Here is a 121,896-nt window from a genome sequence, read left to right as displayed (position 1 = left end):
GTCTGGCATTATGGGGTTAGTGCTAGGACTGGTTGGTCCGGTGTCAGAATAATGTGACTGGGTGAGACATGAAGCCTGTGCTGCGACTTCTGTCTTTTGTGTGGCGCACGTTATATGTCAAAGCAGCACCGCCCTGATATGGCCCTTCGTGGTCGGCTGGGCGTTAAACAAACAAACAAACAATTCCTAAAATGATGTCCCTTATGATGTCCCTTACAACGTCCATCTTGTCGTTCAGCCCAAAAAGGGATCATTTTATAATTTAAAAAACCGGCACAGTATGACCTGGGACAATTAGCAAAAACCACACACACACACACTTGCACACAGTCACACATATATCATGTGGACACTGACCTAGCAAAGCCGTACACACATACACGCCGCACACGCATAGGCACGCGCGCTCTCACACTTACGGACACACTCGCTCACACACTCACACAAACGCGCACGCGCGCCCAAGACAGACTGACAGAGAGGGAGCCCGCTCCTTTAATCGATATCAATTCTTGTCTGGTGTAAATCTATACGTCAAAAACATCTGTTAGAAAAAAAATGAGAAACTAAAAAGAAGACTTAAATAAAATAAATATAAAAGAAGCCAGAATTGGCGAACAAAAAGGGAGTTGATTTCGTCCTGAAAATTAAGCTCAGAACACTGCCTCCTTTTGCCCACCATAGTGATGACGCTTGTGACGTGGATTCGTCGAACCCAACTGACCGGAGTCTCAGTCTGTCAGGGGTCTGCGCCAGCTGGATCAGATACAGGCCCTGGCAGACTTCAACTGATAATGTCCCAGACTTCAAAACAAAAAGAAAAAACAAGAAAAAACATTTTTGGTAAATTCTTAATCAAATTATTGTCAGCCTGTCGCTGCCTTCTTCAGGATTGTAATGACAATTAGAAAGAAAAATGTTCCAGACTGTCAGGCTTTTTTGTGGCCAAAATGCTAGCATATTTATTTATTCATACCTTATTATGCCTTTGCTGGGAACTTCCCATCGCTACCTCTCAGTGGAAAGCAAGCAGCATCAAGACTGAGTCGCACTAACTGAACCATATGCAGGTGTTGACTAAAGACTCAGGCGGTGACACGGGGGTGGGACATAGATACTGTTTCCGCTCTGAGTCATTACATCAAAAGTTGAACCCGTGTCCGTCCGTCCGTCCCGGCCTGGATTCGAACCTACGTCACCCGAGGATCACATCTTTGAGAAATGCAATGTGGTGCCATCAGAAAAATTTCCATGTTTATGTACAATAAAAATGGACATAAAAGTATTCTTATATTATCTTATCTTATCACAAGTTCAGTGCTCTGCCAATTGAGCCGCTATTAGACCAGATGGTACAGCAGACGACACGAAAGCAAAATGGAACTGTTGGTCACCCGTCGGAAAGCCGCCGAGGGTACTGGGGGAGAGAGGAGGTGGGCCCATGAGCTAAAGTAAACATGGATATGATATATATGAAAGAGTCCTTGCTGCGATCATCTTGGGATATTTTAAGATAAGTCACAGCATCTGTTGTTATTTCTGTTGTGTCTCGATCTTGTTTGTCCACTTTACTAAAAAAAGCGGTTACAGGTTGTAGTTCTTGTGAATGTTTAGTTTTGTCCTGAATTAAACGTTCCCAAAATGTAACCTTTCTTTGGTTTTTTAAACTGTTGATTTGGAACGTCGGCAGTTTGTCTGTTTTGTGTTTTTTTCAGTAAAGATGGATATTAAAAATTGTACTCTCAACATCACTTGCACAAATACTCGTGCCCACAAAACTGATAGTCCCAAGTACTATGGTCGCGCCATAGGCTACACAGTTCGGTTCGGGGTTCATAGTTATTTCACCACTGACACACCCGAGTGTTTGGACGTTCAACTATTCCCAAATGTTAAACGCTGACCTGTGTTTGGGTAACTAATATTTGCAGACCGGCTTTTCGCATGCACTGTCCGTTTGTATTCGGTGTTTCAGTCCTAGTCCGTCCTGGATTGGCACCGAATGGATCTTGCCAGTGCAGCCATTTTCTAGATTACAGTGAGATTTGATAATCTATGGGTGATTGCCAGCACTGGAAACTTGAAAAAATAAGCCGATGGACAGAATCGGGGCTCCAGCAAAAAGCTTGCACCCCAAAAAAAAACCAAAAAAAACCCCACACATTTGAATAATTAACATAGCTACGAATTATTATTATTATTTTCGAGTTTATATCATCGCAGGTGTGTCTCACTTTCAGCACAACGAATGTCCCTGTGACTTCCGAAAGGTCAGTTATAGGCGACAATCGGAAGAAAACTTCTCCAACACGGCCGCTGCTTCCGTCACTGAATCACTATAATATCTTGAACCAAACCAATACCTTGAGACGTCTGTTTAGCTAAATCCGAGCCACCCACCATCTACTATACCCGTGGCAAAGAGAAGGTGATCCGAAACACGCGCATCGATCGATCTCACTCTCTCTCTCTCTCTCTCGGTCTCTCTCTAGTTTCTCTCCGGCTGGACGTGGGGCGTGACGTCAAGCGTGACGTCAACAAGCCCCTGGCAACGATGTCGTGACCCCGGGGGCTGGGGCAAAAAGCGCGCCAGGGTGTGAGTGAGAGTATTTCTCGCTTTCTCTCCTCCCTGCTTCCTGCGGACAATGACCCTCAAGTCAGTTACTGAGGCTGTCTGCCCGGTGTCAGGCTTGATCTGGAACCGCATGGGAGGATCCAGCTAGGGGAAGGAGGGAGTAGAGTTAAGAATGAGCGAGTTGCTAGACTTCTGTGAACGAATAAAGCTGAACGGTATGACCGCTTTATAACGTGAACATTTTAAAGTACATGAGAAAATTTAAATGAAAATTGCCATTTTATTTTTCCCCAGATAATGATAATAAAAATGTCCACGTCAGTGAAAATGGTTAGCCAAAGGTTTTGTAAGCCGTCGTGGAACCGGAGCAGACTTGTTGATGTCACAGCCTAGATGAGCGGGGTAAGGGGGTGGAGGAAGGGCCCGGTGGGGCACATAGAGAGAGGCAGCGGTTCTGAGGGGAGAGAGATCGAGAGAGAGTGGGTGTTGAACTCGAATCAGTGAGGAGCGAAAACCTAATTGGAATTGCCGGACTCCGGACTCCGTGAAAACAAACAAACATTAGCAGGCTCCTCCAGGGATACCTGAATATCGAATCAGTCCCAGTTTAAATCGAGAGAGAGAGAGAGAGAGAGAGAGAGAGAGAGAGAGAGAGAGAGAGAGAGAGAGAGAGAGAGAGAGAAGCTGAAACATGACCATTTATCAATATCAAAACAGTAAGAGAGAGAGACAGAGAGAGAAGCTGAAACATGACCATTTATCAGTCTCAATACAGTGAGAGACAGACAGAGACAGAGACAGAAACAGAGAGAGAAGCTGAAACATGACCATTTATCAGTCTCAAGACAGTGAGAGAGAGAGAGAGAGAGAGAGAGAGAGAGAGAGAGAGAGAGAGAGAGAGAGAAGCTGAAACATGACCATTTATCAGTCTCATTACAGTGAGAGACAGACAGAGACAGAGACAGAGAGAGAAGCTGAAACATGACCATTTATCAGTCTCAAGACAGTGAGAGAGAGAGAGAGAGAGAGAGAGAGAGAGAGAGAGAGAGAGAGAGAGAGAGAGAGAGAGAGATTGAAAGAGAGACAGAGGGGATGGGGCGGAGTGGGGGAGTGAGATCGATGATCGAGGCTGAGACAACCGTAGGCGTTGTAACTCATGACTTTGTAGGTGTCAGCGGCTGGGTCAGTGAAAGGCGAAGGACTAACATATATACTCAACGGCAAAAGATAGTACACACTTTTGAAGTTTTGTGTCACAGGCCGGTAATATCAAACGCAATGGATTCTTGCTTTGAATACAGTTCACGGAAGCCATTTTTACTGGGATTGCACGGGAATTTTCGTAATATGCGCATGGTAACGGCGGTTTGCACGTGCATTTTGCAATTTTTCGGCCCGTGAACCTCCGTCGCACACTTAATAATGTCCAAATTTACCAAACGTCTGCCAGATCAACAAACAATGACTAATCATTTTGCATCACACAGACGTTGGAGGCAAAACTAACAAAGTTTTATGTGATTATCTTTGTTTTGTGATTAGTTCAATGATATCAATTTGGCAGCAAGAAAAACACACTGTGTACTATCTTTTGATGGAGGGCATACAACCTATCAACGACTGCAACCGTCAGTGTCCACAATTACCGCTGACCATTCTGCGTGTCCAGCAACGGAAGTACAATAGGTAGGCCTACATGTATATTTATTAGGTCGTCAGGAAGTTGGCACAATAATTGTGCTATTTTTGTATGTCCAGTGTTCTCTTTCTTTTATATAAGGATGATCCAGTAGACATATTAACAAGTCGCGTGAAGCGATATAAAAACATTTAGTCAAGCTGTCGGCATCAAAGTAACAGATTAACACCAAAAAACAGTCATCGCCGAGACCATATTAAAATAGTCTCGACTAACCCGGTGTCACGAACTAAAACCTCTGCTGAACAATCCTTCTCATTGCGGTCAATGCGCATGCGCCAATCTTGGACAATGCGACCCTTTGACCGAACGAACCATTAATGGAAGGGCGCTGGTTCTGAGTGACGCTTTGTTCTCGAGATAGGTGTGACCACATGACGTCATTTATACTTTCGTCATCGAAGATCTTTCGTATTTCAATCAGTGTCATTTCCCAGTTCTGTGTTCTGCGGTCGTTTTGATTGAAAGTTGAGAAAACCAATGACACTTCATTTTTGCGAAGCAACTGAATATGAAAAGAAAAAAAAGCGTGCAGAAGTATGTTTGGGTCCTGCAAGACTTTATGTCCTCGAAAATTATACCCACCCTGGTCTACTCATTTCATCCGTTATCCTCGAAAACATTGGCGCTGTTGAACAGATAATAAGAGAAGATCACTTAATTATATTCAGGGAGATGCAATATGCCCTTGGCATTAAAAGCTCTGCATTTGAAAAGATCTTACACAAATATGTAATGGCCCCAAAGCGATTTGCCGGTTGGGTACCACATGTACCTAGTGACGGAAAAAAGAGGGGTAGGGCAGAGTGTTGCCTGACAATACTTCGTTGTTTAGATTTTTGTTGACAATACTTGAAAAAATCAGCAATGGATTGTCCAAATCAACATGGAATATTGTCAGTGGTGAGGAAACATGGGTTAATTACTTCCAATCTGAAACCAAACAACTGTCGTCTGTTCGGGTGTTTAACCAGGTGACCCAACCCCTGCCAAGTTCAAATAACAAGAAGCCCTAAAAAAATGTTGTGCATCTTTCGTCGCTAGATCAAGGTATTTAAACACTTGACTCTTGAGGACAGGCATACGGTCACGTCTGACTGCTGTGTCCACCACTAATGGTCGAAAATATTCGAGGCTTGGAACAAACACCGTCCAAACACGGGTATTCGAGGGCTTATGCTGTAACATGACAACGCACCTGTGTATACTTCCTTTGCGACAACAGATTTCTTGGCACCAAAGGGAGCACTGCTGCTAGTTGCATCCACCCTATATTCTTGACATTTCCCCATGCTAGACTTTCAGCCTGCTCTCGGATTTTAAGAAATAGCGGCAGAAACACGGATAGAGACCCCTGAAGACTCTGTCCGAGCCTTCACGAGGGCCATACGGGCCAGGTATAGCTGATGTCACGTGGTCCCAGGCCTGAATGAGAACATTTGAGAGGATGGCCAGTTGGGTGTCGGCTGGGGAAGGATTGATCTAGAAAATGGCCTGGTTAGATTGTAGATACATGTATGTGTTTCCGTTTCTGAGATTCTAAATAATTATGGAACAGCCTACGTAGGGGAAGGCCGCTCCTAATATGGACCGCTTTTTGTTTCATGCTGATAACTAGCTTGTTTTCTTGGGAAGAAGTTTCATTTTGTGTTTGGTAGTCCTTCTCTCTTAGGTTAACCGTTAGGCCTAATTAGAGTAAAATAGCTTTGATAGACATTCAGCAAAAATTAAATACAGACAAAATCACCAAATAGCCCATATTAGGAGGCTGGGCGCCTAATATGGACCAGTGGAGAGGCCTTCACGAATCACCGTAAAAAGCCCCCTATACTTCAAAATAACATGATACAACTTTAGATTTATCTGTTTTGGGTTGATGAGAGCAAAAAAGAGGGGGGGGGGGGGGCGGTTTTAACCGGATTTTTCTCGAGAATTGGCCGTAACAACAAAATATACAGGGTTGCGTTGAGTTGAACATGAAAAAAATCTTTTTTACTCGGTCCGAAAATTAGCCGAGTTCCGAAACCAGTGAATTTCATTCCCATAATTAACATAATCACCGCAATGCCATTCCTCGTGATAGGCTGCTTCGGCGTTTCCAACTCAGTTTTCCCAATCAATCGACATAAGCGAAGAAAAGAGAAACACGATATTCTTCCGCAAGCACTGCAGTGCTATTTCCGATCTCTGCTTGCGTGCGCTCTATCCAGAAATATGTCAGTTTGTGAATGAACGGTGCCGGAGAAAGTCTGCCAATGACGTGCGAGATGTAAATCGATTATAAAACAGATTTGCAGTACAGGCGCTAGAATTAGGGCAGTACGTGTCTTGACTTGATTTTTGAAACATTAGAAGTTTCACTCAATCACAATAATGAATGAATTGAAATCCGAATTGATTATTACGCCTGTGTTTGCCTTCCCGCGCTTGCTTTGTGTCCGGTCACAGACCTGCGTTTGCTCTTACCAGGGACCTCTAATATAGGTCTATGCTCTTACTGAATGACTCAGTGCCGGATTATCTTATCTGCCATCATGAAGTCAGTCAACTTAGTCAGTCCTATCACGGCATAACACTACTACGACTTGATCACACGATGTGACTGATGATACTGACCGTCAGCCGCCCCCCCCCCCCCCCTTAAAAGCCTCTACGCCACGGTGACCAACTGACAACCAGTGTTGCCGAAACTGAGATTTTTGTTTTTTGTCTGATTAGTCACTATCATCGGGCCAGGGGTCGTCCGATCATCCATGTCTAACAGTGGTTGTCTTGGGTAGCTCATAGATCTTCAGCTAGTGACGTTTACACTGATGATGAGCCCTTGAAGCGAACTCAGATTACTCCTGAACTCAGTTTTCTCACCGGCCTTATTGATCACTGAGTCAGTCTCGCACTGATATACTCCACACTGATTGACTATGCCCCCTCCCTTCACTACTAGTCAGTCCTGACGATCGACCTGTTACGGTACTTTACACTCATGGTGTTCAGTAATTCGTTCACTGACACACACACACACACACACACACACAACACATACACACACACACACACACACACACAACACATACACACACGCAGAAGGTATTTTATGGAAATTTACTTCATCACAAAATCGAGTCTTTCTCTTCCGTCATTCCAGGGACGTAACTCACTCGGCTCACGTTTACAAACTAATCGTAGTTTGGGACTGACATACTTTTCTCCCTCAAAGAAGTGTACCGTTTTGGGAGGATAGTCAGTGTGGACGGAGTCAATGCGAGATCAACAAACAGCCGGTGAGAAAACTGAGTTCAGGAATAAGTAATCTGAGATGGTTACACCGGCTAAGTTAGTGCCTGAATAGTCCTGAGGACTTATTCTTGACCAGACTCTGACACATGACTGACTAACTCAACTGAAACCGGTTCACCAACCGGCACAGCGGAGTGACTGAGTTTAGTCACACTGAATCAGAATCAGAATCAGAATTTATTGTCATTAAAGCACAGAGCCTATTGACACATACAAGATATAATAATAATAATAAGAACATTTATATAGCGCTAAATCAAAAACTTTCGTTAAAAAGGCTAAGCGCTTGACATCTAAACTAAAACGTCATTCACACTCTTTGCAAGGATGTACAAGAACTTCATGTCACACTCTTTCATTCAGTATAGCACCATTCACTCAGACGGCAATATAACATAACATATGTAATACAAAACCAAGTGGAACAGGCCGGGTGAACAAAGAGGACCTGAAGATAAGCATAAGTTATTGAGGACAGTCGGAAGACGCATTGCACCTGCGTAGTTGAAAACAATCGTACACATATTTTGCCAATTGCCTTTGGATGTCGCTGTCAGTAAACAAAGAACTGACTCAGTCTTATTTCATCACTGCCGGTGGAAGTATTCGGTAATAACTGTTGCCTGAGATGAGCATACATTGTACACGAATCAAGGAAGTGAAGTTCATCCACCACCACTCCACAGTTTCTGCATAGTCTTTCCTCCCTTGGTGTTCCCGTGACGGTGTATCTGCCCTTTTCGATTTCTAAGTCATGGGCACTTATACGTAGTTTGCTAATAGCCTGTCTGTGTTCTTCTGTTAGCAAAAGATAGGGTTGTAGAGAGTAGTCGTGTGACACTCCCGGCCTTGTAAAACTGTAGTTTGGATGAGTTTCCTTCCTTTTTATACATTTAGTCAAGTTTTGACTAAATGTTTTAACATCGAGGGGGAATCAAAACGAGGGTCGTGGTGTATGTGTGTGCGTGCGTGTGTGCGTGCGTGTAGAGCGAACTACTGGACCGATCTTTATGAAATTTGACATGAGAGTTCCTGGGTATGATATCCCCGAACGCTTTTTTCATTTTTTTGATAAATGTCTTTGATGACGTCATATCCGGCTTTTCGTGAAAGTTGAGGCGGCACTGTCACGCTCTCATTTTTCAACCAAATTGGTTGAAATTTTGACCAAGAAGTCTTCGACGAAGCCCGGACTTCGGTATTGCATTTCAGCTTGGTGGCTTAAAAATTAATTAATGACTTTGGTCATTAAAAATCGGAAAATTGTAAAAAAAAAATATTTTTTTCTAAAACGATCCAAATTTACATTCATCTTATTCTCCATCATTTGCTGATTCCAAAAACATATAAATATGTTATATTCGGATTAAAAACAAGCTCTGAAAATTAAATATATAAAAATTATTATCAAAATTAAATTTTTGAAATCAATTTAAAAACACTTTCATCTTATTCCTTGTCGGTTCCTGATTCCAAAAACATATAGATATGATATGTTTGGATTAAAAACACGCTCAGAAAGTTAAAACAAAGAGAGGTACAGAAAAGCGTGCTATCCTTCTCAGCGCAAGTACTACCCCGCTCTTCCTGTCAATTTCACTGCCTTTGCCGTGCGCGGTGGACTGACGATGCTACGAGTATACGGTCTTGCTGCGTTGCATTGCGCTCAGTTTCATTCTGTGAGTTCGACAGCTACTTGACTAAATGTTGTATTTTCGCCTTACGCGACTTGTTACATTTAGTCAAGTTTTGACTAAATGTTTTAACGTAGAGGGGGGAATCGAGACGAGGGTCGTGGTGTATGTGCGTGTGTCTGTGTGTGTGTGTGTGTGGAGAGCGATTCAGACTAAACTACTGCGGACCGATCTTTATGAAATTTGACATGAGAGTTCCTGGGTATGAAATCCCCGAACGCTTTTTTCATTTTTTGGATAAATGTCTTTGATGACGTCATATCCGGCTTTTCGTGAAAGTTGAGGCGGCACTGTCACGCCCTCATTTTTCAACCAAATTGGTTGAAATTTTGGTCAAGTAATCTTCGACGAAGCCCGGACTTCGGTATTGCATTTCAGCTTGGTGGCTTAAAAATTAATTAATGACTTTGGTCATTAAAAATCTGAAAATTGTAAAAAAAAAAATAAAAAATTATTTAACGATCCAAATTTACGTTCATCTTATTCTCCATCATTTTCTCATTCCAAAAACATATAAATATGTTATATTTGGATTAAAAACAAGCTCTGAAAATTAAATATATAAAAATTATTATCAAAATTAAATTGTCGAAATCAATTTAAAAACACTTTCATCTTATTCCTTGTCGGTTCCTGATTCCAAAAACATATAGATATGATATGTTTGGATTAAAAACACGCTCAGAAAGTTAAAACAAAGAGAGGTACAGAAAAGCGTGCTATCCTTCTTAGCGCAACTACTACCCCGCTCTTCTTGTCAATTTCACTGCCTTTGCCATGAGCGGTGGACTGATGATGCTACGAGTATACGGTCTTGCTGAAAAATGGCATTGCGTTCAGTTTCATTCTGTGAGTTCGACAGCTACTTGACTAAATGTTGTATTTTCGCCTCTACATGTTTTGTTAGCGCGTGTTTCAGTCTCACTGTGAGGCGGCTTTTCAATCAATCAATCAATCAATAGGACGCTTATATCGCGCATATTCCGTGGGTACAGTTCTAGGCGCTCTGCAATGATGCCGTGTGAGATGAAATTTTATACGGCCAGTAGATTGCAGCCATTTCGGCGCATATTTACCTTTCACGGCCTAAGTCAGTCACACGGGTATAGGTAGACAATTATTAACTGTGCCTAAGCAATTTTGCCAGGAAAGACCCTTTTGTCAATCGTGGGATCTTTAACGTGCACACCCCAATGTAGTGTACACGGGGGGTGTTCGGACACCGAAGAGAGTCTGCACACAAAGTTGACCCTGAGAAATAAATTTCCGCCGAACGTGGGTTTGAACTCACGCTGACAGCGGCCAACTGAATACAAATCCAGCGCGCTACCAACTGAGCTATGTCCCCGCCGAGGTTTACCCCCCCCCCCCCCCCGCCACACCTTTAACACTCAGTGCAACTAAAAAGACAAACAAATCTTGTGATACATTACTTTCTCTCTCTCTCTCTGTGTCTCTCTAATTCATGATGTTATGATGAACGTTGTTGATACAGTGCAGTGTGACTGAGTCAAGCTATCCGGCCTGACTCAGACAAGAGTGCAACAACTTATATTCTTCGTTGTGGAATGTTTGATTTTTGATTGCTTATTAGTAAGTACCCCTTCCCCCATCTAACACAAATAAACCATCGTATTCGTATCTTTTCTCTCTCTCTCTCTGAATCTCAATCTTCTCCCTGCAACTGATTGAAGAGGCCGCCTCAGTGTTTTCATCTTCACTTCATCCGCGCTCGTCAGACCGTTGCCGCTCTGAATGCCGTTTTGAGACTCAGTTATTAAATACCAATGAAGACCGCGAAATGTCCGTCCTGCGTTGGTCTTTTCGTCAATCCGACCAAGGACACGGCCAAACTGACAAGGTTCAAATGAAAGTCGTGGTGGGATTCGTGCGCCTGTGCCTGCCGTTATGCAGAATCTGTGACGTCTCGCTTTCGTTTTCATGTCTGCGGCCGTTCAGTGATTTACTCAGACTTTTCACTCAACGAGCTATAATGATCAGGACTTAAAGAAACTGTCTTAGTCGTCTTTGCGTGTTTAGACAGTGAACTTTCTCGCAAACAGTCCGAGTGGAACTCTCCACCCTTCACTCGCAACATTTCAGTTCCAGAACCAGGAGGGGGTAATTTGTGACGTCATCAACTGCGACAACATGCCCGGAGACAGTTTTGTCTTCTGAGCATAACGACGAAAAAACGATTATTCAGCCATGACATATCAAGGGACGATAACCACAGTTGGGAATGTGCATGAGAGCATTTCTATTACACATATTTCAATCACGAAAATCCTTTGAACTCCTTTTCTTTTTGAAGCAAAATTCGACTTGAAGTAACGTGAAGCACAAGAGGACCACGTGGGGAAAACGGGACCGAACTACGTCGGGGTTGTCCATTATTTTTGACTGTTAGGGATGACAGGATTCTTGCTGTGAAATACCTTTTTAAATTATTTCGTTCAAACGTTCGAACATGTGTAACATGATTAGGTCAACATATGTCGATTTGAATAATAGTTATTAAAACAAAAGTTTGTTGATACCATCTGGAAGCAATGTTTCATTTTTAACAGAAAACTCCCTACAAATAGACTAATCTGGACGTCATACATATTACTCCGCCTTACCGGCATCCATGTCACTCAGTTTTTTCGAACAATGCGCAGAATATAGTCCTGTATACTTTTGGTAATTTCACAAAACCCGACGCATATTGCTTGATGTCACGGAATACATGAAACATGTCCCTGTAGTGACCTTCTGAGCAATGAAGAGAATTCAGTTTACAAATCTGTCAGTTACTTTCAGCGAAGATACGCTGCGTGGCCTTTTGGAAGAGAAGGGGTATGCGGTCAGCAACATATTGTTGAAGGAAAGTTCCGCCGTTGTTGAGTTGGAAGATCCACACGCCACTGATAAAGCTATAGACAGTTTAAAAGGTAAGCATATGATCTAAGATTAGAATGAGCAGTGCGACATAACAGTTTATTGTGTGCATTCTGTCAAGCAAGGTCCTGAACAGTGATTCAAAATGGCTGGACACCATGTGAGCGTGCATGGCATGTGGTGCCTAAATCTTTGCTCATGTATTTTCTCCGGGCTTTATTAAAGTAATATTGGCATGCTTTCGACCAACATTTCCTTGGAAATATGCCGTTCTGACAATATTTGATTGCATTTCGCAATTGACACGGCTGTGTGATGGCTGAAGTATGTTTGCACGTTTGGTCCTGGAACTTGAAAGTGGAAGGTTTACATCCACCCATGTGGTGTTACTGTTACTGTTAGTGTTAGTACTGCTGATGACGCAAATTCAAACTTACGAACGATAATCGCATGTACATTGACGAAGCTTCACGAATAACTGAGCATAGTCTTCAACCTTGTTTTATGCAATATCTGCTGCCTTTTAATTTTAATTGTGTACTGATCCGGGTGAAATTATAATGATGTCGGGAAATCCAACTTAAAACCCTGCAACATATCACACACAAAAGGATTTAAAGTCTAGCAAGTAGTGAGATGTCGGTCATGGATCTATGGTTAGTCTGCTTGAGAATTTTATTTTCGATGACCTTTTCTTCTGATCAAAGACAAAGGTTCTATAAATTCGTGGAGCAAAGGCAACAGCCCATATTTCCCCTTGGTGCTTCTGCTTGTTCCTCTTGTTTTGTGGTTAAAGGCCCACTCCGCCTCCCGTAAACCATCGGTTTCTGGCCACAGACACCTCATTACTTTTTACATACATGTACAGTACAAACATAATTTCGATTAAACTCTTAACCTCTGGAGAACACACTAGGTGCCCTCCATAGAGAGCGAGCACTTTTCAAAGAATTTATTTTGCGTGGACGGTTAGGTGCGGATCGCATGCCTCGTTATGGCAAATAGACCTAACTTTTAAAATCCAAAGAATAAATTGACAGTTTATGAGACAACATTGTTAAAACACGAAAGAATTGTTTCATCATCAAGTCTCAGTACAGTTCAGTTTTGAAAGTAGGGAGCCTGGATGTATGTCAAGCGAGGAAGGTGACTGAGTTGACAGTATGTGCACAGCTCTTTTTATTTGATGACAATACAACTTTGCCGTTTTAAGATGCTGGTCGACTGAGATTTCAAACATTTAATACCGTTAGTTGCTGTGCTAGTGTAGATTGAGTATTGCATGCATACAAACGTACTTCCACGACAGGGCTACTTGGCACAATTCAAATCAAATGAGCTGCCAAAGCACTAGCAGACAGTTTCCGCAAACTGCTATACAGTTTCTTAGAAGACGCCTCCACTCGTTTTGTGTCACTATCACATATAGTATCAGTCATTTGTTGTATTTTACTTTGTAGATTCAGAGGTACACATTAAGTGATTAACAATAACATGCTGTTGCATTATGTATGAAGTCGCCTTGAAAGTGAACTTGCAAATGACTCAATTGAACATATGAAAAAAGTGAGTCACACAGGGCTAAATGAACCACGAGAACTGGTGTGTGGTTTACATGTGCTAAAAAGCAATTCAAGTGTTCTAATATATGTATTTAATGTTGTTAAATGCTATTGCGATTTTTTCCATAAGGTTACTATTGCTGTTTTAGGGAAAGATATCATCGTTCTGTAAACCTGTGAGGCTGAGTGGGGCTTTAAAACTTAGGTTTAACGCTTTGCATCATGGAAAGATTATTTCAATGGGGAAAGGGCTCACTAAAGATTGATCATAGTATTCAGTAATACAGTGACTCAGTTGTAATTGTACCTCCCCTGTTATTATTAATGACCCCTCTATTTTGTGGCTCACTCGATATTACAAGTACAATCCATTTTTCTCTGACAAATTATTTCTCCTTCTATTCCTTAGTATTTCTGACACGCAAGGTCGTGTTTCCCCAAGCAGACGAATTTTCTGCATATAGCTTGTTTCTTTGAAGCCAACCGCCGCCGATAAGTTCGTGTGACTTGCAGTCGTTTGTTGCATTTTAGATTCAGAGGTACACAATAACGTGCTATTTTTCGTTTTCCCTGATCCATGACTTAGTGATGCGATATGCAGCCATACGTTTGTTTGAATCAGTACATTTCGGTAGAATTACGTGAGTGAAGTGTGATGGTGAGTAGTGTAGTGTTCTCAATTACTCAACTCTGTCAACAGTCTGTGATGTGGTTATGTCCCTTGCATTGGAAATAGAATTTTCAGAACGAGTCCAGTTTCATCGTTGAAATCAACGCTTTTCGCTACAATTTTTATTAGTTTCAACGTGCCGCTGTTCTTTATGCCTGCAATTAGACTTTGTTCTTTGTTTTTAACCCAAACTTTGCCTCAGTCTGGTATGGACACCCTTGTGTATGCATTTGTTTGATCCCTGTGTGTTAATTGCAAACATTAACCACTGAGTAGTTATGTTGCTGGATTAAACAAGCAAAACTGTATGTGATGGTAATTCATTCAATAGTCAACTAGTTACTATGATTGTCTTAAAGAGGTACATGATCACATTGCGAGTCGGAGTGGCATCAAGCAAAACTTCCATGACATTCCAGATCAGTGAATGACCCCGACATGGACATAACACACCAAAACTTTATTTAAGTATATTATTACTACCCACAGCGACCAAATTTTGGTTACAGTTTTAAGTCATTAGACAAGGGTACCACTGTAGTAGCACATGGTGGCAAACAGTCACACTTCCAAGTTTCATTCAATCCTGAGTCAGTTAAATTGATACATTGATTTGCACACCAACCAGTATATTGAGTCGTTTAACATGTAGGAAATGGAATTCAATGTCATTGTCAGCACTGATTTGCACTTTATTCATATTTAAAGACAAAGTGACACGTTTTCCTTTGAGGAGGAAATGAGACCCCACTGTGGATCAGCCATACTAATTATCATGGCTAGAGTTTTCTAGGGCTTCAGTCACTGACAAATACTTTTTTTGATCTGACACCTGGCTGGTTGACCGTCTGATAGTTTTGATATACACGAAGGTCGTGTGACAGAAATGTGTGTGTGCATGAAATGTACTGTAAACAAAATGTTTGGACTGATACATAATTTCAGTCCAGGTCTTACTGACCTATTGTCCTTTGAGTCTGGGTAAAACACTGCATTGCAAATGGTCTTGGGCTCATTAGCTTGCTGCATCTTTCACTTACATCTAGCTCATGATGTGCACTATACTGTCATAATGTCAAGTTTGATGCACAGCTGTTTTTGAACTGGACTTGCTCATTCTGGTGCCTGGGGTTAAAGATATTCAAGATATTGACAATGATCTTTGCTCAACACTATAGTTCATAAAAACTGTTCAAATATTAGGCATTAACATTCATGTGACAGGGATACACATGTCGGTGCCATGAGAGAGTTTAACAAAATCAAAATAGGAAATGCACTCGGAATGGCAACAAGACTTGAGACATGACATGGCTTGATGTGCCCGGTCAACAGGCTGTTTAGTCTTCTTGATAATTTGTTTTGTGCATGGATTAGTAACTGACCGATTGACGAGAGTGTAAAATTATTTAAAAAGTCTGCATCCATTTTTTCTCCAGCCTGCATAAGTCCCTTTTAATTTTAGTCATGGTGGCTATCTGTTGTTAAAAGTGGAAGGTTCAAGATGCACAGCCTATTTGAGAGTGAGAGATTGCTCAAGTCTTTTGTACGTTTTCACTTTTGTAGAGGCGTCAAGTTGGAGGCTTGAATAGAACAGCTGGCACACATGCATGACAAGGGACACAATAGTCACTCAAAGATGGGTTAGAGCTGGATAGTGTCCCTTCTTTTTAAAAACCAAAGTAATTGGTGTTAACACTTTCGCGACGGGAGGTGAATAAATCAGTAGCAGCGCTGACACGCCCATGAACGGGAGGTGAATTTTTCAGTAACGGTCATACAAGGTACACGACTTGTGATTGCTTCCCAGTTTTTGAAGATTGCAATAAATTGAGTTGTTTCTCTTGATACACGTGGTTTCCTCTTCCGCCCTGATCAAATTAGTGCAGATTTGCGTGGTTTTTTCGAACAAAAAAAATGAATCGAAGGCGAGCCTTGTCACGGGAGGAGATTCTCCGGATGTTGGATCTTGAGGATCCTGTAGATCATGATTCCGACGTGTCGTTTTCGCCTCAAGAAAGCGATAATAGCAGTGATAGTGAGGAAGAAACAGTCCTGTTGTTCCTAGTACGAGTCTGCAAACTACACGGGGTGGTACTGCTAGACGCATCGTGTAGGTGCAAGGGGGCGTGGCAGCACTGATAACAATGGCTGGCTGGAGCCTCCCAATCCTTTTGGAAATGTTTATAGGTGTACAGTTGGTACTTTGTTGTGAAAATGTGACTTATATTCAATATGGATTACCTAGACATCATTTGGTGAGGGTCACAGTTTTGTTTCATTTGAGTCAGGATGCTGTGAGTGAATGCGTGAATTGCTTGTTTTTCTCTTTGAACTGTCTCCTTATTTCTGTGTACAATGTCAACAATATTTCAGCTAATCATAGGTTTTACACCTTGTTTGGTTATAACATTATTTATAATACTTTCTTTTAAAAAAATAACTTTTAAAAAAGCAGTGGAAAAGAAAACACAAAAAAAAACCGTTAACAAACACAAATTATCCCCCTTTCTAACCCCCTATGCTAAAACAAATCGCATGACAAACTTATAAATAGCACGACTGAACTGGGCATCCATTTTTTAATTAATACACAAACTTTGGTGGTGATTGGACTTAATTCAAGCTTGCTAGACTGTTGCAGTTCCACTTTTTACCTTGTGTTTTAGATATACAATATCTAAGAACACACCAAAGTTCTATTCAATACTTTACAATAGTCATGCTTCAAATCAATCTCGTAAAACACTGATGATTTAGATTGATGAATAATTTATTGGTTGGTAATATTTCCGGATTCTTTAACAAACTATTTCTATTTTAGATCTAACGAATTCGCGTTCATAATTAATTGTTCTTGCATTGACAGCTAGTTTTTATGTCGAACTGGACTTATCTCAAATGGGCTGGTTAGTTACAAAGTCCGAATGTCCTGATGGAAGCCTGGATTCACATGATGACCGTAGCAGTGACGAACTTGATGAAGATCACTTAATGATGATAATTAGTAGACGAGCTCCTTTTGCTCCTCGCTGGTGGATCACACTGGTGGCGTAGCTTGATTAGTTCACCCTTATCCCAGCGGATCATAGGCACTCGAACCCCTCTTGATGCTCCTTTCCGGACACTACTATACGAGTCTGTGCGGCTGCGGATTACATCTCAGGCCTTGGGATGGCAGCTTGGGTGCCGGTGGCTTTTCATCGGTGGTTACAACAGGATTCTTGTTCCGACTTGCTTTACGGCTCACGCAAATCTTCTTTCCATTTGTTCCCGCAGTGGGGCACTGCGGTTATGAAATTAAAGGCCCCTCCTGTTTTTGGAACCGCAGGAGCTTTCTAGTTTGCTGTTAGGTAGATTTTTGGTTCCTCTTTCCTGTCATGCTCTCTTTTTCTTCATGAATTCTTTTTTTTTCTGCCTTCTTGCTCATTCACCTGTATTTTTTCCAAAAATCTCTTCTCTTGCCGCTTGTCTCGCGATTCATGTGTAGTTTAATCTGTTAGTGTTCTGATGTAAGTCCAGCAGTAGATAGGTTAAGCCTATTTTAACATACTGGAAACTGGTAATCTTCCAGTAGGTATTAATTTAGTTTTACTAAAGCCTGCTGGGACACAAGTAATGGGTTAGTGCATTTGTAAACAGGAATCGCTTGACAAGTGGCCCCCTTCATCCCCCCCTTCCTCGTCCTGATATGGCTCTGCGTAGTCGGCTGGACGTTAAGCAACAAATAAATAAATAAATAAATAAATCTTTCCATTTGTGGCACTATCCTGTGTCTTGTTTCCCACTTATAGCCTCTCAGAACCCGGCAAATAGAGCGACCGTAATGGTTCTAGATCTGTTCCATTAGCGGTTCCGTTGCCTTCTCCCCAATAACTGTTTGCATCCCACAATGCAACTCCATGAGTTACGTAAATTCGCATATTAATGACGCAGTAATGACGTTGATCCAACATGTAGATTCTCATACTAGTGACGTCATTACTTCGTTTCTACATGTCTCCAAGGTCTTGTAGACTCTTGCCCCAATGGCGCAACAAAATATTTCAGTCTCGGCTAAACAAGAGTTGTTTGGAGTTGAGTCGTAACATAGACAGATTTCTTTACAGTTACTGTTTTTTGGGAAGTTTCTTGGTGGCAAGCTTGGGCAGGGGGGACGTTAACACTGTGGCAATGCTAATCACAATAGTGTTAAGTTGGGTTGTCAACTTTTAATCAGGACATGGTAATGTTGACTATAATTTAGTATGAAGTTTTGACAGGGTATCCTTGAATTAATTACTCACCCACAATAGCAGGCATGTTAGTTACTATTACTTTTTGTTTTTTCTTCAGGAGTGACACTAAACGGCCAAACAATGCAAGTAGAAGCTATCTCTCGCAGAAGGTTTGTATGATGTGAAAGCTTATGTTGTCTTTTTTAATTTGCTGAAGGTTGTGGTGATCTATGTAAATATACATCGTATGGGTGTGTTGACAAACCAGGACAGAACAAGAATGTGCTTTGATTTGCATTATCAGAAGGAAGCAGTGTTCACACTTTATCGACCAATATTATATGATATTTATATCCTGGTTCCTACTTAAAGGCAAAGTAAGCCTCCCGTAAACCATCACAGATACTAACTGTCAGGCTTTTACACACAGTACAAACACCCTTCCATTTGAGCGCTCACCAAACGAGAACATCCTAGGTGCCCTACGTAAAGAGCGAGCAATTTTCAAAGAATTAATTTTGCGGAGAGAGTGTCAGAAACAATCGGACCGTGGTGCGTTTTGGCGCTAGACCTAACTTTTAAAATCTAAATAATAAATTGACAGCTTGTTGCACAAACATTCTTAAATCATAAAAGAATTCTTTTTTCATCAAGACAAGATCAGTACAATTCAAAGGTTTGAAAGTTTGAAAAAAGAAAAGCCCGGAAGCAGGGTCACGCAAGGTCGTGGTTTTCGTAGCAGACGATGGTTTATACCTATCACCAGTTCCTCTGAACAGTCAAAAGCCATCGCTAGAGTTCTTGTGAACCACAGCCGTTTGTTTCGTGCATAGTCAGAGGTAGTTTGTTTCGTGCATAGTCAGAGGTACTTAAATAACGTGCTATTGCAGATAAGCTCACAGCGAGTCGCATTCAAATTACTGACGACTACATTGTGAAAAAGGGAAACTTGATCACACGGGCTCAGGGGTAAGATAAACCACGCAAAAATAAAATCTTTGAAAATTGCTCGCTCTTTACGGAGGGCACCTAGGATGTTCCCGTTTTGTGAGCGTTCAAATGGAAGAGTGTTTGTACTGTGTGTAAAAGCCTGACAGTATCTGTGATGGTTTACGGGAGGCTTACTGTGCCTTTAAGTTTAAGCAGGATATTGTCGTGCAAAGCCACATTCTGAGAAAATCAGTGGTGGTAGTCCTCCTCTGTGCAGTTTATTTTTTTAACTCTTCTGTGGTTCATTTGTTTGTTAAGATTTATTTTGTTTCACACAGAAAATGTCAGATCAATGACATGACATGCACTGTCTCTGGTTCTTTCAGCAGGAAAGGAAACAAAATTCAGATCAGGAACATACCCTCCAACATTAGCCGTGAAAGTATTGAAGCTGTAGTGCAGAGTGTTGCAAGTGGTGTACAGAAAGTCGAAGAAGGTAGTGTGTCGTTTTGTTTTTTCTCTTTTAAATATTTATGGAATAAGTTGAAGATTCCTTTGGTGAAGGGGGGGGGGGGGGGGGGGGAGGGATCTGAACTGTAAGTAAGGAACAGCAGGAGTGTGGTATAGCTATGGGGTTGCGGAGTATGTAAATTACAATCATCTCTTGCTTCTGAAACTTTTTATGACCTAATTTAAGGTATTGTTTTCAGTTGGGTTTACTTTTAGTCACTATTGATCCGTTTGAACATTTTCAAGGTAGCCTTCGCAGAGAGATACTGTTGTTGTCAAATAAGTTACGGGTTCGATCAGCTTTCAAATTCTATTGATTACCTTGATCATGGCAAACAAAGCTGAAAGTTTTAGCACAGTACAATATTACCCTCATTGCACTGACAAAATGAAAGATCTGATTAAATATTGTACAGTTAATACCCGTAGACTTGTTTTGATAGGATTGTGAGTTTCAATCCTGTTGTTTGCATTGTATTTCAGTTGGAGCGGAAGGGGCAGTTTACGTCACATTTGATACACCAGACAATGCCCAACAGTAAGTTACTTTTAGTATGTTTATTGTAGTCATCTTTGAGCATGGTTTCACAGGTTCAATTCTTTTGTGTATCTTTGAATTAAAATAATAAAAAATGTGTATGGCTGGATATAAAAGAAAAATACTCAAAATAAAGGTCTGCAAAGGTATTAGTATATATTGTATCAAGATGTTGTTATTTTACATTTAAAAATACAAGGTCAAGGGGTGTAACCCTGGTCCTAAGGCTCCCGGATCTATTTGGGATGCTTCCCATCAGTGCCAGGGGCACAGTTTAGCAGTCATTACGGCACAATTGCCTGGAACCAGGCTCAGATTGGATCCCGGATTTTTGACAAGCTTTGCTCGCAGTGATAGTGATCTCCCTTGGGCTTTAAAAAAAAATGTATTACATGCTTTCACTTCTTTATTCTGATTCATATTATGTTAGTTGTTACTGTAGAGTAAAGGTTGTATGAGCATTTGCTCTTCTTGTTACCTTATTTTCTCTATTTGTTTTCAGGGCTGTGACTTCCTTAGACGGTTACCACCTTGAAGGTGCAAATCTCAAAGTAAGAACAGAACTGTTTCTCCTTTCCTCAGCTTTGCTTGTCTTTTTACATTTAGTCAAGTTTTGACTAAATGTTTTAACATAAAGGGAGAATCGAGACGAGGGTCGTGGTGTGTGTGTGTGTAGAGCGATTCAGAGTAAACTAATGGACCGATCTTTATGAAATTTTACATGAGAGTTCCTGGGTATGATATCCCCAAGACGTTTTTTTTCATTTTTTTGATAAATGTCTTTGATGACGTCATATCCGGCTTTTTGTAAAAGTTGAGGCGGCACTGTCACACCCTCATTTTTGAGTCACTTGAGAAAAAGTGACTATGTAATCGGTCAGTGTTAGTCTGTCCGGCCGGCCGTCCGTAGACACCACCTTAACGTTGGACTTTTCTCAGAAACTATCAAAGCGATCGGGCTCATATTTTGTTTAGTCGTGACCTCCAATGACCTCTACACTTTAACGATGGTTTCGTTGACCTTTGACCTTTTTCAAGGTCACAGGTCAGCGTCAAAGGAAAAATTAGACATTTTATATCTTTTCTCGGAAACTATCAAAGCGATCGGGCTCATATTTTGTTTAGTCGTGACCTCCAATGACCTCTACACTTTAACGATGGTTTCGTTGACCTTTGACCTTTTTCAAGGTCACAGGTCAGCGTCAAAGGAAAAATTAGACATTTTATATCTTTTCTCGGAAACTATCAAAGCGATCGGGCTCATATTTTGTTTAGTCGTGACCTCCAATGACCTCTACACTTTAACGATGGTTTCGTTGACCTTTGACCTTTTTCAAGGTCACAGGTCAGCGTCAAAGGAAAAATTAGACATTTTATATCTTTGACAAAGTTCATCGGATGTGATTGAAACTTTGTAGGATTATTCTTTACATCAAAGTATTTACATCTGTAGCCTTTTACGAACGTTATCAGAAAAACAAGGGAGATAACTAGCCTTTTCTGTTCGGCAACACACAACTTAACGTTGGGCTTTTCTCGGAAACTATAAAAGTGACCGGGCTCAAATTTTATGTGAACGTGACTCATTGTGTTGTGAATAGCAATTTCTTCCTGTCCATCTGATGCCTCATATAATATTCAGAACTGCGAAAGTGACTCGATCGAGCGTTTGCTCTTCTTGTTGGCTCACGTAAGTGTAGCCTATGCGATGCTAAACTTTGTCTGTCTGTATGTGTGTGTGTGTGTATGTGATAGAAACTTTAACATTTGACTAAACACCGAAATACTAATTTTACCTGGTTATTATCCAAGCAACAGCTTCAAAATATTGAAGCAATGATCAACATTTCGTCGGCACGTATGTAGTTAAAGTGTGTATCCAAAGAAAATGGGTGGTGGGGGGTTTTGGGGGGGTAAAAACAGCTGTTTTGTGTCGTGTATGGTATGTAGACCAGGTCAGGGGTCAAGGTTAGGTCAGATCGTGTGAAGGATTGTGGTATAGATACAGTTATCACCGAGCTGCAGTTCGCCGATTCGAAGAAGACTCATGATTTCACATTGTTCGGTTTCGTAGCTCCAGAAAAATAGATAAAGAAGATACCAAAGGAGATTTCCTACAGGTTAATCTGCACAGCGTGTTTCCAGTGTCTGCGCGAGGAAGCGCTGTCGAAAGCGCAGTGTCGATCTGGCCATCTGGCAGTCGTGTCCCCGTAAGTACTAAAAAGTAGGCTACAGACAGACAGATCTAGATCTAGTGTCTCGCACTCTTGCACCGTATCACTTATGCTTACTCTTTCTTTCTTTCTTTATTTGGTGTTTAACGTCGTTTTCAACCGTTCAAGGTTATATCGCGACGGTATGCTTACTGTGTGTGTGTATGTGTGACGGAGTGATTGAGTTTGTGTTACTGTTTGTCGATTTCTTACGTGAGCCGTGAAGGCTTCGCCTCTTGTTCACAATGTAGTCGTCAGTTAGTCTTCTTCTTCTTCAGCGTTTGTGGGCTGAAACTCCCACGTACACTCGTGTTTTATGCACGAGTGGAATTTTACGTGTATGACCGTTTTTTACCCCGCCATTTAGGCAGCCATTCGCCGTTTTTGGAGGAAGCATGCTGGGTATTTTTGTGTTTCTATAATCCACCGAACTCTGACATGGATTACAGGATCTTTTTCGTGCGCACTTGGTCTTGTGCTTGCGTGTACACACGGGGGTGTTCGGACACCGAGGAGAGTCTGCACACAAAGTTGACTCTGAGAAATAAATCTCTCGCCGAACGTGGGGACGAACTCACGCTGACAGCGGCCAACTGGATACAAATCCAGCGCGCTACCGACTGAGCTACATCCCCGCCCCCTCGTCAGTTAGTAATTTGAATCAATGAATGCGACTCGCTGTGAGCTTATCTGCAATAACACGTTATTAGGTACCTCTGACTATGCACGAAACGAACGGCTGTGGTTTACAAGAACTTTAGCGATGGCTTTTGACTGTTCGGAGGATCCCCCCCCCCCCCCCCCCCCCCGCGCGGGTTAGGGGGAAGAATTTACCCGATGCTCCCCAGCATGTCGTAAGAGGCGACTAACGGATTCTGTTTCTCCTTTTACCCTTGTTAAGTGTTTCTTGTATAGAATATAGTCAATTTTTGTAAAGATTTTAGTCAAGCAGTATGTAAGAAATGTTAAGTCCTTTGTACTGGAAACTTGCATTCTCCCAGTAAGGTAATATATTGTACTACGTTAGCAAGCCCCTGGAGCAAATTTTTGATTAGTGCTTTTGTGAACAAGAAACAATTGACAAGTGGCTCTATCCCCTCTCCCCCCTTTCCCCGTCGCGATATAACCTTCGTGGTTGAAAACGACGTTAAACACCAAATAAAGAAAGAAAGAACTGTTCAGAGGAACTGGCGATAGGTATGAACCGTCTGCTACGAGAACCACGACCTTGCGTGACCCTGCTTCCGGGCTTTTCTTTTTTCAAACTTTCAAAACTTCGAATTGTACTGATCTTGTCTTGATGAAAAAAGAATTATTTTATGATTTAAGAATGTTTGTGTAACAAGCTGTCAATTTATTATTTAGATTTTAAATGTTAGATTTAGCGCCAAAACGCACCACGGTCCGATTGTCTCTGACACTCTCTCCGCAAAATTAATTCTTTGAAAATTGCTCGCTCTTTACGTAGGGCACCTAGGATGTTCCCGTTTGGTGAGCGTTCAAATGGAAGGGTGTTTGTACTGTGTGTAAAAACCTGACAGTATCTGTGATGGTTTACGGGAGGCGTACTGTGCCTTTAATGACTTTGGTCATTACAAATCTGAAAATTGTAATTAAAATTATTTTTTTATAAAATGATCCAAAATTACGTTCATTTAATTATTCATCATTTTCTGATTCTAAAAACATATAAATATGTTATATTCGGATGAAAAACAAGCTCTGAAAATTAAAAATATAAAAATTATGATTAAAATAAAATTTCCGAAATTGATTTAAAAACAATTTCATCTTATTCCTTGTCGGTTCCTGATTCCAAAAACATATAGATATATGTTTGGATTAAAAACACGCTCAGAAAGTTAAAACGAAGAGAGGTACAGAAAAGCGTGCTATGCAGCACATCGCAACCACTACCGCGCTAAACAGGCTCGTTAATTTCACTGCCTTTTGCACGAGCGGCGGACTACGGTCATTGTGAAAAAATGCAGTACGTTCAGTTTCATTCTTCGAGTTCCACAGCTTGACTAAATGTAGTAATTTTGCCTTGCGCAACTTGTTATTGTTATAAAATGTAGCCTGTGTAAATGTTAAGTATATACAGTGAAAGTAAAAATGTCATTGTATTCCATTCTGTGAGGAAGTCTGTTGCTGTTGTGTAAAAGAAATGAAAGATAGCTTTTAGGGTTGGATGAATCTTTAGTTCACATGCTTGAAGGAAAATTTCCATTGCATTCAATTCTGTGAATAGTTTTGAGGGAACTAAAAGGCGTTATTTGAATGATTTTCTGATTGTCAATTTTCTGTACTGAACAACAGGTTGACTTCGCCAACAACAAAAGTCCCAGAAGGCCACGTTCAAATGTGAATTCAAACTCAGGGATGAATCGTCAAGAGCTTCCATTGAGGTGAGTTGGAACCAGTGATGGCGCTAGTATTATTTCAAACGGGTACGCACACTTTTATGATGCAAACAGTCCAAAAAAAACCCGTAGGCTGGTCATTTTAAGCAGTAAGAGTCCAACTCAAGAGTACTGTTGGGTTTTTTTTGCCTGCGAAAAAACCCGCTAGTTTTAAAAATCAACTGGTAGGTCATACCGGCAGCTAATTTTGTTCCGGTATTTTCTCATTTCAACTGATAAAATACAGGGGTGGGAGTAGTTCAGTATAATTACGGAATTCCGTGTAGCAAAAATTAAAATAAAGGTGAGGAAAAAAACCTGAATCCTAATCGTGTCTATTTCGGTTTTGCAATTTCCGATTCATAAAACTGAAGATACTTCCGGAAATAACATGCTGTCCGCCATTTTTGTCTCGAGTGAAACCTAGACATCGCGAGCTGGGTTTACTTATTAAGATGGAGCTAATTACCGATGAGTCGAAGACACGAAAAATCGACCAGAGCTTACATAAAAACAAGTGGAGGAACGACGGGATGAACTTGGTGGACGATTTAAATCGCCCATTTAGAAAATGGCTTCGCAAAACTTCCGAAGTGGGCTCAGCCTGGTGTTTAGTTTGCAGCAAAAAAGTTGTCTACAAATCGAACGGGAAAAAGTCAGCTGAAATTCATGCCAGAGATACAACCCACGTGGAGAGGTTGAATGCGCTTCAGCACACAACACTTCCTGCTGCTGAACCCGTGATGGCTGCCTCAAAACAAGACTGCTTAGTTGATGCCAAAGTAAGGACTTGTGCATTTTTAGCAGAACACAGTTTACCATTGTCACTGGCACCGGACTTGATTTCCTTTTGCCTAAAGCTTGCAACTGACACACCAACATTAGACCAACTGTCCATGTGCAGAAAGACTGCGACTTACACAATGACCCATGGTGTTGCTGCCTCTTTCAAAGATGATTTGTTTGACACACTGAGAGAAAACATCTTTTCTCTAAGCCTAGGGACTAATAAAATGTAGGTTTCTTTTCAAGGAGAGGACTTACGTGCCTTAAAAAGTTCAATTTTGCCCCCCAGACCCCCCACCGGGGCGTAGCCCCTGCAACCCCACCAAGGGCCGTTGGCCCCTGGACCCCAATTTTTTTTTCAGTTTAGCTCAGATTTTTTGCTCCCACCCCTGAAAATAACAGTAATTACCGGTTAACGCCAATACTGTGGAACTGATCAGCTAATTGGTGCTAAGATGGAATATCAGGGATTTTACTTTTAGTCTGCTGTTCCTTTTCTGGTAATACAAGTGTAACAGTGTAATCCTCATATCATTTGCATGAGACCAATGGCTGACAGAATGATAAGAAATATTTGTTCGGTATATTTTGTGTGACGACTTTTACAATGTTGTGTTCGAATGCTGGAAATGTATTTCTGAAAAAAGGGGAGCAGTGAAGCTGTTCTTTCTCTTTAAGTGTGTTACATCTGGACTTGGAAATGTAGTAACATCTGGACTTGGAAATGTAGCACCACAATGGTATTTTCATGAAGCTGTATGCAAATGTTTTCTCCATTTTATGAATGTTGTATCACATTTTTGTCATTGCTTACTGGCTCAGCATTTGAATTTAGATTTTTTTTTTATTTTTTTTTTTACAGAATAGTGGTTGGCAGTGAATATGTTGGTGCTATCATTGGAAAATCTGGACAGACAATCAGAAACATCACACAACAGAGCAGAGCCAGGTATGTATGGGTGAGCAGGGGAACACACTGCAGTGCTTGTACTTTCAGCTTCAGTATGTAGAAAGGGATACCAAAGTAATGATTTCATTTTTGGATTTGATCTCTCATGTGAATTATCTTGTGTAATTCCACTTCTCGTAGTTTACCGAAACTACGTGATTTGTGAGATGCGCACACCGCCGGAAACACGCCATTCCCGTACGACTTCCGGCCGCCATAGCAGCTTCTCCAAAACCTGTCTTACTTTATCAGGTTAATCCTTCCTTTTAGGGTCCTTTTTTCCTAACTTGACTGATTTATTCCTTCGGTTAACCATTCGTTTTGACCTTTGGTAAGTCTATTTTCCTTATTTGTTGTCGCAAATGCTTAGAATTGGTTCGAACAATGTTGGACAGCACTAAATCAGTGCTTGAAGTCCAAATCCACGCGGATGAAGTGGATCAATTGTTAGACTTGCCTTGTTCAAGTCAAAAGGACAAACATGTGTCAAATAGAAAAGAAGAGAAGAAAAAGGATGAGAAAAAACCTCGGTGTGAGGCAGTGACCATTCCAATCAGCGATTGGAATAACATGAAAAAACAAAACGACCGTATCCTAGCGCTGCTAGGTCAGGGACAAGGCCAGATCGAAGGCGAATCGCCTGATGATTCGAAGATGACACAAAGACAAAAGCGAAAAGCAGAATCACAAGAGACTGGAGACGAATCTGATTCGTTCGAAGATTATGATGATCAAATATAATCGATGATCAGAGTGGAGGAGGGTCAAACTTGTGGTCAAACTTGTGGCACTAGTAATTCTGACACAGAAATGGCACAAATAGAACAAGAGTTCGACAATGCTGAAAAGCTTGCACCAGAAATACCGGAAGGTATCACGAAGCTGGTTGATGAGACCATGGCAAAAGGTCAAATTTCAGAAGAAAAAATGAAAGAAAAAATGAACAAGTATGCCAGACCTAAAAACTTGAAGGTTGTTGTTCCAAAGGTCAATCCGGAGATATGGTCAATACTTGACCGTGCAACAAGAGGTGCAGATTTGAAACTACAGCAGTATCAGAAGGCGCTGTGCACAGCGACCTATGCACTCATTAACATATGGCAAACCATACTGAAAAGTGCATCACCCGAAATTCGGGGACTGATGAAAGGTGTAGCAGATTCTATTGCACTTGTACAGAAAACAAACCATGATCTGTCAATCGACAGAAGGGGGAAAATCTCAAATGCTCAACTGAACAAAAAGTACAAAAAACTTGGTTCAACAGAAGTTCCAATCATGGATATGTTGTTTGGCAATGACCTGAAAGCTGCATGTGCAAACATTGATACAACAGCTAGAATGGGCCTGGGTCTCAGTCAGTCAAGTGGAGTAAAACTAAAAGGTCAAAAGTTTTTTCCATAAAACAACCCCTTTGCAAAAAACGATTAAAATTGGAGGCCAAGAGGTGCAGGAAGAACCTGGACACCAAGAGGCAGAATGAGAGGGAGAGGACCTCACCGTGCACGGGGCAGAACGAACTACCGCGGCAGCGGACGAACAGAGTGGCAACAAGGCCAGCAGTAGCTCCGCTACCTTCTCCATCAAAATCTGTAAGTAAAGATACAATACCTAACCGCCCTTTTGAAGCAGGTAGACTGAAAAAGTCTGTTCAAAAATGGGAAGAAATAACATCAGACCCATTTATTCTTGATATGGTGTGCGGTGCTGATATTCCAATAGATGATTTTTCTGATTTAAATTCTGAAAATCTGTCTTACTTGAAAAATCAAGTACAAGGAAATCTATGGACAAAAATGGATTTGGAAGTTGAAAAACTTATTCTTGGGAATTATTGAAAAATCGGTGCATCAGGAAGATGAAATTATCTCCCCTGTTTTCATGGTCCCAAAACCTGATGGCTCCTACCGTCTCATTTTGAATCTAAAAAAGTTTAATGATTCAGTACAATATGAACACTTTAAGATGGACAATCTTACGTCAGCAACTCAAATGATGATAAGAGGCTGCTACATGGCTTCAGTGGATCTCAGACATGCATACTACTCTGTACCAATTAAAGCAGAATGCAGGAAATACCTCAAATTCATTTGGAGAAACAAACTTTATCAGTATACCTGCTTCCCAAATGGACTAAGTAACTGCCCTCATTATTTCACAAAGTTAATGAAATCAGTCTATGCCACACTCGGATCACAGGGATATTTATCCACTTCCTTTATTGATGATAGTTATCTGCAAGGTAATTCTTTTGAAGAGTGTGCAGAGAATGTGTCAAAGACAGTGAAACTACTCGATTCACTGGGATTTATTATCCACACAGAGAAATCAGTCCTTAAACCCTGCAAGAAACTGAGGTACTTGGGGTTTCTTTTAAACTCTGAAGATATGACAGTTACTTTACCCCTGGAAAGAAAGAAAAAAGTTGTGCTCGCATGTTCAGAACTCAAAAGAAAGATGATGACCATAAGAGAACTGGCACAAGTTATAGGCCAGTTGGTAGCAACTTTTCCAGCCGTTCAGTGGGGCCCACTGTTTTATAGGAGTTTAGAGAGACTAAAATCCACATCGTTAAAATCTTCTGCAGGAAATTTTGAATCGCTGACAAGCTTGACAGATAAGACAACAGAAGAACTAGACTGGTGGATTGAAAATTTAGATTCATCTTTCTTCCCCATTGAAAAAACTAATCCTGAAGTTGAAATCCAGACGGATGCTGCAAGCTCAGGTGGTTGGGGAGCTGTTTGTGGTCAATTTAAGACTGGAGGACGATGGTCCAAAACAGAAATGAACTTGCACATCAATGTTCTGGAAATGATGGCAATTTTGTACGCTTTAAAAAGTTTCAAAGAAATGATCACAGGAAAACATGCAAAAGTCTTGACAGACAACACATGTGCAGTCTCCTATGTATCCAATATGGGAGGATTGCGTTCTCCAGATTGCAATAACGTTGCAAAACAAATTTGGATGTGGTGCGAGGAAAATGGTATTTGGATATCAATTTCACATATCCCAGGAATACTGAATACAGAAGCTGATGTTTTGTCAAGACAATTCAATGATCGTACTGAGTGGAAATTGAATCATGATATTTTCTGCAAATTAAAAGATCGTTTGCTGAAGCCAGACATCGATCTATTTGCATCACGATTAAATTTTCAGATAAAACCATTCGTGTCCTGGATACCAGACCCAGAAGCCTTAGACATTGATGCCTTTACCCAAGATTGGTCAAAATGGTTAATATATGCCTTTCCGCCTTTCAGCTTACTGCAGAAAGTGCTCAACAAATGGCAGAGCGGAAGGAATCTTGATCGCTCCAAAGTGGCCTACGGCAGTATGGTACCCCCAGATGTTGAAAATGCTGACACAAGAGCCTGTTCTTCTTCCAAAGGGAAAGCTTACCATCCATCTACCACATACGCAAGATGTGCATCCGCTCCACAGAACTCTGCAACTTCTGGCTTGTCGTTTATCAGGAAATCCTTCGAAGCAAGAGGAGTTCAAGGTGAGACTTTCCAAGTTATCGGGGCATCGTGGCGACCTTCAACCAGACAGCAGTATGCCTCCTACCTCAGCAGATGGAGCAAGTTTTGTGTGCAGTGCCAGTGCGATCCCCTTCGTCCGACTATAGATGAGGTGTTGCAGTTCTTGACTAAGCTGTATGAAGATGGCTTAGGATACAGTGCTATAAACATGGCAAGGAGTGCACTATCTGCAGTGGTTATTCTACCAGACAATAAAACAGTAAGATGTCATCCTTTAGTAATTCGATTTATAAAGGGAATCTTTGAACTGCGTACACCACAACCAAGATACAATGAAACTTGGGATGTAGATAGTTTTGCAGTTTTTCAGAAACATGGGTGAAAATTCTGAACTTTCATTGAAGGATTTGACTTTAAAATTGTGTTCCTTGTTGTTGTTAATTACTGCCCACAGAGTGCAGACAATTCATTTGATCAGGTTGAAGAATATTTGTTTTCATGATGATGGATGTACAATTTACATAACTGAAAAGTTGAAGCAGTCTAGACCTGGTTTTCACCCAAAACCTTTGCAGTTACCGTTTTATACAGAAGACAAAACTTTGTGTGTGGTGACTTGTCTTCGACAGTACATTAATAGTACTGTAGAATTCAGATGTCAGAGTGATGAGACTGACCAGTTACTTTTGTGTTACCAACAGCCACATGGACCAGCGGCGAAAGACACCAGAGCTAGGTGGCTAAAAACTGTCCTCATACGCGCAGGAATTACAAATGTTGCACCCCACAGCTTTCGGGGCACATCATCTTCAGCAATGTTCAAGTCGGGTGTTGCTGTTCAAGATATTTTGAAAGTGGCAGGCTGGTCAAATGTATCCACTTTCAAGAAGTTCTATAACAAACCACTGGAAAGTAAAGATAAATCAAACACTATCTTGAACTATTATGCGAAAGTGGGAATATAAATCTTCCAGCTCAGTAATTATGTTTGATTACATTCTGATAATTTGCATTGGGCAAGTTACAAATTCAAGACAAGGGAGCTAACAAATGGAGATCTAGAGACAATTATCTCCCTGTCTCCATGTGAACATAAATGGATTCATGGACAATTGATCCCTTTGTTTCAACTGGGTTGTCAAAATGCATGGATGTCTTTATTAACTGTAAACAAGTTTGTTTACTTGCTTGTTGTGTTTATTGGTTTTTTTGAGTCACTTGAGAAAAAGTGAGTCAATATAACACTTACCTCGACAGTACTATTCTTGCACATTATCTATTATAGGCCGAAAAAATTGGACAAAACGCTGAGTGGGTACAATTATCTCCCATAACCATGCGCCACCGTGGATCCCAAGCACTGTCCGAGTGCTTCCCCCTTACAGGATGTAGGTGGCGCGTCCTCTTTCTTTTTTCGCGCGTGTCAGACCGGCTGTGTTTCTGCTACGCTCCCGGATTATTTTGGACTAAGAGGCTCCTTTTCTGTGTGGACTATCACCTGTTGGATTATTGTGTGTTATTCCACTTCTGGCTTGAGGCTACGTTGTGTTTCCTTCAACTTGTGCCTCCGTTTTTGTGTGGCGGACTCGGCGTGCCTCCCGTCCTACTTCGTGGTGACCGGTCGTCTGCTTCTCGTTTCGCCGCATTCACTTGAGTATTGACCTAAATTTTCTTTGAATTTTGTTAATTCTCGGTCTTTAAGGGTACGTACAGGGCGAGGTAGGATGTCTCGTCCTGTTTTGGGCTCTGGTTCTACGGAACCAGAGTCTGCCGGGGGCAACCCTTCTCCGGGCGCCCAGCGTCATGTTTTACGCACGGAGAAGGGGATCTTTCGGCGCTCCGACTCTCCCTCCCCAAACGCTTTGCGTTTGCGGCGAGGGAGGGCGGAGAAAGCCTGTTTGAGCAAGCTCAATGCGAGCTTGCTCAAACAGGCTGGGCTTGAGCCTGGGACTTCGGGCGGGGCTGCGCCGTCGAAGGTTCGGGGAAGTTCGAGGGGAAAGAAAAAGCTTCTTTCTCCTTCTCCTTCAGTGGAACAGGCTTCCCCCCCTTCGACGCCGTTGTCCGGCCCTCAGTCTCAGGCTTCAGCTCCTCCCGGTTTCAAGCCTGGGGGGAAGGTTTCCTTCTCCCCCCTGGCTCGAATCCGGGGGCAGGTCGATTCCCAACCCTCTTTGGGGGTTGGTGAATCCGATCTAGGGGCTACTGGAGAGACTCAGGTTTTGACAGCCAACGGCCATACCACGTTGAAAACACCGGTTCTCGTCCGACCACCGAAGTTAAGCAACGTCGGGCCCGGTTAGTACTTGGATGGGTGACCGCCTGGGAACACCGGGTGCAGTTGGCATTAAAATCTTTCTTTTTCCGGTGCCTCTCCTGTGCCCTCCTCGGTTTCCACCGCTGTGGAAGCCAGGAGGGACACGGGTCCTCCTCTGAACTCCCTCGCTGGGTCGTCTGCTGCTGTTTTGACAGTAGTTTCGGCCTCCTGGGGGGGGAGATCGGAGGAGATGACGGGGTCTCTGAATTCCCTCCCCGCTGGGGTTGGGATGCGAATTGACCCCGTTCAGGGCGGTCCTGTGGGGGCAGGGGTTTCAGGCTTCGTGCCTACGACCACTGCTACTACGGTTCCCTCTGACGTCCGTGTGACTGGTGGCTGTCCCTCTTGAAACGCTCCGGCCGACTAGTTACTGGACGTGGAGGTGTTCGACAGAACGTGGTACTTCTGTCGAATGGTCAGGGCGACGGGAACATTGTTTCTGTTGCTCAGACCGACACCTCCGACCGGACCGTCTTGACCCCACGCCATTCCTTAGCGTCTGGTGTTCGGGTGACGGATGGTCCGGACCAAGGGTCCGGAACGTTCCAGGCTTACGGGTCGGGATCGAACCGGACCCACGGGTCCCGACTGGACTTGACCTCCGGGTTTGGTCCGGACGGGACCCATGGTACGGGACCGTACCGGACCTTAGGGTCCGGTGCGGGACAGTACCTCTGGCCCTTGCCGGACCCCCCGGACCTACGGGTCCGGATGGTACGGTACGGGACCAGTGTTTCGGTCGGGACCGGACCACCCGACCACCTCTGTTGGTCTGGGTGGTCTGGCACCGAACCGGAACACACCGGACCTACGGGTCCGGAGGGTACGGTACCGGACCAGTGGTCCGGTCGGGACCGGACCACTCGACCACCTCTGTTGGTCCGGGTGGTCTGGCACCGAACCGGACCATGCCGGACCTACGGGTCCGGATGGTACGGTATGTCCACGTCCGGACCGAGCCACCCGAACACTTCTGTGGGTACGGATGGTTCGGTACCGAACGGGACCTCCGGATGGTGCGGGACCGGACCGAATCTACGGGTTCGGATGGTCCGGTACCGGACCACCCGACCACCTCTGTTGGTCCGGATGGTCTGTCACCGAACCGGACCATACCGGACCACCGGACCTACGGGTCCGGATGGTACGGTAGGTCCACGTCCGGACCGAACACTTCAGTGGGTACGGATGGTTCGGTGCCGTACGGGACCTCCGGATGGTATGGGACAGGACCGGAACACCGGACCACCCTACCGGATCGGTCCGGACCACCCGACCACCTCTGTTGGTCCGGATGGTCTGGCACCGAACCGGACCTACGGGTCCGGATGGTACGGTATGTCCACGTCCGGACCGAGCCACCCGAACACTTCTGTGGGTACGGGTGGTTCGGTGCCGAACGGGACCTCCGGATGGTGCGGGACCGGACCGGACCTACGGGTCCGGATGGTCCGGTGCTGGACCGGTGGTCCGGTCCGGACCGGACCACCCGACCACCTCTGTTGGTCCGGATGGTCTGGCACCGAACCGGACCATACCGGACTTACGGGTCCGGATGGTACGGTGTGTCCACGTCCGGACCGAGCCACCCGAACACTTCTGTGGGTACGGATGGTTCGGTACCGAACGGGACCTCGGGATGGTACGGGACCGGACCGGAACACCGGACCGGAACACCGGACCACCCTACCGGACCGGTCCGGACCACCCGACCACCTCTGTTGGTCCGGATGGTCTGGCACCGAACCGGACCTACGGGTCCGGATGGTACGGTACGTACGTCCACGCCCGGACCGAACCACCCGAACACTTCTGTGCGTACGGATGGTTCGGTGCCGAACAGGACCTCCGGATGGTACCGGACCTACGGGTCCGGACCTACGGGTCCGGATGGTCCGGTGCGGGACCACCCGACCACCTCTGTTGGTCTGGATGGTCTGGCACCGAACCGGACCACCGGACCTACGGGTCCGGATGGTACGGTATGTCCACGTCCGGACCTAACCACCCGAACACTTCTGTGGGTACGATGGTTCGGTGCTGAACGGGACCTCCGGATGGTACGGCACCGGACCGGACCACCCTACCGGACCGGATCGGCACCCCCGACCGGACCGGACCATTTCTTTTCTGATCAGACCCCATGGGTTCCTGTTCAGTCTATAAATGGCGGGGGTTCGTTGGCTGGGCTGACCCAACAGTCGCAGGGTTGTTGTTTTTCTCCCCCTTCGGCTGCTGGAGACGTTTCGTCTTTGGGGCAGGGGTCTTCGCGGCCTCTTGCTTCTGTGGGCGTTTCTTCACAGCCTGCTTCATCGCTTTCGGCTCTTCCCCCTCAAGCTCCCTACACTCCTGCTTTTGAGGAGTTGTCGGGAAGTGAAGAGGAGAGTGAGTCGGAGGACGATAGGGAGGAGGATCAGGGTCGCCCTGAGGTTAACACTGAACCTCTACCCTTGCCGGTTTCTGATGGAACTTCCGAAGCTATGCTTCGTACTTTCCAACAGTACATGACAGACATCACGCGGCGTCTTGACGTCACGGATGCCTCTCTTAAGCGTCTGTCGTCTAGTGTTGACACACAGGACGTGGACCCGGGGTCTGAGGACGAGAGGCAGGAGGCTCGTCCTCGCACAGCTAGAAGGACGTTTGAACAGTTTCAGGACGTCCTTCCCTGAGACGCCCTCTCGTCCTTTGAGTCCGCTTCGGCCCGGGCGCGGGAGGCTCACGCCGCGTCTGCCGGCGGCTCGTTTTATGAACGATCCGGCCGCCGGCAATTCGCGTTCCACCCTAGTCTAAGTGCCACGGTGGAAGCGGCAGCACATCGCCTGAGGAGTACAGATTCACGTGCAAACGCGACCTATGTTCCTCGGGAGGACGCGGGTTCAGTGCCATGCTTTCCTTCGGGAGGCGCACCTCCACTGTTTCCTCGTGTCCAATCTGTTTCGTCCCTCCCTTTTCCCTTTGACTCTCGAACTCTCCCTTTCCAGACTTCGAGTGTTTAGGGTGGGACTGACGGTGATGTGTTCGTTGGGGAGGTGCCTTCGGTCAAGAAGGTGGAACTGAGCTCTGCTTCGTTCCACAATCTTGAGGCCACCGTTTCTTCCACAGTCGAGGCCCAATCACAGGCCTTGACATGGATGAGCACGCTGTCCACACTGTTGGACCCTCCCAATCGGGCAGAGTCCGATTCCACTCGGGTCCTTGACACGGTTCGAGTGGATCGGGCTTTGCATGCCGTGCGATCGTGCGTGACGTCTGCGGCAGAATTGGCCATTGGAACACGGGTCCACTTTATTGGCCCTGTTCCGTGATCATTTTCTGCCTACTTCTATAGTGCCTCCGGATATGAGGAAGAGTCTGAGGAACACGTTTCCTCAGCCTTCTTCCCTCTTTCATCCGGACACTGTTCGTTCTGTGGTGGAGTCCACACGCCAGAGGAACACTGATTCTCTGATGGTTGGCCTCGCTGCTTCGGCGACGGCGGCGGGGAGTAAGAGAAGTGCTACAGTCACCTCCAGCTCCCAGCCTCAGAAGAAGAAGAAGAAGCCAGTTTCACTGCCTCCTTCTTCCTCCTCTTAGGCGCCTGTTGCGTTCCCAAGCAAGACGAAGGGTGCTCAGACAGGTAAGGGGAAGCAGCACCACCAGGGGGGGTGGTCGCAAGCCTGCGCCTGCCCGCCAGCAGAATTTTCAGTGAGTCCCGGCCCTACGTTGACGCCCCCTCAAGTTGCCCCTCTTTCGTCCGGCGGTTTCCTTTTTTCGGGCCCGCGGCATGTGGGGCAGACTGGTCTCCAACCAGTTTTTCTTGAGGGTGGTGTGGTCGGGGTTTTCTCTACCGCTGTCGTCACAACCTCCATTGTCCGCTCTACCTTGGACGTTCCCCCCTCCTCGAGAGCCTGCCAGATGGCAGGCTCTTCAGGACGAGGTGAACTCGTTGGTCGAGAAGAAGGCGGTCTACCCCCTTTCTCAGCCTTCTCTGGGGTTCTGCTCCCGCCTGTTCACCGTCCCCAAAAAGGACGGCCGGTTCAGGCCGGTGTTGGACCTCTCCACCTTGAACTTGTACCTTCACAGGTGCAAGTTCAAGATGGAAACCCCTTCGTCGGTCCGGTTGGCCATCCGGCCAAACGATTGGGCCATGTCTGGGACCTCCAGGATGCTTACTTCCACATCCTGGTGGCCCTGGGGTACCGACATCTGCTCTGGTTCGTTTGGGAGGGCACGGTGTTCGAGTTTCGGGCCCTCCCATTCGGCCTGTCCTTGGCCCCTCTGATTTTCAACGGGGACAACAACACCACATGCTTAGCTTACCTTCGCCACCAGGGGGGCACCAATTCTCGGTCCCTCTCCCTGTTGGCGGAGGAGATTCTGCTCTGGTGCCAGACCAATCAGGTCCGGATGTCAGTCCAGTTCGTTCCGGGGAAACTGAACGCCCTGGCCGACATTCTCAGTCGGGGCGATCAGGTTCTCTCCACAGAATGGACCATCGCTCACAACGTTCTACAGCGTCTGTGGGCAAGGTGGGACCGTCCTCTGATCGATCTGTTCGTAACTCGATTCAGCGCTCGGCTTCCCAGGTACGTCAGCCCCTTTCGAGACATGAATGCGTTCCACTTGGACGCATTCACTCTCTTGTGGAGGCTCCTCGATGCTTACGCCTATCCCCCGACATCTCTGATTCCGAGGGTGCTGGCAAAATATCTGCAGGAACGACCAAGACTGATTTTGGTCGCGCCTTACTGGCCAACAGCTCCGTGGTTTCCAGATCTTCGCGGTCTCACCCACGTAGACCCTCTACCTCTGGATCTGGACGGGGGAGGTCTGCTCCAGCCTCGATCATGCCTCCCTCATCCACGTCCAGAGAGTCTGTGCTTGACCGCATGGCTCTTGTGCGCTCCAAACTGCTTGCACTAGGATTGCACAAGAGTTCAGTAGAGTTTTCCTTGAACGCTAAGAGGCGATCAACTAATCAGCTCTACGACTTACGCTGGAGAGCTTGGGCCACCTTCGCCTTGTCCAAGGGGATAAAGCCGCTTTATCCCTCAACACAGGACTTGGCCAACTTCCTGGTGGAAGTGTATCAAAAGAAGAGTCTTTCTTCTAAGACTCTTCTTGGATACAGATCTGCCATCGCTTCCACGATTGCGGCCGCTACTGGTCGCAGAACTGAACACTTGATCAGGTCCTCCCTCATCGCTAATGTCCTTTCGGGTATTAGCAATGCAGCGGTGTCTAAACCTCTGGTTTCATTTCCCAAGGGGGATGTCTTTCTGGTCCTCAAACTCCTGCGTAGCAATGAGTTTGAACCCCTGGCAGGCATCAGTATCAAGTTGCTGATTTTTAAGACTAATTGTTCCTCATCGCTTTAGCCACTTGCCGTAGACTCAGTGGTATTCAAGCTTTGAGTGGCCTGGACTTTGACATTGAGTTCACCACACAGCAGTGGTTGCTAGCATGGTCACGTCAGTCTAAGGTATGTTTCTTGGGTATATTTTCTTTTACGGTAGTACTGTTCGAAAATTGCCTGGGTATCTTAATCCTTGGATTTAAGTGATTTTGATTAAGGAGTTTAATACTCTACATATCACCCTCACACCACTCTGGTATTCTGTGCAAGAATAGTACTGTCGAGGTAAGTGTTATATTGACTGTAAGGCTTCTTTTTAAGCCTACTGTCTATATGATACTTACCGAGACAGTACTATTAGAGTTTCCCTCCCGCCTCCCCTCTTGATATGTTATGGGCTTTTTGAGGGTCTGCAGCTCATAAAGAAAGAGGACGCGCCACCTACATCCTGTAAGGGGGAAGCACTCGGACAGTGCTTGGGATCCACGGTGGCGCATGGTTATGGGAGATAATTGTACCCACTCAGCGTTTTGTCCAATTTTTTCGGCCTATAATAGATAATGTGCAAGAATAGTACTGTCTCGGTAAGTATCATATAGACAGTAGGCTTAAAAAGAAGCCTTACACTCTATGTAATCGGTCAGTGTTAGTCTGTCCGGCCGGCCGTCTGGCCGGCCGGCCGGCCGTAGACACCACCTTAACGTTGGACTTTTCTCGGAAACTATCAAAGCGATCGGGCTCATATTTTGTTTAGTCGTGACCTCCAATGACCTCTACACTTTAACGATGGTTTCGTTGACCTTTGACCTTTTTCAAGGTCACAGGTCAGCGTCAAAGGAAAAATTAGACATTTTATATCTTTGACAAAGTTCATCGGATGTGATTGAAACTTTGTAGGATTATTCTTTACATCAAAGTATTTACATCTGTAGCCTTTTACGAACGTTATCAGAAAAACAAGGGAGATAACTAGCCTTTTCTGTTCGGCAACACACAACTTAACGTTGGGCTTTTCTCGGAAACTATAAAAGTGACCGGGCTCAAATTTTATGTGAACGTGACTCATTGTGTTGTGAATAGCAATTTCTTCCTGTCCATCTGATGCCTCATATAATATTCAGAACTGCGAAAGTGACTCGATCGAGCGTTTGCTCTTCTTGTTTAGTTATGAAAGAATTGCAATTCCCATGATGAATGGAGAATAAATGCATCACTTATTTTTGTAATACATGTTTGTTTCAAACAATGCATAACTATGTTTGGTGCAAAAGCCAAGACAGGTGTTCACTATTCTCATGTTGTCTTTTGAGAATAAATGTTTGATATTTCACTTCAGTGTGACTTTGATTATTTCTTTGTTTGAATTATAATCTTCAATCAACCAACTTTAAAATTTCACAAATCACGTAGTTTCGGTAAACTACGAGAAGTGGAATTCAAAACATAAACAAGTACTCACCTGAGTCGAAGTTTGTGTAGAATTCCACGATATAGATTACAGGAACAGAGGGATATGTGCCCGCCCTTCAGTTTCACCCTCTCCATTAAAGGAAATAACAAGCTAATTTATCAAATGTAAATGCAACTAAAACATTTTTGGTTGCTTAAAGAAAAATCAGATCATCTGATATGGTTATATCAGATGACCTGTGCTGTGAAAAATGGCGTGTTTCCGGCGGTGTGTGCATCTCGCATATCCCTCCGTTCCTGTAAACTACATCATGGAATTCTACACAAACTTCGACTCAGGTGATTACTCGGTTATGTTTTGAATTATTGCATACAGTCCCTTGGCCAATTTGGCTTGCCACTAATAAAAGTTGTGTAAATGATTATTGGGCAAGCTAGCTGCTTGTGTTGAATCTTTGCCTCTTGCCTTCAAGCATTCATAACACAATTTGTTTTAAAGCAGAGTTTGATCATCTTGATGTGTTTTGTTGCAGAGTGGACATCCACCGTCGTGATAACATTGCACCAGAGACAGTAAGTTTATTTTGATACGTCACTGTTGTCAAATTATGGTGGGAATAGCTGTAATTGTAAACGTCTTTTATTCATTTGTTAATGTTCAAAGAGATCATATGCTCTGGAGACATTTATTCGTTTTTTCTCCTTTTTCATGACCAAATGGAATGTTTCCAGTTGGAAATTGACATATGGGTTGCTTTCATTTGATGGTGAAGATCAAAGGAGTGATGTTCATGTTTAAATGTTTAGTCACAAGCCTGATTTGAATACAGGAACCACAGTTTGAAGTTGTGGAAAAAATTTGTCAGACTAACCTCGTGTGGCTTTAACAGCACAACCATCTAGCGCATCACTGCTCTCTTCCTTTCAGCTGGTTACAATCAAAGGATCTCCTGAGGCTTGCTCCAAAGCCTGCAAAGAGATCATGAAAGTGGTCCAGGCAGAGGCACAGTCCCTCAACAGAGGGTAGGTCATCTTTCTTCTTCTCCTTTCACATTTCATTTAAAAATGGAAAACAATTTGATGATGGGGTGCATATAGCAATTCCTGAAGTCTGAATTTCTGCAGTTTGAAAAGCTTTTCAGCAAGCAGTGTGGCAGAGAATAGTACTGATCACTAATTGGTGTTTCTGGAAATTCTTCAAGCACAGCTTTCATACTGCACATGCACCCATGATGAAAATGTATCAGATGACAGTTTATTGACCTGAAACTTTTACCTCAAATACTTGTTACAGTCTCCAGTGGTGTTTTCTGTTTGAGAAAAGTATCGAGTGTCCGTTTATTGGAAGGTATGATTTGTGTGGAGAGGCAGGGCTCCCCAAATTGTGCATCCTTGTGTCCTATACACTGTGGAAGCTGGGAAAAAACTGTTGCATGAAGGTCTCGCAGAACTTCCAAAAGTCCTCCTGGTTTTTGGACCCTCTGAAGTTCCGTCCAGTGGACGGACCCCCAATGATTATGATTGGGTGTCCTTGGAACCTCTAGGTAAAACATCTATGGGGAGCCCTGGAGGTGTGCTTTCATTGATATTATCTGTAGTTTAAAATAAGTTCTCAATCATGATTTGTGTTTTCAATTTTGGTAGCTTTTCAAATTGATTTTGTTTTGATTTTCAGAGACTGTCCACTGCGAATCCTTTGCCCCAACAGTCTGTGTGGTCGTATTATTGGTAAAAAGGGGAACGTCATCAAAAGCTTCATGGAAAAATCAAACACAAACATTGTTGTATCCAGGTAAACAAATGAATCATTCAAACGCTTGTGTGGTGCTCACTTTGCTGTGAGGTAGGAGACTGAAAGAAGAGATATTGTGTAATCTGTGCATCTCCTCATTTTTATGAATAAAATAAAAGAAGCAAGGTCTGATAATACTGTTTTCTTCAAAACATTTCCACACTTATCGCCACAGGTGTTGCAAGGCTAGAGAAAAAAAAAAGAAGCTATGAAGAGAAGAGTATAAGGATCTGTTCATTCTCTGAAACAGTTATTTTTCTGTAGTTCGCTTTTCAATATTAGTTGCGTGCCAGAATGTTAGCAGAGAAGTGGCAAATCTTAAGCTCTGATTTATAATCATGGCTTTGTGTACCAGAATCTTAGCAGAAAAATGGCAATTCTAATGCTCTGATTTACAAGTCATGGTTCTGTGAGCCAGAATGTTAACAGAGAAGACACAATTGTAATGCTCTTGATTTACAAGTCATGGTTCTGTGAGCCAGAATGTTAACAGAGAAGAAAGACACAATTGTAATGCTCTGATTTCTAAGTCATGGTTCTGTGAGCCAGAAGGTTAACAGAAGACACAATTGTAACGCTCTGATTTCTAAGTCATGGTGTTGACAGCTTCGAGACCACCCCGTACCCTGGCAGCATGAACGACATGAGCGGCTACTACGTGGACCGGGTGATCACCATCACGGGCAACCTGGACGACGCCATCAAGGCAGAGGAGATGCTGAGCGAGAAGATGCGCCAGTGCTTCGAGCAGGATGCCAACCTGTACCAGGTGAGTGAGGTACTCATCGCAAACTTTTTCTTTCTTGTTTGGTGTGGATGTGTTACTTTGGTTTTTGGGAGGGCGGATAGGTGGACTCCTTTGAAGATAGCTCTAGTTAGGCACCCCTAACTCATTTGCTTTACAGTGGAACACCCAACCACGCTTCTCTTTTTATAGCTTGAGTTTTTCAGATTTCTGTTCATAAAATCTGAAATGCTGCCTCTATGTATGGATTTTTTCCTTTGGAAGACCTGATTATCTCATATTTTTAGATATCTTAAAAGGGGTGGTCCACTGGACGATTTACACGCTTGGTTCACAATGACCTGGTCAACCATTCTGATAATCATCGGTCCACGCTATCGCTCTGTCTCTCTAACAGGATGAATAATTACTACACGCATTAAAGGGAAACCTACCAAAACAAGAATACAGAGTTATCTCCCATATGTTTTTCGCTAATATTTTTCATAAGACGAAAGACGAACGTGATTGAATGGCCGACTTCGACAGTGATCTTCGTTCTGTTCTTCACAGTTATGATAAAGACATCGTTCTAAGGTCAAAACAAGTCGAAATTTTGAGACAGCTGTGGGAAGGAGACAGTGATATTGTTGCATCACTCCCAACTGGTTACGGAAAAAGTCGTCTGCTCCGTTGCCATTTTGTTATGATCATGTGACAAAGTTGATTATCACGTGACACTTTTGCCATATCTAGAGTTGTTTGCACAGTAAATACATCTGCGAAAGATAGCTCGCTTGAAACTGTCTTACACAACAATTCCTTTCCAAATTTAAAAATTACACACCATGAAAAATCATTATCGACGATCGCGAATCTGCTTATATCAATAACACATTACGAAAAGCTCTAAATATGTAAAAATATGTTTTGCATCAAGTGTATTATTGCCCCAATTTCTTTCAGCTCTGTTAGGTCACCCCTCTCTCTCTGGGACTAGAAATAATTGTGAGCAAATTCATTTTAGCAGAAGCCAGTAACGAGAATCCCTGACTGACAGACATAATCAGATTGAAAACGTACTTTGCAGCATTTATCTACAAGCTGTAGGGATAGCAGAAATCTCCTGTGGTTTTGTGGTTGAAGCTCATGTTTCTCTTAAAATCAGTGCTTGCAGCTTTTTCTGTACCTTGACCCGTGTACCTTTGACATGAATTGCTTTGTATTTAATATTTTTCTAACAGTTTGCTCTTGGCTTGTTCACAGCAGAACGGCGGCTTTGGGTTGCAGCAACAACAGATGATGTTCAGCGGCCTGCCCACCCTACCCATGATGCCTGGCGGCATGAACAACTACCCTGGTGCACGCCCACCCTATCCATACATGGTCAGTCACACAACACTTTATCTTCTCATCCCTCCTGTCTTTGCAGTGTCACATATCTATATGATTATCTTCAGACTTTTTGCTGAATTTTTTATTTATTTATTTATTTTTTTACCTCCAAGGGTGCAATTGTAAGGCAGTTTGAGAATAGGGCCTGGAATCGGCTCACTATTTGGGATTCAAATGTTTTTTTTAGACTATTGAAATGCTGAGCAGATACAAATGAGTAACAACTAAAAGTGTCTCAGACATGTGCAGAAGCATTAAGCTTGAAGCCAATTACAGAAGAGTTTAAATGTAAATTAAATTACATATCTTACCCAACTCACATATAGCAATTAACCCTAGTTCAGTGCTGGTAACGCTGTACGCGTTCCCTAGGTAACAAGGGAGACAACTCTAAAAAAAGAGTGACCAATACCCATACTGGTATCAAGGCCAGACCAGTACTGAGTCTGTCTTCCGTATGCGTGCGCATACGCCGCCATTTGTAGTCATTCCTACCTCGGCGCCCTGTCAAGTTGGTCGCTATTTTGTACGCTCTGGCTGTTTTGCAGCCGTTGTCACTTAGTCTTTTGACTTTGTTACATTCCTCTTGGTTTTCTACTCTTCGTTTTGACTTCGCTACTATGTTGAGGTGAAATCTTTCCTTGTCTTTTCATGATTTTGACGGCGTTTTTGGCCACAATTTGGACTTGTAAAAAAAATTTCAACATTTTTTTTCTTCAGTCTTTTTGTCATGGCTGATAATACCAGGAAGAGGCATACCCCTAAATAGGTGGCTGCTGAGTCCTCTCCTTCCAAGAAAACGCCTAGGAAATCTAAACAAACCGGCCAGGCTGTTGTTTCTGTTTTAGAACCGACTTCCAAGAAATGTATTGATGTATTGGTCGATTTGCCGGCTACCTCCATTTTACCTGTTCGGTCTTCGGACAAGGTCGTTCATGAAGATAAGCCCGTTAAAGGGACTTCCTCTTCTGTGGGTTCTGGTTTGGCTTCTGCGGACGTAGCTGCTTTGCTACTCTCGTTCAGTTCGTAGGTTTCATCTTTGGCTGCGGAGATTTCGTCCACGAGAGCTGAGCTTCGGGCCCTTCCTTCCGTGGTGACTGATGTTTCTTCTCTAGCCAAGGTTCGCCCTTTCCCTTCCGCTACAGTCACGCACGCGGATGTTCATGCTGCACAGGATGATGACCGTCACTTCCTTTCCTTGAGTGGTCCGTCTTCCGTCGTTCCAGCTCAATCTAAAGGTATGTCACACACCTTCCCAGCACTGAGAATTCGGTTATCTAGAGCAGCCATCTATAAATAGCCCAGCCAGCTGCACACAGCGAGCCAGCCAGTCAGCTGAGGGTGCCAGCAACAAACTGGCCTGTCTGACCGTAGCTGTAATACTCTTACTTACAACTTTATTTAATGATAGCTGAGCCGTTTGTTGCATTTCTTTTTTGAAATTTGACACATGACTAGATCGATTTCTGCAGATACCACTCAATGCAATTGTAATCCCATTTCAATTTGGTAAGAAGTATTTATTAGTACTAACTGATTGAGGTGCTTTGGTGTGTTTTGAAAGTGTTAGCACACTTTTACTACAGACATAATACAGTTTTGTTTTAGAGGCAACAAGCATGCTAAACACAGAACAACAAGCAGAATGAATGAAGCAAGCCTTACCTTTGCACCAGAAAGTAGAATGAATAACTGCTAATCCAATACACTGCACTCCATTGTATTGTATACAACTTTCACAATTCATTTTGACGGCATGAAAATGAGCACAGTCCACACAAAAACAACAAAATAAAACAGCACAGATACCAACACATTCACTTTCCTTTAGATAAGGCACATATTCATTCCAGTAGTGCTTGCTTTCCACAGAACAGAGAGCACAGTGAGTGGGAGTAGACACTCGTCCCAAAGTACAGACCAAACCCATGGCGCCCCCCCCCCCCCCCCCCCACCCTTTTCCCCCCCAGACAAGTCTTTCTTCCCTAGAACTGTTTATTACAACCTGCAGCATAGCATCTCTCCCAACAGGTCTAGGTACCAGCAAAGCTACAGGATTAGAGGGAACTGAGATAAGGGGGCATTTGTTTTAACATCTGGAATCCATTTCCTGCTCAGTGCCAAGGGGCCAGTTTCACTTAAAGCTGCCTACTATCAATTACAGTGGGGATAAACATCCCTGGCTCGACACACAGCAAGCTAATTGCCTGGCTGACAGACTGGTGCAAGATAGTGGGGCATTAGAATGAAGGGAATGTGTTGTAAATCTCCTAGAAACAGCACTCGCCAGAGATAGAGACTCTGCTGGCCGCCATTTTGGATTTCCATTGCCCTGGTAACCAGCCAGTGCGGGCGCACTGGCAGAACCAACTGGGTCGGCTAGGCCGCGAACCGAATTCTGACCTGCACAGCGCGGCTGAGAAGGTGTGGTCAGCTACGCAAGTAACCGGGTTCTCCGGCCAAAGCGTAACTCGTCTTCAGGAGAAAGTAACCCCTGACGTGATTCGTAGGGGCGAAAGTTCTGATCCCTGGGCTGGCTTCCACCGCTCTGTCGGTCGGTCAGTGCGGGGTAGGGACCCTGAGGAGTGAACGGAAGTCTTGGTGCACCCAGCCTTATCAGAAGATTTTGGCCAGGGTGTGCAGCTTGCGCTTCCGCCCTGGGGGCAGGAAGAGGACAGTAAAGCTGGCTCCTTGTTGAACTATGGCAGTCAATTTGGGGGTCAACTTCCGGATTGCACGGATGTGCACGAAGGGTGTTCTGATGAGGGTGCTTCCGCTATGGGGGAATGCACTGAATTCAGGTTGCGGCACAAGCTGTCAAACGCTGTTGTGTAGGCAGCGGAAATGGCTTTCAAGTATTTCGAGGAAGGGGTGGTTGAGTCTAAGGCTCAGGTTGTTCCACCACCTTCTGCTCTTGGTGATTTCCGGAGTTCCAAGGAGACTAAATGTTCTTTCCGGTTCCGGGAATCGCCGTCTGTGGCCTTCGACATGTCGAAAGTTCTGATGAAATTTCGTCCTCATCCTCAGTCGAGTACTCAGAGCTCTACTCACAACACAGTGAGGCACCTGAGTCGGCTAAGCCTTGGCTTGCTCAAGCTGATCAACAAGCTCCTGCTTGTTCCGCTGGCTTTCCCTAACCCTAACCCTAATTTCAAACTGGGTACTCAGCCTATCAATCTGATTGAGGCTTTTACTCTACCTAGGTCAGCTCTTCCGGTTACACCGGAACTAGCCACTCTAAGGGAGGATGGGTATAGTAGGGACAGGTCTGTCCCCTATACTGAAGCTTCCCTTTTGGCATTGGAGGAAACTGGAAGGTCTCGGTTGGAGTTGTCTTCCGTGTCGGAGTCTCTCCATAGATCTTTCTCAAGGTCGATTGAAACTTCTCTTGATCCTTTTGAATTTCGGTTTGATGCCTCCTCGGAGGATGTGACTACCCTTTTGGCTACTTTAGCCAAGGTTTCACAAGAACAGACGAATCTTTCGGCCAGACTGTATTCACGCAGTACATTCTCGCTGATCGGCTTTCCTAGCTGGGTCTAGGATCAGAGACAAAGGCACGATTGATAACCTGAGGGTCTCACCTTTCACGGAGGGCTCTCTCTTGGGTCGTACATCTCTCGATGCTCTGCAAAAAGACTCAAGATGCAAGAGATTTCGCCATTGCTCGTATTGCGCATCAGGGTTTCCAGAAAACGCAGAGCAAGCCTCAAGGTCAGAAGCCTTCTTCCTCTGGTGGGGGCAAGGCACAGAACCAGAACACTTCTTCGCGAGGTAGGGGGCGAGGTGCTCCTTATCAGAAGAGGGGCTCTTCTTTTGGTGGTTCTAGGGGGTCGGGGCGTAAGCCCCCACCCCAATGATGCCTTCCCGAACCTCTGATCCCGGTAGCCCCCACCTTTGTGGTGGCGGGCGGCCCCTCCAGGACGCTTGCTTCCTGGTCACGCATGGTGGCCAGCGAGTGGATCTTAGGGATAGTGCGTTCGGGATTCCGTCTTCTCTGGGCAGAGGGAAAGGCTCCTCTGACCAGGATACCTCCGCCTTTCAAGTTTCCAAGAGACCCGGAGGCCAAGTCAGCTGTGCAGGGAGAAGTGACTTCCCTCCTTTTGAAAGAAGCGATCGAGGAGATTCACGATCAGGGGTCTCTGGGTTTCTATGGCAGGCTTTTTGTTGTCCCCAAAGCTTCAGGAGCATGGAGACCGGTTCTCGATCTGTCAACTCTGAGCAGATATCTTCGAGTTGTGAAATTCACAATGGAGACTCCTGCCTCGGTGAGAGAGGCTCTCCGGCCAGGAGACTGGGCAACTTCTGTCGACTTGACGGACGCCTATTTCCATGTGCTCATGCATTCGGCGGACAGGAAATTGCTGCGCTTCCGCTGGGGAGAGAAAATTTTCCAATTCCGGGCTCTTCCTGTCGGTCTCTCTCTCTCCCCTTGGATATTCACCATGGTCATTCGTCAACTCTGTGCCCTGGTGAGACAGGAAGGTGTGCGGTTGAGGGCATATCTGGACGACTGGCTGATTTTACATCAGGACCAGGACCTTTGCAGAACACAAACGCAGAGGGTTCTCAGTCTGGCAGGGCAACTCGGCTTCACAGTGAATCTAGTGAAGTCGGAGTTGGAACCGTCCCAACATTTCACTTATCTAGGGATGGAGTTCAACACCTTGGATTGGTCAGTCCGCCCTTCTCAGAGAAGGGTGGACAAGTTGCAGGCTTTGATTCGCTCTCTCTAATGAAAGAATCTATCCACGGCCCGGGAGTTGTCCTCGCTGCTAGGTCAGATGGAATCGATGGCTCCGCTGGTTCCTCTTGGCAAGGTTCACAAGAGGCCTTTTCAGGCAGCTCTGCAAGCACAATGAAATCAAGCGACTCAAGGCTGGAATGTCCAGGTCGAGTTGGGGAGTTGGTTCAGCCGTACCACGGATATGTGGCTCCTTCCCTGGGTTTCGCAGGGAGTTCCCATTGCTCCCCCTTCCCCGGAGAACGATCTGTTCACGGACGCCTCCCAGACAGGTTGGGGAGCACACCTGGCAGAGCAGACGGCGTCAGGTGTTTGGGACGCCAATCAGGTTTCTTGGCACATAAATGCACTGGAGTTAGAGGCTGTGGCTCTGGGTCTTCAGGTGTTTCTGCCTCTTCTGTCAGACAGCCATGTCAGGTTACATACAGACAACATGACTGTAGCGGCCTACATAAACCGCCAGGGCGGGACTCGGTCTCAGGGGCTGTCAGACAGCGCTTTTCACTTACTGATTTGGTGCAACGCTCATCGCATTCTTCTGTCAGCGACTTATCTCAAGGGCAGTCTCAATGTCTTGGCGGATGCCCTGAGCAGGGGGGACAAGGTCATACACTCGGAGTGGACTCTGTCCCACCAGGCCCTACATCGTCTCTGGGCGCAAGTGAACAAGCCGTTCGACTTGTTCGCGTTCTCATCCAGACTTCCTCTCTTTGTGTCTCCGTTCCTGGATCCTGAAGAATGGGCGGTGAACGCACTCAAGATGGATTGGTCAAATCTGGTGGCCTATGCCTTTCCTCCCTTTCGCCTTCTGGGCAGAGTCGTGAGAAAGGCAGACATAGAGAGGCCAGCGCTGGTTCTGGTTGCACCTCTTTGGCTCAGCCAGCACTGGTATCCCGATCTACTCCGTCTTGCGGTTCGTCCTCCAATTCCACTCGGAGTAAGAAAGGGCGATCTGTTACAGCCTCGGTCAGGCATACCGCACGAAAATCCACAAGCTCTACAGCTTCACGGGTGGATTCTGTCAGTCTCTCTGCTCCGTGCAGGGGCCTCAGCTTCAACTCTGAATTTGGTGCAACATGCTCACAAGGATTCGACCAATTCGGTGTATTCTTCACACTGGGCGGCTTGGTCGAAATGGTGTGTTGATCCTCTCTCTCCTAGGTCTATGCAGGTGGCCAACCACTTGTCCTGGCTAGCAGATCAAGGAGCTTCTCCCTCTTCTCTGCGAGTTAGATCTTCGATCTCTTCTACTCTCAAGCAGTTAGGTCACAAGATTAACCTCAGTGGGGTTATTGCTAGTGTCATCAAGGGCGCTTCTCTTGACACAGCTCGTTCCAAGGCACAGCTCCCTGCTTGGGACCTGTTTTTGGTTTTGCGGTTGCTTGCTTGCCAGTTTGGCTAATGTGACGAGGAAAACTCTTTTCTTGGTTTTACTTGCTACCTCTAGGCGGGGTAGCGAAGTTCATGCGTTATCTGGACTTTCGAGGGATATTTCGTAGGAAAAGAATGGCTCCATTTCTCTTAAGTTTAGACCTGACTTTCTTGCTAAGAACCAGAAACCTGGTCAAACATCCCCTCTTATTCGCATTCCCCCCTTGAGCAATGTTCTTGCTCCTGGAGACCCTGATGTATTTAACTGCCCCGTTAGAGCCCTCAGCAGCTACCTGTCTCGGACTTTGCCTATTCGCTCTGAAACACAGAAACTGCTTTTTATCTCCCTCAACACGGTTCGGGGGAAAGGCATTTCGAGAGTCACTTTGGCCCAGTGGGTTTCCACAACGATTAGGCAGGCTTACATCTGGTGGGAAAGCCAGTCAGGCGATAATAGAGCAATCTTGCCTCTTACTGCGGCCAGGGCTCATGAGGCTAGAGCCTGGGCTTCTTCATTAGCAGTTCTCTGTTCGGGGCGCCTCTCAGAGGTCCTTGAGTCGGCTTACTGGCGCTCTGAAGATGTGTTCATCAACTTCTATCTGAGAGATGTTGCTGGAACTCGACAGGATAGTAGTTCTGCGTTGCCAGCTTTGGTAGCGGCAGGACAGGTCCTTCATTCTTGATATGGTGAGTACCCGCCACCTATAGTAGCAATCTGCTATATGTGAGTTGGGTAAGATGTAATTTAATCAAAAATTTTAATAATAAATTTTCATTTGATTAATATACTTGCCCAACTCACATCGTTTATTCCCTCCCGCCTCCCCGCTGTTGGGGGTATATTTTTCTAAAAAAAGGAAGTGAGTTGGGCTTCGGTTAGAATGACTACAAATGGTGGCGTATGCGCACGCATACGGAAGACAGACTCAGTATTGGTCTGGCCTTGATACCAGTATGGGTATTGGTCACTCTTTTTGACTCACATGCGAAGCAAAAGTGAGTCTATGTACTCACCCGAGTCGTCCGTCCGTCCGGCCGGCCGGAAAACTTTAACGTTGGATATTTCTTGGACACTATTCAGTCTATCAGTACCAAATTTGGCAAGATGGTGTATGATGACAAGGCCCCAAAAAACATACATAGCATCTTGACCTTGCTTCAAGGTCAAGGTCGCAGGGGCCATAAATGTTGTCTAAAAAAACAGCTATTTTTCACATTTTTCACATTTTCTCTGAAGTTTTTGAGATTGAATACCTCACCTATATATGATATATAGGGCAAAGTAAGCCCCATCTTTTGATACCAGTTTGGTTTACCTTGCTTCAAGGTCAAGGTCACAGGAGCTCTTCAAAGTTGGATTGTATACATATTTTGAAGTGACCTTGACCCTGAACTATGGAAGATAACTGTTTCAAACTTAAAAATTATGTGGGGCACATGTTATGCTTTCATCATGAGACACATTTGGTCACATATGATCAAGGTCAAGGTCACTTTGACCCTTATGAAATGTGACCAAAATAAGGTAGTGAACCACTAAAAGTGACCATATCTCATGGTAGAAAGAGCCAATAAGCACCATTGTACTTCCTATGTCTTGAATTAACAGCTTTGTGTTGCATGACCTTGGATGACCTTGACCTTGGGTCAAGGTCACATGTATTTTGGTAGGAAAAATGTGTAAAGCAGTTCTTAGTGTATGATGTCATTGCTAGGTTTAGTTATTTGACCTTGACCCTGAAGGTCAAGGTCATGTCAAGGTCAAGCATGCGAGTCGTATGGGCTTTGCCCTTCTTGTTTAGAGTTGTCTCCCTTGTTACCAAGGGGACACGTACAGCGTTACCACCACTGAACTAGGGTTAATTGCTATATGTGAGTTGGGTAAGTATATTAATCAAATGAAAATTTATTATTAAAATTTGATTAATTATTATGATTGTTTTCACACACAAATTGTAGAAGCATGTTGTTTGAAGGCAAGTGCAGAAGAGTAGATTGTGTATGAATTATCAGTTCTCATCTTCATTGGAAGCATGTTAATGTTTTGCTCACCCTTTAGCCTGTAGGCGGCATATTTGCCCACAGGATTGTGTATCAAATACTAATTTTCAGTTTGAAGCCAAGTAGAGAAGAGTTGAAACGTGTGTGAATTGTGACTTGTTATCTTGACGTGAAGAATGTTTTGCCCACCCTTAGCGTTCAGTCAGTGATGTGGGCGGCATACTTCATCCACAGGGTGGGGCCACCAACTACTACCAACAACAACGCTCGCCCTACGGTGTGGGCCCCAACTCGGTCCTCCCTCAGCAGCAGCTGGAGGTGGTCTACCTCTACATCCCCGAACAGTCTGTCGGCGCCGTCATCGGCAGCAAGGGCCAGAACATCAAGAACATTATGCACCTTTCTGCTGCTCGCATCAAGGTGAGGGTCACAGTGGGCAATTCTCCAGACATTGATCGGAATTAGGAATCACAAGAAATCTGGAGGAGTTATTTCCCTTCCCCAGCAGTCATGTGGGCTAATGCGACTGCTGCATTATTCAATTTAAAGCCTTGGAATGAAGTGGTTAATTGCAGTAGCTGTTTTTCATATTCTTGTTCCTTACAATGAAGGAATCCCAGCTCTTACAGACTTTTACCAGTCGCTCTGTTATGCCGACCAGTTGAATCGAGACGTAACCCATATTTGACTGGATACGTGCCCGCGTGTAGGCTAGTCAAACACCGGGATACGTGCGAGCGAGTAGTGTAGCCAAACAACGGGATACGCATTTGTGTGTACTTTGCAGGTGATGTCGGAAAACTTGTGTACACGTTAATCACTGACGTAGACAAGTTTAGTTAACTACGTCACCGGATCGGGTGATGACTAAGCAACATCTGTGTACTATTTTTGAATATTTTATTTTCAAATCGAGGCGACTGTTTCCGTTTCCTGCCGAAGTAAACAAAAAACTTGTCACGTTTGAATACAACAATGGCGGAGATAGTCAGAAGTTCCCAAGCAATGGAAGCGATATTGAGGTGGATCGAGATAAAGAAAACGATCTACTGGAGAATCTAGACAACCAAGAAGTTGTAGAAACATTTGATCCAGCAATGAGAGCTGAAATGGACGAAATGCTCAGGCAGAATACATGATGTCTGACGGCGAAGACATGTCGGTGTCAGTTGTGGTTTTTCTTAGAATAGTTTATAACCATATGTTCTGCATTAAATATTGCTTCTTCGTGTTGAAAAATGGAGTTGAACACGGGTTGATTTTTTTTTACGATGAATTCTGAACTTCCTTTTATTCCTGAGTTCGTGGTTTTTATTTTGTCATCCTAAAATTCACATAAGTGTGTAGAAAAATCCATTTCTCATTTTTTTTTTATATCCATTTGGTGCACATATGACAAAAAACAGCTGCACAGTGACAGTTTACATGCAAGTACCCCACATTCACAACACTGGCACAAAAAAGCCCAGTTCTCACAGTGGAAATCTCTGTGACCTACTTAGCCTAAGCACTGGTGCTCTCAACCTTGCTTGCAGTCAAATATGGGTTAAACAGATTTACTTGATGAATTGACCATGTTTGAGAGGGGGAAAAACTAGCAAGAGAAATATCTTCTTTTGACTAGTTGCTGTGATTTCAACATGTACACGGTAAAATGCCTGAGGATATCATTTTAGATGAATCCCTGTTGTAGTTGTTGTGTTTTGTAGTGGGTGGAAAGTAAGGTGAGGCTGTGTTTTGTGCAGATCATGAGCGGCGAGGGTAAGAACGGCAGCAACGGCAGTGAGAAGTCTGGTGGTGGTGGTGGTCACCAGGGGCAACACGGTGTGGAGGAACGCAAAGTCATCATCACCGGCACCCCTGAGGCACAGTGGAAGGTATGTGTATGTTATTTCGTTGTGAAGACGGGGATGCGCAAGATATCACATTTTCACAAAAACCTACAGACTTACATGTCGAAGAAAAAGGGCGAATCAACCACAGCTTTGCCCTCTATCACTAGTTTCAATAACAAAATGATGGTGATTTCAAAATCCCATGTCCGATGCAATGAGTAGTGCTGACAATGTTAGGTAGGTTAGGAAATGTGTGCATGCCTCTTTCTGTAGCTTTCGATGATCAGCATAGAAATTGTTATGCTCTGCGCATGAGTTTCACTTTCGCAGACCTGTTTTCCCATTCGATTTTGCCGTATTTTGTATGCAAAGTTGCCAAGGATACGACCAATACGTTTGGAGAAAAAAACAACCGACGATCTTAAAGAAAATCAAGTTTGATCGTGATCACTAAATTGAAGAAGAACAAGAAGAAATCCAAAATAGGTTGCCAAACCTGTTCTCGCGATAGCCCAGTGGAGAAAATCCAGCTTTGACGTTTGGTCAATGTAATCACGTGAGACGTGATATGACGAGATTTTATCTGCCGCTGTTGTTGTCGTCGAGTCCAGCACGTTGACGATAATGTCGACGCGAAAAGCAGCAACGCCTAAAAGCTCCACTTCTGAAAACGGACAATGTTATTGCTGCCCTTGAAGCAATTGCTCAATATTTTGAAAATACGCTGAATCTCCGTGAAAAGTACACCAAATTCAAAGTGTGGGTAAACAGGTCTGATTTCGTTTTAAGCTATGTGATTTTATTTATGTAAATGTTATTAGATTTGTTTCACTAAAGTAGACTACATTAGGTGGTTGTTTGAGTTTTAACAAAAAGTTTTTCTTTCTCTAGGCCCAGTTCTACATCTTTGAGAAAGTGAAATCTGAGATGCGACTGGCCCAACAAGATGAGGTACACCTGCGTTCCGAAGTGGTGGTGCCCAAAGCCACCATTGGACGCATCATCGGCAAGGGAGGACAGAACGTGAGCCATGTGGAAACTAGCATAATGATTATTAACAGAGGCAGAGCAGTAATAATTGTTTCACTTTTGTTCTCAGTAAAACTATGCGGATTTTTTCTTTCATGATGAGTGTTCCATCCGTGTAGCCTGTATCTTACTGCTCATATCAAATTGAGTACTAATGAAAATGTTTTTATCTTGCTGGTCTGAACAAACATTTATTGTTAGATTTTGTGATTGACGATTTCAGTTAGGTGGTATACATGACCTTTCCTGCAGTGCAAGAAATGTACTTAGCGTTTTTTGCGTTCCAGTCGGTTGGAATGAAGAGTAGGGCTGTTTTTGTTCAGTGAAGGGTCAGCAGTTAGTGACATAATACACCTCTGGTAGATATGAATAAGGGAATGATGGTGAAGTGGTAAATTTGAACTCATTGAGAATCCTGAATTTCATGAGACTATTACAGTAGCCGATTGATGAATGTGCACGTGTCAGATCGATCAATGTGCATGCGGCTGATTGATAACTTTGCTTATTGTGCTCAGGTGAAGGAGATGCAGCGAGTGAGCGGGGCCATAGTGCAGGTGCCTGAAGACCAAGGGGAGGTGGAGGAGGTGCCCGTCACCATCATCGGTCACTTCTATGCCTGCCAGTCGGCCCAGCGACGTATCCGCGCCCTCATGAACAACATCCAGGGTCTCCAGCAGCCCCGCCGCACCGGCCGTCCAGGCTCCCAACAGCCTGGCCAGGTTCTCCAGATGAACGGAAACTAGACGTCTGCATGCCCCCTTCCCCCCCATCCCCTCCCCTTGGATCTCTTCCGCCCCCCACCTCTCACACCTCTGCGTCATGGGGCTGTATTGGCGTGACTTGTGAAAGACGCAGTGGTCTCGTTGCCATTGTCTTTAAAGGTACATGTTTTGGCTCGTTTTTTGTGGTGTACACTGCCAGTGACGAGGGCTCATGTTGTTGTTTGAATTGAGAGCATATTATTTTTTCACACTGGCAGAACTGAAAGCATCAAAACTTGTTATTATTCTTGTGATAAGCATCACACGGGTCAAGGCATGTACTTACGGCAAAGATAATGTCATTGAGCAGGAATTTTTGTGTGTGAGGTGGGGTGTGGAAGTACGTTATACGCCACCTGGATATGTACCAAAGAGCCTGCCAGCCTCCAGTCTCTTTCTTCCCTCCCTCTCCCTGTCTCCCTCCCCTCTCCCTGTCTCCCTCCCCTCCCTTCTCTGTCTCCCTCCCCTCTCTCTGTCTCCCTCCCCCCATCTCTGTCTCCCTCCCCTCCCTTCTTTGTGAAATCAGCTCCCCCATTTCATGTCTCTTGCCCATTTCTTGTGATCCCTGTAAAACATTTTTTCCCTGAAGAGTAGGAATAAAATCCACCCTACAATGCCGCATGTTATCCCATTCCTTGTCTTTCCCCATGCTGGATGTCTTTTTTCCGCCTTTCCTTTTTTTCCCCCTTTCATTACCCCCGTCTTACCTTACGGTCTTCTGCCTTTTCCGTTTACTTTCTTCATTTTTGTCCCATTTTCTGCTCTGTGCATTCTTTCTCCCCTGGGAGGGACCTTTGTCTTTTTTCTCTCTTCCCTGTAGGTTTTGCATAAAGTGCGGCACTTTGGCATGATAGATTTGAAGATTGACGAGCTTTCCCAAGCTGCTCTCGTTTTCTCTCTTTGCTCACGTCACTTATGAGATTGAGTGTCAAGACGGGGCACCTTAACTGTCAAAGAGAGGCATCATTATGTGGCAGGAAAGAAGTCAAGTGTCTAACGAAAAAAGAAGGAACGACCCATCAGCAAAAAGACGTAGAAAGTAAACAGTGGTCCCTTGTCTGTTTCCTGTTCAAGCCAGAGGTGTTCTTTCCTTTCAAGACTGGTGGCAGCTAACGTGATAACCAGTTACACAAGGAATGATTTTTTCTGTGTAAGCATGTGTTTTTGACTGAAGACGACACACAAGGTTGAACAAAATATTGAGCTTACGAGGCCATTGTCGAGTGCATGGTCGTGGTCTTTTTGTGAAGAGAATGGTTGAGAGTTTATTTTTTGATACATGTTGATGGAGGAGTTTGGTTTTTTTTCGTATTTTTTTCATCATGTTTATAAAGTGGGATACGCTTTTGTCCCCACTTGATGTTTATTATTATAAAATATAAAAGAAAAAAGTTGCTGAGCAGACTGTTACCGGTACTTTTCCTTCAGTTTCACTCTGACTCCGGATTCGCAGTGAATATGAGATTGTCCGGAGATGGTTCTCGCAGACTTTTTCCCCCAGTAACGGTATCAAAGACTAGTCAAAATGTCATTTTTGGTGAACGTTACTGCTGTTGCTTTTTTCCCCCTGGACTATTCGATATCTTTTCCTCCACTCGAAGGTTATCGCTTCGATGCCAGTTCTAACAGCCGCATAGACAGTGTGCCTACTGATGCACAGCAGTGTTACAGCTTCGGGAGAAAATGGAAACACGGGCAACTTCAATTGGATGCATTTGGATTTTTCTTTCTGGTTTGCAGGCCGACTCGGCTGTGAGCAGATCTGTACAGGATTGTATTCTAATTCACCTTTGGCATTGTTCCAGTTTTGTCATTTTGGTGTAGATTTGAATGTTCTTTTCATCAACAGTTGAATTTTCTTGCTATTGGACAGAACTGAACTCCACACGAGCTGATGTTCTCAAAGTGTGTTACTTCATTGTACTGCTTAATTTCTTCGAAAAAGAACTGTATGTTTTAGATTTGAAGTGTTTCCTTTTTCAACTACGGTTTTTGTGAATCAGTTTTGTTTTTGAATTTTGTTTGAGCTAAGTCTTGTATCCTACAGAAACAATGCGATAGAATGCTACGAAAATTCACTTTCAGCATCTAACGGAGATGTTTATACTCTTTTTCTGAAAAGCAGAAAACTATAGTCTGAAGGATTATCAGTAACAACAAGACTAGGCCTTGGCACGCTTGATTTGGGTTGTGCTTTGACAGTTTAATTTCTTGAAAGTTTCATTACATTTTCTGTGGTTTTTGAATTGATTGACGGCTTCTTTAAATTTTGTCTCTGCTTCTACCTGTACTTGAATGTTTGCATCAACCATTGAGACCGTTTTCTTGTTCAGCTCAGTAAACGTGAGCGACTTTATGAGTTTGACTTGATTTGATTTCTCCCAGCAGAATGGGCTGAAGATCATTTGCGTTGTTCATAATTGTTAGTCAGCGAATAATGCCTGACAAAGGCTCCAAGCTTGACTCGGACGTGGACAGCTTCAGACAGTGTTTGTACCAGACAAGGCACACTGTAGCATTATCAATCTTACTCACAATATGAATTTTTTCTTTGCTTTGGAATGGATTCTTGCATTATAACTTCAGTTTTTTTCTCTTTGTCTCGTTTTAGGCAAGAAAGCGGAGGAATAATTTTGAAAGACAAAAAAAAAAAAATAAAAAAAAAATTTAAAACTAAAATCAATTTCATTTCTTGAATCTGGATCTGCTCTTCTACAAATGCCAGAACTTTTCTGACCTATTCTTTTTTGGCATTCGGTTGTTTTGCTTTCTGATTATTCCACTGCTTGACTTTTGAAAAGTTTGACTTCTTGTTCTAAACAAGTTTGCAGTATTGCATGTACCGTGTTTCTGTATTCACAAATTACACATACCACTTTAAGAAAAAACACTCCCATAAACAAATAATAAAAAAACCCGTTGGTAGTCAAGTTGAGATTGGCTTGTGAACTCGCAATCAGGTTTGTTTTCTGTGCATTGGTGGCAGGCAAGCTTACTGCAATACATTGTCTCCTTACTACCACTCAAAAATAAATTATTCTAGTTTCAAGCCTTCGGTCTCCGTGTTTTTGTGTTGAGTGAGAGTGTAGCTGCTGTCTTTCTATGGTTGAACAGGGGAGCGCATGCCTTGCTACACACACACTCTTCTGTAGGACTTCACTTGTAGTTGTACATGTAGTGAACTTGGTGTATTGGAAATCAGTAAAACTTCAGGCAACGCCTGCAACAACTAATTATGTAACATGTTTGAGCAATAGACGAATTTCAGAATAGGTGTCAGGATTGCGTAGGTTGTGAGAGTATGTCTTTAAAACTTTCTCCAAACATTGTCCAATCATGAGCGAGAGGTGCGTCACCACACATGGCACCAGTCAGAGATTGTGTCACATGGGAAAGTGTGCCTCAATGTTGCCCAAGAGAAAACTTTCACAACCCATGCAAACCCGACAGTTATTTCTGTACATTGTCTACTGAGGGTCATTCTGCGATGTTTAAATCTGAATGAAGCTAGAGCTTTCAACACACTTGCAGGCCTTGGTGACCTCTAGGCAATAAAAAGCGAGTTGTGCACGATCAAATTTCAAGCAAAGGGTTGAGTTCAGATAAAAAAAAATTTAAAAAAAAAGGCTATTTCTCATTTTCTTGGCTGTTTTTGAAGATAGAACTTTGATATTGGGTTCATCCGTGGGCTCAGATGACCTTTGACATTTCACACTCTAGACACAAGGCTAACACCTTTCCGATTCCAGAAATCCGTTTTTTGAAAACCGGAAAATCCGTTTTTTTCAGTAAAACTTTAAAATAATTTTGTTGTTGTTAGGATGGTTAATGGAGGCAAATGTGCATTTTATAATTTATAAACATACATTTTGGTACTAGGCGAGGCTGTTCTTTGCCTCCACAAGAAAAGAAAAAAGCCTCGGCTTCCGTTGGCCCTGCCACCGTAGACCCCGGCCTTTCAGGTTTTTCACCTTTTTTTTGGAGTTAGCCCTGTAGACATATTGAAAGTTGCGTTGATCCTTATAAAACTTCAGGGAAGGTTGAGTGAAAAAGTGAAAATAAAGGTTATTAAAACTGGGAGCTTTAAAATTGTGTTATTTCATAGTCTCAGATGACCCTCACAAATGTTTTATATTACAATGACCTATTATCCAAGTCACACTGGCGCTAGTAAGCAACTGCGCCCTGCTATAGCGAAAGGGGAGTCGATCAACCCTTTCGATATCATCATGGAATTTTGGCTTTACTCGATACTTGGCAATTTTGATGTTTTTGAGCTAATCATTCTCCATGAAAAATATTTTTCTTAAATACAAATGGCAATGCATGATTTAACATTATTTTTACTTTTCTACTCATACCACGAACGATTAAAAATGTGTACATAATATGATTATTATAGCTATTCTGATGAACACGTGGGGGAATTCGGGGGCTGTGATTGGATGGTCTCTTCCGATCATCAAAGCATAATGCTACGGAAGTCGGCCATTTTTCTCAATATCCAAAAGCATATTGTCAATAAAGACGCATGGTTCCGGTTTCTTCCACGTTTACAGGCATGGTACTCTTCCGCCGATCGGCGGAAATCCGCCGAAAACGAAAAAAAGAAAGAAAAAAAAATCTGCTGATTGACTTGAGATTATTTTTTCTTACTCAAGCCTTGTTATCTTTCACTTATATCCCTCTCAGCTTCAAGGAGAGGGCACTAAACACATTTGAATTAGTAAAAAGTCGTCAGCTTCAGGGGGCGTTGCCCCCTGACCCCCAAAAGGGGCGCTGCCCCTTGACCCCGCAAGGGGGCCTGAGTGGCCCCCTGGACCCCCGGCTTTATTTCAGCTGAAATTGCCATTCCTTCAGTACCATGCCTGGTTTATAAAGTACATGCATACCTCGCCAGGTTTGTTTCTGTGACTAGTCAACAGACGATGCCATTTGCTTTGTGTGTGTTTTTGTTGTTGCTTTCTGTACATGACATACATTACGTGTAAAATCCAGTTCTTTAACAGGCAACAAACCTTGCAAATTTCCAGAAGCTGCAATCTGAAGCGACCTATCTCTGATTCTAGCAGACGATCTCTCCAATGTTTAACACAAAATCAGCAAACTCTCCTGTCACATAGAACGTCCATTGTATAGTGCAATGTTGAAATGAAGTTACCGGTCTGAAACATTTAGTCGTTTCTTCTGAGACAATCCTTGTTCTCTTATCATCTACAGATTTACCGCAGTCTTCACCACGCGAATTCCCAACAGAAGTCAGACTTTCGAACATACAATATACGTAGGCAAGTATGATACGTCATGACGTCATATGATTCCTAGCATATTGACGTAATGCTAAACATCCGGTTATCGCGAGTTTTCTCCGTAATACATGTCCGTGGGTTTTTCAATGTTCGGTTATTTCCGTGGCTTCATGCGGAAAGGGAACCGTCGTCTGCAATCAACAACATGGACCATTCTGGTACTTGTTGCTGACAAAAACACGATTTTAACACAGAATTTAATGTCAGAATAGCTATATAAACGCTATTGTGTTTTCATCGTAGCAATAGGGTCCGATATTTAGACTCGAACAAGTATAATGCGACTCGTCTTCGACTCGTCGGCATTATACTTGTCTCGTCTAAATATCGGGCCCTATTGCTACGCTGAAAACACAATAGCTGGTAATAATCAGTGTTGGCCTTCTCCTGAATAGCTGTTTAAAACGAGTTACGCCAAAATTCCGCGATGACGTCGATTTGCTCTTCTTGTTGATATGAGGACTTGCTATCAATGTCTACGTGAAATATTTTTTGTCCTGACATCTACACCTCTGCTGAAGAGGCAGAGTAACTGCCCAAAGAATGTTTTCTGTCAAGCAAACAAAACAAACATAATTATGTATTGAAGGCTGAAAGTAAAAGTATTTATTGTTGTGCGAGTGTGTAAAAATAGATTCATGACTTTCGGACTCATCAAATCATTATGCAGATAAGCAAAACGGAACACTAATTCATACATAAATACATTACTGAATACTTCAAAACCTTGCCTCTACAAATTTGAAAAAAAAAAAAATGGTACAAATACATTTACAGATACACACAGATCCTTCTGTATCATGCTAAAACCAAGACAGCTTTTTGCTGTAAACAACATACGGACATACACATGTATGCACTTTATTATGAATTATAGAAAAGTTGCACAGAAATAGAAATTTGCGATTCATTTATGACAAACTAAGATAAAGTACACTTTCAGAACACAAATACAGACAGATACCAAATACATGCATCTTCAATGACTTCATGCATCAAACTTCAGTGAACCAGTTCGAACTGCTGCAATAGGCTGCATGATTAATCCACAAAACCTTACATGAAACAAGAAGGGCAAAGCCCATACGACTCACATGCTTGACCTTGACATGGTCAAATAACTAAACCTAGCAATGACATCATACACTAAGAACTGCTTTACACATTTTTCCTACCAAAATACATGTGACCTTGACCCAAGGTCAAGGTCATGCAACACAAAGCTGTTAATTCAAGACATAGGAAGTACAATGGTGCTTATTGGCTCTTTCTACCATGAGATATGGTCACTTTTAGTGGTTCACTACCTTATTTTGGTCACATTTCATAAGGGTCAAAGTGACCTTGGCCTTGATCATATGTGACCAAATGTGTCTCATGATGAAAGCCTAACATGTGCCCCACATAATTTTTAAGTTTGAAACAGTTATCTTCCATAGTTCAGGGTCAAGGTCACTTCAAAATATGTATACAATCCAACTTTGAAGAGCTCCTGTGACCTTGACCTTGAAGCAAGGTAAACCAAACTGGTATCAAAAGATGGGGCTTACTTTGCCCTATATATCATATATAGGTGAGGTATTCAATCTCAAAAACTTCAGAGAAAATGGGAAAAATGTAAAAAATAGCTGTTTTTTAGGCAACATTTATGGCCCCTGCGACCTTGACCTTGAAGCAAGGTCAAGATGCTATGTATGTTTTTTGGGGCCTTGTCATCATACACCATCTTGCCAAATTTGGTACTGATAGACTGAATAGTGTCCAAGAAATATCCAACGTTAAAGTTTTCCGGACGGACGTCCGAAAGTCCGGACGGACGACTCGGGTGAGTACATAGACTCTTCTTCTTCTTCTCTCCGTTGGGACCGGGTTTATTTGATAAACGTAAGTGGTCCCGCGTTGATGTCACTTGTCGATTCCGGATGCGGTGTGTGCCTCTTGGAATCGGGATGACAATTTAAAACAAGTCGCGTAAGGCGAAAATACAATATTTAGTCAAGTAGCTGTCGAACTCACAGAATGAAACTGAACGCAATGCAACGCAGCAATACTCGTAGCATCGTCAGTCCACCGCTCATGGCAAAGGCAGTGAAATTGACAAGAAGAGCGGGGTAGTAGTTGCGCTAAGAAGGATAGCACGCTTTTCTGTACCTCTCTTTGTTTTAACTTTGTGAGCGTGTTTTTAATCCAAACATATCATATCTATATGTTTTTGGAATCAGGAACCGACAAGGAATAAGATGAAAGTGTTTTTAGATTGATTTGGACAATTTAATTTTGATAATAATTTTTATATATTTAATTTTCAGAGCTTGTTTTTAATCCGAATAGAACATATTTATATGTTTTTGGAATCAGCAAATGATGGAGAATAAGATAAACGTAAATTTGGATCGTTTTATAAATTTTTATTTTTTTTTACAATTTTCAGATTTTTAATGACCAAAGTCATTAATTAATTTTTAAGCCACCAAGCTGAAATGCAATACCGAAGTCCGGGCTTCGTCGAAGATTACTTGACCAAAATTTCAACCAATTTGGTTGAAAAATGAGGGCGTGACAGTGCCGCCTCAACTTTCACGAAAAGCCGGATATGACGTCATCAAAGACATTTATCACAAAAATGAAAAAAACGTTCGGGGATTTCATACCCAGGAACTCTCATGTCAAATTTCATAAAGATCGGTCCAGTAGTTTAGTCTGAATCGCTCTACACACACACACACACACACACAGACACACACACACACACACGCACATACACCACGACCCTCGTTTCGATTCCCCCTCGATGTTAAAATATTTAGTCAAAACTTGACTAAATATAAAAAACCCAGTGTTGTATGCTCTTCCCATTGTGTCTGTGGGTCTCTTCACAACTACAGTCTGCAGTGATGTTCCGAGGCGTCGGTCATCGGTCATAGACCGATTTTAGGTTGTAAAATGACCGATTGCAAACACCTCTGTCCCGTCAAATGTCCGATCCGATCGCGAAGTCAGCGGTCATTGTCCGATAGTATTACGTCTAGAGCGGTCACTGCAAGAAGAATCTGTACAAACTGAAGTATCAAACCCCGTTAAAACGAGTTCGAATCGGGGCCTACTTGAACTTCAATTTTCACTCTCGGTCGAACAATAACACAAGGGACGCAACTCTCGACCGAACAATATTACAAGAGCCACAACTCTCGCTACTTTTGACAGCGACACACTTCCGCCGCCACATTTCTGCAAAGATGCCGCCGAAGAAAAAGGTTTGCGTGGGAAAAGGGCAGACACTTTTTAGTGGCTTTGTTAAAAAAAGGACGACACGGACAGTCAAGTTGCAGACCGTTTTTACCCCGCCATGGAAGTTAAAGAAGGATAGAAAGCTGTTCAAGCTCACTGAAAATGATCACGTATGACATTAATTCTGAAGCATAGTGTGTGTGTGTGTGTGTGTGTGTGTGTGTGAAAGATCACTTATGACATTCTGAAGCATGAGTCTGTGTGTGTGAAAGTAACCCTACTGAACACTTGCATTTAAAATAATAAAATAAATTTGGAACTGTTCACTTTTTATTTGCCTTTATTCATATATATTCTGAGTCATCTAAAAAGGTTAGGTGCCATGATTGGTTCGCTTGATCTGAATGTCCTATTGTTTTTTTTGTAGTCAGGACATGATGTCCTATTAGTTTTTTGATTGAAAAGTACCATCACCGTACCATCACCTAGACTGGTCCGCTCTGCAGAACCAAATTAAAGATAAATCATCATGAGGACATAACTCTCACAACAGAAATCAATCAGAAAATGTACATCAAGTTGCTGCCCTTGTATCACATGCTAACACCACTTTAAGCAATGATTTCTTCTTTGACTGTCAACACCTGTTTTGACACACTATTATACAAACTCATAACACTTATTTGAAACATGATTATAAAAGAAGTCATACCAACCAAATACATGCTTCGTGAAATTTTTTTCTCCCTTTCCTTTACAAAAAAAAAAGAAAGGAAAACAAGTCGCGTAAGGCGAAATTACTACATTTAGTCAAGCTGTGGAACTCACAGAATGAAACTGAACGTAGTCCGCCGCTAGTGCAAAAGGCAGTGAAAGTGACGAGCCTGTTTGGCGCGGTAGCGATTGCGCTGTGCTTCATAGCACGCTTTACTGTACCTCTCTTCGTTTTAACTTTCTGAGCGTGTTTTTAATCCAAACATATCATATCTATATGTTTTTGGAATCGGGAACCGACAAGGAATAAGATGAAATAGTTTTTGAATCGATTTAGGAAATTTAATTTTGATCATAATTTTTATATTTTTAATTTTCAGAGCTTGTTTTTAATCCAAATATAACATATGTATATGTTTTTGGAATCAGAAAATGACGAAGAATAAGATGAAATTGTTTTTGGATCGTTTAATAAAAAAATTATTTTAATTACAAGTTTCCGATTTTTAATGACCAAACTCACTCATTAGTTTTTAAGCCACCCAGCTGAAATGCAATACCAAACCCCGGCCTTCATCGAAGATTGCTTTGCCAAAATTTCAATCAATTTAATTGAAAAATGAGGGTGTGACAGTGCCGCCTCAACTTTTACAAAAAGCCGGATATGACGTCATCAAAGGTATTTATCGAAAAAATGAAAAAAACGTCCGGGGATATCATACCCAGGAACTCTCATGTCAAATTTCATAAAGATCGGCCCAGTAGTTTAGTCTGAATCGCTCTACACACACACACAGACAGACACACACACATACACCACGACCCTCGTCTCGATTCCCCCCTCTATGTTAAAACATTTAGTCAAAACTTGACTAAATGTAAAAAGGATCACTATACAAATGCATTAGAAAAGTTTGTAAGTCACACATTTTTACTCCACATGTTGTTTCTACACTAAAAATGGAAAGAAGCACAATCTTAGACAGCCAGCCATTTACTTTCCAACAAACTATTTCAGTTGTAACTTCCACGACCAACATGTTAAAAAGCTAAGCAAAGCCACACAATTTTGGAATTGTAAAACTATACAACTTTGAGCCATGGATGAAAAAAAATTACAGGCACTGAGAAACATTTTCCTTACTAGTTTCTCATCGAAACATTGATGTATGCATCCATAAAAAAGTGAACGTATTCATTCACAGGAACAGACAGTGACACACACACACACACACACTCTCTCTCTCTCTCACACACACACACACCACAAACTCTCTCTCTCTCACAAACACAAACTCTCTCTCTCTCTCACACACACACACACACACACACACACACACACACACACACACACACACACACACACACACACTCTCTCTCTCTCTCTCTCTCTCACATTAACTTCCCTCCTCCCATTTCAGATTGAATGAGCTCTAGTAAATGTAAATGCCTCGTGCATACAATGCATGACTCACCACAGAAACTGCAGAGAACAAGAAGTAAAAACAAGTCGCGTAAGGCGAAAATACAATATTTAGTCAAGTAGCTGCCATTTTTCAGCAAGACCGTATACTCGTAGCATCGTCAGTCCACCGCTCATGGCAAAGGCAGTGAAATTGACAAGAAGAGCGGGGTAGTAGTTGCGCTAAGAAGGATAGCACGCTTTTCTGTACCTCTCTTTGTTTTAACTTTCTGAGCGTGTTTTTAATCCAAACATATCATATCTATATGTTTTTGGAATCAGGAAGCGACAAGGAATAAGATGAATGTGTTTTTAAATTGATTTGGACAATTTAATTTTGATAATAATTTTTATATATTTAATTTTCAGAGCTTGTTTTTAATCCGAATATAACATATTTATATGTTTTTGGAATCAGCAAATGATGGAGAATAAGATAAACGTAAATTTGGATCGTTTTATAAATTTTTATTTTTTTTTACAATTTTCCGATTTTTAATGACCAAAGTCATTAATTAATTTTTAAGCCACCAAGCTGAAATGCAATACCGAACCCCGGGCTTCGTCGAAGATGACTTGACCAAAATTTGAACCAATTTGGTTGAAAAATGAGGGCGTGACAGTGCCGCCTCAACTTTCACGAAAAGCCGGATATGACGTCATCAAAGACATTTATCAAAAAAATGAAAAAAACGTTCGGGGATTTCATACCCAGGAACTCTCATGTCAAATTTCATAAAGATCGGTCCAGTAGTTTAGTCTGAATCGCTCTACACACACACACACACACACACACACACACACACACACACGCACATACACCACGACCCTCGTTTCGATTCCCCCTCGATGTTAAAATATTTAGTCAAAACTTGACTAAATATAAAAAGAAAGAAAAAAAGAAGAGAGATGCATAACTTTGGACTGTTGGTCAGATTGGGCGAGAGATGTGGTGCAATCATGGTCTGTGTGTTGTGTAGTTCCCAGGGCAGCTGAGGGCTACAAGATGGCGCACCTTTTCTTCTTGCCCACTCGCTTTTGACGCTGGGTTTTCAAGTGAGCTGGCTGAGCCCTTGTAAAGAAAGAGGAAAAAAAGTTAAAATGTAAGCAAGTACTCTTCAGCCAGCACATCCTCCCTCCTCCATCCATCCCTTAAAAACATCAGATAATCCTTCTTGGTTTACAGATGAAACTTTATGCACATTCCCAAAAGTGTATGTGACAGGGAGACTAGCGCATCACCCTTCACAGCAGACTCTGCAGAGTTGTCTGCCAGCAAAGAGCTCCACGTTTCTTCTACGTTGCCAGCTAGACACCTGTCAGTTGTGGAGCTCTGTTTGTGATTGGGTCTGGCTGCTGCAGACTCCTTGTATGCTCTTGGGAACCTTTGTGTACCTATAGCAGTTTTTGTAGGGCAAAGAAATTGGCTCTAAAATCTCAATCCTGTTTGACTGGCCTTGCCTCCAACGGTGATTCTTGTGCTTCGGGCATTCTTTCTTTCTTTCTTTATTTGGTGTTTAACGTCGTTTTCAACCATTCAAGGTTGTATCGCGACGGGGGAAGGGGGGAGATGGGATAGGGGAAAGGGGGGAGATGGGATAGAGCCACTTGTTAATTGTTTCTTGTTCACAAAAGCACTAATCAAAAAATTGCTCCAGGGGCTTGCAACGTAGTACAATATATGACCTTAGGCCAAAAAAAAAGAGGTCTGTTTACGGTAACATAGGCCAAAAAAATAGGGTCGGTAGGTGGGGATTTTTTTTTTTTTTTCCCAAAAAACCATATTTTTACGTTATTTTGCCAAAAAAACAAGATTTTTTTATTTTTTTTTCCCCAAATGCCAAAAAAAAGTCTAGGGTCGCGCGAAAAAACTAGGGTCGGTCGGGTTACCGTAAACAGACCTATTTTTTTTTGGCCTTACTGGGAGAACTTCGGGCATTCGGTTCCATGTATACATGTACACGTATAACCAACATTTCTAGATAAAGGGTGGATGAGGAAGAAGCAAAGCAAGCTTAGTTAATATCAACCTGCTTCATACTGAAATGACCCCAACTGCAGTTACCAGCTGTGTAGCAGACAGAAAACCCATTATAGTTATGAAGTTAAACTGACAACTCGATATTTCATCTAATAATCAAATGGTGTAAATATCAAAACAAGTCAAAGGGATACTCCCTCTAGGATAACATAAGATAAGGATAAGATTTTTATGTAGTCCTTGGGAAAGCAAGCTTTCCATACAGTACGGCGCTACCCATTTTGTTCTCTCTTTTCCATGCATGCGTGTTTCCAACTCCAAGCCCTGAGACTTTCGCTGTCAACTTGGGTTCTTAATCGTGCACACCGGGGTGTTCGGACAGCGAGGAGAGTCTACACAAAGTTGACATCGTTTTAAGGTCAAAACAAGTCGAAATTTTGAGACAGCTGTGGGAAGGAGACAGTGATATTGTTGCATCACTCCCAACTGGTTACGAAAAAAGTCGTCTGCTCCGTTGCCATTTTGTTATGATCATGTGACAAAGTTGATTATCACGTGACACTTTTGCCATATCTAGAGTTGTTGCACAGTAAATACATCCGCGAAAGATAGCTCGCTTGAAACTGTCTTACACAACAATTCCTTTCCAAATTTAAAAATTACACACCATGAAAAATCATTATTGACGATCGCGAATCTGCTTATATCAATAACACATTACGAAAAGCTCTAAATATGTAAAAATATGTTTTGCATCAAGTGTATTATTGCCCCCAATTTCTTTCAGCTCTGTTAGGTCACCCCTCTCTCTCTGGGACTAGAAATAATTGTAAGCAAATTCATTTTAGCAGAAGCCAGTAACAAGAATCCCTGACTGACAGACATAATCAGATTGAAAACGTACTTTGCAGCATTTATCTACAAGCTGTAGGGATAGCAGAAATCTGTGGTTTTGTGGTTGAAGCTCATGTTTCTCTTATAATCAGTGCTTGCAGCTTTTTCTGTACCTTGACCCGTGTACCATTGACATGAATTGCTTTGTATTTAATATTTTTCTAACAGTTTGCTCTTGGCTTGTTCACAGCAGAACGGCGGCTTTGGGTTGCAGCAACAACAGATGATGTTCAGCGGCCTGCCCACCCTACCCATGATGCCTGGCGGCATGAACAACTACCCTGGTGCACGCCCACCATATCCATACATGGTCAGTCACACAACACTTTATCTTCTCATCCCTCCTGTCTTTGCAGTGTCACATATCTATAGGTCCAATTCATTCTTCTTACTCGGCGTGACGTTATCAAATGGATCGGCTAGCTTTAGCCCTAAGGGGCACAACTCCGCTCATACTCTCTTCGCGCCGCCATATTGGATGCCGTCTTTGTTAGTTTTCTTCATTGCACTCTTGTTCTTTTTGCGTATTTCACTGTGTATGCAGACAAAATGAAGAAAACTGTGCATGCATGAGTCCAAAGGGGATCTGCCTTTTTAACACAACAGCACAACATAAAAAGTAAAGCAAGAATACATTATTATATTCATTTATTTATTCTTTATCTCAAATTACCATGCAGACAGTGCACCAAAATTCACAAGATAAAGCTCTCAAGACAGGCAAATGAGGTACAATGCAGCTCAGGTAACTACTGCAAAGTATAATTTTCAAAGCATCCTATCACAGTGTTCACTCTGAAGGCACAACCGATGGACAATTGTTGATTAGCGCACTGCACACAGCAAAAAATAACCAGTTATAATCGTCTTCTCCGCTCAGTAACTTCCTTCCAGTTGTCACCCTGATGGTAAACAACTTTAGGGATCCTAAAGTGTGCCTGCTGACTGCAGGTTTTGGCCACACAACGTGTCATTTTCACTTTTGTCGAGTCGCCACCCAACGCTCAAGCACTGTCAGAGATCGTGCAAGGCATCCAACATGGCGGCGGATGACCAATTCCAGAGAGTTACGACCCGTGATTCTCATACCGCGCGCGCCGAGTAGAAATGCTGTTGTTAACTTGAGTTTCTGCAATGGGCCTATATGATTATCTTCAAACTTTTTGCTGAATTTATTTATTTTATTTATTTTACCTCCAAGGGTTCAATTGTAAGGTAGTTTAAGAGTTGGGCCTGGAATCGGCTCACTATTTGGGATTCAAATGTTTTTTTCAGACTATTTAAATGCTGAGCAGATACAAATGAGTAACATTTAAAAGTGTCTCAGACATGTGCAGAAGCATTAAGCTTGAAGCCAATTACACAAGAGTTTAAATGTAAATTAAATTACATATCTTACCCAACTCACATATAGCAATTAACCCTAGTTCAGTGCTGGTAATGCTGTACGCGTCCCCTTGGTAACAAGGGAGACAACTCTAAAAAAGAGTGACCAATACCCATACTGGTATCAAGGCCAGACCAGTACTGAGTCTGTCTTCCGTATGCGTGCGCATACGCCGCCATTTGTAGTCATTCCTACCTCGGCGCTCTGTCAAGTTGGTCGCTATTTTGTACGCTCTGGCTGTTTTGCAGCCGTTGTCACTTCGTCTTTTGACTTTGTTACATTCCTCTTGGTTTTCTGCTATTCGTTTTGACTTCGCTACTATGTTGAGGTGAGATCTTTCCTTGTCTTTTCATGATTTTGACGGCGTTTTTGGCCACAATTTGGACTTGTAAAAAATTTTCAACATTTTTTTTCTTCTGTCTTTTTGTCATGGCTGATAATAGCAGGAAGAGGCATACCCCTAAATAGGTGGCTGCTGAGTCCTCTCCTTCCAAGAAAACGCCTAGGAAATCTAAACAAACCGGCCAGGCTGTTGTTTCTGTTTTAGAACCGACTTCCAAGAAATGTATTGATGTACTAGAGGAATACCCGGCTTCGCGCGGGTGAATCGCGAGACAGAGACAGACAGCGTATCCGGACTCGACGCGCGAACATCGGACAGCAATGTGCTCCATGACTTTGCCACATCACGGCTATTTTTAGCTCTTTGACGCACAGGAAGTTCGAACAAGAAAATAGTCCTTTGAATCACAGCCAAATATTCACAGAAAACACCAGAATCATATCATTTGCTGAAACTCATGGCGTCGTTTCCCGACCTACGTTACGACTGAAGATATTTTTTACTTAATTGTCGAGCCTGCAAAGCTTTGTCACAAACTTACACACCGCGGATGGCGACAATGTAGTGTCGGAAGGATATCGAGTGCAAACAGTCTCTCAAAGCGCGAAGTTTAGTGGAACAAAGCAGCCAAGAAGTTTTCGTATCCTCTGATTGTCGATGTTCGACATTCATCAAGTACTTAAAATTGGTAATCTGAACGCAACAGGAACTTTCAACAAATACAGCAAACTCTGAGGAATTGTGTTTTGTGTAGTTATTTTGGGTCAGACGGGTTTTGCCGGCAGGAAAGGCCAAACAGTGCAGATTCATGTCTGTCGCACAGGAACCGAAAGTGGTTCAAGCATTTCGTGTCTGTGTTGCGACATTCACCTTAGTCAGTTCCAAATGTCATTTTTTTACCAATATTAGTTGAAGTCCTTACCTTTCATAACTAGAATGTGTTGGGTAGAACACAAAAATACTGCAGAACTGATAAAAAATGCACAAAGGATTGAAGGCTTAGGTGGTTTAAAGTTGGAATTTGGTTTCCATGTTACAACATTCATCACGTAAATACAACACTTTAAAACGTCTCTTATTCAGCAACCAATTACTCTTGTCTAATTTTTGCATTATTATGTATAGCAAACAATAGACTTCATAGTAAAAACAATTATTTTGTATTTCTTGACACTTTATTTTTTACTTTGTATGTAACACTTTGGACCACCATTTCTGAGAATGACCCGTATATATAAATATATAGAGATAGATGACAGTCGACCCCCTTTGAATGAACTTAGGTCCCTCCCAGGTGGAATGGGAACAGTACGAAAATGATTCAGTGGCCTGAACATTTCATGTCGAGTCCCATCGCTGTCGACGACGCCAAATGTAACCGAGTGCCAAAACACCACAATCACCTTTGAAGGCGAAGTCCACTCAAACGGGATTGAGAATAACTGTTATGGCTTCTCGAAGGAAGGCCTGAACATACAGACACACCAAATCCCCTAGACCACATCACAAACAGAACTCTACAATCCACAGGTGTTGCCCACACACACACACACACACACACACACAGAAGCCGTATATATATATGTATATCTAATTTTTCGCGTGGCTATAAATTGATTCGACCTTTTCACTTTTACAGTAAGGACAACTTACGGGTGCAATCGTGACATTCTAAAAATAGTAACGTAGTAACGGGAATATGGATTGACGCCACACGAAGGAAGGGAGATAAACGCTGAAAACACTGGAGAAGATAAGGAAGAGATACTGGGAATGGATCCAGATAAAAACTAAAATCGGTTCAGCGCTGCGCGCTGAGAGCACGTGTTGAAATATCTCATCGATGAGGTTGTGTCCGGGGTGTAGCTGAATACGGTCTCCAAATTTGAAAAAGATCCACCGAGAACTTTGGCCGTGCATTGCGGACACACACACACACACACAGACAGACAGACAGACACAAGTCGTATATATATATAGATTGGTCGATTTGCCGGCTACCTCCATTTTACCTGTTAGGTCTTCGGACCAGGTCGATCATGAAGATAAGCCCGTTAAAGGGACTTCCTCTTCTGTGGGTTCTGGTTTGGCTTCTGCGGACGTAGCTGCTTTGCTACTTTCGCTCAGTTCGTAGGTTTCATCTTTGGCTGCGGAGATTTCGTCCACGAGAGCTGAGCTTCGGGCCCTTCCTTCCGTGGTGACTGATGTTTCTTCTCTGGCCAAGGTTCGCCCTTCCCCTTCCGCTACGGTCACGCACGCGGATGTTCATGCTGCACAGGATGATGATGACCGTCACTTCCTTTCCTTGAGTGGTCCGTCTTCCGGCGTTCCAGCTCAATCTAAATTTATGTCAGCTACGCAAGTAACCGGGTTCTCCGGCCAAAGCGTAGCGCGTCTTCAGGAGAAAGTAACCCCTGACATGATTCGTAGGGGCGAAAGTTCTGATCCCTGGGCTGGCTTCCACCGCTCTGTCGGTCGGTCAGTGCGGGGTAGGGACCCTGAGGAGCGAACGGAAGTCTTGGTGCACCCAGCTTTATCAGAAGATTTTGGCCAGGGTGTGCAGCTTGCGCTTCCGCCCTGGGGGCAGGAAGAGGACAGTAAAGCTGGCTCCTTGTTGAACTATGGCAGTCAATTTGGGGGTCAGCTTCCGGATTGCACGGATGTGCATGAAAGGTGTTCTGATGAGGGTGCTTCCGCTATGGGGGAATGCACTGAATTCAGGTTGCGGCACAAGCTGTCAAACGCTGTTGTGTAGGCAGCGGAAATGGCTTTCAAGTATTTCGAGGAAGGAGTGGTTGAGTCTAAGGCTCAGGTTGTTCCACCACCTTCTGCTCTTGGTGATTTCCGGAGTTCCAAGGAGACTAAATGTTCTTTCCGGTTCCGGGAATCACCGTCTGTGGCCTTCGAGATGTCGAAAGTTCTGACGAAATTTCGTCCTCAGTCGAGTACTCAGAGCTCTACTGTTCCTATGTTGTCACAACACAGTGAGGCACCTGAGTCGGCTAAGCCTTGGCTTGCTCAAGCTGATCAACAAGCTCCTGCTTGTTCCGCTGGCTTTCGGAATTTCAAACTGGGTACTCAGCCTATCAATCTGATTGAGGCTTTTACTCTACCTAGGTCAGCTCTTCCGGTTACACCGGAACTAGCCACTCTAAGGGAGGATGGGTATAGTAGGGACAGGTCTGTCCCCTATACTGAAGCTTCCCTTTTGGCATTGGAGGAAACTGGAAGGTCTCGGTTGGAGTTGTCTTCCGTGTCGGAGTCTCTCCAGAGATCTTTCTCAAGGTCGATGGCAACTTCTCTTGATCCTTTTGAATTTCGGTTTGATGCCTCCTCGGAGGATGTGACTACCCTTTTGGCTACTTTAGCCAAGGTTTCACAAGAACAGATGAATCTTTCGGCCAGACTGTATTCACGCAGTACATTCTCGCAGATCGGCTTTCCTAGCTGGGTCTAGGATCAGAGACAAAGGCACGATTGATAACCTGAGGGCCTCACCTTTCACGGAGGGCTCTCTCTTGGGTCGTACATCTCTCGATGCTCTGCAAAAAGAGACTCAAGATGCAAGAGATTTGGCCATTGCTCGGATTGCGCATCAGGGTTTCCAGAAAGCGCAGAGCAAGCCTCAAGGTCAGAAGCCTTCTTCCTCTGGTGGGGGCAAGGCACAGAACCAGAACACTTCTTCGCGAGGTAGGGGGCGAGGTGCTCCTTATCAGAAGAGGGGCTCTTCTTTTGGTGGTTCTAGGGGGTCGGGGCGTAAGCCCCACCCCAATGATGCCTTCCCGAACCTCTGATCCCGGTAGCCCCCACCTTCATGGTGGCGGGCGGCCCCTCCAGGACGCTCGCTTCCTGGTCACGCATGGTGGCCAGCGAGTGGATTCCATCTTCTCTGGGCAGAGGGAAAGGCTCCTCTGACCAGGATACCTCCGCCTTTCAAGTTCCCAAGAGACCCGGAGGCCAAGTCAGCTGTGCAGGGAGAGGTGACTTCCCTCCTTTTGAAAGAAGCGATCGAGGAGATTCACGATCAGGGGTCTCTGGGTTTCTATGGCAGGCTTTTTGTTGTCCCCAAAGCTTCAGGAGCATGGAGACCGGTTCTCGATCTGTCAACTCTGAGCAGATATCTTCGAGTTGTGAAATTCACAATGGAGACTCCTGCCTCGATGAGAGAGGCTCTCCGGCCAGGAGACTGGGCAACTTCTGTCGACTTGACGGACGCCTATTTCCATGTGCTCATGCATTCGGCGGACAGGAAATTGCTCCGCTTCCGCTGGGGAGAGAAAATTTTCCAATTCCGAGCTCTTTCGTTCGGTCTCTCTCTCTCCCCTTGGATATTCACCATGGTCATTCGTCATCTCTGTGCCCTGGTGAGACAGGAAGGTGTGCGGTTGAGGGCATATCTGGACGACTGGCTGATTTTACATCAGGACCAGGACCTTTGCAGAACACAAACGCAGAGGGTTCTCAGTCTGGCAGGGCAACTCGGCTTCACAGTGAATCTAGTGAAGTCGGAGTTGGAACCGTCCCAACATTTCACTTACCTTGGATTGGTCAGTCCGCCCTTCTCAGAGAAGGGTGGACAAGTTGCAGGCTTTGATTCGCTCTCTCTAATGAAAGAATCTATCCACGGCTCGGGAGTTGTCCTCGCTGCTAGGTCAGATGGAATCGATGGCTCCGCTGGTTCCTCTTGGCAGGGTTCACAAGAGGCCTTTTCAGGCAGCTCTGCAAGCACAATGGAATCAAGCGACTCAAGGCTGGAATGTCCAGGTCGAGTTGGGGAGTTGGTTCAGCCGTACCACGGATATGTGGCTCCTTCCCTGGGTTTCGCAGGGAGTTCCCATTGCTCCCCCTTCCCCGGAGAACGATCTGTTCACGGACGCCTCCCAGACAGGTTGGGGAGCACACCTGGCAGAGCAGACGGCGTCAGGTGTTTGGGACGCCAATCAGGTCTCTTGGCACATAAATGCACTGGAGTTAGAGGCTGTGGCTCTGGGTCTTCAGGCGTTTCTGCCTCTTCTGTCAGACAGCCATGTCAGGTTACATACAGACAACATGACTGTAGCGGCCTACATAAACCGCCAGGGCGGGACTCGGTCTCAGGGGCTGTCAGACAGCGCTTGTCACTTAATGATTTGGTGCAACGCTCATCGCATTCTTCTGTCAGCGACTTATCTCAAGGGCAGTCTCAATGTCTTGGCGGATGCCCTGAGCAGGGGGGACAAGGTCATACACTCGGAGTGGACTCTGTCCCACCAGGCCCTACATCGTCTCTGGGCGCAAGTGAACAAGCCGTTCGACTTGTTCGCGACAAGGTTCTCATCCAGACTTCCTCTCTTTGTGTCTCCGTTCCCGGATCCTGAAGAATGGGCGGTGAACGCACTCAAGATGGATTGGTCAAATCTGGTGGCCTATGCCTTTCCTCCCTTTCGCCTTCTGGGCAGAGTCGTGAGAAAGGCAGACAGAGAGGTCAGCGCTGGTTCTGGTTGCACCTCTTTGGCTCAGCCAGCACTGGTATCCCGATCTACTCCGTCTTGCGGTTCGTCCTCCAATTCCACTCGGAGTAAGAAAGGGCGATCTGTTACAGCCTCGGTCAGGCATACCGCACAAAAATCCACAAGCTCTACAGCTTCACGGGTGGATTCTGTCAGAGTCTCTCTGTTCCGTGCAGGGGCCTCAGCTTCAACTCTGAATTTGGTGCAACATGCTCTCAGGGATTCGACCAATTCTGTGTATTCTTCACACTGGGCGGCTTGGTCGAAATGGTGTGTTGATCCTCTCTCTCCTAGGTATATGCAGGTGGCCAAACACTTGTCCTGGCTAGCAGATGAAGGAGCTTCTCCCTCTTCTCTGCGAGTTAGATCTTCGATCTCTTCTACTCTCAAGCAGTTAGGTCACAAGATTAACCTCAGTGGGGTTATTGCTAGTGTCATCAAGGGCGCTTCTCTTGACACAGCTCGTTCCAAGGCACAGCTCCCTGCTTGGGACCTGTTTTTGGTTTTGCGGTTTCTTGCTTCTGATGAGTTTCAGCCTCTTCATGCAGCCAGTTTGGCTAATGTGACGAGGAAAACTCTTTTCTTGGTTTTACTTGCTACCTCTAGACGGGGTAGCGAAGTTCATGCGTTATCTGGACTTTCGAGGGATATTTCGTAGGAAAAGAATGGCTCCATTTCTCTTAAGTTTAGACCTGACTTTCTTGCTAAGAACCAGAAACCAGGTCAAACATCCCCTCTTATTCGCATTCCCCCCTTGAGCAATGTTCTTGCTCCTGGAGACCCTGATGTATTTAACTGCCCCGTTAGAGCCCTCAGCAGCTACCTGTCTCGGACTTTGCCTATTCGCTCTGAAACACAGAAACTGCTTTTTATCTCCCTCAACACGGTTCGGGGGAAAGGCATTTCGAGAGTCACTTTGGCCCAGTGGGTTTCCACAACGATTAGGCAGGCTTACATCTGGTGGGAAAGCCAGTCAGGCGATAATAGAGCAATCTTGCCTCTTACTGCGGCCAGGGCTCATGAGGCTAGAGCCTGGGCTTCTTCGTTAGCAGTTCTTTGTTCGGGGCGCCTCTCAGAGGTCCTTGAGTCGGCTTACTGGCGCTCTGAAGATGTGTTCATCAACTTCTATCTGAGAGATGTTGCTGGAACTCGACAGGATGGTAGTTCTAATAAGAATACTTTATTATCTCATAGAGAAATTCAGGTAGTTCCAATAAGAATACTTTATTATCTCAGAGAGAAGTTCTGCGTTGCCAGCTTTGGTAGCGGCAGGACAGGTCCTTCATTCTTGATATGGTGAGTGCCCGCCACCTATAGTAGCAATCTGCTATATGTGAGTTGGGTAAGATGTAATTTAATCAAAAATTTTAATAAATTTTCAGACCCAACTCACATCGTTTATTCCCTCCCACCTCCCCGCTGTTGGGGTATATTTTTCTAAAAAAGAAGTGAGTTGGGCTTCGGTTAGAATGACTACAAATGGCGGCGTATGCGCATGCATACGATAGACAGACTCAGTATTGGTCTGGCCTTGATACCAGTATGGGTATTGGTCACTCTTTTTTAGAGTTGTCTCCCTTGTTACCAAGGGGACATGTACAGCGTTACCAGCACTGAACTAGGGTTAATTGCTATATGTGAGTTGGGTAAGTATATTAATCAAATGAATTATTATTAAAATTTGATTAATTATTATGATTGTTTTCACACACAAATTGTAGAAGCATGTTGTTTGAAGGCAAGTGCAGAAGAGTTGAATGTGTATGAATTATTAGTTCTCATCTTCATTGAAAGCATATTAATCTTTTGCTCACCCTTTAGCATGTAGGCGGCATATTTGCCCACAGGATTGTGTACCAAATACTCATTTTCAGTTTGAAGCCAAGTAGAGAAGAGTTGAAACGTGTGTGAATTGTGACTTGTTATCTTGACGTGAAGAATGTTTTTTTTTTATTATTATTCTCTTTATTTATATAGCGCCTTATCCGAAGTTCAAAGCGCTTTATGCCGTGTGAGATGGAATTTTTTACACAATATACCACCCTTAGCGTTCAGTCAGTGATGTGGGCGGCATACTTCATCCACAGGGTGGGGCCACCAACTACTACCAACAACAACGCTCACCCTACGGTGTGGGCCCCAACTCGGTCCTCCCTCAGCAGCTGGAGGTGGTCTACCTCTACATCCGCGAACAGTCTGTCGGCGCCGTCATCGGCAGCAAGGGCCAGAACATCAAGAACATTATGCACCTTTCTGCTGCTCGCATCAAGGTGAGGGTCACAGTGGGCAATTCTCCAGACATTGATCGGAATTAGGAATCACAAGAAATCTGGAGGAGTTATATCCCTTCCCCAGCAGTCATGTGGGCTAATGCAACTGCTGCATTATTCAATTTAAAGCCTTGGAATGAAGTGGTTAATTGCAGTAGCTGTTTTTCATATTTTTGTTCCTTACAATGAAGGAATCCCAGCTCTTACAGACTTTTACCAGTCACTCTGTTATGCTGACCAGTTGAATCGAGGCGTAACCCATATTTGACTGGATACGCGCCCGCGTGTAGGCTAGTCAAACACCGGGATACGTGCGAGCGAGTGGTGTAGCCAAACAACGGGATACGCATTTGTGTGTACTTTGCAGGTGATGTCGGAAAACTTGTGTACACGTTAATCACTGACGTAGACAAGTTTAGTTAACTACGTCACCGGATCGGGTGATGACTAAGCAACATCTGTGTACTATTTTTGAATATTTTATTTTCGAATCGAGGCGACTGTTTTCGTTTCCTGCCGAAGTAAACAAAAAACTTGTCACGTTTGAATACAACAATGGCGGAGATAGTCAGAAGTTCCCCAAGCAATGGAAGCGATATTGAGGTGGATCGAGATAAAGAAAACGATCTACTGGAGAATCTAGACAACCAAGAAGTTGTAGAAACATTTGATCCAGCAATGAGAGCTGAAATGCTCAGGCAGAATACATGATGTCTGACGGCGAAGACATGTCGGTGTCAGTTGTGGTTTTTCTTAGAATAGTTTATAACCATATGTTCTGCATTAAATATTGCTTCTTCGTGTTGAAAAATGGAGTTGAACACGGGTTGATTTTTTTTTACAATGAATTCTGCACTTCCTTTTATTCCTGAGTTCGTGGTTTTTATTTTGTCATCCTAAAATTCACATAAGTGTGTAGAAAAATCATTTCTCATTTTTGAGTCACTTGAGAAAATGTGACTCTATGTAATCGGTCAGTGTTAGTCTGTCCGGCCGGCCGTCCGGCCGGCCGTCCGTAGACACCACCTTAACGTTGGACTTTTCTCGGAAACTATCAAAGCGATCGGGCTCATATTTTGTTTAGTCGTGACCTCCAATGACCTCTACACTTTAACGATGGTTTCGTTGACCTTTGACCTTTTTCAAGGTCACAGGTCAGCGTCAAAGGAAAAATTAGACATTTTATATCTTTGACAAAGTTCATCGGATGTGATTGAAACTTTGTAGGATTATTCTTTACATCAAAGTATTTACATCTGTAGCCTTTTACGAACGTTATCAGAAAAACAAGGGAGATAACTAGCCTTTTCTGTTCGGCAACACACAACTTAACGTTGGGCTTTTCTCGGAAACTATAAAAGTGACCGGGCTCAAATTTTATGTGAACATGACTCCCAGTAACCTCTACACTTTGACGTCTGCTTTGGTGACCTTTGACCTTTTTCAAGGTCACAGGTATGCTTCAGGTATGCATTGTGTTGTGAATAGCAATTTCTTCCTGTCCATCTGATGCCTCATATAATATTCAGAACTGCGAAAGTGACTCGATCGAGCGTTTGCTCTTCTTGTTTTGAGTCACTTGAGAAAAAGTGACTCTATGTAATCGGTCAGTGTTAGTCTGTCCGGCCGTCCGTAGACACCACCTTAACGTTGGACTTTTCTCGGAAACTATCAAAGCGATCGGGCTCATATTTTGTTTAGTCGTGACCTCCAATGACCTCTACACTTTAACGATGGTTTCGTTGACCTTTGACCTTTTTCAAGGTCACAGGTCAGCGTCAAAGGAAAAATTAGACATTTTATATCTTTGACAAAGTTCATCGGATGTGATTGAAACTTTGTAGGATTATTCTTTACATCAAAGTATTTACATCTGTAGCCTTTTACGAACGTTATCAGAAAAACAAGGGAGATAACTAGCCTTTTCTGTTCGGCAACACACAACTTAACGTTGGGCTTTTCTCGGAAACTATAAAAGTGACCGGGCTCAAATTTTATGTGAACGTGACTCCCAGTGACCTCTACACTTTGACGTCTGCTTTGGTGACCTTTGACCTTTTTCAAGGTCACAGGTATGTCTTGAATTCTTCAGGTATGCATTGTGTTGTGAATAGCAATTTCTTCCTGTCCATCTGATGCCTCATATAATATTCAGAACTGCGAAAGTGACTCGATCGAGCGTTTGCTCTTCTTGTTTTATATCCTTTTGGTGCACATATGACAAAAAACAGCTGCACAGTGACAGTTTACATGCAAGTACCCCACATTCACAACACTGGCACAAAAGAGTGGAAATCTCTGTGACCTACTAAGCCTAAGCACTGGTGCTCTCAACATTGCTTGCAGTCAAATATGGGTTAAACAGATTTACTTGATGAATTGACCATGTTTGAGAGGGGGAAAAACTAGCAAGAGAAATATCTTCTTTTGACTAGTTGCTGTGATTTCAACATGTGCACGGTAAAATGCCAGAGTGGAAAGTAAGGTGAGGCTGTGTTTTGTGCAGATCATGAGCGGCGAGGGTAAGAACGGCAGCAACGGCAGTGAGAATTCTGGTGGTGGTGGTGGTCACCAGGGGCAACACGGTGTGGAGGAACGCAAAGTCATCATCACCGGCACCCCTGAGGCACAGTGGAAGGTATGTGTATGTTATTTCGTTGTGAAGACGGGGATGCGCAAGATATCACATTTTCACCTAAAGCTACAGACTTACATGTCGAAGAAAAAGGTCGTATCAACCACAGCTTTGCCCACTATCGCTAGTTTCAATAACAAAATGATGGTGATTTCAAAATCCCATGTCCGATGCAATGAGTAGTGCTGACAATGTTAAGTAGGTTAGGGAATGTGTGCATGCCTCTTTCTGTAGCTTTCGATGATCAGCATAGAAATTGTTATGCTCTGCGCATGAGTTTCACTTTCGCAGACCTGTTTTCCCATTCGATTTTGCCGTATTTTGTATGCAAAGTTGCCAAGGATACGACCAATACGTTTGGAGAAAAAAACAACCGATCTTAAAGAAAATCAAGTTTGATCGTGATCACTAAATTGAAGAAGAAGAAGAAGAAATGGAAAATAAGTTGCCAAACCTGTTCTCGCGATAGCCCAGTGGAGAAAATCCAGCTTTGACGTTTGGGCAATGTAATCACGTGAGACGTGATATGACGAGATTTTATCTGCCGCTGTTGTCGTCGAGTCCAGGACGTTGACGATAATGTCGAAGCGAAAAGCAGCAACGCCTAAAAGCTCCACTTCTGAAAACGGACAATGTTATTGCTGCCCTTGAAGCAATAGCTCAATATTTTGAAAATACGCTGAATCTCCGTGAAAAGTACACCAAATTCAAAGTGTGGGTAAACAGGTCTGATTTCGTTTTAAGCTATGTGATTTTATTTATGTAAATGTTATTAGATTTGTTTCACTAAAGTAGACTACATTAGGTGGTTGTTTGAGTTTTAACAAAAAGTTTTTCTTTCTCTAGGCCCAGTTCTACATCTTTGAGAAAGTGAAATCTGAGATGCGACTGGCCCGACAAGATGAGGTGCACCTGCGTTCCGAGGTGGTGGTGCCCAAAGCCACCATTGGACGCATCATCGGCAAGGGAGGACAGAACGTGAGCCATGTGGAAACTAGCATAATGATTATTAACAGAGGCAGAGCAGTAATAATTGTTTCACTTTTGTTCTCAGTAAAACAATGCGGATATTTTCTTTCATGATGAGTGTTCCATCCGTGTAGCCTTATCTTACTGCTCATATCAAATTGAGTACTAATGAAAATGTTTTTATCTTGCTGATCTGAACAAACATTTATTGTCAGATTTTGTGATTGACGATTTCAGTTAGGTGGTATACATGACCTTTCCTGCAGTGCAAGAAATGTACTTAGCGTTTTTTTGCGTTCCAGTCGGTTGGAATGAAGAGTAGGGCTGTTTTTGTTCAGTGAAGGGTCAGCAGAGTTAGTGACATAGTACACCTCTAGTAGATATGAATAAGGGAATGATGGTGAAGTGGTAAATTTGAGCTCATTGAGAATCCTGAATTTCATAGACTATTACAGTAGCCAATCGATGAATGTGCACGGGTCAGATCGATCAATGTGCATGCGGCTGATTGATAACTTTGCTTATTGTGCTCAGGTGAAGGAGATGCAGCGAGTGAGCGGGGCCATAGTGCAGGTGCCTGAAGACCAAGGGGAGGTGGAGGAGGTGCCCGTCACCATCATCGGTCACTTCTATGCCTGCCAGTCGGCCCAGCAACGTATCCGCGCCCTCATGAACAACATCCAGGGTCTCCAGCAGCCCCGCCGCACCAGCCGTCCAGGCTCCCAACAGCCTGGCCAGATTCTCCAGATGAACGGAAACTAGACGTCTGCATGCCCCCTTCCCCCCCATCCCCTCCCCTTGGGTCTCTTCCGCCCCCCACCTCTCACACCTCTGCGTCATGGGGCTGTATTGGCGTGACTTGTGAAAGACGCAGTGGTCTCGTTGCCATTGTCTTTGAAGGTACATGTTTTGGCTCGTTTTTTGTGGTGTACACTGCCAGTGACTAGGGCTCATGTTGTTGTTTGAATTGAGAGCATATTATTTTTTCACACTGGCAGAACTGAAAGCATCAAAACTTGTTATTATTCTTGTGATAAGCATCACACGGGTCAAGGCATGTACTTACGGCAAAGATAATGTCATTGAGCAGGAATTTTTGTGTGTGAGGTGGGGTGTGGAAGTACGTTATACGCCACCTGGATATGTACCAAAGAGCCTGCCAGCCTCCAGTCTCTTTCTTCCCTCCCTCTCCCTGTCTCCCTCCCCTCCCTTCTCTGTCTCCCTCCCCTCTCTCTGTCTCCCTCCCCTCCCTTCTCTGTCTCCCTCCCCTCCCTTCTCTGTCTCCCTCCCCTCCCTTCTTTGTGAAATCAGCTCCCCCATTTCATGTCTCTTGCCCATTTCTTGTGATCCTTGTAAAACATTTTTTCCCTGAAGAGTAGGAATAAAATCCACCCTACAATGCCGCATGTTATCCCATTCCTTGTCTTTCCCCATGCTGGATGTCTTTTTCCCCCTTTCATTACCCCCGTCTTACCTTACGGTCTTCTGCCTTTTCCGTTTACTTTTCTTCATTTTTGTCCCATTTTCTGTTCTGTGCATTCTTTTTCCCCCAGTAACGGTATCAAAGACTAGTCAAAATGTCATTTTTGAGTCACTTGAGAAAAAGTGACTCTATGTAATCGGTCAGTGTTAGTCTGTCCGGCCGGCCGTCCGTAGACACCACCTTAACGTTGGACTTTTCTCGGAAACTATCAAAGCGATCCGGCTCATATTTTGTTTAGTCGTGACCTCCAATGACCTCTACACTTTAACGATGGTTTCGTTGACCTTTGACCTTTTTCAAGGTCACAGGTCAGCGTCAAAGGAAAAATTAGACATTTTATATCTTTGACAAAGTTCATCGGATGTGATTGAAACTTTGTAGGATTATTCTTTACATCAAAGTATTTACATCTGTAGCCTTTTACGAACGTTATCAGAAAAACAAGGGAGATAACTAGCCTTTTCTGTTCGGCAACACACAACTTAACGTTGGGCTTTTCTCGGAAACTATAAAAGTGACCGGGCTCAAATTTTATGTGAACGTGACTCCCAGTGACCTCTACACTTTGACGTCTGCTTTGGTGACCTTTGACCTTTTTCAAGGTCACAGGTATGTCTTGAAGGAAAAAAATTGAAATATATCTCTGAAACTATTCATCGGATTTGATTCAAACTTTATAGGATTATTCTTTACATCAAATTATTTACATCTGTATTGTGTTGTGAATACAGTAAAACCTGAGTCTAGCGGACCCTTGTTGTAACGGCCACCTGCTACATACGGACAGTTTATCATGGCACGAACACGATTTCAACAATAACTAACCTTTAACGGGCGGACACCTGCCACTTACGGACGCGGACACGATTTTTTGGACCGTAGGAAGTGTAAACACTGTCACAAACGGACACAACGTACATAAAAACGCAACTTCGAAAACTCGACTGTTATGCAGACAGTGCTCGGCAGCCGTAGCCGTAGCACAAATGGTTGTTGATTGGTTGTCCTGTCCCTTTTCTGACCAATCAGTGGCTTGTTTAGATGGAGACCCACTTTCGCTCACTCACTTTCGCTTTTCCGCATTGTGGATACAGTCACAATCAAAAGCAACAGTAGACTACTGTGTTTGAAAATGGAATCTCCAGCAGGAAAAAGAAAAGCGTTGACTTTAGAGCAGCGTGTCGCTGCCTTGAAAAAACTAGATAGCGGCCAATCATGCCAAGATGTGGCGAAGGAGATGGGATGTGGTAAAACACAGATCGCGAGGATCAAATCGGAAAAAGAAGACGTGATGATCTCTCTCTCTTTGTAAGCAATCGTTCGAAGGAAACAATAGTTAACACAGCTAAATTTTTGTTCCATGCATTTATGCTGAGACTAGAAAAACTGAATGAAACAAGAGCTGACCCAATTTGGTCGAGACACACTGCGGAATTTCCCGTTGAATGACTGATGAAGAGTCAGCTATTTTTAGCTTTGTGACGTCCGACTTGCGTAAGTTTGATACACAGTGTGGGTAGGGAACGGGTTAGGGGGGGGGGGGGGGGGGGGGGGTGGGGGGATGTTGTTGTTGTTGTTTGCTACATGTATCATTTGTTTACTCACATTTTCAGTGAGTCTCATGTTCAATCCAATAAATACATACTACAGGACTGACAAAAAGTGTCTTGTTCATTTTACGTGCTCTTTGTAAAATATTGCCCCGGCCCCTCCACCTGTGAAGAAGGGACACCTGTCTAATAGGGACACTATTACCATTCCCCAAGGGTGTCCGTTAGAGACAGGTTTTACTGTAGCAATTTCTTCCTGTCCATCTGATGCCTCATATAATATTCAGAACTGCGAAAGTGACTCGATCGAGCGTTTGCTCTTCTTGTTGGTGAACGTTACTGCTGTTGCTTTTTTCCCCCTGGACTATTCGATATCTTTTCCTCCACTCGAAGGTTATCGCTTCGATGCCAGTTCTAACAGCCGCATAGACAGTGTGCCTACTGATGCACAGCAGTGTTACAGCTTCGGGAGAAAATGGAAACACGGGCAACTTCAATTGGATGCATTTGGATTTTTCTTTCTGGTTTGCAGGCCGACTCGGCTGTGAGCAGATCTGTACAGGATTGTATTCTAATTCACCTTTGGCATTGTTCCAGTTTTGTCATTTTGGTGTAGATTTGAATGTTCTTTTCATCAACAGTTGAATTTTCTTGCTATTGGACAGAACTGAACTCATACCTGTCAAGTCCTACGCATTCTGCGTAATTCTTACGGTTTTTCGGTGTTTTTTGGGTCCTACGTCGTATACCTCAAACCATACGCATTTTCAGCATTTTTAAAAAAAAATGCCGTTCATTCATTTCTGAGGAGGAGCTTGCACCAGCCACACAACAGAAGTTCTGGCATGATGTGCGCCAGTTCTACGTGGCCTGTGTGAGGAAAATGTTGATCACAGTCTGGGAGCTGACACACTGACTGCCTTCTTACAGGTCAAAATTAACTCTGATGAATGCTGCCATGATTTTAAGGTGACTGGCAGCATGATTGACAAAGCAAAGATTTGCACAGATGAATACAACAAAGAACACAAGTGACAAGTGACCAAAAAAATGAACGAACAAGAGTGCAGTGTAAATGTATTACATGTAGTGGTAAATAAAGAGCAGTTTGTGTAGAAAGGAATTTATGTGTTTTACTTTTAGTTTGCGAAAAACAATCTGATTGGTTTAGTGTGTATGTGTGAGAAGTTGAATTTGTGCGTTTAACCACATCCTGATCCACGCATTAACTATGGTTTTTGATCCCCAACTATGGTTTCTTATGCCATTTACTATGGTCAGAGGCCAAAAGTACTTGACAGGTATGTGAACTCCACACGAGCTGATGTTCTCAAAGTGTGTTACTTCATTGTACTGCTTAATTTCCTCGAAAAAGAACTGTATGTTTTAGATTTGAAGTGTTTCCTTTTTCAACTACGGTTTTTGTGAATCAGTTTTGTTTTTGAATTTTGTTTGAGCTAAGTCTTGTATCCTACAGAAACAATGCGATAGAATGCTACGAAAATTCACTTTCAGCATCTAACGGAGATGTTTATACTCTTTTTGTGAAAAGCAGAAAACTATAGTCTGAAGGATTATCAGTAACAACAAGACTAGGCCTTGGCACGCTTGATTTGGGTTGTGCTTTGACGGTTTAATTTCTTGAAAGTTTCATTACATTTTCTGTGGTTTTTGAATTGATTGACGGCTTCTTTAAATTTTGTCTCTGCTTCTACTGTACTTGAATGTTTGCATCAACCATTGAGACCGTTTTCTTGTTCAGCTCAGTAAACGTGAGCGACTTTATGAGTTTGACTTGATTTGATTTCTCCCAGCAGAATGGGCTGAAGATCATTTGCGTTGTTCATAATTGTTAGTCAGCGAATAATGCCTGACAAAGGCTCCAAGCTTGACTCGGACGTGGACAGCTTCAGACAGTGTTTGTACCAGACAAGGCACACTGTAGCATTATCAATCTTACTCACAATATGAATTTTTTCTTTGCTTTGGAATGGATTCTTGCATTATAACTTCAGTTTTTTTCTCTTTGTCTCGTTTTAGGCAAGAAAGCGGAGGAATAATTTTGAAAAAAAAAAAGAAAAAAAAAATTTAAAACTAAAATCAATTTCATTTCTTGAATCTGGATCTGCTCTACAGCAGTCCCTGCAATGTACGGCCCCCGGCGTGAGCGGACACTTGACATGTACATACACATTTGCTCGGCACGGAGTGTTTTCCTTCTATATTTGCCCCCCCTTAAACAGACACCTGCAAAACGTGGACGCGGACACTCATTTTCGGTCCCAACAGCAGGTCATACCTCCAATGTACGGACAGACCATCGTCAAATTTTCACCACAACAAAATCGATAACAGAGCAGTCCGGTTCTTGGTACAAAGATCACAGCCGCAATGGCGTGATGACAGTCACTGATAACTTGAGTGCACGTGTACCCATCACTGAGGAGGGGGGGGGGGGGGGGGGGTAGTTTTGGTCAGGAGTGGAGTACAAGCGAAGATGCCAACATGAAACTGCACTGAGCTCTTTATTCTTGTCTGTTGGACGTAAACAACAGAAACCACAGTCGATGAAGGTCCTGAGCGAAAGTGAGTGAAAAACCGGCCACAGTTCTCAGCATCGTGTGTCTGTGTGTAACCTCTTTCATTGACAAGATACTCTTGTTTCCCCTCAGCCTTGACCAGTGAGTCGGTTGCCTAATCTATGAACCCTTCAGTTGTCTTGCTTTGTCAAAAGTTACGACACTGTCAACTGGTTTTGCTCTGAGTGAACAGTGCAGCTGGCCTCTCTGGCCACAGCCCCCAACAGTACTCCACAGTACATGGCTGGAGGGAGGGAGAGAGAGAGGGAGGGGGGGTGGAGGGTTAGCTGGCTAAACTCTGTGGGGTGTCCGGTGTCACTGCATGTCAGCAGGAAGAGCATTGGAGAGAAATAGAGAGGTGTACTCTTCCACACTCCCGCAGTGGGGCACTGCGGTTATGAAATTAAAGGCCCCTCCTGTTTTTGGAACCGCAGGAGCTTTCTAGTTTGCTGTTAGGTAGATTTTTGGTTCCTCTTTCCTGTCATGCTCTCTTTTTCTTCATGAATTCTTTTCTTTTTTCTGCCTTCTTGCTCATTCACCTGTATTTTTTCCAAAAATCTCTTCTCTTGCCGCTTGTCTCGCGATTCATGTATAGTTTAATCTGTTAGTGTTCTGATGTAAGTCCAGCAGTAGATAGGTTAAGCCTATTTTAACAAACTGGAAACTGGTAATCTTCCAGTAGGTATTAATTTAGTTTTACTAAAGCCTGCTGGGACACAAGTAATGGGTTAGTGCATTTGTAAACAGGAATCCCTTGACAAGTGGCCCCCTTCATCCCCCCCTTCCTCGTCCTGATATGGCTCTGCGTAGTCGGCTGGACGTTAAGCAACAAATAAACAAACAAACAAACTCTTCCACACAATTTCCAAGCATCAGTTGTCACGGCTTGGGGTAGGCATTACGTGAGGGAGAATGGGAGCTGTGTTATGTACAGTGTATTTCCGACTGAAGAGTGAAAAGTCACTGCCATGCCACATGATCGGCATGCAGTCAATAAAGCCAGACAAGAAAAAAATAAATTACATGATTATGACATGCAGCTCTATCTGCTGCTATTTATTCAAACTGGTTTTCAAGCTTATTCTTGCAAAGCATCTGCACACGCTCCTCTGTGCTGTGTTTGTGTGGCTGCTTTCGTATGTCAGTGCATGGTGAGTGTGTTCACTGCCTTGAGGATTTATTTTATCTCTTCTTTTCAACACTTTTCATACAAATCCTTTTTACAGAACGTTTAAAGAAGTATTAGGAGTTTATTGTTTAGTAGCCACAAGAAGTGATTAGCATAGACTCAATCCTGTTGTTTGTGTGTCTCTTTGTGAGTGTATGGGGGAGGGGGTGGTGTGGTTACCCCTCCCGTGACCGGACACCTGCAATGTACGGACAGTTTTGCTATGGCCCAAGGGTGTCCGTTCATGAGAGGGACTGCTGTACTACAAATGCCAGAACTTTTCTGACCTATTCTTTTTTGGCATTCGGTTGTTTAGCTTTCTGATTATTCCACTGCTTGACTTTTGAAAAGTTTGACTTCTTGTTCTAAACAAGTTTGCAGTATTGCATGTACCGTGTTTCTGTATTCACAAATTACACATACCACTTTAAGAAAAAACACTCCCATAAACAAATAATAAAAAACCCGTTGGTAGTCAAGTTGAGATTGGCTTGTGAACTCGCAATCAGGTTTGTTTTCTGTGCATTGGTGGCAGGCAAGCTTACTGCAATACATTGTCTCCTTGCTACCACTCAAAAATAAATTATTCTAGTTTCAAGCCTTCGGTCTCCGTGTTTTTGTGTTGAGTGAGAGTGTAGCTGCTGTCTTTCTATGGTTGAACAGGGGAGCGCATGCCTTGCTACACACACGTTCACACACACACACTCTTCTGTAGGACTTCACTTGTACATGTAGTGAACTTGGTGTATTGGAAATCAGTAAAACTTCAGGCAACGCCTGCAACAACTAATTATGTAACATGTTTGAGCAATAGACGAATTTCAGAATAGGTGTCAGGATTGCGTAGGTTGTGAGAGTATGTCTTTAAAACTTTCTTCAAACATTGTCCAATCATGAGCGAGGTGCGTCACCACACATGGCACCAGTCAGAGATTGTGTCACATGGGAAAGTGTGCCTCAATGTTGCCCAAGAGAAAACTTTCACAACCCATGCCAACCCGACAGTTATTTCTGTACATTGTCTACTGAGGGTCATTCTGCGATGTTTAAATCTGAATGAAGCTAGAGCTTTCAACACACTTGCAGGCCTTGGTGACCTCTAGGCAATAAAAAGCGAGTTGTGCATGATCAAATTTCAAGCAAAGGGTCGAGTTCACATAAAAAAAATAAAAACAAGAAGGGCAAAGCCCATACGACTCACATGCTTGACCTAAACCTAGCAATGACATCATACACTAAGAACTGCTTTACACATTTTTCCTACCAAAATACATGTGACCTTGACCCAAGGTCAAGGTCATCCTAGGTCATGCAACACAAAGCTGTTAATTCAAGACATAGGAAGTACAATGGTGCTTATTGGCTCTTTCTACCATGAGATATGGTCACTTTTAGTGGTTCACTACCTTATTTTGGTCACATTTCATAAGGGTCAAAGTGACCTTGACCTTGATCATATGTGACCAAATGTGTCTCATGATGAAAGCATAACATGTGCCCCACATAATTTTTAAGTTTGAAACAGTTATCTTCCATAGTTCAGGGTCAAGGTCACTTCAAAATATGTATACAATCCAACTTTGAAGAGCTTCTGTGACCTTGACCTTGAAGCAAGGTAAACCAAACTGGTATCAAAAGATGGGGCTTACTTTGCCCTATATATCATATATAGGTGAGGTATTCAATCTCAAAAACTTCAGAGAAAATGGGAAAAATGTGAAAAATAGCTGTTTTTTAGACAACATTTATGGCCCCTGCGACCTTGACCTTGAAGCAAGGTCAAGATGCTATGTATGTTTTTTGGGGCCTTGTTATCATACACCATCTTGCCAAATTTGGTACTGATAGACTGAATAGTGTCCAAGAAATATCCAACGTTAAAGTTTTACGGACGGACGACTCGGGTGAGTACATAGACTCACTTTTGCTTCGCATGTGAGTCAAAAAGGCTATTTCTCATTTTCTTGGCTGTTTTTGAAGATAGAACTTTGATATTGGGTTCATCCATGGGCTCAGATGACCTTTGACATTTCACTCTAGACACAAGGCTAACACCTTTCTGGTTCCAGAAATCCGTTTTTTGAAAACCGGAAAATCCGTTTTTTTCAGTAAAACTTTAAAATAATTTTGTTGTTGTTAGGATGGTTAATGGAGGCAAATGTGCATTTTGTAATTTATAAACATACATTTTGGTACTAGGCGAGGCTGTTCTTTGCTTCCACAAGAAAAGAAAAAAGCCTCGGCTTCCGTTGGCCCTGCCACCGTAGACCCCGGCCTTTCAGGTTTTTCACCTTTTGTTTGGTGTTAGCCCTGTAGACATATTGAAAGTTGGGTTGATCCTTATAAAACTTCAGGGAAGGTTGAGTGAAAAAGTGAAAATAAAGGTTATTAAAACTGGGAGCTTTAAAATTGTGTTATTTCATAGTCTCAGATGACCCTCACAAATTGTTTATATTACAATGACCTATTATCCAAGTCACACTGGCGCTAGTAAGCAACTGCGCCCTGCTATAGCGAAAGGGGAGTCGATCAACCATTTCGATATCATCATGGAATTTTGGCTTCACTCGATACTTGGCGATTTTGATGTTTTTGAGCTTTAAATAAATCATTCTCCATGAAAAATATTTTTCTTAAATACTAATGGCAACATTATTTTTACTTTTCTACTCATACCACGAACGATTAAAAATGTGTACATAATATGATTATATAATCAGTGTTGGCCTTCTCCTGAAAAGCTGTTAAAAATGAGTTACGCCAAAATTCCGCGATGACGTCGATTTGCTCTTCTTGTTGATATGACTTGCTATCAATGTCTACGTGAAATATTTTTTGTCCTGACATCTACATCTGCTGAAGAGGCAGAGTTAGAGTAACTGCCCAAAGAATGTTTTCTGTCAAGCAAACAAAACAAACATAATTATGTATTGAAGGCTGAAAGAAAAAGTATTTATTGTTGTGCGAGTGTGTAAAAATAGATTCATGACTTTCGGACTCATCAAATCATTATGCAGATAAGCAAAACGGAACACTAATTCATACATAAATACATTACTGAATACTTCAAAACCTTGCCTCTACAAATTTGAAAAAAAAATGGTACAAATACATTAACAGATACACACAGATCCTTCTGTATCATGCTAAAACCAAGACAGCTTTTTGCTGTAAACATACGGACATACACATGTATGCACTTTATTATGAATTATAGAAAAGTTGCACAGAAATAGAAATTTGCGATTCATTTATGACAAACTAAGATGAAGTACACTTTCAGAACACAAATACAGACGGATACCAAGAACACGCATCTTCAATGACTTCATGCATCAAACTTCCGTGAACCAGTTCCAACTGCTGCAATAGGCTGCATGATTAATCCACAAAATCTTACATGAAAAAACCTGCAGGTATGTGAGTGTGTGTGTATGTTTGTGTGCATGTGTGAGAGAGAGAGAGAGAGAGAGAGGCACATCGATCAAGCTCACTTTACTGGCAAGGTTTTCATATTAAATTTAAGATGTATATTATTCTCATCAGCTGAAAACCTCATGCCTGGCAGCTTTCAAAGTTGTATTACTGAAAAATAAGCGCGGAATTAATAATATCCCATTTAATTCAAAGCATGCACAACTGAGATATTGTCCATGATCTTACTGATGCAGGTTAATTTTTTTTTTAAATGATGGTGACTATTTCGATTGAAAAAAAAATCAGTAACAAAACTCAATGGATGCACCTTTCTCTGTATCAGTACTGGTCTCATTTTACACATATATTATGCTTCAAGGATTTTGCTTCTTGTTTTCCCCAGACAGAGGAAAGTAGAAAAATACAAAATGACTGTAAAAACAACAAAACAGAGACAGAAAAAGGCAGTACAATCCATTATCACAAAAGCAACGAAATACGAGAAAGAATTACATGTTCCTAAAGCTCGAGATAATAATACAAGTACGCATGAATACCGAAATAATGTTACAAATTTTCCCCCGAAAGCGGCGTATGGCTGCCTAAATGGCGGGGTAAAAACGGTCATACACGTAAAATTCCACTCGAGCAAAAAACACGTAGTGTACGTGGGAGTTTCAGCCCACGAACGCAAAAGAAGATGATGTTACAAATTTAACATTTTTCTTTCTCACTCAGTGAAGGCCGATATCCCTCAATCAAATTCGGCTCCAATTGAAGATCGAGCTCGCAGATTTCTCCTTCTGATAATATTGTTTACGATAGGTGACAAAAAAAACTTGCTTAGTCACTAAACGTTCCATCAAATCTATTTTCAGAGGCTTGGGGTCACTCAATACCAAACCCAATAAGACGAATTCTGGAAATAACTGTCGCGTTTGTATGGGTTATACACAGTCACCATTGTTCTGCTTTTGTATGGGTTATACACAGTCACCATTGTTCTGCTTTTGTATGGGTCATACACAGTCACCATTGTTCTGCTTTTGTATGGGTCATACACAGTCACCATTGTTCTGCTTTTGTATGGGTCATACACAGTCACCATTGTTCTGCTTTTGTATGGGTTATACACAGTCACCATTGTTCTGCTTTTGTATGGGTCATACACAGTCACCATTGTTCTGCTTTTGTATGGGTTATACACAGTCACCATTGTTCTGCTTTTGTATGGGTCATACACAGTCACCATTGTTCTGCTTTTGTATGGGTTATACACAGTCACCATTGTTCTGCTTTTGTATGGGTCATACACAGTCACCATTGTTCTGCTTTTGTATGGGTCATACACAGTCACCATTGTTCTGCTTTTGTATGGGTCATACACAGTCACCATTGTTCTGCTTTTGTATGGGTTGTCAAAAAAGTGAATTCTGCGTGTAGCAAAGCAAGCTTTCTGCACGTGCTCCTTTTTCACCCGTTTCAGGCACACCCTGTGTTGGTGACGCTCATATAATGTATCGTGGGACCGTTTGACTTACTAAAAGCAAGAGTATTCCCTCTTTCTCAGCCTATACAGAGTTATTTCTGAACATGGTCTATTTTGTATGCTGCCTCCTCACTTAGATTTTTGAGAGTTAGTTTGTTGTTTTCTATAAATAGCACATAGCATTCTCCTTTTCTGTGAACTCGGGCTGCAACTCCCACATGTACTTATTTTTGCACACAAGGGCTTCTAAGTGCGTGGACGCCCCCCCCCCCCCCCCACCACTTACTTACAATTATGAGACGGCTCCTGATTTTGTTCCTCCATGTAGATTTCTATCTTATCTTTCCCCCACCACACACAGTGCAGTGGAACCCCCTTTTAAGACCTCCAGAAAAAGAAAACTGAGAAATTTAGTTCTCAAAAAGGAGGGAGTCTTAAATTGGGGGTTCCACTGTACTAATAATATTCTCTTCCATGGCACAATCCAAATGTTCCCAATTTGGCAAACGCAAAATCACATCTACAAAAGGGCGGCATTGCAACACTGTGCAAACAAAGCCAGACGCTCTGAAATAAAATCTGTGAAAAATCTATCACAGATAAGAAAAGCACTCAAAACAAATGATGGGCCAAAGGATTCTTGTACAAACAGATTCAAAACAAGAACAAGCTTTAACAGAAACAAAGAGGAATTCATTTTTGGTTTCATTTGAAGAAGACATAAATGCAAATTCTCTGTCTCTTTCTTAGAAAGACCGTGGTAATGCTGTGTTCAGCTTTAAAGAAGTCAGATTGGATTTTCCTCAAGAAATAAAGAAACAGACTTCCCCTCTGCCCCTGCCCCCCCCCCCCCCCCCCCCCCCAAACCGGGCTGCTTGAAAATCAATTTCTTGCAAGAACAATAAACCCCATGATATACAAAATAAAGCAGCAAAATATGACACTTTCAACTCAATACTTGTGATAGTGGGTGCAGCCACGAGATTTTTCTGTTCTGGCACTTTAAAATCTCCTGAGATCGTAACTCTTGAGATTCCCAGATCATACCATTTTGCATATTTGTTTTCCAAAAATTGTCTGGTGCATGCCTATACTGTTATTTAATCTAAAATATGATTATTTTATTTGATAATTTCATGCCTCGATTGCCTTGAACAGCTAGTTAGAAAGCTGAATGTACATTATCAGTACCTTTTCACACCCCAATTTAATCCCACAATAAATTGATAATCAGGAAATGCTATACTGAATAGTTTTTGTCAACTCTGAAATTAAAACAAGTAGCAATACAATTACAAAAGTTCTCAAAACGCTCTTTAAAAGATTTACAACTCTTCATTCTGGTACAGAGAAACTCCTGTCCTTGTTACTGTTAAAAAGTTTGTTTGAACAAAACAAAAATAAAAGCAAAACAAAAAAACTTTAAAGATTTTTGTTTATTTGTTGCTTAACGTCCAGCCGACTACGCAGAGCCATATCAGGACGAGGAAGGGGGATGAAGGGGGCCACTTGTCAAGCGATTCCTGTTTACAAATGCACTAACCCATTACTTGTGTCCCAGCAGGCTTTAGTAAAACTAAATTAATACCTACTGGAAGATTACCAGTTTCCAGTATGTTAAAATAGGCTTAACCTATCTACTGCTGGACTTACATCAGAACACTAACAGATTAAACTATACATGAATCGCGAGACAAGCGGCAAGAGAAGAGATTTTTGGAAAAAATACAGGTGAATGAGCAAGAAGGCAGAAAAAAGAAAAGAATTCATGAAGAAAAAGAGAGCATGACAGGAAAGAGGAACCAAAAATCTACCTAACAGCAAACTAGAAAGCTCCTGCGGTTCCAAAAACAGGAGGGGCCTTTAATTTCATAACCGCAGTGCCCCACTGCGGGAAAAAAACTTTAAAGAAGGAAACAAAGTTGAACAAGAAGGGTAAAGCCCATACGACTCACATGCTTGACCTTGACATGACCTTGTCCTTCAGGGTCAAGGTCAAATGACTAAACCGAGCAATGACATCATACACTAAGAACTGCTTTACACATTTTTCCTACCAAAATACATGTGACCCAAGGTCAAGGTCATCCAAGGTCATGCAACAGAAAGCTGTTAATTCAAGACATAGGAAGTACAATGGTGCTTATTGGCTCTTTCTACCATGAGATATGGTCACTTATTGTGGTTCACTACCTTATTTTGGTCACATTTCATAAGGGTCAAAGTGACCTTGACCTTGATCATATGTGACCAAATGTGTCTCATGATGAAAGCATAACATGTGCCCCACATAAATTTTAAGTTTGAAACAGTTATCTTCCATAGTTCAGGGTCAAGGTCACTTCAAAATATGTATACAATCCAACTTTGAAGAGCTCCTGTGACCTTGACCTTGAAGCAAGGTAAACCAAACTGGTATCAAAAGATGGGGCTTACTTTGCCCTATATATCATATATAGGTGAGATATTCAATCTCAAAAACTTCAGAGAAAATGGGAAAAATGTGAAAAATAGCTGTTTTTTAGACAACATTTATGGCCCCTGCGACCTTGACCTTGAAGCAAGGTCAAGATGCTATGTATGTTTTTTGGGGCCTTGTCATCATACAACATCTTGCCAAATTTGGTACTGATATACTGAATAGTGTCCAAGAAATATCCAACGTTAAAGTTTTCCGGACGGCCGGACGGACGGACGGACGGACGACTCGGGTGAGTACATAGACTCACTTTTGCTTCGCATGTGAGTCAATAAAAACCATGCAACTGAAAAGAAAATGCTATAACGAATCTTTAATCTAGAATTCCCCATAAAAAAGAACATCAAATTCTTCTGCATTACAAACATATCAAATGAACAGTTAAAAAAAACCACTGTGTTGTATGCTCTTCCCATTGTGTCTGTGGGTCTCTTCACAACTACATCATGTATATAATGTAAATATGTTAAAACAAAATTGCACAATACATGCATATATGTGTATATTTCTAATATACATGAAGCAAAAATAACAAAATAAAAATTCACCAAACGTGTGAAAAATACATGACCTACATGTAAAATAAATGGAAATCAATAATCACTGTAAAAAAGGCATGAACATGGCAAATTATGACACTGATGTCAACCACGCACAAGTGAACTCTGTTCTTTTGAAACAGAAAATGAAGCTACAGTGTATACATGTGCATTATGTAAAACAACCCAAAAAACAGAAAGACTTTCGCACAAAATGGTACATTAAGCGATAAAATGCCATTAATAACTCATCATTCATGAAAAGTACCATCACCTAGACTGGTCCGCTCTGCAGACCCAAATTAAAGATAAATCATCATGAGGACATAACTCTCACAACAGAAATCAATCAGAAAATGTACATCAAGTTGCTGCCCTTGTATCACATGCTAACACCACTTTAAGCAATGATTTCTTCTTTGACTGTCAACACCTGTTTTGACACACTATTATACAAACTCATAACACTTATTTGAAACATGATTATAAAAGAAGTCATACCAACCAAATACATGCTTCGTGAAATTTTTTTCTCCCTTTCCTCTACAAAAAAAAAAGAAAGGAAAACAAGTCGCGTAAGGCGAAATTACTACATTTAGTCAAGTTGTGGAACTCACAGAATGAAACTGAACGTAGTCCGCCGCTAGTGCAAAAGGCAGTGAAAGTGACGAGCCTGTTTGGCGCGGTAGCGATTGTGCTGTGCTTCATAGCACGCTTTACTGTACCTCTCTTCGTTTTAACTTTCTGAGCGTGTTTTTAATCCAAACATATCATATCTATATGTTTTTGGAATCAGGAACCGACAAGGAATAAGATGAAATAGTTTTTGAATCGATTTAGGAAATTTAATTTTGATCATAATTTTTATATTTTTAATTTTCAGAGCTTGTTTTTAATCCAAATATAACATATGTATATGTTTTTGGAATCAGAAAATGACGAAGAATAAGATGAAATTGTTTTTGGATCGTTTAATAAAAAAATAATTTTAATTACAAGTTTCCGATTTTTAATGACCAAACTCACTCATTAGTTTTTAAGCCACCCAGCTGAAATGCAATACCAAACCCCGGCCTTCGTCGAAGATTGCTTTGCCAAAATTTCAATCAATTTAATTGAAAAATGAGGGTGTGACAGTGCCGCCTCAACTTTTACAAAAAGCCGGATATGACGTCATCAAAGGTATTTATCGAAAAAATGAAAAAAACGTCCAGGGATATCATACCCAGGAACTCTCATGTCAAATTTCATAAAGATCGGCCCAGTAGTTTAGTCTGAATCGCTCTACACACACACACAGACAGACACACACACATACACCACGACCCTCGTCTCGATTCCCCCCTCTATGTTAAAACATTTAGTCAAAACTTGACTAAATGTAAAAAGGATCACTATACAAATGCATTAGAAAAGTTTGTAAGTCACACATTTTTACTCCACATGTTGTTTCTACACTAAAAATGGAAAGAAGCACAATCTTAGACAGCCAGCCATTTACTTTCCAACAAACTATTTCAGTTGTAACTTCCACGACCAACATGTTAAAAAGCTAAGCAAAGCCACACAATTTTGGAATTGTAAAACTATACAACTTTGAGCCATGGATGAAAAAAAATTACAGGCACTGAGAAACATTTTCCTTACTAGTTTCTCATTGAAACATTGATGTATGCATCCATAAAAAAGTGAACGTATTCATTCACAGGAACAGACAGTGACACACACACACACACACACTCTCTCTCTCTCACTCACACACACACCCACACACACACACTCTCTCTCACACAAACACAAACTCTCTCTCTCTCACACACACACACACACAGACACACACACACACTCTCTCTCTCTCTCTCTCTCACATTAACTTCCCTCCCATTTCAGATTGAATGAGCTCTAGTAAATGTAAATGCCTCGTGCATACAATGCATGACTCACCACAGAAACTGCAGAGAACAAGAAGTAAAAAAAAAGAAAGAAAAAAAGAAGAGAGATGCATAACTTTGGACTGTTGGTCAGATTGGGCGAGAGATGTGGTGCAATCATGGTCTGTGTGTTGTGTAGTTCCCAGGGCAGCTGAGGGCTACAAGATGGCGCACCTTTTCTTCTTGCCCACTCGCTTTTGACGCTGGGTTTTCAAGTGAGCTGGCTGAGCCCTTGTAAAGAAAGAGGAAAAAAAGTTAAAATGTAAGCAAGTACTCTTCAGCCAGCACATACTCCCTCCTCCATCCATCCCTTAAAAACATCAGATAATCCTTCTTGGTTTACAGATGAAACTTTATGCACATTCCCAAAAGTGTATGTGACAGGGAGACTAGCGCATCACCCTTCACAGCAGACTCTGCAGAGTTGTCTGCCAGCAAAGAGCTCCACGTTTCTTCTACGTTGCCGGCTAGACACCTGTCAGTTGTGGAGCTCTGTTTGTGATTGGGTCTGGCTGCTGCAGTCTCCTTGTATGCTCTTGGGAACCTTTGTGTACCTATAGCAGTTTTTGTAGGGCAAAGAAATTGGCTCTAAAATCTCAATCCTGTTTGACTGGCCTTGCCTCCAACGGTGATTCTTGTGCTTCGGGCATTCGGTTCCATGTATACATGTACATGTATAACCAACATTTCTAGATAAAGGGTGGATGAGGAAGAAGCAAACCAAGCTTAGTTAATATCAACCTGCTTCATACTGAAATGACCCCAACTGCAGTTACCAGCTGTGTAGCAGACAGAAAACCCATTATAGTTATGAAGTTAAACTGACAACTCGATATTTCATCTAATAATCAAATGGTGTAAATATCAAAACAAGTCAAAGGGATACTCCCTCTAGGATAACATAAGATAAGGATAAGATTTTTATGTAGTCCTTGGGAAAGCAAGCTTTCCATACAGTACGGCGCTACCCATTTTGTTCTCTCTTTTCCATGCATGCGTGTTTGCGTGTTTCCAACTACAAGCCCCGAGACTTTCGCTGTCAACTTGGGTTCTTAACTCTTCTCACGCCATGTAATTTTACACTCTTCCTATACCTGTAAACCAAGCATTTTGGGGGAAATTGGTAATTTAACCACCTACCGAATTAAAAAAATCATTAAAAAAAAAGTTTTCATTGCATTGCCCTGAAATTTTTTGTGAGAATGACAAAATGAATGTACAAGACATTGATGCTCAAACTTGTGTAGCAGAAGACGACACGGTCACACAGCGAAAATAAAAAGGTTGAAACTCACAGAACTCGTAACCTGTCACAATTGTAAACACTGATTTTCGAATCTCCGATCACTTCGTCGTATTCTTCATCGGAATCAGACTCTGGCTCTGGTGCTTGCAACACTCGGATCGCATGTGCAGTTTCCTCATCGATTCGGCGACCTCTTCCAAAGAAAATCCTTCAAAAGCATCGTCGTCGCTGTCATTATTGCCTAACAACTCTGCCCAAAAAGCGCCCATTACATCTCTACACCACAAATCGCCACAAACGAATCTTCTTTTGTAGTTTTCACATCGAAAACAAGCACGCTCCCGCAATTTGAAGGAAGATGGCGGAAGTTAAAACGTTCTTATTCAGTACGCATGCGTTGTACTAGAGGTCAGTATGCAAATGAGCCCGTTTACGACAGTTGACGACATACATTTTTCTCGGCGGTAGCTACCGACGGTGGTGCAGTGGTATAGACACAAAGGCTGGCGGACGCTACCGCCGGTGGCATGAAGAGAGTTAATCGTGCACACGGGGGTGTCCGGACAGCGAGGAGAGTCTACACAAAGTTGACTCTGGGAAATAAATCCCTCGCCGAACGATAGCAACTGGTTTCGAAGCCAACGCCGCTACCGACCGAGCCCCCCCCCCCCCCCCCCTTCTTTGTCTGTTTTAACACATTTAATTAAGCTTTTAAAACACTTGCTTCTGCAAACTGGGAAGCAGTCTTCAACTTTTAAAGTGATCTGAGGGCATTTGTAGGTTTTATCACTCTAATCAAATAAGTATATCCTGAAGACTTTACGAAAGAATTGTTGGCTTTGACAAAACACCCTTACCTGATGACTCTAACAACCTGGTGAAATGCGAGGTCCACGTTGAGAGGCGGGTCCTTGGCACTGGTCTCTATGTAAGGAATCTGCACAAAGCAACACAGAAAAGACTATACCATAGCGCTAAAGGTAAAGCAAGGTAAAGTACTGTCAATGACATGTCGTAAAGGTGAGGTTACTCTTGTGAAAAATTGTGCTACTGTCACAAGTGTTAGTGTTCGGAATGAACAGGGTATGAATGTGGTAAGTCAAAGGACGCTTGTGACGAGAGATTCAGGATGCACGTGAATTAGTTTATAGTCATGGTTGAATGTTTTGCGAATGACGTGTGTGTATGAGCTGTGACGTGTGTGTATGAGCTGTGTAGGAATCAGTGCAGGCTAGGACAGCGAACGGTAGAAAGGTGCAGTAGGGAATGTGGTAGAATAGGTAGGTTATTATTCTACACTTCTATTTTCTTATTTTGTCTTCTTTGCTTTCGTTAGTTTATTCTTTTGGTAGGCTTTTCTTTCTCAGTTTAGGTTTAAGTAGGTTTCTTTTCTGTCTGTGTTCTGTTAATAAAGCCTTGTTAACGTCTATTCTTTCTCGTTTGTTATTTTTCAATCTTCGTTTGTTTTGTTTTATGTGGCCCACACCGTTCGCCACACACCTCACTTCTTCTTCGGGATCATATCATGAGTTCACACAGGGGTGTTTGCACCATGAGGAGAGTCTGCAGAAAACTGAAGGGAAATACATCCCTCGCCCAATCTGTAAACTATCCCCTGGGAAATAAAATAAATCATAAATAAATAAAAACAAAACACACAGAACAACGAATGCTGAATTACCCTGAGTTTAGTGGCCAGCTCCTTGACTTGCTCCTCAGACACTTTCCTCTGATGAACAAGGTCCACCTTGTTGGCGCACAGGATCATGGGATAGGTGTCCCTGTTGCAATCACACGTATTCACAGTGAATACAATAGCAAGGCCATACAACAGCACATGACACACATTGTCAGTGCAAGTCTTGAAGTCGTTCTCTTTTTAAAAATAAATCAATAAATCTCCTTCTTCTTCGTTCATGGAATGAAACTCCCAGGTTCACTCATGTTTTTGCACGAGTGGATTTTTATGTACGACCGTATTTACCCCGCTATTTAGGCAGCCATACACCACTTTCGAAGGGAAAAAAAATTAAATAAACCTCATGAATTGATTTCCACCTTGTTGGAACACAGGATCATGGGATATCCCGGATAGGTGTCCCTGTTAGTGTTACAGTCTCATGTATCCACAGTTGATACAAAAGCAAGGCGATAAATCAGCAAATGTTGTATGACCTCACCCTAAAGAGTCACTGGCCACAAATACTAGGTTGGCTTTTCAAACTGCAAATGCTGTCTGTAGCCGTTACTATTTAGACATGTATTGACAGGCCTGAAAGTTACGAGTATTTACTTGCCAAACATGTAACTAGCGAGTCAAAATGTTCATCTACTCGCCAAATACGAGTAAAGTTGCAGAAATAAATTGTTGGCATGGCTAGTAAAGTTTGCTCTCTGGCTAGTAAATTTTCAGAATCACTAACCAAAGGCGAGTACACCATGTGTTGGACTTTCAGGGCTGATTAGTGTACAACAGTGACCATACTAGCCATTTTCCAAACCCATATCTTAAAGGTGGTCGTCTACATTTTTGCTTTTTTTAGTTATGGTTAGATTTCGATACAAAATTTTGTCAAATGATGAATGAACCATGGGGAAAAAAGTTATAGAAAAAAATATATGTAAAAAAAGATTTTATTTTTGGGTAGCGTGACTCACGCTTCCAATATTTTGTTTTCTGTTTGCTGAGAACATGTGCTTTGCCTAGAAATACTGACCAATCAAATTCATGTCACTATGCTTATAGCCACGCCCAAACAAGTGCAGCAACAGTTTGACACTGGAGTGCTGTCCAAGCTTTTTTTAAACGCACGAAATGCACGGGATTTGAGAGGAGTTTTGCGCTTGGCATTTTCCAAATAAGGATATCCTACTATGAGTACTACGCTGGAATACTACAATGAATTTTCAAATGGCTACACTGGCTTCGTCTTTCCTGATCGAAAGGGGGTGTATTGTTGATATTTGTAGATAATAGACTCTGCATTTTAATGGTCAAATGGCGATTTTGGTATAAAAATGTAGACAAGGACCTTTAAATACAAATGTACATGTATTAATATTGTCTCTCAAAACAACAACAGGTCAATCTGAAATGCAGGTCTATTCATTGGGCCAAAAAGAAAAATATGTCTGTTTCTGGTAACATCACTGAAAAAATAGGGTCGGTCGGTTTTTTAAAGTTTTTTTTAAAAACCTTTTTCTTACGTTTTCAGAGGGATTCCCGGCGTCATTGGCCGCCATGTTTTTTTCGCATGACGACGGAAATGGGAGGTAAGTCTCTTCGATTGTGAAGTCTCATCGACCGATTACCTCCCGTTTTTTGTGTTTTTTTGTGTGTGTGCGAAAAGCGAAAAAAACCTTTAGGGTCGGCGCTTAAAAATAGGGTCGGTCGGGTTACCGGAAACAGACATATTTTTCTTTTTGGCCTTACATCATATTTATGAATGATACGGGAAAAACTTATCAAACAAAACAAAACATCAATCAGAAGGCATGACAAGTTCTAGATTTTATTTCCATTTTTATGACATTTCCCCCCGGATAAAATAGCGGAAAGTTCTGGGTAACGCTATCCCTGTTTCAACTCAACACTATTTCGTATTCAGGCAATCGTCGAGTCAAGAAAGTAGACGTAACCTGTCCTAAATATTTTCAGATCTTCAGGAGATCACCTTTGCTTCATCTTAACCAGGTTCTTATCCAAGCGTAATAGAAGATGTACGAAGATAACTCATCAGGTTAATATTGGTTGTGAAAGAGTGAATACTCTTGCTTTTAGTGAGGCAAGCATAAAAAACACATGGACAAGGAGCATGTGTGGAAAGCTTGCCTCACTAAAAGTATTCACTCTTTCACAACCCATACAAACCTGGCAGAGATATTTGCAATTGCAGAGTTCGTCTTTTGATTGAAACAAAAAATTGGCAGGAGTAATCCTGCACTGACCTGTCTTTCACTCTGAGGATCTGGGTGTGAAAGTTGGCCATGTTCTCAAAGCTCTGCCGATCGGTGACAGAGAAGACGAGGAGAAAGCCGTCGCCTTTCCTCATGTATTGTTCCCGCATAGCACTGAACTCCTCTTGCCCAGCTGTGTCTAGAACTGCAAACAAAGACACAAGTCCAAATCAAATACTTGGTAAACATGATATGCAATTAATCAAATTTAGTGTAAGTTTACTGTAACTGTAAAGCCTGTCCTTAATTGAGCCAAGTCGACAACGTGAAGTATACTTCGCGAAGCTGGCTGCACTAAGCTTTAGGCCTAAAAAAAAAATAGGTGTGGTTACGGTAACCCGACCTACCCTATTTTTAGGGGCCAACCCTATAACTTTTTTTTACATTTGTCAAAAATTTAAAAAAAATTAAAAAAACGAGTGCAAAAAACGCAATGAAAGCGAAAGCGCTTGAGTCGCACACTTATTTCCCTGTCAAGTAGGTTTAATTTGTACACATTAGAAAAAAAAGTTTAAAAAAAAAAGTGATTGCCTACCTTCCTACCCTATTTTTTTTGGCTATGTTACCTTAACCACACCCATTTTTTTTCTTTTTTTCCTTAGCACTGAGTTTTTGGTAAAAAGACTTTGCGTAGTCAACTTGGGACTGAATCTAGGACCGCCACAAGCCAGTGCAATGCTGTCTTTCTCTGTTCAAATGCCCTTGTTGATAAACTGTTTGCAACATCACTGTTACTACTACTAGTGTCAACTCTTTCACTGCCTGTAGCAGTCAGCTGATGTCCTGGGTAATTTGCTTTAACCATAACAGGCAATAAACTGTTCCAACAAACAACGACAGTGTGTGTGTGTGGTATATATATGACGCTGTGCCAAAACGTGCTTTGACGGTCACCCCCTGAGTTTGATTACATTTTTTTTTATCTGTTCGCATCTTTCATGGCAAACCAATGTTTTTTAATGACAAACATAACCCATAGAGATAATAATCATAACCGTGCTAGATATGGTCATTTCTGTTTGACAATAAAAAAAGAAAGAAACGAGATGCGTGGGTTGAAACGAGTGAGTGTGAATGGGACACTTCAAGGGAACTCAGGATTTTGCTTGTTTGCTTGTTTACAATCGACTTACCTATAACTTACTGTGTGTGTTTGTAGATGAAGTATAAGTCTTCAAATCTGTCCCACAATAAATAAAAATTTCAAACTATTTCTTAAAAAAAAAAGGATTGAAAAGGAACGGTTTCGGACGTTACACATAATGTCAAATGTGCATGTGAACGAAAAGTTCGTCTGCTACTCCACTGTGAGCCGTCGTCAACATTCACGTTAATGGCGACTACAAATTGCACTCTTTGAACGTAATTTACCACACAAAAAGCATTAGACCGTGTGCTAGTCAGTCTTTCAGCTCTGAAAAGGTCAGTACTTTTTTTTTGTCAAACGGTAACGTACGAAAATATCCAGATTCCAAAAAAGGTATTCTACATTTTCGCGGTAGAAAGATTATTTCGGGAAGCCATCTTTACCCAGAATGCACTCTGTGTTTGATTTCCCAAGATGGCGGCAAAGAAGAGAGAAGGTGAGTGTTTATAATTTTTTGTCAGGCACATCGTACTGGTAACGTCCGACATAATATAACGACTGAATTGCAAGTTTTTAGTGTTTTTAAAGCTTTTTAATGCACACTACAACGGCAAAAACGGACTGAAGCGGCAACACCATGTGTTTGCGTCCACACGTGTCTATGTACCGGGCATGAGTGACCTCGGCTTTCAGTCGTTACGTGGACACAGCACAAACTGTGTCCATTCAGTTCTACATCTACCAAGTGTAACATCTGACATGCTCAACAGCCTGCAGACTATATTTACAAACTGTTTGTCACTTTGTTTCTGGTTTTAGATGTGGTACACAATGTATTAAATAAGATTATTTTTGTTCTGACAAGATTTCTGTGTTTGTTGCATTTTTAATGAAATGTGTGTGTACTGCTTGCTGTCGGACGTTACACAGGACACAGTGAGCAGATGAATTTATGGGACAATAAAATTGAATTTTGGTTTGGATTTGATGTGAATGTCAATTTCAGCATCTAAGTCAATGATAAAGATTAGATTCAGAAATATCTGGCAAGTAATTATCATACTGTGGCTAGTTGTACTGTGTCCAGTGTAACATCCAACATCAGTCAGGTGCCCGTCTTTATTGATCAATATCTAAAAAACGCTGCTTTCATTTATCTTTTTAAAACTTGAAACACATTCAGGAAACCTCAGTCTTTAATGCTGCAACATCCAACAACAAATATAAACAGTTTTATTTTTGCCTCAAGTGTCCCATTGTAAGGAGGCAGGTTCTGGCACAGCGTCATATATATATATTGTACATCAAGGGCACACAATAAGTTCAATTCAGGTAAACACAGGTAATGCTTTGTAGACAAATATTTCCTGGCAGCGAAGAGGCAAGTAAAGGTATATCGTTTATCATCAGGAATTTTGTCATCAATATGCTCTTAACACATTATTATGATTATATAAAATAAAAGTCTTGACAGAATTGTGGTTGGTGTACACAACCTCTTACAAAAGAAAAAAAATAGAAAGGTACTTTTAATGAGAAGGTCCAACTTCCTGATTTATAACTGCCACTCAAATGATGTGTAGCAATGACAATTTTCCATTCAATTGTACTCGGGTCGTTGTATAAAGCTGTGGACCAGCGAAAACCATGTTACGCAGGAAATATATGATATGATCTCTTATTTCTTAAACTTTGTACTTTTAACATTCGACCTTGATTTTCTGAACAAATGGCGTTTTAAAACGTTCCCATTCTCATAGGGAAAGAATTATAGGAACTAATGCACAGATTTATTTGTAAGTTGCATAACAAGGTAGCATAAGGGTTGTTACATAGATTTTAAATACCAATAAATTATTTTAAAAGACAGCAAATTTATATCAAATGTGACTTTTTCCACTTTTTTCTTTATTGACTCGAGTGTCACTGACACAGACCTGTTTACCCCCATAAGTGTTTTGGAGTAATGCTCAGCCCCAAAAATAGTAATCCTGGCACAAAAATAGTAATCATCCAGCATTCGTCGCCAATTACAACGCACATGACAACTGTGTCTGCGAAACGCAATCATGCACATATATATATCCATCATTCACACATCAGTCAGTTTTTGTAGTCATCATAATTTCAAAGAAGATCACATCAAAAGCACATGCATCACTGATTCTTTTTCTTTTGCTCGTAGTAGGCCTTTTTCAGTGTGTCAAGCGCTTCTCTACTGTACTTGCGCTTGCCGAATTAGTGAGGGCGAGACTTCACCACTAGAATAAGGCTCTCCAGCGTCTCATCAGACAGACATTATCTCTGTTCAGTCCTGTGCTTTTTCACCCCATTTTGCCATTGAAAAAAACAATGCCAAACATGTGAATAGATAAAAAAAATTAAAAAAAAAAAAAAAAAATTTAAAAAAAAATTTTACATTTTTTTTATTTGAGGCTGTGCCAAAAGGTGCTCTGGGAGACCCCTGTCAAATTTGCACATTGATATTTTGTTTTGTAATCATACATTTTTCCTGATTTAGCCTCACTTAGCTTAAAAGTATATCAAAGATACAACATGCACAACATTAAGGTGCATGTTGGCCTTTGAAAGGGTTAAAATACAAAATAATTACAAGATCCAGGTCCGAATGTTGATCCGGAAGTGTGGACATTTTAGGGGACCCACAAACAACGATTTTTTGTTTTTTATCTTTCAAGTTGAGAGTCATTTTTTTGTAGATGGGTGAAAGAGGAGAGATTCAGCTTTTTAATCAATGTAAAAAGCAGAACAAAATTCTTCCCGAAATGTGTGAAAAACGGTTTTTTTAAAAGCTGTTACGATCGTAACCTATCATGTCAGATGTCACACCAGCAGAAAAGGTTGACGGCAGTGATTTGCTCCAGAAATCTCTCTAGAAGAACACAGAAACAAGTGCTGCAATCTTAGTTTGACGTTTAGCAACGGTGAAAACAGCACTGATTGTTGTATATATTTTATATCAGGCATGTTTTTTACGGAGTAACTTCGTCATGTCAGAGTGTTTCGATCGAACATTTAATAATTCTGGCCGCGATTTTACTTCTACCGGATGTTTGTCGCATCGCAGTAAAAAGACATTCCTTCCCACAATGCCTTTCGCGCACTTTTCCCTCCAAGATGGCGTCGATAACACGCAGCGGTAAGTATCAGTTCCATGTCAGCTTTTTCTTGTAAGTTGCGGTCAACAGAAAGTTCAACCCGAAAAAAAAAAAAATACTGAGTGAAAGTTCGAAACCTAAAATAACCTTTGGAACCGTGTTAAACAGTTTACACGGCTATCATATGCAGGAAACAAACTCAAAAATAACAAAGACTGCCTCAAAAGTGTTAAGTCAGGCTTCGATCGAAACTCCTGACACAGATATCAAACTGTCAACCGAAACTTTGACACGGCTTCGCTCGTGTCATGTGGGAACGTTTGGCTCTGGCCTTCATCAGTCAGCACGATATGAGCTAAAAACGGATCAAAATGTCCCTTTCTTTCCACAAACGGGCTAAGTTTGCGATTCCCACCATTACTCTGGCAAAACTGCTAAATTTACATTACTGTCGGATGCAACACATGACATCAGAAAAAATTTGTGTCCATTCTAAAAATGTTACCTCCGACAGATGAATGGTATGGCTGGCAATCTTTTCTCCAGGCATGATCAATGTTATTGTTTCTGACAGCAATGAAAGGACTTCACCAAATGAATAAACTTGGTTTTTGATCAAAACTGTGCTTTGCTGTTCTTGAATTCAAACTGCTAGTAATTGCTATCTGTCGGATGCAACACATGACATCATCATTGCACTATATTGTGTTCAGTTTCTATCAGCAATCAGTACATTTTAGTTTAAACACCTGCTACATGGTTATATAAATGATACAAGTAAAAATTTGCTCAAATGATATAGGTTTACAACTAATTTTACTTGTCTTTCATGTCCATTGTTACATCCGACAGATTCCCAAAAATTACGATTACACATCATTTTCTCAAAGTCGCTTTACTGAGTTATCTTTTTAAGACTGGAATTGTATGTCCAAATGACTATTCTTTCACATTGTGTAAGTGTTGAAATGATACTGTTACTTTTATTTTCTTATAAAATGTCCCCCTCTGACAGAGCACCTTTTGGCACAGCCTCGTTTATGAAAATCGTAGTCTTGACACGGATAGCGGAATGGCGTATTTTTTTCAGAAAATCGTAATAAATTACGCCAAAATTGTAAGGGTAAACAGGTCTGCTGACACCAAAAGAAATCATGAGAATACAGTATTGTACCCTTTTAGCATACATCACAACCACTTAAAACGAGTCAAAGTGCACGACACAAAATGGTACACAGCCAAAAAGAACCACCCATCTAGATGCATGCACATTCTCAGTTTGCAGTGTTTCTTTTTATGTGTTTTAATTTTCTGTCTATGCTCAGCTGAACGAATTTAGTGACTGAAGTCTCAGAACTATGCACTGCAAACTGAATACCTGATATTAGGTTATGCCACAGAATCAACCCTGTTTTTGGTAGCTAGATTTACAACCACAAGACTGTATCAACTATCATAAAGAAATCAACGTATGCATTTTGTGAAAGACATTGCACAAATAAATGGCACACGTGAAAATAGTCAAACACAAAAAGTGACAAACAAAATGAGAGAGAGAGAGAGAGAGAGAGAGAGAGAGAGAGAGAGAGAGAGAGAGAGAGAGAGAGAGAGAGAGAGAGAGAGAGAGAGAGAGACACACACACACACTTAAATCATTCTGAATCATCAACCCTTACCATCCATAATGCACCACTGCCCGTCGATCTCCACATACTGGATGTAAGAGTCCTCAATGGTAGGATCGTAGTCCACAACAAACATCTTCTGAAAGAACTGGATTGTCAAGGCCGACTTTCCCACACCACCGTCGCCGACAACGACCAGTTTGTAGGTGGTAGCGTTGTCGTGGGGCGGTCGGTTGGCCATTTTGTTGGCTGCAACGGCGACGGAGTATTATGCCACACTTATTCTCCGTTTGTTTCGTTCTTTTTTCGCTGTGCCAGAATACTACACCCCTCGGTCAGCACCTCTGCTTCCCACAACCGGGCAAAGCACTTCACAACCACTTGTTCGCGTGGAATCCAAAAAGAACACCACTTGTTCGTTCGCCCGGGCCCGCAGAAGCACTCAGGTCTTCAAAGCCTCTGGTCTTCAAAGTGGAGCACTCCCCATCTGTAGGACTATTCCAGCGCCGGATGACTCGCTGTATGAATCACAGAAAAGTACTGGCAATTAGTCGGGATTAATTTTCACATTCTGCTGGCGAGCGTGCTGCGAGAGAGAATCATAGCACACGGCCTTCACCTTCCCCCGTGCTCGGCTTCCGCTTCCGGGTGTCAAAGTTTGATGTGCTGTGAAATAATGGAGACAAAAATGATATAATGTTTTGAATCGTGCGAACTTGAACTAAACTTGGCCAAAAAATTATTGCAACAAATTTCAAACCCAAATTAAAGCATTAATTCCCGTGTCATTTCATTAAAACTGTATATATGCCAGTTTAAGCCCGTTCACTTAAACTTCAGGATCACTTTTTGGATTAAATATTTCTTTTATAGGGATCACGTGACCGCCGCTCAAGTAAGGGTACCCCAAGTACCCTCAAAAATCGACCAGACAAAAACGGAAGAGTCGAATGAAAAATCGACAAAAAATCACTTTGCAACTTTGACATACGAGAAGAAAGCCAAACCAATTATCTACCCAGAACAGATTGTTTTGATTTGCTATCTTGCGTATTTCGTGTGCTATGCTATTCCTACTGATGCAGGTGTCGATCGCAAGAGTGGTCAAAAACGGGACGCTTGGGTACAACTTGTCTCCGAAAACCTCCGAAAACCCCGAAAACCTCCGAAAACCCCATCTAGACTAACTAAATCTATCTTCAAAGTGAAGTATGGGACATGCCTGTGAAAAGTAAGCCTGATTCATGCTACATGCACCCTTATATTTGTGTTGAGAGCCGGATTATCGACAAAATCGATGCAACAATTTCAATGCAAGGGAGGTAACTCTTGTTACTCGAAAGCACAAGTATTGATGACGTCATGTGATTAGTGCTTCCGTTCCTTCGTAAATCCTCGCACAAACACAAAAATAAAGCCATGAACGGTGAAAGTTGCAAATATAAGTTATGATTGCAAACAATTATGTAACAAAACACGATCTAAGGACGAATTTTCTTATTTCTGATGAGGTTTTCGGGGGTTTTCGGGTTTTTCGGAGACAAGCGGTAGTACCGGGACGTTTTACGTCAATTGTTATGGGTATCATGACAAAAAAGGCTGCATTTTAGCAATGACTTGGTGGATTGCTTTCAAACTTTCAGATTATTTTACCAACATACTAGAGATACTTCGTGCGAAAGTTTGGATCGTTACGGTTGTTTATCCAGATGTGACGCAATGTTTCAACTCAACTCAACTCAAATTTTATTGGCTTCAATTTTCATGGAAGAATTTGTCTTGCGCTTGGGAGAAAGTAAGAGTATAACATATAAAAACAGCATTCATATCACATTTCATGTATCACACACAGTAATCACTAGTATAAGCCTACAATTATCACATTTGTACCTGTATCATACATGCAAATAAATAGTATCACATTTCCACGTATCACACACAATATATACATTACATACATACAGCAAGCTTCCATCTCCCGCGCCCCCCCCCCTCCCACACATACATATCCTCGCACGTGCGTCGACTCCATACAAATGACATCATCAGTCCATTAACTAAAATGCACAATGACTAGTAGTGGGTACATGATACTTAATACGTGCTCAACTTCGGAAAAGTGTTGTTAAACTTGTCATAGGATTGTTCACTTGTGTCCAAAAAAATCATGACTTTGCATGTATACAGATAAATGATTGATACAGATTCTGTCTAAGTTACATTTGAGTGTAGCCGCTGGCGTTAATTTGCTAGTCATGCAAACACCTGAGAAAAAAATGGAACGTTCACGCTGTTTCGCACTTACAGCTGTTATCGTTGCGTGCCTCTTAAAACATGCTACGGGCACGCTTGGCTGGGCATCGCTGTGGCACCAGAATCATCGCTTAAATATGTAGCGTGTTTACATGCCCAGCAAATTTGCGTCAGTGCTTACACGCACATAAAACTTTAGCAGTGTGTGTATCAATCATTTTTCTAAAGACATGCAAAGTCATGAATTTTTTTGACACAAGTGAACAATCCTATGACGAGATTAAAAACTTCTTTCAAACAATTGCATAACATTTTAACAAACAACTGTAACAATCAATAATTTCGCTCGAAATATCTCTAGTATGTTGGTAAAATAGTCTGAAAGTTTCAAAGCAATCCACCAAGTCATTGCTAAACTGCAGCCTTTTTTGTCATGATACCCCTAAAAAATGACGCAAAAAGTCCTGTTTTTGACCGCTCTTGCGATTGACACCTGCATCAGTAGGAATAGCATAGCACGCGAAATACGCAAGGTAGCAAAACAAATCAACCTGTTCTGGGGAGATAACTGTTTTGGCTTTCTTCTCGAAGTTGCAAAGTTTGGCCTATTGTGATTTTTTTGTCGATTTTTCACTCGGCTCTTCCGGTTTTGTCTGGTCGATTTTGAGGGTACCCTTACTTGAGCGGAGGTCACGTGATCCCTGTAAAAGAAATATTTAATCCAACAGATGATCCTGAAGGTTAAGTGAACGGCCTTAACTGGCATATACAGTTTTAATTAAATGACACAGGAATTAATGCGTTAATTTGGGTTTGAAATTTGTTGCAATAATTTTTTGGCCAAGTTTATGTACTACATTCAAGGTCTCTTTTGAAATGAAAAGAAAGAACAGCTTTTGATTGAGTAAATCTCATTAATTCATCTGAAAAATTAATAAGCAGCACATCACTTTCGTCATGTTGTCTTTTGTTTTCATTTTTGACTTCAAATCACTGATCTGAGGAAAAGTTAGATCATCTTTATAAAATAAGGCAAGAAATCTGAAGTTATAAAGAATCTTGACTTCAGTGAGAGTATTGGTGAATAAAGTTATTTTAGAAATCTGTCAATACAGGCTGATCTTTTCCGATGCAGTGAAAAACCTAAGACTCAATCAAAGAGTCAAAGTACTTTTAACGACAAAGTTGTCAGGATTAATAATAAAATGAATTCAAATGTGATGATTATTGCAGCCTGTGAATGTTTTGTGTATGGTGTGTAAAAGGCACTGTCTTCAATGTAATAATTTACAAGACCAGATATTATAAAATTATATTCAACAAGAATAAACTGCAACATTTGTGATGATACAAAATTGTACCTTACTTTCTTGAGACTCATTTTTTTCTTGCAAAGTGTGTGTGTGTGTGTGTGTGTGTGTGTGTGTGTGTGTGTGTGTGTGTGTGTGTGTGTGTGTGTGTGTGTGTTTGTCTGTGTATGGGTGCTTAAGTGACTTACAAACAGTAAGGACAAACAAAGTTTGGCATAAAACCAATGATAACCTTGGCAATATATGATGATTATCTCCCCAAGTTCAGCTTGGGGGTAGTTATTTTGTGACCACACACAAGGAATACCTTAAAATAAACGTTTGAGCGGTGAGTTACTCAAATTAAAAACGGCTGTATTTTGAGTAGGAATCCCAGACTGTAATTCTCATTGTGACACACTAGGGGCGACTCCTAGTTTTCGAAATGTTTTTTTTCCAAGGAAGCAAAATGCTGCAATCTAGGGCCACCTGAGCTCAGAAACTGTCATTTAATCCTCTCTCTCTTTCTCTTTTTTTTTCTTTCCCTGAAGGGGGGGGGGGGGGGGGGGGGGGGCCCGGGCCCCCTTAGCCCCCCCCCCCCCCCTAAATCCGCCACTGAGAGGGTTGTTCTGATTTCTGAAAGGAAGTCAAGTATTTAATGATTTAGTGTGAAGTTTGTTCAATCAGAAGAACCAACAAATCTGCAATTATACTCGGCAAGTGTTGATGATAAATGTTATTCAACACCCTCATGATGAAACTATTAGGGACATGGTCTGCAATTGTGTCTATTGCGATGTGTATTTCATACTCATTGACAGGCAAGTTATTCGTGTCAAACACAATTTTCTATTTTTAATGGTTTCATTTTAATGCACTAAACGCCATCAAGTTGAAAGACACCTTTTCAGGGGTAGACCAAGTTTGTGACGCAGGTGGTTGGTAGCCTGGGCACGGCCGTGACGTCTGCTATCAATCAACATTATGTTACGTTGCTTCCTCACATCGGACGCAAGGCAGTTAACCAATACGCGATTAGAAAGCGATCCATAACTTTTCTATTTCCATCCCATAAAGAGACCATTATTCATGACTTGCATCACAACATGGTCACCGAATTGAAAGTTGAAGTTCCACCGACTGAGGTCAGTCTTGTAACGTCCCACGCACTTCCATAGGTCACCGAGTCTCGTGCGACTGATCCACAACAACCAAAACAACAACAACACACACACACCGTAAAACAGACACTGACCGTAACACACATACACACACAGCGCACACTGACACACACACCGCAACACACACAAACTGCTCACACACTGCACGCGCACACCGTGGCACACACACACATAGGGCATACGCACACACACACACACAGACAGACAGACTGAGAGGCTGACACTGACACACATGACACTAAAAAAAAAAGGGCGACGTGACACTGAAAACGAACAAAAAGACAATGAAAAGATGAAAGAAATACGCGTGTTAGCAAAAGATATCGGCAGTTAGATTGTAACTACACCTACCCCGAACCACACCGCAGGCTTCGCGTGCCAGCCGCAAGTCAATACGAGAGAAATGTAAACACTGGCCGTTTATAATATAAAGAACGCATGTCCTAAAATAAACCACAGCTGATTGGACAGCTATTTTTAGCAGCTGGCGTGTTTGGAACTATGCAAATAAATCGATAAGTAAACACAGGTAGACTTAACGGAGCACGGGTGGCCGTGCAGACAAACATACAGGTATACAAAGACGATGGAACTGAGCGTAACGTCGAGAACTTTAACTGACACTCCGTAAGTTCCAGTTCTGCTGCCAAACCAAGCGCGGGAAGCGGGTGAGGCCGGGGGGAGGGAGGGAGGGAGGCCACGCAGAGTAAAATCCTTTGCTTGTTTTTACATCGTTTTGCACGGAGCGGCCAGATATAGAAGATACGTTCAGTTGTGAACTTGAATTTCATTTTGTTTAAAAGGGTGGGATTCAACTTAGACGAACCCAAAATATTCCAACGTCGGCAGCATTATGTGCCGAACGGATAACCCGCCTATAAATGTCTTCAAGTGGTGAAACTAAATCTGGTGCATATATATCCGAAACGAGTACAGGAAAAACAGTCACGTAAAGTGGTATCAAAACATTTCAATCTGTTCTTGAATGTGGGACTGCATTAAATGATATAATCACTTTGTTCCTTACTGAAAATGTAACTAAAGTTGACATTTTAAAAGCAGGTAACAACAAGAGGCGAAGCTTTTAACGACAAACAGTAACACAAACTCAATCACTCCGTCACACACACACACACACACACACACACACACACACACACACACACACACACACACACACACACACAGTAAGCATAGGTGACACTGTGCAAGAAAGCGAGACACTAGATCTAGATCTGTCTGTCTGCATGTTACAGGGACACGACTCTCGGCCCGCTCAAAATAACAATGACCGAGACTTTCAGTAATTCCTTCGCGTGACGTCTAACCCTCTTACGCCATAATGTGACGTCTTCAAATGTTAAAGTTTCTACCACAGACATACACACGCACACACACACGCACAGACAGACAAAGTTACGATCGCATAGGCTACACTTACGTGAGCCAAAAATGATTGCACTGTATTGCACGGATTCTGGACAAGCACGCCCCTCTCACCACACGCACAGTCACCGACAGACCCTCGGCACCTTGGCTTACGCTGGAGGTCTCAACAGCCAAGCAAGATCGGCATCGCGCTGAGAGAGAGTGGAGGAAATCGGCTCTCACTAACTACACGGTCCACAGGCAAATCTTTGCTTTTCACCGAGAGGCCGTCAAAGAGATGGTGGATAAGAACAGACACCAGTTTATTTCTCAGAAAATCGAGAACAGCACCTCCAGCAAAGAACTCTTCCTGATTACAGGGCAGCTCCTCGGTAAAATTCAAAATAAAAAGCTCCCAAACTCCGTCCATCTTGATGACCTTCCAGATAAGTTTGGGGACTTTTTTGCCGAAAAAATCGAGAAGATCCGAGTCGAGCTTGATGCTGCTCTTGGGCATCCAGAGCATGCGCCATTTCACGGCGCCCACCTCGCCGATTTTTCCCCTGTCACTAAAGAACAAGTGAAGAAGATCATTGAAAAAGCTCCACCCAAATCCTGTATTCTCGACCCAATTCCTTCAGAGCTATTAAACGAGTGTCTAGAGGAATTACTCCCTGTCATTACTGATATCATAAATCAATCCCTCACATCCGGTCAAGTACCCCCTTCTTTTAAGCATGCAGTAGTCACTCCCCTCCTGAAAAAAGCTAACCTTGACATCAACACTTTTGAGAACTACCGCCCTGTCTCTAATTTGCCTTTTGTTTCGAAAGTCCTTGAAAAGGTTGTTTTGGCCCAATTGTCAGAGCATCTTGCTAAGACAGGTATGGTTGAACCATTACAACTCAACTCAACTCAACTCAACTCAACTCAAATTTTATTGGCTTCAATTTTCAAAGAAGAATTTGTCTTGCGCTTGGGAGAAAGTAAGAGTATAACATATAAAAACAGCATTCATATCACATTTCATGTATCACACACAGTAATCACTAGTATAAGCCTACAATTATCACATTTGTACCTGTATCATACATGCAAATAAATAGTATTACAGTCCGCCTACTTGTACACTAAGTTGTATCATGTTATTTTGAAATATAGGGGGCTTTTTACAGTGATTCGTGAAGGCCGCTTCACTGGTCCATATTAGGCGCCCAGGCTCCTAATATGGACCCTTTGTGATTTATTCTCTATTTAATTTTTGCTGAATGTGTATCAAAGCTATTTCACTCTAATTAGGCCTAACGGTTAACCTAAGAAAGAAGGACTACCAAACACAAAATGAAACTTCTTTGCAAGAAAACAAGTTAGTTATCAGCATGAAACAAAAAGTGGTCCATATTAGGAGCCCTTCCCCTACCATAAACAACTTGAACATCACAATAACAAAACAAGAGGCGAAGCCTTCAAGGCTCACGTAAGAAATCGTCAAACAGTAACACAAACTCAATCACTCCGTCACACATACACACACACACACAGTAAGCATAGGTGACACGGTGCAAGAGTGCGAGACACTAGATCTAGATCTGTCTGTCTGTAGCCTACTTACGGGGACACGACTGCCAGATGGCCAGATCGACACTGCGCTTTCGACAGCGCTTCCTCGCGCAGACAATGGAAACACGCTGTGCAGATTAACCTGTAGGAAATCTCCTTTGGTATCTTCTTTATCTATTTTTCTGGAGCTACCGTCGAAACCGAACAATGTGAAATCGTCTTCTCCGAATCGGCGAACTGCAGCTCGGTGATAACTGTATCTATACCACAATCCTTCACGCGATCTGACCTAACCTTGACCCCTGACCTGGTCTACATACCACACACCACACAAACCAGTCAGCTGTTTTTACCCCCCCCCCCCCAACCCCCACCACCCGTTTTCTTTGGATACACACTTTAACTACATACGTGCCGACAAAATGTTGATCATTGCTTCAATACTTTGAAGCTGTTGCTTGAATAATAACCAGGTAAAATTAGTATTTCGGTGTTCAGTCAAATGTTAAAGTTTCTACCACAGACATACATACATACGCACGCACGCACGCACGCGGCACGCACGCACAGACAGACAAAAGTTAGCATCGCATAGGCTACACTTACGTGAGCCAATAAGACCAAACGTGTTAATTGTCTCTGCTTTTAACCCCACAAGCTAACTCAATGAACTCGTCCAGTCTTGATCGCGAGACAGGGTGACGACAAGTGTGTACAACAGTTACTGACACTGACGGTGCAAAGAGATGTAGCAATTTAATTGATGTTTTATTTGATGTTCATGAATTTTCCGTTCCTTTGATTATGTTCTGAACAAAATTTTGCGATAATCAAATATTCTAATGTTAATTGAAGGAGTTAAATAAACTTTTGAAGTTGCACTATCATTTTTGTGGCGCATTGAAGTGTATGTGTTTGGTGTAAACAGGTGTTCTTGGTGTGTGTGTTTGATTGCATGTGTGTGTGCTCGTTCAATCGTCAAAACAACAACAAAGTCAGTACCTGAAAGGAATTCGATCGATACATAAATGTTATTTGCGTTTTTGACCAAAATATGACATTTTACACAGATCGAGACAGTCATTGTTCACCTCGACCGATAACGTATGATTAATGACTTTGGTCATTAAAAATCTGAAAATTGTAATTAAAATTATTTTTTTATAAAACGATCCAAAATTTCATTTATCGTATTCTTCATCATTTTCTGATTCCAAAAACATATAATTATGTTATATTCGGATTAAAAACAAGCTCTGAAAATTAAAAATATAAAAATTATGATTAAAACTAAATTTCCGAAATCGATTTAAAAACAATTTCATCTTATTCCTTGTCCGTTCCTGATTCCAAAAACATGATATGATATGTTTGGATTAAAAACACGTTCAGAGAGTTAAAAAGAATAGAGATATAGAAAAGCGGGCTATCCTTTTCAGCGCAACCGCTACCGCGCTTTTCTGTATTGTAAATTTCACTGCCTTTGCCACGAGCGGTGGACAGACGATGCTACGAGTGTATGGTCTTGCGGAAAAAATGCAATGCGTTCAGTTTCATTCTGTGAGTTCGACTGAGCTTCACTTTTTTTTATCTTTTTTTTTATATATATATATTTTGTTTTTGTTTTTTGTCTCATCTCTTTTTCAAAAAATGTGTCGCATTGATCATAATCCGCCATGAAATTTCAGGAATGTTTATGTGAGCACTTTAAGTTTTAAACTTGTTGTGCTCCTTCTTAATGATTTTGTTATATTATCATGTGTCTGTTTATGAATAAAATACTGTTTAAAGGAGCTTCACTAAATGTTGTAAAAAAGTAAATTTTAAGGGGCTTAATTGCCTATATTGGACATGAATTGGTTTATACGATTCGAGTTTTACGCCCTCACGGCTTTTTGATGTATGCGTGTTCAGGTGGTTTCAGCCATCTGCACTTATGGTAGAATGACCAAGATCTTTAACGTGCCATTGTGGTGACACGGGGGTGGGAGATGGATACCGTCTCTGGGTCTGCACATAAAGTTGACCCGTGTCCGTCCCGGCCCGGATTCGAACCAGCGACCTCTCGATCACAAGTCCAGTGCTCTACCACCTGAGCTACCCGGGCCCCCAAAATGTTGTATTTTCGCCTTACGCGACTTGTTACTTTTGTTTGTGAGGGGGTGCGGGGGTGTTTCCCGTTTACACACACAGACGTGAAAACACAAGCTTACACATACACTAACACACACAAACACATTCACTCACACAGACAGTCAGACCGACCATAAACAACTTGACATGACTTTAATTCCCCAGTCTTCCAGAAATGCATTTGATAAGTTAATAACGGTATGCTCAATACGTAGACAGCAGGCAAAGCGGCAATAGTTTTCATTACTTGTGAACAGGTATCATGGGTAGGGGAAAGGCTCCTAATATGGACCATTTTTGATTTTTGTCTGTATTTAATTTATGCTGAACGTCTATAAAAGCTGATTCACTCTAATTAGGCCTAACGGTTAAAGGCACAGTAAGCCTCCCGTAAACCATCACAGCTACTGTCAAAATTTACACACAGTACAAACATCCGTTCATTTAAACACTCACCGCTTGAGAACATCCTAGGTGCCCTCCGTAAAGAGCGAGCAAATTTCAGAGAATTTATTTTTGCGTGGTTTATCTTCAATCAATCAATCAATATGAGGCTTATATCGCGCGTATTCCGTGGGTACAGTTCTAAGCGCAGGGATTTATTTTTTTATTTTTATTTTATGCAATTTATATCGCGCACATATTCAAGGCGCAGAGATTTATTTATGCCGTGTGAGATGGAATTTTTTTACACAATAAATCACGCATTCACATCGGCCAGCAGATCGCAGCCATTTCGGCGCATATCCTACTTTTCACGGCCTATTATTCCAAGTCACACGGGTATTTTGGTGGACATTTTTATCTATGCCTATACAATTTTGCCAGGAAAGACCCTTTTGTCAATCGTGGGATCTTTAACGTGCACACCCCAATGTAGTGTACACGAAGGGACCTCGGTTTTTCGTCTCATCCGAAAGACTAGCACTTGAACCCACCACCTAGGTTAGGAAAGGGGGGAGAAAATTGCTAACGCCCTGACCCAGGGTCGAACTCGCAACCTCTCGCTTCCGAGCGCAAGTGCGTTACCACTCGGCCACCCAGTCCTCTTACCCCATCGTGAACCCCAGTGTGATCTAGTTTCCCCTTTTCACAATGTAGAGAATACTACATGGCTTGCTGTGTCGTACCAGATTTACACGAGTTGTTTTTTTTAAATATTGAACTGCGAGCGAAAGCGAGCTGTTCACTATTTGAAAAAGCAACTCGTGTAAATCTGGTACGACACAGCAAGCCATGTAGTATTCTGTTTATCCTACATACTGTACTTACGTGTATTTTACTTAACATGTCCAGCAGTCGAGGCAGCTAAATTGAAGACGCTTGTTTTGGAACCTCGATCTCTTCTAAAGCCTCGTGCAATCTATTACGTCAAAGCAAAGAAATGTCACTCTGAAAGTGTGGCGTGGCGTGCTAGTTCTAAAGATTTATCGAGGGTAATTAGCGAGCGCAATTTTTGTTTCTATAATGACGTTTGTCTCGGTGACTTTGGCATCATAAGCGATGGAAAAACAGGTCCCTGCCAGACTTGCTTGACATGACCTCATTTACATGATATACACACGTGTGATTTGAACGATTATTATCTCACGGGTGTCTCTCTCACGTATGTAGAATAATCGTCAGTTTGTAATTCGGTGTGAGCTTATCTGCAATAGCACGTTATTATGTACCTCTGACTATGCACGAAACAAACGGCTGTGGTTCACAAGAACTCTGGCGATGGCTTTTGACAGTTCAGAGGAACTGGCGATAGGTAGAAACCGTCGTCTGCTACGAGAACCACGACCTTGCGTGACCCTGCTTCCGGGCTTTTCTTTTTTCAAACTTTCAAAACTTCGAATTGTACTGATCTTGTCTTGATGAAAAAAGAATTCTTTTATGATTTAAGAATGTTTGTGTAACAAGCTGTCAATTTATTATTTAGATTTTAAAAGTTAGGTCTAGCGCCAAAGCGCACCACGGTCCGATTGTGTGAGGAAATAATCCGCAAAATTAATTCTTTGAAAATTGCTCGCTCTTTACGTTGGGCACATAGGATGTTCCCGTTCGGTGAGCGTTCAAATGGAAGGGGGTTTGTACCGTGTGTAAAACCCTGACAATATCTGTGATGGCTTACTGTGCCTTTAACCATAGACCTATATTAGAAATATCTAAATATAGGTCCCTGTTTTAACCAAAGAGAGAACGACTACCAAACACAAAATAAAACTTCTTCGCAAGAAAACAAGCTAGTTATCAGCATGAAACAAAAAGTGGTCAATATTAAGAGCCTTTCTCCTGTTGTCTGCATGCGAACAACGCAACTCGTCGACTACATCTTCACACTGACTGCCATTTTATTTGTTACTTTTATTTAAGAGAACAATACAATAACCTATTTATTTCATCATTGTAGCAACATTTCTTTGAAAACATTAATTCTTCTCGCATAGAAGCGATTAAAGATAGAAAACAATCACTAGACAGTAAAGAACACAAAACGTTATACGGATGTAACTGCAACACACACACACACACACACACACACACACACACGCAGACAGATAGACAGACAGACAGACAGACACGCACACACACACACACACACACACACACACACACACACACACACACACACATTCTCTCTCTC

The 121,896-nt window shown here is 42.5% G+C and overlaps 4 protein-coding genes and 1 non-coding gene across 23 annotated transcripts in view; 3 read left to right on the top strand and 2 right to left on the bottom strand.

Moving 5' to 3' along the window:
- The first annotated feature begins 12,010 nt into the window (after nt 1–12,010).
- On the top strand, nt 12,011–58,179 carry LOC138981855 (insulin-like growth factor 2 mRNA-binding protein 2). 7 transcript variants are annotated; one of them, XM_070354968.1, is made up of 16 exons: nt 12,011–12,201; nt 18,716–18,767; nt 19,914–20,023; nt 20,521–20,575; nt 21,078–21,126; nt 25,108–25,196; nt 26,839–26,925; nt 40,009–40,048; nt 40,404–40,498; nt 41,151–41,267; nt 41,874–42,036; nt 43,261–43,377; nt 51,698–51,922; nt 53,248–53,379; nt 54,229–54,360; nt 54,885–58,179. In XM_070354968.1, exons 1-16 carry the CDS (start codon nt 12,030–12,032, stop codon nt 55,110–55,112), a joined length of 1,863 nt encoding a protein of 620 aa, XP_070211069.1. In that variant the 5' UTR covers nt 12,011–12,029; the 3' UTR covers nt 55,113–58,179. The 7 variants fall into 7 exon arrangements, with proteins under 7 accessions (XP_070211069.1, XP_070211067.1, XP_070211071.1 ...); XM_070354966.1 differs by having other exon boundaries at nt 41,874–42,045; XM_070354970.1 differs by having other exon boundaries at nt 12,013–12,201; nt 43,258–43,377; nt 51,737–51,922.
- Nucleotides 32,639–32,757, top strand: LOC138983403 (5S ribosomal RNA). The gene has a single exon (XR_011461139.1). It is a non-coding gene; the product is annotated as a 5S ribosomal RNA (ribosomal RNA).
- Nucleotides 58,180–63,356: 5,177 nt separating the features above from the next.
- On the top strand, nt 63,357–84,816 carry LOC138981859 (insulin-like growth factor 2 mRNA-binding protein 2). 12 transcript variants are annotated; one of them, XM_070354983.1, is made up of 7 exons: nt 63,359–63,693; nt 66,824–66,946; nt 68,909–69,028; nt 77,986–78,207; nt 80,714–80,845; nt 81,689–81,820; nt 82,346–84,816. In XM_070354983.1, the coding sequence occupies exons 3-7, from the start codon at nt 68,942–68,944 to the stop codon at nt 82,571–82,573; spliced, it is 801 nt and encodes a 266-aa protein (XP_070211084.1). In that variant the 5' UTR covers nt 63,359–63,693; nt 66,824–66,946; nt 68,909–68,941; the 3' UTR covers nt 82,574–84,816. The 12 variants fall into 12 exon arrangements, 11 of the variants coding, with proteins under 11 accessions (XP_070211076.1, XP_070211080.1, XP_070211079.1 ...); XM_070354982.1 differs by lacking the exon at nt 63,359–63,693 and adding an exon at nt 63,707–63,837; XM_070354975.1 differs by lacking the exon at nt 66,824–66,946 and having other exon boundaries at nt 63,357–63,837; nt 68,912–69,028.
- A 6,705-nt stretch (nt 84,817–91,521) lies between these two features.
- LOC138981864 (ras-related protein M-Ras-like) lies at nt 91,522–114,620 on the bottom strand. Its single transcript, XM_070354995.1, has 6 exons — nt 114,555–114,620; nt 109,532–109,998; nt 103,641–103,794; nt 101,374–101,473; nt 100,550–100,629; nt 91,522–98,677 (listed from the first exon to the last, which is right to left on the bottom strand). Exons 2-6 carry the CDS (start codon nt 109,719–109,721, stop codon nt 98,605–98,607), a joined length of 597 nt encoding a protein of 198 aa, XP_070211096.1. The 5' UTR covers nt 109,722–109,998; nt 114,555–114,620; the 3' UTR covers nt 91,522–98,604.
- Nucleotides 114,621–119,400: 4,780 nt separating this feature from the next.
- Nucleotides 119,401–121,896, bottom strand: part of LOC138981846 (uncharacterized) — a 27,766-nt gene continuing 25,270 nt past the window's right edge. For both annotated transcript variants that reach the window (XM_070354950.1, XM_070354951.1), the window contains exon 12: nt 119,401–121,896. This exon is cut by the window's right edge and continues 384 nt beyond it. The gene's annotated coding sequence lies outside the window, so the exon portion shown is untranslated.

The sequence above is a fragment of the Littorina saxatilis genome, linkage group LG12, assembly GCF_037325665.1.
Source record: "Littorina saxatilis isolate snail1 linkage group LG12, US_GU_Lsax_2.0, whole genome shotgun sequence".
NCBI lineage: Eukaryota > Metazoa > Mollusca > Gastropoda > Littorinimorpha > Littorinidae > Littorina > Littorina saxatilis.
This window is presented reverse-complemented; position numbering and strand designations above follow the sequence as displayed.

Coding starts and splice junctions, on each gene's coding strand:
- LOC138981864 (XM_070354995.1), bottom strand. CDS start 109,721: ATGGCCAACCGACCGCCCCACGACAACGCTACCACCTACAAACTGGTC. Junction 100,630..101,373: donor AGCTGGCCACTAAACTCAGG/GTAATTCAGCAT, acceptor TGCTTTGTGCAG/ATTCCTTACATAGAGACCAG. Junction 98,678..100,549: donor CAGGTTGTTAGAGTCATCAG/GTAAGGGTGTTT, acceptor TTTCTTTACAAG/GGCTCAGCCAGCTCACTTGA.
- LOC138981855 (XM_070354964.1), top strand. CDS start 12,030: ATGAAGAGAATTCAGTTTACAAATCTGTCAGTTACTTTCAGCGAAGAT. Junction 12,202..18,715: donor AGCTATAGACAGTTTAAAAG/GTAAGCATATGA, acceptor TTTTTTCTTCAG/GAGTGACACTAAACGGCCAA. Junction 26,926..40,008: donor ACACAACAGAGCAGAGCCAG/GTATGTATGGGT, acceptor GTTTTGTTGCAG/AGTGGACATCCACCGTCGTG.
- LOC138981859 (XM_070354974.1), top strand. CDS start 63,676: ATGCCGCCGAAGAAAAAGGTTTGCGTGGGAAAAGGGCAGACACTTTTT. Junction 63,838..68,908: donor AGCTCACTGAAAATGATCAC/GTATGACATTAA, acceptor GCTTGTTCACAG/CAGAACGGCGGCTTTGGGTT. Junction 81,821..82,345: donor TCGGCAAGGGAGGACAGAAC/GTGAGCCATGTG, acceptor TATTGTGCTCAG/GTGAAGGAGATGCAGCGAGT.